This window comes from Ceratotherium simum, chromosome 34 (genome assembly GCF_057802395.1).
Source record: "Ceratotherium simum simum isolate JZ-2026a chromosome 34, ASM5780239v1, whole genome shotgun sequence".
NCBI classification, from domain to species: Eukaryota; Metazoa; Chordata; class Mammalia; order Perissodactyla; family Rhinocerotidae; genus Ceratotherium; species Ceratotherium simum.
In genome coordinates, this window is record NC_141933.1 from 11,023,474 (window position 1) to 11,145,369 (window position 121,896).

At 40.9% G+C, this 121,896-nt stretch overlaps 2 protein-coding genes across 2 annotated transcripts; both read left to right on the forward strand.

Annotated features, from left to right (window-relative positions):
- Window positions 1-45,092: 45,092 nt before the first annotated feature.
- LOC101396394 (secretoglobin family 1D member 2-like) lies at window positions 45,093-48,287 on the forward strand. Its single transcript, XM_014793188.2, has 3 exons — window positions 45,093-45,147; window positions 46,838-47,025; window positions 48,237-48,287. Exons 1-3 carry the CDS (start codon window positions 45,093-45,095, stop codon window positions 48,285-48,287), a joined length of 294 nt encoding a protein of 97 aa, XP_014648674.1.
- A 9,294-nt stretch (window positions 48,288-57,581) lies between these two features.
- On the forward strand, window positions 57,582-116,524 carry LOC101396131 (mammaglobin-A-like). Its single transcript, XM_087423177.1, has 4 exons — window positions 57,582-57,636; window positions 58,016-58,203; window positions 116,286-116,367; window positions 116,502-116,524. Exons 1-4 carry the CDS (start codon window positions 57,582-57,584, stop codon window positions 116,522-116,524), a joined length of 348 nt encoding a protein of 115 aa, XP_087279303.1.
- The last annotated feature ends 5,372 nt before the right edge of the window (window positions 116,525-121,896 follow it).

Consider the following 121,896-nt stretch of genomic DNA (forward strand, 5'->3'; position numbering starts at 1 on the left):
TGGTACAGAGCCTTCTGTTAGAGTCCACATTTATTTAAGTTACATTTATCATGTGAGCAGTCATTCATGCTGTCCCCAAAATGTCTGGAAATATTCCTTATTTCCAAAATTAGCTATAGCCAACATTTGCTCTCTTACTAACTACAATGCATGCTTCCAGATGCTACCCTTTTGGTCATTTGATCACTCAATGGGTAGGTAAGTATTCACCTCTAGAGACAAGAAACATGGAGGAACAGCACAATGGAAGTCAGACAAAAGTAAAAAAGATGAACCCAACTTTTCTATTAGGATTGGTGATCCACAGTATATGGAATTGAAAAAACTTGCTGCAGAGGAAGCAGAAGATCTGTTCTAAGACCTGGTCTCGAGAAAATGCAGAAAGGGCATAGAAGCAATGAATTTTCAAGCAGAAGTAACACAATTTTACTAATAAGGTGTTAGTGTAGCTCTCCCTAAACATTTTAACTCACCACACAGTTTGATTCTGTAAATCCACTCAATGGAAATATGTCACCTTTGCCTTCAAAGTGGCTTTCCTCACCCAATGTTTCTTGGCTTTTCAACATCCTGTCCCATGTCTTCCTGGGAACTTCCAAAAGCTTGAAGGGGAAAATTTGTACAGAAAGTTATGCTCATTTCTCTGTAGATCCTCTTTTTCTAGAATCTTGACCCCTCAAGGTCCTACTGCCTTACTTGCTCACCCACACTTCCAAACATCTGATTTTTATCCAGATTTTCTGCTTGTTCTTGGAGGAAGTGTTGGTCTTATACAAGCTAAACCATCGTAAGCAGAGGTAGAAGTTTGTAGGACATTTTCTTCTGGCTCTTGATTTCTTTTGTAATTTTCGAATTTTCTCATAGATTATCACTTCAAATATTTATTATTCCATTATTTCACTTATTCCCTTTGTAGATTCTAATTATTCATATGTTAGACCTTTTAAATGTCTCATAAAGCAAGAAGTGGCACAATCAGGTCAACCCATGGGATTCACATATAGTAGGAAATGTCCAGTGAGGTTTTCCTAAACTGAGCACAACTAGAACGTTTGACCCTCCAGGTGGCACCATTTCGTGTAGAATCTGGCATCTTCCTGAACACTTGCAATATACCATTGGCCACTAGGGGAGCCTTTACATTCCATTCCTGGATGCAATGGTCAATGATTGAAACAAAATGAAAGTGTCACTGGGATTTGTATGAGTTCAATCAACTGATCAGCCTTAGAGCATGAAATGAGAACTTGAGGGCAACATAGGCTGATGAAGTTATGGGACACAAATGGAGTAGAGCCTCAGGGTTGACTACTGAGAGCAGAAGTAATAGAGGGGGCAGATAAATGATCATGCTGGAGGTGTGTGGAAGGAAAAGGAAGGAATATTTGGAGGATGAAGCTAGAGAGGAAGTGAAGAAGATTCAAAAGTGCCTTATTTGGAGAAGAATAATACTGTCTGGATGTATGGTTCCTTTTAAAGGGATAATCTGAATCAGGCACAGGATTGAATGTTTTACATATTTGCTATTATTTAATTCCTATGATTTTCTTGTAAAGAAAGGGTAGTCTCCATCGACTGAAACTTAGAAAGATTAAATTAATCTCCCAAGCTGACATAGTCCACATAGCACAGAATTGAAAGATGAGATCCACATCTCAAATCCTTGATGTTACTGATCGCTCTCCCAGCCTCTTCCGTGTTGATCTTGGGAAGGCATCAGGACACCCAAGTAGTGGTGTCCTGTGGAGAGACAAATTCAAATCTGGTATACGCAAAACCATACTCATTATTTCCTTTAGACGATACTGGGACTATTTCCCTGCTGTTGCTAGAACTCCCTTCCCACAGAATTACCTTTATCTTAATCACTACCATTAAGCAGAGGAAATTAGGGTTTCTCATTACAGGAAGAAATGTCAAAAGGAGATTTAGAGGGACTTATATTTGCTTTAAAAAGTTACTTCTGTCCACCGCAAGCCCATAATCATCCCAGTTATCTGTCAGCCAAAGCACCTGACCACAAAGGAAATCAAATACATCAACTGAGATAGGATCAAGAACATAGACTGAGCATGAGTTTAATCTTTGCCCATCTTTCTTTGAAATACCCCAAGATAACAAAAATGATATTCAAACAACAACAGAAAAACAAGGCAGTAAACTCAACAATGTGGTGGAAAAAAGAAAGTGGCAACCTTTGATTAGAAGTGTTGAAGATTTTCTGGTAGATAGAGAGCAGATAAAATGAAACCTACTGAGAAATAAAACCAGAAGAAACTGAAGTCCAGGCACGTGCTGGAGAAAACTCCTTTAGAGCAAGGAGCTTTCTGTACAAAAGAGGAATCAAGGTTTTGGGTAGGACTTGAATACTATTTAAGCTGAAAATAGGAAAAGAGAATAGAAACACAGAACTGGAACCGAACAGCAGTCTCACCCCGATTCCCTCTGTAATTGCTCAATGTGTAGTGTTTCACCATAGAAGACAGAAGTGAAAAGCTGTACTACTGCTTTTCTTTAGGGACGTTGAGTGACAAGGTCAGCTGGTGATGCTGAAATGATACAACATCATAATATATTATGTAGTATCAATTACCAAATGAACCATACATTAGCAGAATTTTTGAAGTATTGGTAAGGTGTTGATCACATGATTTTGAAGGTGTGAGAGTGTTTGTTCAGAAAGTGTAAAACAATGGGACCTTACAGTTTGTTGACACTTGAGCTTCTTCTCTCATTGGCAGTCAATGTGACCCAGAGTCCTGTCCATGGGAGGGTTTCTCTCTTCCGTTTGTAATTCTGCATGTTCCACATTTTCATGCACATAATCATTTTAGCTATGAACAGTCTTTTCCAGTGTTTATCACTTAGTGTCCAATCAAAGAAATAGAAAACATTCTAGGTATATCAAACAGGGAGAATTTCTATTTTTTTCTTTTTTCCCATTTACTTATTTCAAGTTTGTTGAGATATTATTGACAGATAACATTGTGTAAGTGTAAGGTGTACAACATAATATTTGATACGTGTATATACGATGAAGTAATTACAACAATAGAGTTAGTTAAAATCTCCATTGCCTGACATAATTACCTTTTTTGTTTGTGTGTGGTGAGTACAATTAAGATTTGCCATCTTAGCAAACTTCGAGTATATATACTATAGTCACCATGTGGTACATCAGATCCCCAGACTTTATTTATTTTATAACCAGAAGTTTGTACACTTTGACCAACATCTCCCCATTTCCCCCACCCCCTAGGCTGTGGCAACTACCATCCTACTGTCAAACAGGGAGAATTTTGTCCAGGAATTGGTAATAAAGGTGTTTGAAGGCCTGGAGAACTAAAAACAAGGAAATACAAAGGATGCCCATTGATTGAAAATTGCAGGAAGACATTACCACCTCTAGAACTGGAAGAGAAAAAGCAAAATGGTGTTGCTCAGATCCCATGACTGCATGTGAAGCTGACGCTGCTGTTTTTGGAACCAAGCAGCCTGAGCAAGAACCCAGGAGCCCATACATGAGACACCACTACAGACATTGCTGTTGATGGGCTGTTGTGGGTATATACACACTGCTGCCACAACCACTGCAAGAGATGATGTCAAAGGCTGAGAATCATGACTTCTGCCCCCTTCTCACATTGAAACTCCCATTGGAAAACCTAACAAGAGACAACTGGCAACAGAGTCTGGGATATATAACTCACAGGTCTTCAGTTCTAGGAAGAAAGAGAGGAGTAGGACAAATCAACTCTGGACTGAAGAAAACGTAGACCCTTACTGGCACAATGATTGCAATCTACAGAGTCTTCTTCTTATTTTAAGCCAGTTGGAGGCCATTTGTCTGATCCTTAGAAGAGTTAATAGCTGGTAGTTTGCTGCCCATGACGTGATAAACTTAAATAAGTTAACAAGGAAATAGTCTTGAAACACCTAGAGTGTGTATTAGCTCCTCAGCTTCCTGGTCCATCTCACAAGTCCTGAGGTTATTTGGCCTCCTCCTCCATGCAGTTCCTCCAGAATCAATAAACGTAAACCTGTTGTTGACGCCACAGGGTAAGTACTTTCCTCCCTAGGCCATCTTTAGATGGAGAAATCTGTTCATTTTCATCATCCTAAGTAGCACCTGGGTGCCACTGACCTAAGTGTTTGCAGAGGACTCAAACTGCCCCTGTGTGGAAGGTACCTTTGATGAGGTTGTGACTTGCTGGCCTCAAGTGTCCTGCTCACATGAGGGGCTGACTTACAATGAGGAGCGTGTACCCCAAGGATGCTGCAGCACACCTGACTGACCACGGGGATGGTCAAGAAGAGTTGTAGGATGTGGCCTTCCTTGCTGCAGCGCAGTTCTCCCTCAGGAGTTGCTTTATTAGAATCAGTTCCCCAGGAAGAACAGATGTATTGACAAGAGCCTCACCTTGTCTAGCAGCCTTGACTCCTGCTGAAAACAAGGTCAGGATGAAAGGAGAGTCTTTGACATTCAAGTGTCTTCTAGTGGTGGAAGAAAATTGTTGGAGTACGACCTGGACATCTCATGGGCCCATGACAATTTCATACGGATAGAACCCCAAAGCCATTCGAATGCAACCTGAGGTTCATTGTAACACTGAGAGGGCTTTAGATCATGCTAGGCCTGTTCACTGTAGTTTTCTTAGTCCTTGTTTTGCCACTAGATTTGTGTGTGACTGTGCAGAGCTCTGGAGTTGGGATAGGATGTATGGATGTAATTTGCTGTTTTCACACCTGTTGGAAATTTGTGCCAGAAATTCAGACCTTTGGCCTGAGTCACTGTTGAGTAGAATTCCCTGAAAGAGACTGTAGACTAAAGTAAATGGAGTAACACATCGACAATAAGAGGGTATGGGTGAAGGGATACAGGTCTTCCTGTAGTGTACACATAATTACAATGTTTCGGTGTGCTTGAGGTGATTTCTAAACACAAAGTTAAAAATTGTATTCCTGAGGCAAAATGTATAGTGATGAACACAGTTTCTGCCTTCTTGGGAGAGGAGGCCTTGGGCCATCTAGAGAGCGTAGATGATATAGCTGGGTCATGGTGGTACCCATTGATGAGAGATGGTGTATTAAGTCATTTTTCAGGTGAGTAAAGGACCCTCAAACTCTGGGTTGTATCTCAACTGGTATCTAGACTGGATTCCCAGCATCATGAGCAGCACAAATAGGGCCGTGCACACAATGAGAAAGTGTTGTGGACAATTCAGGAGCCAACCAAGCATTTCTGATCTTTTATTACCTTCTTCTTCCTAGGTTATGACACAGAAAAGAGAATGAGACATCACAGGTCCATCACTTCATGGCAAGAGTGGTTGAACAAGGTGAAGGAAACAATCTCTGATGCCCAATGGCCTTTTCCATGTTGTGGGCCTCCCTTTTCAGCTCATAGCTTGTAGCAAACAGTCTGAGCACACATTAGGTGTCGAAAGTTGCTGGCAGGTGTTCTTTGGGTTAAGTAAGTAGTCACATCAGCTCACATATTTCATTGAGAAACCTCAGGGCATAAACCTTGTAGAACTCAGCAGTGCACAATGGCAATGAAAAAGCAGTAAATGGCTTTGAGGCGTTTATAACATAAAGTACCTTGGTGTTTTTGTACCTGTAAAGATACCTATGACTTTGGATAAAGACCCAACACATATATGTGTATATATAAATTTTGATATTCTTAAATATATGATGTAAAATGTTACTGATAAATGCATCTCTCAATGAGCAGAAAGAGGTTCTTCTTTGATTTTATATATCCATGGATAATACATTGCTAAAATGAGGCAACTGTATTTATGTGTATATCTTTAAAGATGTAAATTCTGATATTATTTGTTACATGAATGTGCAGATGAGAAAAGAATGAATATGCGATGTCACTCCATTCTTTGAATTCCTTTGAGCTATAGGCTAAATATATCATTGCCATTCATCATTTACAATTATTGTTAATAATTTCTCAGCCCCAGCTAAATTAGGTCCTCCATTGATTTTATCAAAACAAGAAATTAGAAACCAGTTTCTGTACAAAAAAAATTGTTTACCTCAAAATACTTTAAATTTTTTTTGGAGTGTGGAGATTTGTACATGCAGAGTCAATACTCTCTATGAATATTCGGATGGGAAAGGATGTCTTCTATCTTCAGTAAATTGGGGCAAGAGTGATTATGAAAGTGGAGGTGGGAAGGGAGAGTCATTGTGACCGCCTGTATGTATATGGTAAAAGTATGTGTGGATGTTACGATTTAGAAGTGATCCCTTAAAAGTTTTTACCCCCTGGTATGTTTTTCTGAGTTTGAAGTCCCACACCCTACAGAAGTCCTAGGATTACAACCTGAGCCAGAAGAAACTCATGTGACCAGCCCATCCTGCTGAGGACAGGAGTCCAGAGACTCGGTGTGCCTTTGGGATAAATAATACCTGTCTTCACCACCTCCCTCCTCTACCCTGAGTTCCAATATTCAGTATTTTAAAATCACAATATCAGTCACATAGATGTGACCATAAAACCATAAATAAAGTGGTTGAAAACTATTGATCTCTTCTTTACTGAGAAAAATTCCAGTGGAAGCAGAGCGAAATTCTGAAGCACACTTTGTTAGCGTTTAGATTAAATAAACATCCTTTGTTGGCAGAGTTCATCAGATTCTCTAATACGTGACTTTGGGAATGAGGTGATTAACTTTGTTTGACTTAATATTTATATTTGTTCCTTTTTTTTGTTACATAAGTGTAATAGCTGACATTTACTGCCAGACACTGTGCTGAGAATTTTCCTGTATTAATTTATTTATCCTAACACAAATCCTATGAGGTAGGCACTATTATTATCACCCTTATTTTACAGATGAAGAAACTGAGGCTGAGAGGGTCAGCACCTTGCTGAAGAACACAAGTAGAAAATGCCAGAGTTGAGCTTGAACCCAGGTCATCTGGACCAAAAGTCAGGCTCCTCCTCACTACTCACTAAGTAAAAACATCATAATTATGAATCATCCAAACAGTACTTTAGAATTCAAAACAGAGCACAAAATATCCTGTTATGAATCTGATAGGGGTAGTACTGAATTTGTAGAGTTAGTGGAGAATAGCTGACATCTTTAAATTTTTTAATATTTCCTTCAGGAACAAGGTGTTTGCCTCCATTTATTTTGATTCCATTTTACATCTGGGAGTAAAGTATCATGATTTTGTTCTGTAAAAGTTTGCGTATTTCCAATAGGTATATTTCAGTATTATGTAGTATTATGCAGCTGCTATTGTTGCTATGGCCAATGGTATCATCTTTTCCATGATGTCATATGATGGTAATAACTGGTCTATAGGAAAGGAATCGATTTTTATATGCTGATCCTATGTTTAGTTAACTGTATGAATTCTTATCAGTTCTGATAGTTTATTTCAGTAGATTCTCTTAGATTTCACTGATAGTTAACCAACAATGTATAAATACCGACTAATTCATTGAGTCATTTTTATATGGATTTTTTCCTTGTTTGAAGAGAATATTTTTTACAACATGTTGTCCTCTTTGTTTCCTTCATATACTTTTTTTTTTTGGTGAGGAAGATTAGCTCTGAGCTAACATCCCATGCCAATCCTCCTCTTTTTGCTGAGGATGACTGGCCCTGGGCTAACATCTGTGCCCAGCTTCCTCTACTTTATATGGGATGCCACCACAGCATGGCTTGACAAGCAGTGCGTCAGTCCATGCCCGGGATCTGAAACCACGAACCCCAGGCTGCTGAAGCAGAGCATGCGAACTTAACTGCTATGCCACCGGGCTGGCTCCATTTAATGTACTTTTTAAAGAGCATTTTTAGGTTCACAGAAAAATTGAATAGAAAGTACAGAGAGTTCCCATATACTTCTTACTCATACACATGCACAGCCTCCCCCACTATCAACATCCCCCACCAGAGTGGTACATTTGTTACAATTGATGAACCTATGCTGACACATCCTTATCACCCAAAGTCCATAGATTACATTAGGGTTCATTCTTGGTGTTGCACATTCTATATGTTTTGAGAGTGAATAATGATGTGTACCTGCCTTTATAGTCCAGAAGGGTTTCACTGCCCTAAAAATCCCCTCTGCTCCTCCTATTCATCCCTTCAACTCCCCAACCACTGGCAAGGACTGATCTTTCTAGTGTTTCCATAGTTTTGACTTTTCCAGAGTATCTGCCACTGGATCAGGAATCTAGTGGAGACCTAAGTCTCTTAGAGATGCTGGAGCCACTCAATGGAAGAAGCCTGGGTCCCTGAATGATCACATTTGGTTAGGATGTATCATGGACAGGGCACTGGGAGGAATTTGCTCCAAGTCCATTTAACAATTACTTAGAATGTCAATCAGGGATGAGGATGTTATCAATGATATTGTTCGGAAAAACTAGCCCATGGTGATAATTAAAAGCAGTTGATGTTTATTCCATGTTATTATCCTTTGTAAATTCTCCACAGTCAGTGAATTCCTTCATTGCCCACAGCCTGTGGGAATATACCCACTGCTCCATCCTTAGAACTCCAGCGCATCAAGGAGCATCTCCCCTGTCCTGGCCAACTACATTGGACTGAGATGTAATAATAATAAACCATACTTTTTAAACCACTGAAACAATAAAAAATAAGAGGAAATGTGGATGCAGAGTTATATAGAACAAGGATGCATAGCCTTGGTCATTACCATAGGAAAGGAGACATTATCTAGTCCTCTCCCAAGAATGCATCTTGTTCCACAGAGGCCCACCTTGATTACTTGGACTACTCCTGTTCATCCTTCAAGTCTCAATCAACTGACACCTTGTTTAGGAACCCAAGGTTGACCTTCCTGACCTATATTAGACCAGTAACTCACACTTGCCTCCAAGCCCCTCTCCTTGCTGTCTCCTGGCATTTTCCAGGGAATGTGACATAGGCAGAGGAGGAGGCAGACACAATTTTGGTATCAAAACACTCAAGAAATGAAGCAACAGGAGGGCAAATGGTTTGAAAGTTCTGATTGCTTTCACAGTCTTTAATCTAAGGCCTGAGGGTCCATGGGAGACTCTCCAAGGCTTTGCTTGGAGAATATGAACGGACTAAAGAAACCACCCCAAATCATCACCACATTTGAACCTCAGCAAAGCATGGATTGAACATTCTCCCCCATTCACTGTGGGTTTGCCTGGCTGAGAGGGAGACCATTTTATTAAATACCCTATGACCCCTTCCTTCCAAACAAATGTCTCAGTCTTGGTTTAAATCTCATTCATGTTACTAAAATTGATCTAATTTTAAGAAGTTCCTCTCTTTATCTTACTTAAATCATCCCTACTCTGGACATCTTGAAAAGAGGAGCTTGGGTTTTCATTTATTTCTTTGTTGCTCTGAGTCAGCACAGATTTGGTGCTCAATCAATAGTGAACTAATAGAACTAATTTTCAGAACCAGTTATGCTGGGAGAAATTGGACAGTTGCATTCTCTAACTGGGGATGGTTCATCTCTCTCACTTACTACTCATGGTTCCTAGAGGTTCAATAAACACTGGGACTCTCATCCTTGCTCCTCCTTCCCAGAGAAGGGAGACAAAAGAGGAATGGAATAAGAAATCCCCAAAGAAACTTCGAGGTCACTTCCAGAGAGCATTGTTGCATGTGGGTTCAAGAAATCCAGACTTTGGGGTGGAGAGAACTGGTCCAGAGCACCTGCAAATAGCTGCAGCCAACCTGGGTTTCCCCTGGCTGCAGTTCCACCCCATGCCTCAGAAGTCCGTGTTGCTCAGTTCCTTGCATGCAATAAGATCAGAGTTGTTCCTCTGTTTTGACCCTTTGCAAACTCATTGAAGCTTGACTATTACTCCAGCGTAGGTGCTTTCTTTATTTATCATCATGTGATACCCTCCAAGAAGCCTCCCTGAATGACCTCTGGTTAGGTGATCATTTCCATGCTCCCATAATTCATTAAGCACAGCCATTACTGGGCTGCTGTGGGTCCCATAGACACTGCTTCTACAACCACTGCAAGAGGTTACTTTAAAAGCTGAGAAAACATGACCCTCTGCGTTCTTCCCACCTTCCAATCTCCCATGAATGCCTTCCACTGGAGAACCCATAAAGACAGTAGCTGACAAGAGAGTCTGGGATATGTAACTCACAGGCATTCAGTTCTAGCAATTGAAAGACAAGTTGGAGAAAGCAACTCTGGAACTAAGAAAGTATAGGACATATCTAGCACACAGTGATTTAATCTACAGAGTCTTGATTTTAATCTTTCACCCCGATGGAGGACATTTGTCTGACCTATAGAAAAGTCAGTAGCTGGTAAGTTTGTTGCTTACAACGTGACAAACACAATTTAAATAGCACAATAAATAAATCAACTAACATATAACACATAAAATGTACTGGTCAATACCCATGTACTAGTTAATGCTGGGATAAGAAAAATTCCTGTAAGATCTTATGCTTACACCCAAAGAGTGGCAGATATAAAATGAGAGAGATTTGGAGGAAGATTCTAAGGCTATGTGTACATGAATATTAGATGGTAATGGAGATTAATGAAGGCCAATACCCACAAGGAACAGAAAGCTTTTATTGCCCACATCACTACAAATAACTGTTCAAGAAGAAAGGTCTTTCCGGTGAGCAAAGTATAGAATTAAGCAAAGTAAATAGTCTTGGGGATCCTACAGCGAGTATCAGTTCATCAGTTTCCTGGTCCACCTCACAGGTCCTGAGGTTATTTGGCCTCCTTCTCCATGCAGTTCTTCCAGAATCAATAAACAACTTCATTTGAAGTGTAGTGGATGCCACAGTGTAACCCTTTCTTCTCTAGGAGAAAGTGTGCTTAGTTTCATTATCCTAAGTGACACCTGTGTTTGCAGAAGAATCACATCCCCCCCGTATGCATAGTACCATTGGTGTAGTTGTGACTTGCTGTCCTCCAGTGTCCTGTTCACATGTGGATCCAATTTACAATGAGATGCACGTACCTCAAGGATGGTCCAGCACACCTTACGGACTCTGAGAATGGTCAAGAAGAGCTGTTATGACCCAGATTCCACGCTGCAAGGCACGTCTCCCTCTGGAATCCCTTTAAGTAAGATTAGTTCCCCAGGTAGAAGAGATATTTTATAACAGTGCCTCGCCTTGGTCTGGCAGCCTTACTCCTGCTGGAAAGGAGCTTAGGACTGAAGGAGAGTCCTTGACGTTTAAGTGTCTTCTAATGGTGGAAGAAAATCACTGGAGTATGTCCTGGAACTCTCATGGATCCATGACAATTTCATTTTTGCAGTGCTCCACAGTAATTCGAACGCAGCCTGATGTTCATTATGTCATTGAGAGGGCTATAGGCCACTTTAGTCTTGTTCCTTGTATATTTTAAGTCTTTTACTTGCCACTAGATTTGTGTATGACCTTGCCAGAGCTCTACGATGGGGGTGTGATGTGTGGTTGTAATTTGATGTTTAAGAATTTGCATATCTGTTGGAAAATTTGTCTCAGAAGTTGAGACCCTTGGTCTTAGTCTTTTTTTTTTTTTTTTTTTTGTGAGGAGATCAGCCCTGTGCTAACATCCGCCAATCCTCCTCTTTTTTTGCTGAGGAAGACGGCCCTGGGCTAACATCTGTGCCCATCTTCCTCCACTTTACATGGGACGCCGCCACAGCATGGCTTGCCAAGCAGTGCGTCAGTGCGCGCCCGGGATCCGAACCAGCGAACCCCGGGCCACCGCAGCGGATCGCGGGCACCCAACCGCTTGCGCCACCGGGCCGGCCCCTGGTCTTAGTCTTTTTTTGAATAGAATTCCCCCAAAGAGACTATACTGGAGCAAATGGAGTAACAAGTCAATGATAGGTGGATCTGGGTAAATGTGTACATGTGTCCTTCTAGTGTACATATCATTGCAACATTTCTGTAAGTTTGAAGTTATTTTCAAATACAAAGTTAACAATTATATTACTAAGGCAAAATGTATTGTGATGAGCAAACTTCTGCTTCTGGGAAGGAAGAGTTCAGCCATCTACAGAGTGTACACGATACAGGTGGGTCATGGGGAGCTCCATTGATGGGTGATGGTGTATGAAGTCAATGTGCGGTTGGATGAAGGGTCTTCAAACTCCAGGTTGTGTCTAAAATGGCACCTGGACTGGATTCCCAGCATTTTGAAATGCACAAGTAGGGCAGGACACACAGTGAGAAATTGTGATAGAAAATTCAGGAGCAAACAAAGCATTTCTGATATTTTTCCACCTTCTTCTTCCTAGGTCATGACACAGAAAAGAGATTTAGACATCAAAGGACCATCACTTCATGACAAGAGTTGGTGAACAAGGAGAAGGAAACAATCTCTGGGATGCCCAAAGGCCTTTTCCAAGTCACGGGCCTCCCTTTGCAGCTCAGGGCTTGTAGCAAACAGTCTGATCATGCATTAGGTGTTGAGGATTGCTGGCACGTGGTCTTTGGGAGTAGTAAGGAGGGGCTCCATCAGCTCACAGATTTCCCTGAGGATCCTCAGGGCATAAATCAAGTAGGCGCAGCACTGCAGGATGGCAGGGGAAGAAGTAAGGAAATGGCTTCTAGGAACTTGTAAGATGAGTGCATCGGTGATTTGGGTACCTGCAGAGATGCTTACAGCTTTGGATAAAGAACAGATGTAGAGATTTCAATTTTTGATGCTTCTTAAATATGTGAGGAAAAATGATATTGGTAAACGTATCTCTTAATTACCTGAAATGAGACCTTTTCACATTTTATGTATCCATGGACAATATCGTTCATTGCTACAATGAAGCAATTTTATTCATGTTTTTTGTACTTATAGATGTAAACTCTGAAAATACTTGCCACATGAATGTGCAGATGTGAAAACAATGAATTTGTGGCATCATTGTCACTCAATTCTTTGAATTCCTCTGGGGTATGGGCTAAAAACGGCATTGTGCTCTATCACTCAAAATTATTTTTAATGATTTATCAGCCACAGCTAAATTAGGTGCTCCTTGGATTTTATTCAAATCAGGGAATCAGAAACCACTTTCTATAGAAAAAATTTTATGTACCACAAAATATTACTTTACATCTATATTTTTGAGTCTAGAGATTTGTACATGTAAAGTCAATGCTGTGTAAGGTCTGATGGATGATGTAGACGCCTCCTGTCTTTGTAAACTGGAAAAAGAGTGTGTATGAGACAGGAGACGGAATATGAGAACCAGTGTAACCACATGGCACTTATATTGTAAAAGTATATATGGACATTACCATCCAGAAGTGATGTCTTAAGCGTTTCTATCCCCCATGTACGTGTTAATCAAGTAGAGACTTAAGCCCTAGAGAATCCCCGGGATTTCAACCTCTGCCAACAGGACACATGTGACCAGTGCATCCTGTGGAGGACATGAGTCAAGAGACCCTGCATGTCTTGGGGATAAATAATGTCTATCCCCACCCACCACCCTCCTATAGCCTGAGTTCCAATATTAAGTATTTAGTTTAGTTTAGTTCATTTTTTTTTTTTTTTGGTGTAGAAGATTGCCCCTGAGCTCACATCTGTGCCAATTTTCCTGTATTTTGTATGTGGGATGCTGCCACAGCATGGCTCGATGAGCAGTGTGTAGGTCCGTGCCCTGGATCCAAATCCGTGAATCCTGGGCCCCCAAGCAGAGCACGTGAACTCAACCAGTACACCACCGGGCCAGGCCTATTAAGTATTTAGGATTTTAAAATAACAGTCACTTAGAGGTGACCATAAAACAATAAATTAAGTGATTGAATGTAATAATCTCTCTCTCTCTTTTTATTTTTTGTGAGGAAGATTGGCTCTGGGCTAACATCTTTGCCCATCTTCCTCTACTTTATACAGGATGCTGCCACAAAATGGCTTGATAAGCGGTGCGTAAGTCTGCACCCAGGATTCGAACCTGGGCTGCTGACGCAGAGCACATGAACTTAACCGCTACACCACTGGGCCGGCCCCATAATAATCTCTTATTTTTTTTTTTCTGTGTATTTTTTCTTTTCTTTTTTTTTTTTTTTAAATTTTTTGTTTATTGCGGTAACATTGGTTTATAACATTGTAAAAATTTCAGGTGTACATCATTGTACTTCTATTTCTGCATAGATTACATCATGTTCACCACCAAAATACTAATTACAACCCATCACCACACACATGTACCGAATTATCCCTTTCACCCTCCTCCCTCCCCCCTTCCCCTCTGGTAACCACCAATCCAATCTCTGTCCCTATGTGTTTGTTTATTGTTGTTATTATCTACTACTTAATGAAGGAAATCATGCGGTATTTGACCTTCTCCCTCTGACTTATTTCACTTTGCATTATACCCTCAAGGTCCATCCATGATGTCACAAATGGCTGGATTTCATCGTTTCTTATGGCTGAGTAGTATTCCACTGTGTATATATACCACAGCTTCTTTATCCATTCGTCCCTTGATGGGCACTTAGGTTGCTTCCAAGTCTTGGCTATTGTGAATAATGCTGCAATGAACACATGGGTGCATGTACCTTTACACATTAGTGTTTTCAAGTTCTTTGGATAAATACCCAGCAGTGGGATGGCTGGATCATATGGTAGTTCTATCCTTGATTTTTTGAGGAATCTCCATACTGTTTTCCATAGTGGCTGCACCAGTTTGCACTCCCACCAGCAGTGTATGAGAGTTCCCTTCTCTCCACATCCTCTCCAACACATGTTGTTTCGTGTCTTGTTAATTATAGCCATTCTGATGGGCGTGAGGTGATATCTCATTGTAGTTTTGATTTGCATTTCCCTGATAGTTAATGATTTTGAACATCTTTTCATGTCTGTTGGCCATCTGTATATCTTCTTTGGAGAAATGTCTGTTCAGGTCCTTTGCCCATTTTTTAATTGGGTTGGTAGTTTTTTTGTTGGTAAGATGCATGAGTTCTTTATATATTTTGGAGATTAAGCCCTTATCAGAAGTATGGTTTACAAATATCTTCTCCCAATTGTTAGGTTGTCTTTTCGTTTTGTTGATGGTTTCCTTTGCTGTGCAGAAGCTTTTTAGTTTGATGTAGTCCCATTTGTTTATTTTTTCTATTGTTTCTCTTGCCCGGTCAGACATGGTGTTTGAAAAGATGTTGCTAAGACTGATGTCGAAGAGCGTACTGCCTATGTTTTCTTCTAGAAGTTTCACAGTTTCAGGTCTTACATTCAAGTCTTTAATCCATTTGGAGTTAATTTTTGTGTATGGTGTAAGGTAAGGGTCTACTTTCATTTTTTTGCATATGGCTATCCAGTTTTCCCAACACCATTTGTTGAAGAGACTTTCTTTTCCCCATTGTATGTTCTTGGCTCCTTTGTCAAAGATTAGCTGTCCATAGATGTGTGTGTTTATTTCTGGGCTTTCGATTCTATTCCATTGATCTGTGTGTCTGTTTTTGTGCCAATACCATGCTGTTTTGGTTACTACAGCTTTGTAGTATATTTTGAAATCAGGGAGTGTGATACCTCCAGCTTTGTTCTTTTTTCTCAGGATTCCTTTAGCTATTCAGGGTCTTTTGTTGTTCCATATAAATTTTAGGATTCTTTGTTCTATTTCTGTGAAAAATGTTGTTGGAACTTTGATAGGGATTGCATTGAATCTATAGATGGCTTTAGGAAGTATGGACATCTTAACTATGTTAATTCTTCCAATCCAAGAGCACGGAATATCTTTCCATTTCTTTGTGTCTTCTTCAATTTCTTTCAGAAATGTTTTATAGTTTTCGGTGTACAGATCTTTCACCTCTTTGGTTAAGTTTATTCCTAGGTATTTTATTCTTTTTGTTGCAATTGTAAATGGGATGGTATTCTTAATTTCTCTTTCTGCTACTTCGTTGTTAGTGTATAGAAATGCAACTGATTTTTGTATGTTGATTTTGTATCCTGCAACTTTACCAAATTCGTTTATTACTTCTAAAAGTTTTATGGTGGATTCTTTGGGGTTTTCTATATATAAAATCATGTCATCTGCAAATAGTGACAGTTTCACTTCTTCCTTTCCAATTTGGATCCCTTTTATTTCTTTCTCTTGCCTGATTGCTCTGGCTAGGACTTCCAGTACTATGTTAAATAGGAGTGGTGACAGTGGGCATCCTTGTCTGGTTCCTGTTCTTAGAGGGATAGCTTTCAGTTTTTCACCATTGAGGATGATATTAGCTGTGGGTTTGTCATATATGGTCTTTATTATGTTGAGGTACTTTCCTTCTATACCCATTTTATTCAGAGTTTTTATCATAAATGGATGCTGTATCTTGTCAAATGCTTTCTCTGCATCTATTGAGATGATCATGTGATTTTTGTTCTTCATTTTATTAATGTGGTGTATTACGTTGATTGATTTGCGAATGTTAAACCATCCCTGCATCTCTGGAATAAATCCCACTTGATCATGGTGTATAATCTTTTTAACGTATTGTTGTATGCGATTTGCTAGTATTTTATTGAGGATTTTTGCATCGATGTTCATCAGTGATATTGGCCTGTAATTTTCTTTTTTTGTGTTGTCCTTGTCTGGTTTTGGTATCAGGGTAATGTCAGGTTCGGAGAATGAGTTAGGGAGCTTCCCCCCCTCCTCAATTTTTTGGAAGAGTTTGAGAAGGATAGGTATTAATTCTTCTTTGAATGTTTGGTAGAATTCACCAGGGAAGCCGTCTGGTCCTGGACTTTTATTTTTGGGGAGGTTTGTGATTACTGTTTCGATCTCCTTACTGGTGATTGGTCTATTCAAATTCTCTACTTCTTCTTGATCCAGTTTTGGAAGGTTGTATGATTCTAAGAATTTATCCATTTCTTCCAGATTGTCGAATTGGTTAGCATATAGCTTTTCATAGTATTCTCTTATAATCTTTTGTATTTCTGAGGTGTCTGTTGTAACCTCTCCTCTTTCATTTCTGATTTTACTTATTTGTGCCTTCTCTCCTTTTTTCTTGGTGAGTCTAGCTAAAGGTTTGTCAATTTTGTTGATCTTTTCAAAGAACCAGCTCTTGGTTTTATTAATTTTTTCTATTGTTTTTTTGGTCTCTAATTCATTAATTTCTGCTCAGATTTTTATTATTTCCCTTCTTCTACTGATTTTGGGCTTTGTTTGTTCTTCTTTTTCCAGTTCCTTTAGGTGCATTGTTAGATTGTTTATTTGAGATTTTTCTTGTTTGTTGAGATAGGCCTGTATCGCTATAAACTTCCCTCTTAGAACTGCTTTTGCTGTATCCCATAAATTCTGGCATGTCGTATTTTCATTTTCATTTGTCTCCAGGTATTTTTTGATTTCTTCTTTGATTTCTTCATTAACCCAGTCGTTGTTCAGTAGCATTTTGTTTAATCTCCACGTATTTGTGGCTTTTCTGATTTTCTTCCTATAGTTGATTTCTAGTTTCATACCGTTGTGGTCAGAAAAGATGCTTGGTATTATTTCAATCTTCTTAAATTTATGGAGACTTGTTTTGTGGCCTAATATGTGATCAATCCTGGAGAATGTTCCATGTGCCTTTGAAAAGAACGTGTATTCTTCGGTTTTTGGATGGAATGCTCTGTATATATCTACTAGGTCCATCTGTTGTAGTGTGTCGTTTAAGGCCAATGTTTTCTTATTGATCTTCTGTTTGGATGATCTATCCGTTGGTGTAAGTGGAGTGTTAAAGTCCCCTACTATTATTGTGTTACTGTCTATTTCTGTCTTTATGTCTGTTAATAATTGCTTTATATATTTAGGTGCATCTACATTGGGTGCGTAGATATTTACAAGTGTTATATCCTCTTGTTGGATTGTTCCCTTGATCATTATGTAATGCCCTTCTTTGTCTCTTTTTACAGTTTTTGTTTTAAAGTCTATTTTGTCTGATAGGAGTACTGCTACCCCAGCTTTCTTTTCATTGCCATTTGCGTGGAGTATCTTTTTCCATCCCTTCACTTTCAGTTTGTGAGTGTCTTTAGGTCTGAAGTGTGTCTCTTGTATGCAGCATATATATGGTTCTTGTTTTTTTATCCAGTCAGCCTCCCTATGCCTTTTAATTGGAGCATTTAGTCCATTGACATTTAAAGTAGCTATTGATAAGTATGTACTTACTGCCATTTTTTAACTTTTTTTTTTTTCCTCAGTGTTTTAGTAGTCCTTCTCTGTTCCTTTCTTCTTCTATACAGAATTGATGGTCCCTTTAGTTTGACCTCTGTCTGAAAGCTGTACTCTTTAACTCCCCTCCTCCCTCATGTTTTTGATATCATATCTAACCTCTTTGTTGTGCATTTGTATCCATTACGTTCTAATCATGGAAATAGATAATTTTTCCTATTTGTGGTCTTTTCTTTTCCCCTTAAATCAGTCCCTTTAACATTTCTTGTAGCACTGGTTTCTTGGTGACAAACTCCTTTAATTTTTGCTTATCTGGAAAAATTTTGATCTCTCCTTCCATTTTGAATGATAACCTTGCTGGGTAGAGTATTCTTGGCTGTAAGTTTTTTCCTTTTACCACTTTAAATATATTGTGCCATTCTCTTCTAGCCTGTAAGGTTTCTGCAGAGAAGTCAGCTGATAGCCTTATGGGGTTTCCCTTGTACGTAACTTGACATTCTCTTGCGGCTTTTAGGATTCTCTCTTTATCTTTAATTCTGGACATTTTGATTATGATGTGTCTTGGTGTGGGCCTCTTTGGGTTTATCTTGTTTGGGGCTCTCTGTGCTTCCTGTACCTGGATGTCTGTTTCCTTCCTTAGGTTAGGGAAGTTTTCATCTATTATTTCTTGAAATAGATTCTCTGCCCCCTTGTCTCGCTCTTCTCCTTCCGGGACACCTATACCACGGATGTTAGTGCGCTTGATGTTGTCCCAGAGGTCCCTTAGACTGTCCTCAGTCTTTTTAATTCTTTTCTCTTTTACCTGTTCACCTCGGGTAATTTCTTCTAGTCTTTCGTCCAGCTCACAGATCCGTTCTTCTGTATCCTCCACTCTGCTTTTGAGTCCCTCTAATGAATTTTTCATTTCCAGTATTGTGTTCTTCATTTCTGATTGGTTCTTTTTTATATCTTCCATTTCTTTGTTGACATTCTCACTGAGTTCATCTATTCTTCTCCCCAGATCAGTGAGCATCCTTAACACTCTTAGTTTGAACTCTCTGTAGGGTAGGTTGCTCATTTCTGTTTCACTTAGTTCCTTTTCTGGGGTTTTGTCCTGTTCCCTTACTTGGAATGTATTCTTTTGCCTCTTCATTTTGCCTCTTTCCCTGTGTTTGTGTCTACGTATTAGGTAGGTCAGCTACGTCTCCTGCTCTTGGATAGGTGACCTTATGTAAGTGATGGCTTAGGAGGCTTCCAGTGTGCTTCCCTCAGTTCTCAATGTTCCTGGGGTGACCCCTATGTGGGCTACGTGTATCCTTCTGCTGTGGCCTGTTTGCTCTCCCTGTAGGTGCCTAGGGAGGCTGAGTTATGCTCCTGGCCAGCTGTTGTAATGCTCAGCTGCTTGTAGTTGTTGTGGGCCCTTCAGTCTCTTTATCAGGTGTGGGGATCCCCAGCACAGTTGGCTGCAAGTTCTAATACCACATTTGTGTTGCAGTATTTCTTTTAAGTGAGTAGGCCCCCACCGTGTCAGGTTGTTAGGCTCAGGGCCTTACAATTGCTGTAAGCCTCTAGCCTATTAGGTCTCTTGTCAGCTCTCTGAGGATTGCAGCTGGGTGGGGCTGGCCTCAGTCACAGGAGCACCCAATTGTTTCAGGTTTTGGAAGGTGGAGCAAACCTCCTATGTGGGTCTTTGAGAAGTACAAGTCTTCTGCGGCTGAGAAGCCCTGCCGCCCACAGGTCCACACACACAGTCAACACAGTCCTGCCCCGTGTGAGCGCCCCGACCTCCCCAAGCGGACCCAGTCTCTCCACGGCGGGAGCCCCACACACTCCGCCACCGCCCCACACTCTCCACCCACTCCTTGTGCACACCCTGCCCTGCTCAAGTCGGCTCAGTTGCCAGGCTTCAGAGAATCCAGTCACCAATCTATGCAGGCCCACAAGTTGCCTGAGGGTTTGTTGTTGGGTGCGGCCAGTCTCTAGGGTGGGCTGCCTGCCCTGGCTGCGCTGGATTAAATTGGTGCTCTAGCGGGTGGGGCACACTCTGGGCTAGCTGGCCTCAGGGAGAACTCCAATGGCGTCTGTGTCAGCACGCCCACACTGGGCCACAACAATGGCCGCCGCCAATGTCCCAGTCCCTGGAGAGGTCTCACCCCTCACCGAGATGCACTCAGGGCCTATTAGGTGAGTCTCTTGTCACCAAAGCACTGTACACCTTTCTTTCTGGTGATTTTAGGGTGCTTCCTGAAACGGGTGAGTTTGCGCGCGGGCCCTTTAAGAGCCAGTTTTAGTTTCTTTGTGAACCGGGTTTTCTGGGGGTGCTCCCCACTGTTTTAGTAGCAGGCACAGTCAGATATTATGCCGCTGGTCTCGATTGTGCTGGGTCCACAATATGCCCACAGCGGGGGCGCTCCCTGGCTCAGGGCCCCGCGCCTCCAGGGAGGCTGCGTACCTGTGAGCTGCTCCCGGCGGCCGTGAAGCTGGCGGCTTGTGAAGGCGGCGTTTTTCCTCTCCAGAAGGGAGTCTCTGCCTCTTCCACCTCAGTTAGGATTGTCCGTTGTCGCAGGAGTTCCTCTTATCCAGCTTTCAGTTCTGTCTCAGGGGTAATTTTTCCACGAGTAGTTGTAAATTGGCTGTGTCCACGGGAGGAGGTGAGTTCAGAGTCTGCTTACGCCGCCATCTTGACTCCTCCCCCCATAATCTCTTCTTAATGGAGAGAAATTCAGTGGAACCAGAGCCAAACTCTGAAGCACACTCTGTTAGTATTTAGGGTAAATAAACATCCTCACTGGCAGAGTCAGCTAGATTCACTTTGATATTTGACTTTAGGAATGAGTAAATTATCTTGTTTGCCTTGTTACTCATATTTTTTCCTATTTGTTAGATAAGTGACGTAGCTTACATTTACTGCCAGACACTGTGCTAAGCATTTTTCCTGATTTAATCTATTTCTCCTAACACAAATCCTAAGAAGTAGGTGCTGTCTTACAGATGAAGAAACTGAGGCTGAGCAAATCAGCACCTTGCTGACGTCCCTGTAAGTAGAAAGTGCCGGAACTGAGCTTGAACCCGATAGTCTGGCCCTAAAGTTGGGCTCTTCCCCACTGATCAGTAAATGAATACATTCTGATTTTGAAAGGTCCAAACAGCAGTTCATAACTCAAAACAAAGGGTAAGACTGCCCACTTAGATTCTGCTGTGGGCTGGAGTGAATTTGTAGAATCATTTGAGAATAGTTGACTTCTTTAAAGTTTTTAATATTTCCTTCAGCAACAAGGTGTGTGCTGCTGTTTTTTTAGATTCCTTTTTATATCTGTGAGTAAAGTTTCATGATTTTATTCTTAAGGGTTTGCATATTTCCATTTTTTATATTTCAGTATATTATTGTTGCTTCTATTGTTCCTGTTGCCAATGGACCATTTTTTCAGTTATGTGATATATGATAATAGCAGGTTTATAAGAAAGCGACTGATGTTTATACACTGATCTTGTATTCAGCTACATAATGAACTATCATCAGTTCCAGTAGTTTTTTCAGTAGATTACCTTAGATTTCCTTGATAGTTGATCAATTACCTATATACACTGACCCATTCGTTGATTCATTTTATTCATCTGATTTTTTTCCTTGTTTCAAGAGTTCATATTTAACAAGACGTTTCTCTTTGCTTTTTTTTACAGTCTTTACTTTTTAGAGCAGTTTTAGGCTCACAGAAAAACTGAACAGAGAGTTCCAATACACCTCTTACCTCCATACATGCACAGCCTGCCCCAGTGTCAACATCCCACACCTGATGGTACATGTGTTACAACAGGCGAAACTATACTGACTCATTATCACTCAGTCATAAGTTACATTAGAGTTTACTCTTAGGTTGTACATTCTATGGGTTTTGACAGATGTATGATGACATGTATCTAGCATGGTATCATACAGAATAGTGCCACTACCCTGAAAATCCTCTGTGTTATGCCTATTCTTCCCTTTCTCCTCCCTGACCCATGGAAACCTCTGATCTTGTGACTGTCTCCATAAATTAGCCTTTTCCAAGATGTCATAAGGTTGGAATCATAGTATGTAGCTTCTCAGCTTGGCTTCTTTCACTTAGTAATATGCATTTAAGTTTCCTCCGTTTCTTTTCATGGCTTACAGCTCATTTTTGTTGGAGCTGAATTCCATTGGATTTTAGAACTATATGCCATTGTCTGGATGTACCCACAGTTTCTTTATCCATTCACCTACTGAAGAACTTCTTGATTGCTCCCAAGTTGTGACAATGATGAATAAAGCTGCTATAAACATCACGTGCAGGTTTTTGTGTGGACATATGTTTTCTGCTCCTTTGGGTAAATACCAAGGAGTGCAATTGCTGGATTAGGTTGTAAGAGTATGTTTAGTTTTGTAAGAAACTGCCTATCTTCCAAAGTGGTTGTACCATTTTGCATTCCCACCACAATGAATGGCAGTTCTTGTTGCTCCACATCCTCCCCAGTATTTGGTATTATCATAAATGATCTTTTTCTAAAAAGAAAAGAATTGAGTAGAGATGATGAAGGAACTAGGATGAGGAGTCACCAACTAGAAGAATTCAATTGAGTCAGAAACTGAGATACAAGCAGCTGAGATAGAATTTAACTGTCATCCAGAATTTAACTTAGATTTACACATAGACACACCAGACAGACACACAGACACACATGTATGACACAGACCTAGACACACACAGACACAGACACACACACACACACACAGGCTCCCCACATGGAACAGGTACAGGACCTTCCTTCCAGCCCCACACACAGACGGCCCCTTCACCTGCTCCTCTGAGAGGAACCCAAGGGAAGCTCTAAGAGTCTAATTCATTCTGAGTCTACATCCCACTTCAGTGTCCCTTGCACCTGGCGCAGGAACCATGGATCAAGTGTCACCCACCCACTAATGAAGTTGACAGTGGTTCTAGTGCTGGCATCTCTGCTGGCTTCTGGCAGCTCTTTTGTTGGTAAATCCTGCTCCTCATGTCTCTTCTTAAAGGAACTTTTGCTTACCAGGCTACCACAGGGGCCATCTCAGGGCTGGGTCTGTGCTGCAGCAGCACAGAAGGCCCACGGCAGGGCTGTGCTCATGGTGGACCATGAGATTCGATGTGTATGGGGGCTGGTGGGAGAACAGGATACTGGCAGAGAGTGTGCTGTGCCCCAGGCCTTCTATGAGAACACCCATTGTGGGATGAGCTATAGAAAGGGCATAGAAACTGGAACCAGGAGTCGTCCTCCTAGTCCCACTTTTATCTCCACGTGGCCATGTGGCCTTGGCAAGTTGCCTCTCTACTTCTCATCTCCTAACCAAGGGTGTGGAATGAGATGGTCTGTAGTGGTTCTTCCAAATCTAAACTCTACAGAGCCCTGATTCCTCCATCTCACAACTGAATGCATGAAGGCGACTGTGGGGTGGGGTAGGGGGGCTTCTGCCCAATCTACTCTCAGATTTCCCATCAGAAGGGACAAAGTGTGGCCACCTGAGGCCCTTTACCAGCTCATTTGTTCTGGGCTCACCCAACCTGATGTTGAAGTTCTTCAATCCTTTTCTGCCTGATGAGACCATGAGGAGTGCCCTGCTCTGGCTACAGGTGCTGTGGAGGGCTTCTCAGAAGATGAGAAAGAGAGATTTAGGGTCCACTGGCTAACTTCTGTTTTCTTGCCCTTTAAATACAGAATGTTGGGAGGGAGGGGGAATCTGATGGATCTGTTTCCCCTCCTATTTTAGGGGGTCCATCTGGGACGTGGGGTTGAGGGAAAGGGAAACCACGTTCTCAGAGTGATTCCCCTGGTTCAGGGCAGGTCAGGTATATTTTTCTTCCCCAGCAGGAGCAACCAAGCTTGGACTCAGGTAAGGACTCAGGTGAGGACTCAGTCAATGTTATCCAACCTGATTCAACGTGAGTGTGTCTGTCTGAGCCAGTAGGTAGCTGACCTACTCTTATAACTTCCCATTCCCCTTTGTGCCTCAGAAAAACCACAGATTTCTCCTCTGAGATTGTATCAGGCCCTCAACAGAGATTTGTTGACTGACTGATGGGAAAACATACACCATGCTCTACTTATTTTCCATAGCTTGACTTGTATCCATTAATACATTCACTTCTACTATGTGAGCAGAAGGCACTCAACAGGATACCCGAACTTGTTCGGTGGGTCAAAGACTTGCAATTTATTTAAGTCCTCATATTTAAATGGAGTTCGTCATGGGGTGCGGTAGGCTGAATAATGGTCCCCAAAGACGTCCACATCCTAATCCCTGGAATCTGTGAATATGTTACTTAGGTGGTAAAGGGACTTTGCAGTTGTGATTAAGTTAAGGATCTTGGGATGGGAGATTATCCTGGATTATCTGGGTACCTGATGGATCGCAAGTGTCCTTATAAGAGGGAGGCAGGAGCACTGTGCTCAGAGAAAGAAGTAAGGACAGAAGCGGAGATTAGAGAGGAGGCAAGGGGCTTCTCTGTTGGCTTTGAGGATGGAGAAAGGGGTCACAAGCCAAGGATGCAGGCAGCCTCTAGAAGCTGGAAAAGGAAAGGAAACGGATTCTCCCCTAGAGCCTCCAGCAGGAACACTAGCTTACTGACACCCTGTTTAGCTCAGTGAAATTGATTTCAGAATTTTGACCTCCAGAACTGTAAGATAACAATTTCACATTGTTAAGTTACTTAGTTTGTGGCAATCTGTTATAGCACAATAGGAAACTAATACATTTGGTATGCGCTGAGTATTAGTTATGCAAAATTGGAAAAATTCCCTGGGGCTGGTTCACAAAGGGCCTGGGATCCAGAACAGAGCACCATCTTCTCTCCTCATCACCATGGCCCACACCTTTCCTTCTCTCAAACTCAGATTCAGCTGGTACCTCAATGTGAGCTCAGTCTGGGCGACTCTGTTCTGCCCTAAGCCCGAGTATCCTGCCTGAAGCTACTGACCATGCCCAACTGCACTACACGAAAGCTGTGGAGCCTCTCAGTTACCACTGGAAGGGACATGAACATCATCTGGTCCTCTCCTGGGACACCCCCCCCCCCATTCCACAGAAGCTGAGCATCCTTTTCACATCTTCCCTACTCCTCTGTGCCCATATCCCTAAAACTTTGTAAAATGCTTGTTTGTCTGTGCTCCTGTGAGTTTGGTAATTTGTGTGCAAACCAATAAACAGGACTCAGACACATCTGTTTCATTTCTTTGACACTCCCGCCTCCACCAGATCCATCTCTTCTCCACCCATTGCTGGCTGTTAAGTGACACTTCATAGTTACGGTCTCCTTCCATCATCAGAAGCCGCATGGACTCTCGATACCCACTGGAATGCAAGCTCTTCTGGGAGTGATATTGCTTTAACCCTCAGAGTCAGTGGGATTTCTTGAGTCCCCTCATAGCAAAGGCTTTGCTTCCTCATTGAAGGGAATCATTCACCTGTTTTCAGTCCCTAGTGCTTCTGGTTTTCCTCCCACATTTCACAGGAATCCCTAATACCTCAGAGAGTAAAAATAGACGCAATGTAATTCAGATCACATTGGACCTCCATTTTCCTCCCTTTGCTTTGCTGACTGTTCTTTCTTGAACCTGGACTCTAGAATCCATCTTCTCTTAAATTCCATTGCCACTTCATCATCTCTGACCTGGACTTGTCCAGGAACCCATTTCTCTCATCGATCATCCTTTGACAGGGTCCTCCCTCCCAGTGACCAATTCTTACAATCATGGTCTTTCACTCATAAACCTCTTGTTCAACACGTATTTCATGTCAGGCACTATTTTTGGCACTGGGAATACATCAGTGAAGAAAATGACAAAATTCCCTGCCCTCGTGAAGCTTATGTTCTAGTCAAGGGAGAGAAATAGCAAAGCAAATAAAGAGGTAAAATATAAAGTATATCCGAAGGTGATAAACACCATACAGAAAAACAAAGGCAGGAGATAGAGTGGGGTTGCAGTTTTAATTAGGATGTACAGGAAAAGCCTCACTGAAGAGGTAATGTTTAGCCCAAGGCTAAAGGAGATGAGGGAGAGAGCATGAGGCATCTGGGTGATGAACATTCCCAGTAGAGGGATACTCCAGGATCTGGTCACAGAGCTCTCTTTAGATTTTACATAAATACTTGTTGTCTTAAATTATTCTAGGAACCAATATTCCAGGAAACAATAAATTAAGGTTCTGTTGGCCAATATATGAGAGATGCTGTATGGCTGAGGTCTCAAATATAGCATGCGTCGGAATTATCTACAGGTCTTGATGAAGCAGAGATTGTTGGGCCCACCTCTTGAGTTTCTCATCAGTAGATCTGTGGTGAAATCCAAGAATTTGCATTTCAAACAAGTTCCCATGTGATGCTTACGTTGTTGGTGTGGGGAACATATTCATATTTCGAAAAGCACTCCTCTAAGGCAACCTGTGAATCTCCCCAAGCTCTGCCTTGGGAGTCTCAGGGTTTGGCCTCAGGCTGGGACTTGGGCAATTTGAATGGACTAAAGAAACCACTCCTACGTATCAACTTATTTGAACCTTAGAAAGCATTGATTGAACATTTTCTTCCATTGTGAGTATGTTTGCCTAGCTGAGAGGGAAACTATTTTGTTAAAGACCCTGTCACCTCTCCATTATAATTATATGGTTTAGTTTGGCTGAAACATCTTTTATTTTACTAAAATGTATCTCATTTTACCAAGTTCATCTCTTTTCTTTGCTTTAACTCTTCTCCACTCTGCATATCTTGAGAACAAGCTTGATCTTTTTATCCCTTTCCTTGGTGCCCTGTGCAAGCGGTTTATGTTCTCAATCAATGGTCAGTTAATAGAATCAAATTGCAGACTCATTTGTTCTGCTGGGAGAGATGGAGAAGTTCATTTCTAAATGTAATTGTTCCTCTCTCTCACTTATGACTCATTTTCCCAGAAATTCAGTAAAAACTGGGGCTCTGATCTCTGCTCCTCCTGTCTAGGGAAGGGAGACAAAAGAGGAATGGAATAAGTAATCCCTCAAGACAACTTGAGGTCACTTCCATAGAGGATTCCTGCCCATAGTTTCAAGTAACCCAGGCATCTGGGTGGAAGTAACTGGTCCTGAGCACCTGTAAATAGTTTCAGTCAACTTGACATCCTGCCTTCTCAGAGGCAGTGACCACAGATCTTGGCTGACGTCCAGGGAAACCTGACATCCATTCCAGTGGCCTTGGCAGTGGACAGTGTTATATAAACAAGGATGTCATCTTGAACAGATTGGATGAGCCTGCATGAATGTCACCACGTCCTTGGTCCTGACATGGTGGGAGTTTACTGCCATGTGAACATCTCTACTGAGTTTTTTTCTCTATCTCTGTTCTAATAAAACATCAGACAACACTGTTAAAGGGCCAGCAGGCCCTGGTCTTCAGGATGCCAGGGTCTGAGAAATGTTCATCCTACCCCTAACCCCCAAACCCTGGCCAGGTCTAGTGTGAAAGTTGTCCCTTCTCCTCTGCCTCATGGCCAGAAGCTTGACACTGTTGTCAGGAGGCCAGAACATTCACCAGCCAAGCTTGGGGGAATTCACTCTAGGATTGAAATCAGACATGCCTGAGTCAGAATCCTGATAGTGCCATGCTTGCTTTATGATGCTGGACAAGTCATTTGTCCACATTGATACTTATTTGTTGTGGGGGTCAATGGAAAAAATCTATTAGAAAGTTCCCAACACTGTGCATGGTCATGGGAACTGTTATTTTCTTTGTCTTTTCTCTCCTTGCTATTCCTCTCAGGTAGATGTCTCTCAAGGTCCCTAGCACAGAACTAAACACAATTAGATGGCATTTTTTCATATATAAAGCAATCATTGATTTATACACCCCTGGCCCATCAATCATCTCCAGATTGCTGAGGCAAGCCCACTTTCAGACAAAAGTAGATTCACCAAGAACTTTTTTGCAGTGACTTTATTGAGATATGCCTACAAGTTAGTTGAGATTTCTCCATGCAACCTGAAGCACAGCATGATGATTAAGAATAAGACAATAAAAAATCTTCCTGCCTTTTGGGAAAGCAACTATCTTTCATTTTGCAAGGATAGATCCCCAACTGAGTTCCTATGATTATTCCTGTGCTTCAGCCTTTGTTTTTGCTGGTCTCTCTCCTCACTCCAATGCCATGGCCATTCACGGGTCTCAGCTGAGTTGGGTTTATCAGATTCTCTTGTCCTTCGAGGAAATTGAACTCAAACTTTTATCCACTAACACTTCAAGAATGCCAATCTCTTAGGCTTTTAGCCCTTTAGTTGATGATTTTGCTTGGCTTTTTCTTAAAAAAAATATTAATTTTATTTGGAGCACTGAATGAGGTTTCAGTGCACTTCAGAGCTTGATGATAGGAACAAGGGCTTGGAGGTTAGATACAAACGGACATGTGTTTAAGAACATGACAACCGTAACTTGGAAGAAAGAAACTGTCCTCACTTCTACTGCACAAATATGTTGACTATCCCCGGGACGTCTTCAGCAGTGGATAGCATAGAGACTTCTATTTGAATCCAACCTTTTATCAAAGTTACATTTATCATGTCAGCAGGCATTTACATTGTCTGTAAAGTATCTGGAGATATTCATTATTTCTAAAGTTAGCTACAGCCTACATTTGTTATCTTACTTGCTATATTACCATGCACGCTTCCAAATGCTAACCTTTTGATCATCTGACCACTCAACAGGTAGGTAGGTATCTACCTCTAGAGATAGGAAAATGGAGGAACTGGTTAGTTAGTCAAAACAAAACAAAACAAAACAAAACAAAACAAAACAAAACACCAATCCAACTTTTTCATTAGGATTGGTGATTAATAGTATACGGAATTGAAGAAATTGACTACACCTGGCTGCAGAGGAAGCAGAAGTTCTGTTCTAAGACTTGGTCACGGGAAAAGGGAGAAAGTGCATAGAATCAATGAATCTTTAAGCAGAAGCCAACACAATTTTACTAATAAGGTGTCAGTGTAGATCTCCCTAAACTTTTTAACTCACTACACAAGTTTGATTCTGTAAATCCAATTAGTGGAAGTCGCCAATGTCACCTTTGCCTTCAAAGTGGCTTTCCTCACCCGATGTTGCTTGGCTTTTCAACATCCTGTCCCATGTCTTCCTGGGAACTGGCAAAAGTTTGGAGGGAAAAGTGGTGCAGAATGTTATGCTCTTTCTCTGTAGCTCCTCTTTTTCTAGAATCTTGGCTCCTCTAGTTCATACTGCCATAGCTTTCACATATCTAATTTCTGTATTTTTTCTAGATTTTCTACTTGGAAGAAGTTCTTGGAAGAAGTCTTGGTCTCATAAAAGCTATACCATCATAGGCAAAAGTGGGAGTTTGTAAGACTTTTTTCTCTGGCACTTGACGTCATTCAAAATTTTGGAGTTTCTCATAGATTGTCACTTCAAATATTTACTATCTCAGTATTTCACTTATTTTCTTTGTAGTTTCTAATTATTCGTATGTTAGATCTTTTAAATTTATGATAGAGCAAGGAGTGACACAATTAGGTCAACCCATGGGACTGGCATATAATGGGAAATGTCCAGTGAGATTGTCTTAAACTGAATACAGGTCGACGGTTTGAACCTCCAGGTGGCAGCATTTCATGTAGAATCTGGGATCTCCCTGAACACTTGCAATATACCATGGGCCACTGGGAGGAGGCTTTAATTTCCGTTCCTGAACACAATGGTCAATGACTGAAATGAAATGAAACTTCCACTTGGATTTGTACTAGTTCAAAACAACTGAGCGGAGCTCTTCTCTTCTTGGCAAAAGAGGGCTCTGCATGATCAAACAAGGTGTATTCAATGACTGCCTCTTCAGATTTCACGCTCATGGAGCAGAAGATGAGAAATGGAGGGCAACATAGCTGATGAAACTATGAGACACAAACGGAGCAGAGCCCAAGTTCAGGGTTGACTACAGATGGTGGAGGTTATAGAGGGGGCAGATAAATGATCATATTGGTGGTGTGTGGAAGGAAAAGGAAGGAAGATTTGGAGGATGAAGCTAGAGAGGAAGTGAAGATGACTCAAATGTACCTTATTTGGAGAAGATTGAGATTGTCTGGGTTTATGGTTCCTGTTAAAAGGATAATCTGTATCAGGCACAGGGCTGAGTGTTTTACTAATATATACTATTATTTAATTCCTATGATTTTCTTGTAAAGAAAGGGTAGTCTCCGTTTATGAAACTTAGACAGATTAAATGAATCTCCCAAGCTGACATAGACCACATAGCCCAGAGCTGGAAGATAAGATCCACATCTGAAATCCTTGATGTTACTGATTGGTCTCCCTGCCTCTTCCTTGTTAATCTTGGAAAGGCATCAGGACACCCAGTAGTGGTGTCCTACAGATAGAGAAATTCAAAACAGGAGTATTGAAGGCTGGGCTTGTTTTCTCTGTTCAACAATACTGGAACTATTTCCCTGCTGTTGCTACCACTCCCTTCCCATGGAATTATCATCTTTGTCACTAAAATCAAATATAGGAAGTTAGAGTTTCTCAGCACAGAAACAAAAGTGAAAAGGAGATTTAGAGAGACTTATATTTGCTTCAAAATGTTACTTCTGTTTGCTACCACCAGCCTATGATCATCCCAGTTATCTGTCAGTCAAAGCACCTGACCACAATGGAAATCAAATACATCACCTGAGATTGGATCAAGAACACAGACTGAGCATGAGTTTAATATCTGCTCATTCTTCTTTTGAAATCCCCTAAAATAACAAAAATGATGTCCAAACAACAGAAGAACAAAGCAGTGAACTCAACAGAATGGTGGAATAAAGAAAGTGGCACCGTTTGATTAGAAGTGTTGAAGATTTTCTGGTAGATAGAGAGCAGATTGGATGAAATCTACTGAGAAATAAATCCAGAGGAAACTGAAGTCCAAGCACGTGCTGCAGAAAACTCCTTTAGAGCGAGGAGCTTTCTATACAAAAGAGGAATCCAGGTTGAGGGTAGGATTTGAATAATTATTGAAGCTGAAAATAGGAAAAGATGAGAGTAGAAACACATAACCAGAACTGGACTGTTGCTGCACCCCAATTCCCTGTGTCTTTGCTCAATATGTGGTGTTTCACCATAGAAGACAGAAGTGAAAAGTTGTACAACTGATTTTCTTTAGGGACATTAAGAGACAAGATAAGCTGATGAGGCTGAAAGGATACAACATCACAAAATATTATGTAGTATCAACTACCAAATGAGCCATAGATGAGCGAAATTTCTGAGGTATTGTCAACGTGTTGTTCACATGATTTTGAAGGTGTGAGAGTGTTTGTTCAGATAATGTAAAACAATGGGGCCTTACAGTTTGTTAATGCTTGAACTTCTTCTCCAACTGGCAGTCAATGTGACCCATAGTCCTGTCCATGATGGGGCTTCTCTCTTTCCCTTGTAATTCTGCAAGTTACACATTTTCATGCATATAATCATTTTAGCAATAGTCTTTTGGACTGTTTATCAGTTCGTATCCAACAAAGGAAATAGAAAGCATTCTAGGTATATTGATCAGGCAGAATTTCCTTTTTGTCTCTCTTTTTTCCTATTTATTTATTTCAGCTTTATTGAGATATAATTGACAGATAATAATGTGTAAGTTTAAGGTGTACAACATAATATTTGATACATGTATATATTGTGAAATGTTTACAACAATGGAGTCAGTTAAACTCTCCATCACCTCACGTAATTAACTTTGTGTGCGGGTGTGGTGAGAACATTTAAGATTTACCATCTTAGCAACTTTCAACTGTTGCTAAGTCACCATGTTGTTCATTAGATCCCCAGACCTTATTCATTTTATAACCGGAAGTTTGTACCCTTTGACCAACATCTTGCCATTTCCCCCACCACCTAGCCCTGGGCAACCACCATCAAACTCTTGAACAGGGAGAATTTCATCCAAGAATTGGTAATATAGGTGTTTGAAGGGTTGGAGAAGCATAAAAAAGGAAATACAAAGGATGCTTATTGATTGAAAATTATAGGAAGATATTACCACCTCTAGAACTGGAAGAGAAAAAGCAAAATGGTGTTGCTTCACATGACTGCAGGTGAAGGTGACACTGCTGTTGGAACCAAGCAGCCTGAGAAAGAACCCAGGAGCACATGCATGAGACACCACTACAGACAATGGTGTTGATGAGATACTGTGGGTATATACACACTGCAGCCATAACCACTGCAAGAGGTGATGTCAAAGGCTGAGGATCATGACTTCTTCCCTCTTCCCACCTTCAAACTCCCATTGGGGACTAATAAGAGGCAACTGGTAACAGTGTCTGAGATATGTAATTCACAGGCCTTCAGTTCTAGCAGTAAAGGGATGAGTAGGGCAAATCAACTCTGGATTGAAGAAAATATAGACTCTCCCTGGCAGAGTGATTGTAACCTACAGAGTCTTCTTCTTATTTTCAGCCAGTTGGAGGCTATTTGTCTGATTCCTAGAAGAGTTAATAGCTGGTAGTTTGTTGCCCACAGCATGATAAACAAACTTAAATAGTTTAATAAATAAATAGTCTTGAAACCCCTACAGTGAATATGAGCTCCTCAGCTTCCTGGTGCATCTCACAAGTCCTGAGGTTACTTGGCCTCCTTCATGCAGTTCTTCTGGAATCGGTAACATAAACATGTTGTTGGTGCCACAGGGTAACTACTTTCCTCCCTAGCCTTCTTTAGATGGAGAAATCTGCTTGTTTTCATCATGCTAAGTAGCGCCTGAGAGCCACTGACCTAAGTGTTTGCAGAGGACTCAAACTCCCCCCGTGTTGAGGTTGTGACTTGCTGTGCTCAAGTGTCCTGCTCACATGTGGGGCAAACTTACAATGAGGAGTGTGTACCCCGAGGATGTTCCAGAACACCTGACTGACCATGGGGATGGTCAAGAAGAGTCATTAGGATGTGGCCTTACTTCCTCTGAGGCAGTCTCCCTCGGGAATTGCTGTATGTAAAATCAGTTTCCCAGGACGAACAGACGTATTGACAAGAGCTTCACCTTGGCTGGCAGCCTTGACTCCGGCTGAAAACAAGGTGAGGATGAAAGGAGAGTCCTTGACATTCAAGCGTCTTCTAGTGGTGGAAGAAAATTGTTGGAATACGACCTGGATGTCTCATGGGCCCGTGACAATTTCACACAGACAGAGCCCCACAGCCATTCAAAAGCAGCCTGATACTCATTGTGACACTGAGAGGGCTTTAGGTCACACTAGGCCTGTTCACTGTAGTTTTCTTAGTCCTTGTTTTGCTACTAGATTCGTGTGTGACTGTGCAGAGCTCTGGAGTTGAGATAGGATGTATGGTTGTAATTTGCTGTTTGCAAACCTGTTGCAAAATTTATCCCAGAAATTGAGGCCTGTGACCTGAGTCACTGTTGAGTAGAATTTCCCCAAAGAGACAGTAGGTGAAAGTAAATGGAGTAACATGTCAACAATAAGAGGATCTGGGTAAAGGTATACAGGTCTTCTTCTGGTTTACACATCATTGCAATGTTTCAGTACATTTGAGGTTATTTCTAAATACAAGGATAAAAATTGTATTCCTGAGGCAAAATGTATAGTGATGAACACAGCTTCTGCCTTCTTGGGAGAGAAGGCCTTAGGCCATCTAGAGAGTGTCATGATATAGCTGGGTCATGTGATACTCATTGATGCGAGATAGTGTAGGTAGTCAATTTACAGGTGGATGAAGGCTCCTCAAACTCTAGGTTGTGTCTCAACTGGTATCTGGACTGGATTCCCAGCATTATGAACAACACAAATAGGGCAGTGCACACAATGAGAAACAGTAATGGAAAATTCAGGAGCAAGCCAAGAATTTTTTATCTTTTTCTGCCTTCTTCTTCCTAGGTTATGACACAGAAAAGAGAATGAGACATCACAGGACCATCACTTCATGGCAAGAGTTGGTTAACAAGATGAAGGAAACAATCTCTGATGCCCAGTGGCCAAATTTTTCATGTTGTGGGCAGCCCTTTTCAGCTCAGAGTTTGTAGCAAACAGTCTCAGCAGGTGCTAGGTGTTGAGAGTTGCTAGCAAGTGGTATTTGGGAATAGTAAGTAGTGGTACATCAGCTCACATATTTCTTTGATGACTCTCAGGACCCAAATCTTGTAGGCTCAACCGTGCACAATGGCAAGGAAGAAGAAATAAATGCCTTTGCGGAATTTGTAACATAAAGTACATTGGTGTTTTTGTACCAGTAAAGAAGCTTACAACTTTAGATAAAGACTAAACATACATGTATATATAAATTTTTGATATTCTTAAATATATGATGTAAAATGTTACGGATAAATGCATCTCTTAATGAGCAGAAATAGGACCTTCTTTGCTTTTATATGTCCACGGATAATTTGTTGCTAAAATGAGGCAATTTTATTCATGTTTTTATGTTTATAGATGTAAATTCTGAAAATACTTGTGATATGAATGTGCAGATGAGAAAAGAAAGAGTATATGATGTCACTATATTCTTTGAATTCCTTTGAGTTATAGGCTAAATATGTTATTATAATTTGTCATTCAAAATTATTTTTAATAATTTATCAGCCACAGCTCAATTAGGTTCTCCTTTGATTTTACAAAAGCAAGAAATTGGAAACCACTTTCTGTAGAAAAAAATTTGTGTGCCACAAAATACTTTAACTTTTTTTTTTTTTTTTTAAACTCTGGAGATTTGTGCATGCAGAGTCAATGCTCTGTATGAAGATTCAGATGGATGACGGTATGTCTTTGGTAAATTGGAGCAGGAGTGATAATGAACATGCAGGTGGGAAGAGAAAGTCATTTTGACCATATATACACATTGTGACCATGTATTTATATGGTAAAAGAATGTGTAGATGTTACGATCTAGAATTGATCGCTTAAAAGTTTCCACTGCCTGGTATGCATTTACGAGTTTGAGTCCCAAGCCCTTCAGAAGTCCTAGGATTACAACCTGAGCCGGAAGGAACACATGTGACCAGCACATCCTGCTGAGGACAGGAATCCAGAGACTCTGTGTGCCTTTGGGATAAATAATACCTGTCCTCACCCAGCACCCTCCTCTACCCTGAGTTCCAATATTCAGTATTTAGGATTGAAAAATTACAATAACAGTCACTTAGAGGTGACCATAAAACAGAAAATTAAGTGTTTGAAAGTAACGATCTCTTCTTAACTGAGAGAAATTTTAGTGGAACCAGAGCCAAATTCTGAATTTCCATTTGTTAGCACTTAGATTAAATAAACATCCTCTGTTGACAAAGTCCGTCAGATTCTCTGATACTTGACGTTGGGAGTGAGGTGATTAATTTTGTTTGACTTAATATTTATATTTGTTCACTTTTTTTTTTACATAAGTGTAATAGCTGACAAGACAAATCCTATGAGCTAGGCACTATTATGATCACCCATATTTTACAGATGAAGAAACTGAGGCTGAGAGGGTCAGCACCTTGCTGAAGACCACAAGTAGAAAATGCCAGAGCTAAGCTTGAATGCAGGTCTAGGCGCAGTCGGGCTCCTCCCCACTACTCAATAAATAAAAATATCATAATTTTGAATCATCCAAACAGTATTTTAGAATTCAGAACAGAGCACAAACTATCCTATTATGATTCTGATGAGGGTATCACTGAATGTGTAGAATCATTGGAGAATAGTTGACGTCTATAAATTTTTTAATATTTCCGTCAGGAATAAGGTGTGCACATCTGTTTATTTAGATTCCCTTTTGTATCTGTGACTAAAGTTTCATGATTTTGTACTTTAAAGTTTGGATATTTCCAATAGGTATATTTCAATATTATGTAGCTGCTATTGTTCCTATGGCCAATGGTATCAATTTTTTCCATGATGTCAAGTAATGGTAAAAACTGGTTTATAGGAAAGGCATCAATTTTTATACACTGATCAAATATTCAGTTAACTTTATGAATTTTTATCATTTCTAATAATTTCTTTCAGTACATTCTCTTAGATTTCACTGATAGCTGACCAACAATCAGTAAATAGTGAACAATTCATTGAGTCATTTTTATATGGATGTTTTCCTTGTTTGAAGAGAATTTTTTTTACAACATGTTGTCCTCTTTTTTTCTTTAATGGACTTTATTTTTTTAGAGAATTTTTAGGTTCACAGAAAAACTGAACAGAAAGTACAGAAAGTTCCCATATACTTCCTACTCATACACGTGCACAGCCTCCCCTACTATCAACATCCCCCACCAGAGTGGTACATTTGTTACAATTGATGAACCCATATTGACACATCACTATCACTCAAAGTCCATAGATTACATTAAGGTTCGTCCTTGGTGTTGTACATTCTATACAATTTGTGAATGTATAATAACGTGTACCTACCATTATAGTCCAGAAGGATTTCACTACCCTAAAAATCCTCTGTGCTCCTCCTATTCATCCTTTCCTCTCCCCAACCCCTGGAAATGATTGATCTTTTTAATGTTTCCATAGTTTTGACTTTTCCAGAATATATACCACTGGATCAGGAATCTAGTGGAGACCTAAGGCTTTTAGAGATGCTGGAGCCACTCAATGGAAGAAGCCTAGGTCCCTGAATGTTCACATGTGGTCAGGACAGGGCGCTGGGAGCAATCTGCTCCAGATCTATTTAACAATTACTTAGAATGTCCATTAGAGAAGAGGATGTTATCAATTATATTGTTTAGAAAAACTAGCTCATGGTGATAATTAAAAGCAGTTCATGTTTATTTCACGTTATTTTCACTTGTAAATTCTCCACAGTCAGTGAATTCCTTCATTGCCCATACCCTGTGGGAACACACACACTGTCCCACCCCCAGAACTCCAGCGCATCAAGGAGCATCTCCCCTGTCCTGGCCAACTGCATTGGACTGAGATGTAATAATAATAAACCATTACTCTTTAAACCACTGAAATAATAAAAAATAAGAGGAAATGTGGATGCAGAGTTGTATAGAACAGGGATGAGTAGCCTTGGTCATTACCACTGGAAGGGAGACATTATATAGTCCTCACCCAAGAATGCATCCTGTTCCACAAATGCCCACCTTGATGACCTGGACAATTCCTGTTCACCCTTCCAGCCTCACTCAACTGATATCTTGTTTAGGAATCCAAGGTTGACTATCCTGACCTATGTTAGACTGGTCACTCACACTTGCCTCCAAGCCCCTCTCCTTGTTGTCCCATGGCATTTACCAGGGAATGTGACATAGGCAGGGAAGGAGGCAGACAAAATTTTCATATGAAAACACTCAAGATATGAAGCAACAAGAGGTTAAATGGCTTGAAAGTTCTGATTGCTTTCACAGTCTTTAATCTAAGGCCTGAGGATCCATGGGAGATGCTCCAAGACTGTGCTTGGAAATTTGAATGGACTAAAGAAATGCCCCAAATCATCACCAGATTTGAACCTCAGTAAAGCATGGATTGAACATTCTTTCCCATTCCCAGTGGTTTTGCCTGGCTGAGAGGGAGATGATTTTATCAAAGACCCTGTGACCCCTTCCTTCCAAACAAACAGCTCAGTGTCTGTTTAAATCTCATTCATGTTACTAAAATAGGTCTAATTTTAACAAGTTCCTCTCTTTTTGCTTCCTTAAGTCATCCTCACTCTGCACAGCTTGAGAGGAGGAGCTTGATGTTTTCAGTTCTTTCTTTGTTGCCCTGAGTAAGGACAGATTTGATGTTCAATCAATAGTGAATTAATAGGATCAATTATGCTGGAAGAAATTGGGCAGTTGCATTCTCTAACTGGGGATGGTTCATCTCACTCACTCACTACTGATTGTTCTTAAGGATCAGTAAAAACTGGGATCTGATCCCAGGTCCTCCTTTCCAGAGAAGGGAGAGAAAAAGGGATGGAATAAGAAATCCCCCAAGACCATTTGAGGCCACTTGCACAGAGGACTTTTGCATGTGGTTTAAGAAACTCAGGCATCTGGGTTGAAAGAACTGGTTCAGAGCACCTGCAAATATCTGCAGCCAACCTGGGTTTCCCCTGGCTACAGTTTCACCCCATGCCTCAGAAGTCCATGTTGCTCAGTTCCCAGGAGGCAAGGATATTAGTCTTTCTCTGTTTTGACCCTTTGCAAAGTCATTGAAGGTTGACTATTACTCCAGCATAGGTGCTTTCTTTATTTATCTTCATGTGATACCCTCCAGGAAACCTCCCTGAATGCCCCCTGGTTAGGTGCTCATAATCCATATGACCATAATTCATTAAGAATGGCCAGTACTGGGCTGCTGTAGATACTATAGACACTGCTTCTATAACCACTGCAAGAGATGACTTCAAAAGCTGAGAGACATGACCCTTTGCTCTCTTTCCACCTTCCAGTCTCCCATCAGTGCCTTCCACTGGAGAACCCATAAAGACAGCAGCTGACAAGAGAGCCTGGAGTATGTAACACACAGGCCTTCAGTTCTGGCAATTGAGAGATGAGTAGGACAAAACAATTCTGGAACTAAGAAAATATAGGGCCTATCTAGCACACAGTAATTTAATCTACAGAGTCTTGATTTTATCTTTCGCCCTGATGAAGGACACTTGTCTGATCTATATAACAGTCAGTAGCTGGTAAGTTTGTTGCCTAAAACATGATAAACATGATTTAAATAACATAATAAATAAATCAACTAACCAATACATGAGCTTTATTGGTCAATACCCATGTACTAGTTAATGCTGGGATAAGAAAAATTCCTGTAAGGTCTTATGCTTACACCCAAAGAGTGGCAGATTTGGAGGAAGATTCTGAGGCTATGTGTACATGAATATTAGATAGTAATGGGGATTAATGAAGGCCAATACCCACAAGGAACAGAAAGCTTTTATTGCCCACATCACTACAAACAACTGTTCAAGAAGAAAGGTCTTTCAGGTGAGCAACATATAGAATTAAGCAAAGTAAATAGTCTTGGGGATCCTACAGCGAGTATCAGTTCATCAGTTTCCTGGTCCACCTCACAGGTCCTGATGTTATTTGGCCTCCTTCTCCATGCAGTTCTTCCAGAATTCATAAACTACTTCATTCAAAGTGTCATGGATGCCACAGTGTAACCCTTTCTTCTCTAGGAGAAAATGTGCTTATTTTCATTATCCTAAGTGACATCTGTGTTTGCAGAAGAATCACATCCCCCCTGTATGCGTAGTACCATTGATGTAGTTGTGACTTGCTGTCCTCCAGTGTCTTGTTCACATATGGAGCCAATTTACAATGAGATGCGTGTACCTCAAGGATGGCCCGCACACCTTATAGACTGTGAGAATGGTCAAGAACAGTTTTTATGACCTGGCTTCATTGCTGCAAGGCAGATCTCCCTCTGGAATCCCTTCATGTAAGATCACTTCCCCAGATAGGACAGATGTATTAGAACAGTGCCTTGGTCTGGGAGCCTTACTCCTGTTGGAAAGGAGATTAGGATGGAAGGAGAGTCCTTGACATTCAAGTTTCTTCCAATGGTGAAAGAAAATTGCTGGGGTACATCCTAGAACTCTCATGGATCCATGACAATTTCATTTTTGCAGTGCTCCACAGTAACTCGAATGCGGCCTGATGTTCATTACGTCATTCAGAGCGCTTCAGGCCACTTTAGACTTGTTCCTTGTATTTATTAAGTCCTTGATTTGCCACTAGGTTTGTGTTTGACCTTGACAGAGCTCTGGGATTCACGTATGTTATGGTTGTAATATGATGTTTAAGAATTTGCATATCTGTTGGAAAATTTGTCTCATAAGTTGAAACCTTTGGTGTCAGTCTTTTTTTAAAAATAGAATTCCCCTAAAGAGACTATACTGGAGCAAATGCAGTAACATGTCAATAACAGGTAGATCTGGGTGTCCTTCTAATGGATAAAGAAAAACATATAGATTTCAATTTTTGATGCTTCTTAAATATGCAAGGAAAAATGATATTGGTAAATGCATCTCTTAATGACCTGAATGAGGCCTTTTCACATTTTATGTATCCATGGACAATATCATTTATTGCTACAATGAAACAATTTTATTCATGTTTTTTGTATTTATAGATATAAACTCTGAAAATACTTGTCACATGAATATGCAGATGTGAAAACAATGAATTTGTGGCATCAGTGTCACTCGATTCTTTGAATTCCTCTGGGGTATGGGCTAAAAATGACATTGTGCTCTATCACTGAAAATTATTTTTAATGATTTATCAGCCATGGCTAAATTAGGTGCTCCTTGGATTTTATGCAAAGCATGGAATCAGAAACCATTTTCTATAGAAAAAATTTTGTGTACCACATAATATTACTTTACATTTGTTTTTTTGAGTCTAGAGATTTGTGCATGTAAAGTCAATGCTGTGTAAGTTCTGATGGATGACATAGACGCCTTCTGTCTTTGTAAACTCGAACAAGAAGGTGTATGAGAGGGGAAGTGGAAGATGAAAACCAGTGTAACCACATGGTACATATATTGTAAAAGTATATGTGGACCTTACCATCCAGGAGGCATGTCTTAAGTGTTTCTGTCCCCCATGTACGTGTTAACAAATTAGAGACTTAAGCCCTAGAGAATTCCTGGGATTTCAACCTCAGACAAAAGGAGTGTAACCAGTGCATCCTGTGGAGGACACAAGTCCAGAGACCCTGTGTGTCTTGCAGATAAATAATACCTATCCCCATCTACCATCCTCCTCTACCCTGAGTTCCAATATTAAGTATTTAGGACTTAAAATCACAATAACAATCACTTAGAGGTGACCATAAAACAATAAAATATAGAATTAAAATCATGATCTCTTCATAACTCAGAGAAATTCCAGCGGAACCAGAGCCAAATTCTGAAGCACACTCTGTTAACATTTAGGATAAACAAACATTCCTCATTGGCAGAGTCAGTTAGATTCACTTTGATATTTGACTTTGCGAATGAGGCAATTTATTTTGTTTGACTTATTCCTCATATTTTTCCCTATTTGTTACATAAGTGAAGTAGCTTACGTTTACTGCCAGACACTGTGCTAAGCATTTTTCTTGTATTAATCTATTTCTCCTAACACAAATCCTATCAGGTAGTTGCTATTATTATCACACTTATTTTACAGATGAAGAAACTGAGGCTGAGAGAATCAGCACTGTGTTGATGTCCCTGTAAGTAGAAAGTGCCAGAGCTGAGCTTGAACTCGATAGTCTGGCCGTAAGTTTGGGCTCTTCCCCACTGATCAGTAAATGAATACATTCTAATTTTGAAAGGTCCAAACAGCAGTTCAGAACTCAAAACAAAGGGTAAGACTGCCCAGTTAAGATTCTTCTGTGCGCTGGAGTGAACTTGTAGAATCATTTGAGAATAGTTGACTTCTTTAAAGCTTTTAATATTTCCTTCAGCAACAAGGTGTGTGCTGCTGTTTTTTTAGATTCCTTTTTATATCTGTGAGTAAAGTTTCATGATTTTATTCTTAAGGGTTTGCATATTTCCATTTATGTATATTTCAACATGTTATTGTTGCTACTGTTCCTTATATTGCCAATGGATCACTTTTTCCGTTATGTCACATATGGTAATAGCAAGTTTATAGGAAAGTGATAGATGTTTATATGCTGGTGTACATAATGAACTTTTATCAGTTCTAATAGTTTTTTCAGTAGATTATCTTAGATTTCCCTGATAGTTGATCAATTATCTATATATAGTGACCAACTCATTGATTCATTTTATTCATATGATTTTTTTGTTGTTGTTTGAAGAGTTTGTTTTTAACAAGATGTTTCTCTTCATTTTTTATAGTCTTTATTTGTTTTAGAGCAGTTTTAAGTTCACAGAAAAATTGAACAGAGAGTCAAGAGAGTTCCAGTACACCCCTTACCTCTGTACATGCACAGCCTCCCCCACTGTCAACATCCCACACTTGATGGTACATGTGTTACAACTGGTGATCCTATACTGACACAACACCATCACTCAGTCAATAAGTTACATTAGAGTTTACTCTTAGGTTGTACATTCTATGGGTTTTGACAGACGTATGATGACATGTATCCAGTATCGAATCATACAGCATAGTGTCACTACCCTGAAAATCCTCTGTGTTCTGCCTATTCATCCCTCTCTCCTCCCTGACCCATGGAAACCTCTGATCTTGTGACTGTCTGCATAATTTTGCCTTTTCTAGGATGTCATAAGGTTGGAACCATATAGTATGTAGCTTTTCAGGTAGGCTTCTTTCACTTAGTAATATGCGTTTAAGGATATCATGTCTTTTCATGGCTTACAGTTCATCTTTATTGGAGCAGAATTCCATTGAATTTTAGAACTATATTCCATTGTCTGGATGTACCCACAGTTTCTTTATCCATTCACCTACTGAAGAACATCTTGATTGCTCCCAAGTTATGGCAATGATGAATAAAGCTGCTATAAACATCACGTGCAGGTTTTTGTGTGGACATAGGTTTTCTGCTCCTGTGGATAAATACCAAGGAGTGCAATTGCTGGATTAGGTTGTAAGAGTGTGTTTAATTTTGTAGGAAACTGCCTAACTATCTTCCAAAGTGGTTGTACCATTTTGCATTCCCATCAGCAATAAATGAGAGTTCTTGTTGGTACAAATCCTTGCCAGCATTTGATATTGTCGTAAATTATCTTTTTTAAAAAAGGAAAGAAAAAAAAGAGTTGAAGAGAGAGCGATGAAGGAGCTAGGATGAGGAGTAACTCGAAGAATTCAATTGAGTCAGAAACTGAGAGGCAAGCAGCTGAGATAGAATTTAACTGTCATCCACCTCCTTTCCTTCTGACATGTCCCTGCTACCAGGTATCCCAACTGAAAGTGCCACTCCATTGGTTTACCATTCACATACCATCCGTGCCTGAGCTCGACCTATGGTCTTCCAAACTATGCAATTTGAGCAAGTTTCTTACTTTCTGCATGTTAGTTGACTCAACTGATATAATGGGAAATATAATAGCTTACAGATTTGTAGCAATTATTGAATGTGATAAATTGTTTATACACATTGTCTGACCATAACTAGCAATCAAAACGTATTGCTACTCCTTTTATTATCACTATTATTATTACCTACAGAAAGTTTTGCAACCCAAAAGACCTGTATGGAGGATAACAGTGTGTTTCCAGATATTATCAGATCACTGTTATTTTGATGACTTGATTTCTATTGAACATTATATTCTCCCTCCCCCTACTGAGTTTAGGCAACCACCATCTACTCTCTGTTTCTATGAATTTGACTTCTCTAGATCTTCTTACAAGCGGAATCATACAGTATTTGTCTTTTTGCGACCGGCTTATTTCACTTAGTGTACTGTCCTCAAGGTTCATCCATGTGGTAGCACATGACAGGATTTCCTTATTTTAAAGCTGAATATGAATAATATTCCACTGTATGTAGGTACCACATTTTGTTTATTCATTCCTCTGTCTATGGATGCTTGGGTTGCTTCCTCCTCTTGGCTATTGTGGATAATGCTGCTACGAACAGGGATAGGCAAATATGTGTTCAAGAACCTGATTTTAATTCTTTTGCATATATACTCAGAGGTAAACTTGATTGATCGTATTGCAATTCTATTTTTAATTTTTTGAGGGACCCCCAGGCTCTTTTCCTTAGCATCCGTATCATTTTACTTTCCCACCAAAAATGCACACGTGTTCCTATTTCTCCACATCCTTGCCAACACTTGTTATTTTCTTTCTTTCTTTTTTTTTTTTTTTGGATTGTAGTCATCATAATGGGTATGAAAAACCCATGTGATTTAGACTTGAGATCTGAAACACAGCAAGAAAGCACTGGGGCAAAAAATCTAGATGTTTCTCACCTCACCTTTTCATTCTGCCGCCATTGCCCATAGAGTAAAACAGAAAATCTCCTTGATTAGGCCCAGCCTGTCTCTCCAGTCACTAAGCCTTCCCTATTCCACCATGTTCTACTGTATGTTTCAGGGTAAGCTGGGTTCCTGATGTTCCCTCAACTAGCCACGTGGTTGATGCAGTCTCCTCTTCTGTCATGCTATTCTCTCAGCATCCCTCCTCCAAACGTTTCTCCATGTCAAAATTCTATATATTCTTGAGTGCCACTCACATATGCTCCTCTATATAACCAGCTTCACTTCCTAATGCCTCTGCTCAGAACTGTCCACACCTCCCCCTGTATTTCCAGCGAGCATTCTGCTCATGGTTGGGAGAGGTGAGGGCGAGCCTCTATGGGCTTCTCTACTGCGGGGACCGTGAGTATTCAAAAAGTGTGATCATCCTAATTGACAAGCAAAACTAAAGACGAGCTTCTTTTTTTTTTTTTTTTTTATCAATTTAGAGCTTGATTTGATTTCAAATCTCTTGTTATTTTTGAAACATTAGACTAGAGGAGGAAATTAGTAGTTAAAGAGGTCCTCTTCCTCTTCGAACTGTGTGTTCTTGGGATCCTGAAAACCACTGATTTCCTTCATAATTGTCACCATGCTACTAACCTTTCTCCCTCAACTGCCCAAAGAAAAACGTGGCATAGCAGGCATCACTTTACACTAAAGATGCACCTTAACCAAGTTAGTGGTGTGTTAATTCACATTCATTCATTTACTCAAGGAATATATGCTTATCTTCTTCTCTGTGCCAGGCACTGTGCTAAGTAAAAATGAGCAAAACCAGACATTGCTCTGAAATTAAGGAGCTAAATTCCACGGGGGCTCCCATCAGTTAACTCATTATACATTTGTAAAGCCACAACCCGGGTGATTGCTACAAAGGAGAGGAGCATGGTGCCAGCAATGTCTATAAATGAGAATTTTGACCAGGTCGTTAGAGACTGCGACACAGATGATGGCATCAACCCTCAGTGAGAAAGGGAGGGCTGGAAACCAGACCTTGTGATCTACCTCATGCCATGTGGGCAGGACCAGTGAGGATCTCTAAGTACAAATAGCCCTGGGCTCCCCAGGCTGCTGAGTCCAGCTCCTAATTGCTCATCGTATGCTATAGCTGAAAGCTCAAAGAAAAATAAACCATGAGGCTGTCCCTGTCTGTCCTGCTAGTCACTCTGGTCCTTTGCTGCTATGAAGGTGAGTATCATTTCTAATCAGTCCAGCACCAGCCCTGGTAAGTAACCTTCTCTGAACTAGGTGAACTTAATTAGGAGTATGAACTGACCGAAATCCAAACATTTTCCTCTACTTGTGAACTAGCCCCACAAAAGCCCAGGGCTCATTTTGTCAAATCCCAGTGCTCTGGAACTTTTACAAAAAATCATTCCCAGAAAATTTTAGGAGTTTTCCACCTGAAGCCTCATTCCTTCTATGTGATCTGTGTTCAAGACGCAGCATGACAGAAGATTTGGATGTAAATCATGGCTCTGCCACTTACCAGCACTTTGACCTAGAACAAAATGCTTAATGTCCCTAAGTCTCCTCTTGTCATTGGTTTCAGCTACTACCAAGAGTAGCTGTGACAACGGAGTGGATTGACTGTGTCAGGAGTGCAGCTCTGGGTATCGAGCAGACATCTCATAGTTCTCAGATGTCCTCCTTCCACAGTATTTTAGGTGCCCGTTGGGTCCACAGCTTTTTAACTCATAGATTCAGACTCATAAAATGATACAGCTGGAAGGGTTTTTGGAGACTTCTCAGTTCCAGGAGAGCCAATGTTCTCTGAATCTCTGAATAATAAATCTTGAAACGGGCTCTGTGAATAAGCAGCACTCAATGTGTCTACGAGTACTAATTTTCTAGGAGTACTACCAGGAATTTGAGTAGAACTAGTACAATCATTAGAGCTACAATTTCTATTTTTCTAGATTAATTCTAGCCATTAATTCAACAATACCTTTGCATGTCTTCATGCCCTCGATACTGACCCAAGTCTTCTTGAATTTCTCTCTTTCATCTGACTTTCTAAACATCCTCCTCTTTTCCTACGTGGCCTCTGATTTTACTCTCTCCAAATTCTCTGCATAGTTTGGTGTCTGAGCAGGGGTCATATCAGAGCCTAGTAGGGCACACCACAGGCTGCAGGATGTTTGCAAAAACTTGAGGGGATGGAGAATCCAGACGAGAAGTGGTTACATCAAGTCTCAGGACAATTCCAGTGGGGTCAGGAGAGAGCCACCCTTCCCACCCCTCACCCCCTCCCAGGAATTCTGTGCATCACTGCAGAATGAAAGAGCCAATCATAACTTTGTGTATAAGCTTCAAATGTGTTCAAACTGATTAGTTTTATTTTTTTTTAGCTTTTTAGCTATATCTTCATCCAATGACATAATCCTATTCTTTAGTCTCAAAATAGCATCTTTCAACATATAAATAGTTTACTTACTCTTCTGCAGATTTATTCTCCCTTCTCTGATCTCATAAAATCTGACTGTCCCATTCACTTGAAAGGTTGATTACTAAAATCTCCTTTTCCCCAATATCCAAGACAAAAGAAAGGGTCAATCCTTTGACTGCAAAACCAACTTTTTGAAATCTAGGAAAAGTGAATTTCAGCAAAGCAGGGGAGTCTTAGGAAGTACTAGGTGTACTTTACAACAGGTAAAAACTGAACCAGGCATCAGCACACCTGCTGTCCAGTCCTAGCTCTGCCACTTGCAGTATCACCATAAGGAAATCATGACCCTGAGGGTCTCACACTGTCATCAGCACACTGAGGAGATGGGAATATAAAATCCCTGGGTTTCTTATTTTAGTTCTAATATCAGAGCCATAGGAAAAATCAACTTTCCTTGTATCAATTGTATTTCTTTTTCTTCTGCTTCAGCCAATGCAGTTGTCTGTCCAGCTGTTCTTACTGATTTCACAGCCTTCCTCTTCCTTAAGGAACCTGCTTACAAGATAGAACTTAAGAGATTTCCTGCACCGCCAGAAGCTTATGAAGCCAAGTTGGAAGTGAAGAGATGCACGGATAAGATCTCCTTTGGGAACAGAGTGCTAATCTCAAAAGCATTGGTAATTTCTTTCTTCTTTGTGCATAGAGGCTTCCTATCAGGTGAACATCCAGGGAGGAGGTCAGGGTGGTGCTCTTGGGGAACACAGGTGGTGGAAGCAACTACCTCACTGCTCCCGTCTGATAGCATGACCTGTCGCCACAAGGTGGATGATAACATTACACCTGCTGAACAAGACTGCACAGACCATCTGGGCATCTTCCTCCTTCTCAGGGCATCTTCCTGTGTGCCAGGTTCCCCATAGTGCCCTGAGGAGGAGAACACGTGGGGCCCCATGCAGTGATTTTGAAGGGTCAAAGCACTGCTACCCTTCCTGCCAGGGAAGTTTCCTGAGGATGAGTTCCCTCACCCAGTGGACACAGTCCCTGTGGAATCTCATGGGGAGTGTTGGGAATGTTCAAAGGGGAGACATGTAGGAGGGAGGGAACTAGCCCCTGCCCTCTGTCAGGATGGAGAGGAGGCTGACTGGGTTCTCTGCCAGCTTCTGCAGAGCCCAGGCCCACTCCTTGCACCTCCATCCACTTTTTCACTCCTCACCTATCACTCTCTTCCTTATCACAGCCAGTGGGCAGAGACCCTTGTTGTTATGTGTCCTGCAGCCACATGTGAAAGTGAAACATTTAAATTATGTCTTTATCCAGAATCAGGTCGTTAAATGTGTCTCAGCCCATCCACTGTTGGATTTAGGTCATGAGGTTCAGCTGCATATGCACATGGAAGCTGGATTCTCAGTGCTGAGAAGCACATGTGCCATCAGGTTGAATTTTAATAACCTAGGGTGGGAATCTCCTGAAAGCAGTTCTTCCCATGTCCTGTCCCTCCCCTCTCCTGATCTCTCAACCCTGTGTCCCCGTTAGAGTGAAAAAGTAGAGTCCTCTGTCCTGGGACATCAGAAGAAAGAAATCCCGGGTTTCTCTGTCCAACCCTTCACCCCTCTCCTTCCACAGAAACCTGAGTCCTACTCTCGGGTCACCTCAGGGTTCATTTGCTGGACTGTGGAAATGGTGCTTTCCTGATTTGCATGGTTGGTCGTAACTGTACCAGGTCTACTTAGGTTACCTGCACACTGACGTCCTGCCTGGTATCTTCCATTTGCCTTTTGTTGGTTGAAATTTCATCGACGTCTTGGTACAAACATCGGTCTGTGTTAACATGTCATTTCCAGGAGCAGCATGACTGCCCTCTCTTTTCTTTCTTTCTTTTTTATTTCAGGGGAAAATAGTGTTGAAGTGTGCTTATAATGATATAGCAAGTCTTCTGTAGTAGGACCTCTGTCTTTCCATGATCACCTGATCTTCGCTGGAAAATGTAAAGGTTTCAACATCCTGCTTCAATAAATCACTTGCCCTGCACTTCTCTAATTGTCTTGTCATTGTCCAACAGCCTCTGGCCTCAGGTTGGGGTGGATTTCATCATGAAGTGGGCAGGGTGTCATCTAGTTAATTTCAGAGACCCAACATCCAGTTACCCCTGGCGGCCTGAGGTGCAGGGATCACAGGAGGTATTATTTGTCAGGAATCATCCTGCGTTACTTTACCGATTTCCCCTTCACACGGCCATGAGTGAAAATGAAGTTTCAGGGTAAAAAGGAATTAAATCTTCCTGCTACTCATCTTGTATCGAGGGAGACCTGCATCCTGTCTGCCCAGTCACGCGGTTCCCAACCAGCAGCATTGCTAATATTTTGTCCTCATCATAGCCACAACCAACCTGCTTGTTCTCTTCCCGTCCCTGTGGTTTCAATCCTTTAAATTGTCCAGTGTCAGTTGTTTTCCTCTACCTCTCAATTTTTAGTAAATATCCAGGGTTAAATTTCAGTTAACTCTTTTTCACTCTGCACACCACTCGCGTGGCTCATGGATGTCTACATCACTCATCGACACCTCAGGCTAACGCTTCCTCTCTGATTCCCCCAAGATATTCAGAAACAAGCATCCAGCTGCCATCTGGACAACTCCATTCAGGCACTCCACAGTTATTTTGGAAGGAATATATAAACTTGCACACACTCTCTGCCCACAACATATTCCTCTTTCGTGTGCCCCCACCCTCCATCCTGGCTAATGGACCCACCACCCAAAGAGGCACCTGACTCAGAACACTTGCATATATCATAGGCTCCTGGTTAGTTTCCAGTGGCTGCTGTAACACACTACCACACACTTGGTGGCTTAAATCAACTTATTTTCTCAAAGTTTGGAGGACAGATTTCCAAAATTTGTAAGACTCTGCCCAAATCATTGCGTCAGGAGGGTCACACGCTCTCTGAAGGTCTAGGTGGAAATCTATTCACAGCTGCGTCCAGCTTTGATGGCTGATGCCATTCCTTGAGTTATGCCCCCATCACTCCAATCTCTGCCCCATAAGGTCGCACTGCCTTCTCCTTTTCTGAGTGTGTAAAATCTTCCTCTCGTCCTTTGTACAAAATACATGGGATTGCATTTAGAGGACACCAGAAAATTCAGGATAATTTCCCCAACTCAAAATCTGTAACTTTATCACATCTGCAAAGTCCTTTTTTTGCCATAGAAGGATAACATTACAAGTTCCAGGGATCCCTAATCCCTGGAATAGGATGTGGATAGTTTGGGGGATTTAGGGGCTACTACAACTCAACTCCCTGCTGACATCTAAAACTTCTCAAATTTCACCCCCTCCACCGCCAGAACATCACTTCTGAGCATCCCCTCCTTTCCATCCCCACAGCCAGCATCACAGTCCAGTCCTAGTCGTTCCCGGCTTGTGCGAAAGTCTCCTGAATGCTCTCCTGGGCTCTGAGATACCTTCCTGCAATATATCATCCTCATTGATGCCAAAGTGATCCCCTTGAAATAAAATGTAAATCTGATCTCAGTTCTGTAACCCTGAATTACTAGTGGGCATGTGTTTCCAAATGTTTCAAGTAAGAGGACTTATTAATCCTAAACCGACACTCAAATAATAGTAGGTGTATTTATACAAACTCTGATTGAGAAAATAGAAGGTAACAGTTATCTACTATTATCAATTATCAGCAAAACTTTTACAATGAATGTGCATTTTTACTCATATCCGGAAATATGTACATTTAAATTAGTCCTTATTTTGTGAAACACATTACATATTCAGTCTACATACTATGCTGGGTGGACACCAGGATTCATGGAGCTCTTGAAACACCCTGAGAAACCCAGATTGGAAACACTGCTGGAGGATCCAGTCCCACTGTTGGCATTGCACACCAGGACTTCCAAGACACCGTCCCTGGCCCTTCCGACCTCATCTCCCTGCTCACCAAGGATTCTGTGCTCAGCCGTAGTGGTCTACGTGCCATTCGCTTATGCATCACCGTGCACCAGGCCTGTGGTGTCCCCTTTGTCTCTATATCCTTTCCTGCACAGAACAGCTGACATCTTATCTGTAGGACATTTCACGTCTCATCCTCTGTGAAGCCCTCTCTGTGTCCCACATCCCAAAATAGACTTTGTACACAGAGAGATACTTTACACTCAACAGCACACAGAGATACACACTTTTACACACAAACACACCATACACATACACAGATACAAAACAGAGACAGGCACAAAGATGCAGACAAACACACAGTCACAGACACACAGACTGACACCCACATATGCAAAAAGACACACACACAGATCGTCACTATCAGACATGTACACAGATGCAGATGTATACACAGACACACACATGCACAGAGACAAGCACATACCTCCCTCTGTTATCACTTTATCTTTCTTTGATATAATATTCATCTCACAGAGTTGTTTTGAGCATATATTGAATAAATTAATAATATAAAACAACAAATATTATCAACCATTATTATTATCTCTAAAACACTCAGAGTTTACACGCATTGGGCACCCTTATGGTCTGGATATTACCCTGGGAGTTTTACCTGCTCTGTCTTATTTAGTCCTTACTACCCTCTAGGAAAGTAAAAGATGTTCCCACCACTGACCGTGGGGATAAAGAATGTCCTACCCGGTATTCCTCAACCCTGCTTCTGTGTTAGAATAAGCTGGAAGATTTCAAAAGCAAGTGATGCCCAGGCCCCATATATATCAATTCTCTGCACGTAGAACCCATGCAGAACCCATGCAGTCCCCATTTCCTCATCTCCACCTCTTACAGGGGCAGCCACTCAGTAATAGGGAGGAGGATGATACTCTCCACGTGAGTCAGAGAACCCCCAGCGTCACCAAGGAGGTCACCTTGAGACCTTCCCTTGGCCACTTCTATAGTCCTTCATGTCTGACAATTCCAGGTTATTCATGAGTTTCACTGTTGAAAAGTCAATAAACTTGGTGTCTCATAAAAGAGAATTTTCTTCATGAGCTACTATTTAAGAGTGTGAGGTGGGGGCCGGCCTGGTGGCTTAGCGGTTAAGTGCGTGCCCTCCGCTGCTGGCGGCCCGGGTTCGGATCCCGGGCGCACACCGACACACCGTTTCTCCGGCCATGCTGAGGCCGCGTCCCACATACAGCAACTAGAAGGATGTGCAACTATGACATACAACTATCTACTGTGGCTTTGGGGGATAAAAAGGAGGAGGATTGGCAATAGATGTTAGCTCAGAGCCGGCCTCCCTCAGCAAAAAGAGGAGGATTAGCACGGATGTTAGCTCAGGGCTGATCTCCCTCACAAAAAAAAAAAAAAGTGTGTGAGGTGGGATAATGCAAGACTCCAAGGGCTGGGGTCAGGAGGAGAGAGGTTTAGAGGTTTAGTTATGGTGTAATGGGTAGAGACTTTCTGTTTGGGATGATGACACGTTTCTGGAAATTGGCAGTGGTGACGACTTGTGGAAGTACTTAATGCAACTGAATTGTATACTTAAATATGGTTAAAATGGTGAATTTTGTGTTATGTGTATTATAACACATAAAGACAGGCTGAGCTCTCCATTGAGGCAGCAGAAAGATAATATAATGGGAGCAGGGCCTGTATTTCAACACCCCTGGACATGCTCTCCCAGAGCTGTTGGCACCTTAATGTCTAATTATGTCTGGTGTCAACTCTCTTTGATTTGCCTCCTGGATTTTCCCCTGTTGAAGATATCGCTAAGTTTTAAAAAACACCAGTTCACACTCACAGACTGAGTTTAACCAAGTACAAAGGATTGACTCATGCAGAGTCCTGACTTTATCCCTTGAGGCCTCTCGTTCTTCCCGTGGACAAGTCCTGTCATGCTCTGTCTGGGCTCTCCTCCTCAAGTGTCTTCTCCCTGCAGCCATCTCACTCTCTATGACAAGGTCAAAATTCTGAACACAAAGCTCTGATTTTGTCACAAGCTCACTTAAAGCAAACCTACAATGGCTCTCCATTTCCTATGACATGAAGCTCAATGTCTCCATTCAGAAATTAGAATACTCAGACCTGTATAGTAATGAAGATTCCCTCCTTTACTTCTGCGTTTTCTCTCCCAGCTACTAAACATAGTTTCTGACATTGTTAGGGCATAAGAATAGGAGAGACACAGGAAGACAAGAAAGTTCTGGATTCACTCATACTCCTGTAGGATTGGACCAGTGTCTCTGAGCCAGACAGATGCTTTCTTCTGTGGGAAACCTTCAGGGGACTTCAGAAGCCCAGATTACTAAGATCTCTTATCTCTTTATGGCTAAATGTACATTTGTAGCACAACATAGAGTTCTGAAAAATTAAAAATATGGCAACTGGACAAAATAACAAAGGATTTGGAAGACAAAGTAAAATAGTTGAACAAAAATACTGTATATGTAGTGGAAAAGATAAAGAAATAGGAGAGAGAAGAAAAGAATGTTAAAGCATCCACCCAGGATGTCCAACTATTAGGATTCCAGAATGATAGAAATTGTGGTGGGATGTAAACCACCAAAGAAATACTACAGGACAGTTCAGAAGAAAAGAAGAATACAAAATTGAAAGGCCACCCACTCCCCACATCAAAACACATTTTTGTGACTTTTTGGAATAACATCCTAAAGAAAGAAATTTCTTTCAGAAAGAAACACTAAGTCGTGTCCAAGGATGGGGAATAAAAACCAAATCAACACAAGACTGGAAGACACAAGAGAAATACTAAAAATTCAGAGACTACAACCTATAATTGTATACGAATATAACTCTATATGCAGTCAACTATCATTTAAGCATGAAGATAAATAAAGGTATTTCAGAAATGTCAATCTTCAAAAGTTTTATCTCCAATGAGCTTTCTCAGAGGATGTCAGAGGATATGTGTTATCAGAAAGAAGGAGTAGATGAAGAAAGATAAGGCGTGGAATCCAAAACACAGGGTATAACATGGTTTATTATAGATAAATCCAGAGAGAGCCATAAAAAGCAATATTTAGAACATGTCAATATCAGGCGACACGGTGAAAGAAGTTGTAGGTGAGTGTGAGACAACGTGGTGTGGATGGGAATGGACAGGCGTCTGGTGTTTCTTATTTGAACTGTTTTTCAATATTTTTCTTTTTGAACATTGCTCTTATAACACTAATTTAAAATAAACATTTTGAAAAATGTAGGAAGTTGTAAGACAAAAATGAAAAGGAAAGACAGAATTGAAGAAAATGGGCAAGAGAAAATTTGGCAATAACTAGGTTATGATGCCACAAATTATCTCAGGTCAACTTGGAGTCTCCACTGCTCCAAACTTCTGAGAAACTTGATGTATTTTTTGAAGGAATTAATGGACTTCTTTAAGGAATTAATTATCATGCTAAATGACAAGATATAAGACAGAGAACTGAAGAAAGATAGGAGGTACATTATTGAGAATGAGATTCTACCTTAGAAATTAAAGGCCCATGGAAATCCAAGGAAGAACAAAGCCCTTATGAGCTTGTCTTCTCCAGGGCGGAAGACTTTGTGAGGATGTGATGGCTGATTTGGATCTTGAAGGACATAGTGGATGAGGATGACAGAATGGAGAAAGCTTGGGGAGCAGTCTGGCAGAGGCATGGCCATGAAGCTAACCTCCGCACATTAAAAAATACAGAGCCCACACTCCTGCCGGCATCTGTCTACACTGGGGCTCCACTCACTGTCCCACTCCACTCACCACTCACCCAGTGGTGCTCCTATCTCTCACTACTTACCTTTCACCACAAAGGCAAATGCTTTTAGATATTTCTCTGGCAAGTTGTTTAGCAACATCTTTGGTCTCTACCCACATGATGCTAAAAGGACACCACCCACCCAGTCAAGACACCAGAAACATCTCTGGACACTGACAAGGTCCACAGGATGGGTGGAAGGAGGGAGTAAATCAGCCCCAGAAGAGAATGACTGCTCTAGAAGTGAAAATACTCTATTTCAGGTCGCCACACACCCCTTGTAATACCCCTAAGGACCAGAGAGTCACAATTGTCAATTCTGAGAGTTAGCAAGAAAATGTGGGCATGCAACAGGAGGAAAATTACTAACAAAGAGAGAAGATAATGGTATAGGCATCTACTGAACCATACGAGCTATCATATGATTGGGGATTAAATATTTAAGCACACATTTTGTGGAAACATCAAGTTGTGTAAAGTTCATAATTTTGGTGAATGAGCCAAGCAGAATTAGCCAGAGGTGACACCTGATCCTGGCTCACCTTCCAAATCCGGCTCACCGACCCAAGTCATGAGATGGATCCGGGTAACATTGGATCAAGGCAATGGTTACTTCTGGGAAACAGGGAGACTGAGGTGTTCCAGTCTTTTATGGCATGGGCTCCAACTTCCTCCTCTCCTCACCTGTCCCTCCCCTACTGTGACTCCAAAGTCCTCATCCAGGAATAGAAAAAAGGTAATGTCACACTGATGTCTGATTTTAGTGTTGAGTTTGAATCATGCCTTTACTAATGATTCTAATTTAAATGAGCTTCTCTAGCCAAATAGATGGAATAATAAAACATAATATAATCAGTGAATTCTTTGGAAAAATCTGTCCTGAGAAGCAGTTACACAACAATTAATTAAGCAGCTACAGGTTGACTATTGTCACACAAAGAGCAGAGGTGCACAGGCCGTGCCCTCAAGGGGCATGAACAGGGAGGAAAGGGCCATGGGATCAGGTCCTGGGATGTCAGGAGAAAGCTGCACTCAGAGATCCAGGGGGTCTGGGAAACTGAGGTCCCTGGAGTTTCAGGGACCAGTAAAGGGCACAAGGAGTGGGCTATCTTTGTTGCGGCATCAGGAATGAATGAGGAGTTTCAACCCAGAGGGACTGAGTCAAGGACAGTCGGGGAAGGGAGTTCACAGGGAGCAGAGGCCTGGAGCAGAAACTGTGGGGCCTGCACAGAAATCAACCTGGAGTTCACATTGGGCAGTTGTGGGAGTTGAGGTCACAAAGATCCGTGTGAGCCATAAAGTGAAGGTCCACAACTCAAACTCAGGAGATCATTACTGTCGAGAGCTGCGTCTCAAGTCAGAACACCTGGCTCTTCATCTAGGCTCTGTCACCCATGAGCTGTGTGCCCTTGGTTAAGTCACTTGGACTCTCTTGTCTCATTGTCTGCAGCTGGGGAGAAATGATATGCCCACCTTATAAGGAAAGAGACCACACATCTCAGTTTGCTCAGGAGAATCCTATTTTATGTTGCAGCCCTGGCATTCCGTCCATTTAGTGACCTCTTTCACCCTCCTAAGTACCCCAGTTTGGCCAATAAGTTTCATCATCACCCTACTCTTTGGGTGGTTGTTGTGAAGACTAAAAGAGATTTTCACCAGCGGCTTATTTCAAGTAAGTGCCATGTAACGGTTTGCCATTCATGTTTTATTCAATTTGAAAGAAAACAAGTAAAGATGGATTGGTACTGGGTATTGAGAAAATAAACCAATAGTATGTGGAATATGTTAGAGGGAAATACAGTGCTTTATTTTCAAACTTAGGACTTTGACCTCAGATCTAAACATGAGGATCTCTAGATCTTTTAGAGAATGTAAAGTGTAAGCAGAGTCTTTACTTGTCTAATGGTCCTAGTAGTCCTTCAAGGTTGATCATATCATCCTTCTCAATTTTATAAAATTAATCACTGGCAGCTGACGTAGATAGCATCTACCTTGTGCCAGCCCTGTTCTGAGAACTTACATGTTGTAACTCATTCAGGCCTCACGACAATCCTAGGATTGTTCCCATTGTACGAAAAGACAGAGCTGTGAAATCTCCACACCAGGCTGGGCCCAAGGCAAGGGAGGCATCTGGCCTAGGAATGGTCTAGATGACCCGGACAATGGACATCTCACTGACAACCAGGATGTCCCCAAGACAAGATCTTTTCTTAAAGTTTCTGTCCTGGATAACTACCTCTCCACCCTTGGTCTAGACTTTGGCATGATCTTAAGGAAGTAGAGGTTCACCTCCAAAGAACATCCCTGAGGTTATTGTCCCAACAGGCCTGGTGGTGATGGCAGAACCAGTTTTATAGAATGAGTGAAAAAAAAGTAACATGGTATCTCTTGTCACCAAACACTGTGGGCTGGATTCATATCAGTAATTTACAATAAAAAGTTTAAAGATCATGTCAACTTCAAAATAACTCTTTTGTAGGCATTTGTGCCAATGCATGAGTCACTAAAGAAAAATGGCTGTCACTGAATGTTATTACTTTTATCAATTATGCAAGGCCTCAAATGACCAAAATATTAGTGTGAATGTATCTCAGGTCTTGTACGAGCCTGAGGACAGGCCAAATATAATTCCATCTTGCCACAAACTTTACCACAAGACACAGGTATTCAGGGTGAAATCTGTGAATAATTCACCTCTGTACCCTAGTTCGTCAATAAATGTCTTCATGTCATCCTCTCAGTCAGTGGAAGAAAAACCCTAAACAGCTCTCAAAAACTAAAAGGAAATTAATTCATAGATTTATAATAGAATAAATTTATGAAATTGAGTTAAGTAAATGAGATATTCTTGTAAAAATCACCATCAGAGAAGGTGAGACGTTAATATTTCCCAAACTCCAAGCACCCCAGGGAAAGTGTCTGTGGGCGAGGGAAGTCTGCCTCCCAGAGGAGGTAGGTGGTACTGCACTGAACGCAGGGGTGTGGTAAACCAGCAGGAATAGACTCACAGGATATGAAGATTTTTGTACCTTGAAGAAGGAGAAGAGACAGAAGAGGAGGAAGGAGAGGAGGAGGAGAGGAGGAGGAGGAAGAGATAATGAAGACCACAATAATAATAAAAACCACATGGATGACAACACAGGCTCACAGTGGAGTAATTTGCTTTAATATTTAGAAAGTACCTTTGCATTAATTTCATCTAAGTTTTGTATCATTATCGCATTTCCAAAATTGTTTGGGGTCCAAAAGGCTCTGCTTCTTTGGTTTCTACAAACAGAGCTCAGGCTGGCTGGGTTCTGGCTGATTCTTACTGTCTTATCCTGGTCCAATACCAAAAAACATAGTAGAAAGGATCAATGCCAGGTTTATCGTGTGACTCATTCCCCCATTTATGGGAGGGATTAAGGTGGCGACCAGAAGAATAAAAGGAGGAGTTCTGGGTGCTCCTCTCCAGAGTGACTTCCTTCTTCCAGGCCACATCGGAGACCAGCCAACAAAAGCTGCCTCCACCATGAAGCTGGTGACAGTCCTCATGCTGGTGGCCCTCCCCCTCTACTGCTATGCAGGTGAGTACTGACAGGGACAGTAAGCTTTGGGCTAAAGACTATTTTCAGGACCCCTATGGAAGAATCCGCAGTCCTCAAACCCCTGTGTAAGTCATCTCATTTCTCCATTGTCCATTTTTTTCACGGCTACACAGTGTTTGGCTTCTCTGGACTATTGAAGGATGGAAGGTGGAGGAGGGGTATGGGCAGATGTTTTAGGGCCAAAGGAAATCCCAGATCCTGAATTTACTCTTCTAGAGTTGAAAACTCAAGACCATTCACCATAATCTCTCTGAATGTATGTCTTTACTGTGATGTAAAAAGATGACAAACATAGGTACACCCAAAAAAGGGTCCATAGCTCCATAATTGAGCCCACTTTTGCATGCTTTCATCCCAGGTTCTGGCTGCGCAGTTCTCGAGGAAGTGGTTGAAGAGACAATTGATCCCTCACTGTCCACGACTGAGTATTTGGCAGCTATTCGCGAGTATGTGTCGGATGATGCCACTGCAAAGGCCGCAGTGGAACTGAAGCAATGTTTTCTCAACCAGTCAAATGAAACTCTGAACAATATCAGAGTGATGCAGGTAATTTCGGTTTTTTCTTATGTGCTTTCAAACCACTGGTCAGGGAGACGCAGGCTCGAAGTTTGTCACCAATTATGCCAGAGCAATGGTGAAGATACATTATTTTATTTCAGTGAATTTAATTGTTGGTGAGTGTGAATACTTTGACATCAAGAAAGCCATCAAGGCCCCAATACTGATTTACCTCTTCACTTTGTGGAATCTTTAGTGAATGTTAAATGAAAAAGACAAAAGAGGGAAAGAATGCTCAGACAAAGGCTTACCTACTCCTCAGCTTTCCAGTACACACACACCCTCACACACACACACACCCACAGACACACACACACACACGCACATTTTCTATCAGGTTAAAACATCTGATTCTCAAGAATTTCCTCACTTTTAGGAGTCATCAGCAAAAAATGTCCCCTTCTTCATAGAAACAAATCATGAAACACTCTTAAGAATTTTTCCATAGAGTCCAAAAAATTCTATTTAAGGAAGATTCCATACATCTTATTTAAAGAATTTAAGATGCACTTTCAAGCAATCAAAATTTGTTAGCATAAATAATTGAATCCCTTGACCATTAATTAAAGACCCCATGAACAAAAAGGGCAGATCATGGTGTTACCAAGCAATGGGTTTGCTCTGCTTGCCACGATCTGAGCCAATGAATCACAACAAGTTAGGGATCGAGAAACAAAGTTTTCATTCAATTAGCGAGCAGATGGCAGACTAGTGTCTCAAAAAACCATCTTCAAGGATTACAGAATCTTGAGGCAGTTATGAGAATGTTTGTTTTACAAGATTTTACTTAGTAAGAGAGAACTGAAAATCTAAGTGATGTCTCTGTGTTTGTTTTCCAGCAATCGATATACCAGAGTTTTTGGTGTGCTCTGTATTAACTTTCCACAAGATCTTTGGCTCAGAGGACTACAGAGAACGGTCAGAAATCAACTGTCTATTGCTGTAAACCGCAAATTTTCTTTCTTTTTTTGTCTTTTGAATTACAAACTGCAGGACAATTGTTGAAACCTCCTGTACATTTTCATTTCAATAAAGTATCAGCAAAACCTAAAGTTCTTTTTTTGTTATCTGATTACAATGGAGGCCTTAGAGAGCCTCTTATATCGCATATGTGTGCTTGTGCACACACACACAATTATCCATTAAGAACTTGTGGGTGAGGGGGGCCGGCCCTGTGGCGTAGCGGTTAAGTGCGCTCGCTCCGCTGCTGGCACCCGGTCCGGATCCCAGGCGCGTACCAACGCATTGCTTGTCAGGCCATGCTGTGGCAGGCATCCCACATAAAGTGGAGGAAGATCAGCATGGATGTTAGCTCAGGGCCAGTCTTCCTCACCAAAAAAAAAAAAAAAAAAGAACTTGTGGGTGAGGGATTGAAGAATCTGAAAAGCCATTGTTCCTTCACATCTGTAGCCCGACCTCGATCCTCTCTCTTCCTCCTCTCACCACCTTGCCTCCTCTGAGACTGTCTCTGATGTCCTCAGGCACTGAGGTTCTGCTGGTTGGCTCCTGCTCAGGTTCCTGAGCCACTGCAGGCTTCATCTCCACCCTGAGTCCTGAGCACCATGGCGAGGCTCCTCTCCCGGCTCTCACTGCCCTGATTCAGGTGTGCAGGGCCGGGAATAGAGCCAGCAAGGAAGGTGACTCATCTAAAGCAGGGGTCAATCCTGCGTTGATTTTAAAATTTGATATATGGCATTATTTTGGATATTTAAAAACATTTTATTAAAGTGTTATGTACCCTAATTACTGAGATTTTTGGTGCCCCCTAAATAGAGTGATGCTTCCTAGTCCCGTCCCTGCAAGTGGCAATGTGGTCCATTTGCTCATTCCCACAGTGACCCACAAAGAAATGAAGGTTGAGGGAAATGTGTGTGTTCTGTAGGAATAAAGCAAAGCAAGCAAGTTGTCACTGAACCTGAGCTCTCCTTACTTTATCTGTCCCCACAATCCTGTCACCAGTGATAAGTTAGTGCCACCTCTTCTGCTCACACCTCAGCAGGATCCTCTTCCTTCCTGTGCTGTCCTCTCACCCAGGAAGACCCCTGACTCTTTCTCAGGACAATTCAGCTCCCACCAGGGCTGGTTCTTCCACCAGGTATAACGCATACAGAGAATTAGGCACACCACAATTTCAGAGTTCCACAAAATGTTATAATTTCTTTAAAACTATTAACCAAAAGTGACTATGGTTAATAAATATGTATCAGTGAACCAATGTGGGGTATATTTGTCTTTATACCAATGCAGTGGTAAGATACAATATTTAATATGTTTTTATGGAGAAGTGGCCAAAGGAACCTAAGACTCCCAAAAGTCATAATGAGGCCCTCCCCTCCCCTTCTCCAAAACACCTCAGGGCCCATGACAACATTCGACCCAGGCAAATTGACTGTTTCCTTGAACCTACATCTAAGTTCCCGCCTATCACACACACACACATTATTATTAACTAAGAACTCAAGGACTATGCTCAGTTCTTGATGCTTTTGGTGTATCCTCCCTGTGGAGGGAGGAGATACTGGCTCTCTCTGCTCCCAAGAAACTGGAACCTCAGTCCACCCTCTTTGTTTTGGGCCCTGAGAGGAGAGGAAAATGAAGGAGTCAGATGCAGGAAGTGGAGACATACAACTGGATATGCAGAAATATGCATCTGCTCAGAGATAAGTGCTGGCTCATCTGATATGGGGTGTCTACAATCTTCCAGTGAGGAGTGTATGTTTGATGGAGGAGCAGATGACCCTGTGGTGGGGAGTCAGAAGGAGAAACATGATTGCATCACTGAAATTCTCTTTCTCTAGTAGACGGCTCACCAGCTTAGCAGAAAGGAAAGGCCTCATGATGCTGAGCAATGGCAGCTCCAAGGAGATGCCTTCCCAGGAGTGCAGAATTGGGTGTAAATCTCTACATCTGGCAGGCCCAGGAAGGCCCCTACCCCGCCTCAGTCTCAGCACTTTGACCTCTTTGGCCTGTGTCTGCCTCGGAATATGACTGAGTGGCCCCAGGGGAATGAGGGCACCTATACACACGGTCATGTGTTTCCTGGGTGCACCACTCGTCTGATGATACAGGTGGAGAGTGTCAGACTGAGGGGACTTGTGCCTGCATTACTCTTCAGAGTTGAATGGTGGAGGGTTGTTTTGACAGGGCAAGTGCCAGACTGTCAAGGAGATTGGAGTGTTGACATAAATATTGGAGATGGACATAAAGGGATGCAGCAGTTTCAGAATTCCCATGCCAAATAGCAGGAAGCTAAGGGCCCAAGAAGAGGGGGTTGGCTCTGAAGGAAGGCCCATAGCCAAATATGTCAGATCCCTGCAGTTGCAAAGGGACCCTACCATGAGGGAGGCAGTGTAACTGAAAGCTCCTAAAACTGTCTGGGCAATGAACATTCCAGAGAAAGGGTTCAAAGTAGCTTGAGGGTGATGAGAATGTCTGAAAAGAGTCTTTGAGCCATAAGCTTCCCAGCCCAGCCCCCACCTAAAGACCACTGGGAAACTCATCACTGACCACTGGAGTATTGGCTCAGTGGGGGTGAGGGGAAACTACTCCCAGGTGGTGAAAACAGAGACACCAATTGGCTAATAGGGCCTGTCACAGGTGACTTTTGATTTTCCCAGGGAAAAGCCAACTTAGTCAAGACTCAAGTTGGGGAAAAGTGAATATTCACAGCAATGCTCAGTGTCCTGATAGAAGGAGGAGATTACCTCTGCACATTGTTTAGGGGAACATATATCCCATTGTGAATTCCCCAGTGGAATTAAAATTTTCCATCAGGGGCATGGATGGATCTGAGGATCTTAATCAAGACTGGATGAAGTGTTGTGGAGTCGGAGGTCTGGAGCAGTGCCTCAGCTCAAGAGACACTGGTGGTAAATGGATCCTGCACCCAACACTGATTGTGTGAGGAGATCCAGGGAGAGCATGAACACTTACAAGAGTATTACTCCAAGGATTGACCTTAGCTTAAGGTGTTGGTTAGTGGGCTATAGACCACTGAATGAGAGTGTGCACACTCACTACTCTGAGAGGACTCTGGGTAGAAATTTAATTAAGGAAGTAATGGCTGACATCGTCCTGAATCTGGGAAGGGTAAGGGACATCCAGATTTATGAAGCCCAAAGAAGCCCATTAGGATGAATTGAAAGAAATCTACTCTAAGACACATTATAATCAAATTGTCAAAGTAAAAACAAAGAGAATTTTGAAACAGGCAGTTGAAAAGCAACTCATCTCATAGGAGGAAGTCCCATAAGACAATCAGTGGATGTTTCAGCAGAAACCTTGTAGATCAGAAGATAGTGGGATGATATATTCAAAGTGCTGAAAGAAAATACAGCCAACCAAGGATACTATACCCATCAAAACTACCCTGACAAAAGTGAAGGGAAGGATTCAACAATTCTACTTTGAAGAAAATAGCATAAGAAAATTGGTAACGTTAAGCACAGCCAATTTTACTGCCGTGTACATATAAATTCAACAGGCATATGATGAAAGAGTAGACACACCTTAATGATCATATGGCTGAGGATGGGAGACTATACCAGATGAACTGCCAGTTTAAATACAAAAAATTTTAAAACCACTGTGTACTGGAGGACAACAATTTGCTTCTTTAACATTGTTCTTAGAATAAAGTTTAAAATCCTTGCAAAACATGAAAGATAGATAAAGACTTTCCCAGACAAATATAAGCTGAGAGATTTCATCACCACTCAATTTATTTTACAAAAAATGCCAAACAGAATTTTTCATTGAAACAAAAAGATGCTAAACAGCTACATAAAAGTATATGACAGTATAAAAGTCATGGGAAAAGGTAAATATATAGACAAATATAGAATACTGTAATACTGTAATGGTTGTGTGTAAATCACCTATAATTCCAGTATAAAGTTTAAAAGACAAAAGTATTAAAAATAAATATAACTACATAAGTATGTTAAGGGACACACAATATGACAAGAGGTAATGTGGGATGTCCATAAGATAAAGTGTGAGGAGGTAGCAGGAAAAGTGAAGTTTAGCTATGCAAGTGACATTAAGTTGTTATGAGATCAAATAGACTGTTACAACTATAATATAATTTTTGTAAGCCTCATGATAACCACAAAGAAAACACCAATAGCAGATTTAAAAAAGCAAAAGAAATCTAAGCAAATTTCTACAAAAAAATCGATGAATCACAACGAAAAACCACAAGAGAGGTAAATAAAGACAAAACAATGAAAATCAGAGAGAAAACAATAAGGATAATAGCAAGAGTAAGTTCATCAATACTAATAATTATTTTCAACCCTAAATAGATTAAACTCTCCAATCAAAAGACATAGTATAACTGAAGAGATAAAAAAAAAAGCTGTCTACAAGAGACTCGATTTGTATTTTAGGAAACACATAGGCTGAAAGTGAAAGGATGGAAAAAGATATTCCATACCAATTGTAACCAAAAGAGAGCAGGATTGGCAATACTTAACTCAGATAAAATAGACTTTAAGTCAACAACTGTCATAAGAGACAGAGAAGGTCATTATATACTGATAAAAGGGTCAATTCATCAGGAAGTTATAACATCAGGGTGTCTAATTATATCATGCAAACATAGACTAAACTGAAGGGAGAGATGGACAGCCATACAATAATTGTAGGAGACTTTAATAGCCTACTCTCAATTATGGATAGAACACCCAGACAGGTAATCAACAGAAAATCTGTAGACTTGAACAACACCATAGATCAAAGGGACCTAATAGACATTACAGAACATTCCACCCAACAGCAATAGAATACATATTCTTCTCAAGCACACAGGGAACGTTTTCCAGGAGTGATTACATGTTAGGTCAAAAAACACGTCTTAACAATGTAAGACAATAGAAATCATATCAAGTATCTTTTCCCACCACAGTGGAATAAAACTAGAAATCAATAACAGAGGTGAGAAATGTTAGAACCTACGTGTTGGACTCTTGCTGTGGATCCTGGCACAGAGATCATAAGACCCTTATAATTTCCTTAGTGTTAAGAGCACTAGGAGCTTAAATGGCTTGAAAGTTCTGATTGCTTTCAGTCTTTATTCTAAGGCCTGAGGGTACATAGGAGATGCTCCAAGGCCGTGCTTGCAGAATTTGAATGGACTAAAGAAACCACCCCAATCATCACCACATTTGAACCTTAGCAAAGCATGGCTTGAACATTCTTTCCCATTCCCAGTGGGTGTGCTGGCTAAGAGGGAAACCATTTTATTAAAGACCCTGTTACTCCTCCCTTCCAATGAAAGGCTTAGTGTTGGTTGAAGTCTCATTTATGTTATTAAAGTGGACCTAATTTTAACATGTTTTCACTTCTTTAAAATATCTGCACTCTGCACATCTTGAGGGGAGGACCTTGGTATTTTCATCCCTTTCTTTGTTGCCCCAAAGCAGTTGCACCATTTTACGTTCCCGCAGCAATGTATGAGCGTTCCAATTTCTCCATATCCTCACCAACACTGATATTTTCTGTCTTTTTGATTATAGCCATCCTAGTGTTTGTGAGGTGGAATCTCACTGTGGTTTTGATTTGCATTTCCCTGTTAAGTAATGATGCTTAGCATCTTTTCGTTTGTTTTTTTGTCATTTGTATATCGTCTTTGGAGAAATATCCATTCAGATCCTTTGTTGATTTTCTAGTTGGGTTATTTGTCTTTTGTTGCATTGTAACAGTTCCTTATATCATCATAATTGAACACCCTTATATCCTTCCAATTTATCTCTTTTTTGTCTATGTCAGCTAGAGTCGATTTCTCTTGCGTGTAATCAAGTAGGCTGACCGGTATATCAGGAATGAAGAAAGGTCTGTGAATATCACAAAATCCTCTTGAGGGATATTAAGGTTATTTCTGGCAGTCAACAAACACTTATCAAGCTCCAGTGCACAAAGCCATATGATTTGATTCTGCCTCCAGGACATCAAAGATGGGATCCTGGAGTCACCATTCCTTGGTGTAAACATATTGTTTCCCCTGGCATCATAAATTCAGTCTGTTAGACCACAAGACATGTTTTAGAATGGAGCCTTTATTTTTTGTTAATGTCTGAAGCTGGTTGTGGTGGGCTCCCCTGCACTATTGAGGGCACCAGCTGTCCTAGCATCTTGGGCCTGTAGACCTACTGAAGGTAACAATTCCCATCCACTTCCCAGCAAGTCTCATCCTTCTCCCTTTGGCTTTGGGGAAAATGAATCCAAACAGTCTCTCACATCAAGGTCACCAAAGAGAAAGCTAGAGGCCTGATGTAGGTGGGGGCTGCCACAGCCTTATCACAGCTGGAGCACAGACTTGGGAACACATGAAGTTTGGGAAGGGAGGGATGACATCAGGATGTAGCCTCTTCTTTGAAATGCTGCCATCCTGTGAAGGGCACAGAATTAGTGGAACACAAGTGAGCCCCGACCTGAGGATGTGTGTGTTGTGAATCAGCCTGAGGTCCTGAAGGCAAAAAGACTTTCTAAGGATGCTGGGAACATTGACCAACCTTGGCCCAGCATGCACAGAACTCCAGTCTGCCAGGGATGGAGACCAGGAGGAGGTACCACATGCCTGACAGCGTCTGGTTTTAAGGTTGAACTGATGTTGGGGATGGAGGCGGCAGGTGGATTTCCTGCTTTGGGAGAGACCAGCCCAGGGTGTGACATGAACTGAGCTTGCAGTCAGGTAGGGGTTGCTATCAGCTGTTCTGGATGAGGGAGCTGGGGTGACAGAGGCAGGGAAAATGAAGATGGAGGGGGGAGAGAGACAATGTGTCAGGAGATGGATCTTTCTGGAGAGGTCCTTGAGGCTGGCAGATAGTCCCGGTTAGTCACATGGCTCCAAACCATCCTGTACACTGTTGATGTGATGGTCCCAGGACTGGTGTCAGGATTCTCTAGGTTGTGGGCAGCATGCATGGACTTGTGTCACTCTGGGCTTCCATTTCTCCATCTGAAAGACAGGGACCTTAGGGTGAGTTGGAGTTATCTCAGTAATTCTCAAACTTTTGGTCTCAGGGCTCTCTTTATATTCATTAAATTTACAGTGAGCCCCAAAGAGTATTGTGTGGGTCATCAACATTTACCACATTAAAGTTAAACTGTTGACTTATTAATTCATTAAAAAAGCAAGTTAATGGAATACTACTCAGCCATAAGAAACGATGAAATCCAGCCATTTGTGACAACATGGATGGACATTGAGGGTATAATGCAAAGTGAAATAAGTCAGAGGGAGAAGGTCAAATACCGTATGATTTCCTTCATTAAGTAGTAGATAATAACAACAATAAACAAACACATAGGGACAGAGATTGGATTGGTGGTTACCGGAGGGGAAGGGGGGAGGGAGGAGGGTGAAAGGGATAATTCGGTACATGTGTGTGGTGATGGGTTGTAATTAGTATTTTGGTGGTGAACATGATGTAATCTATGCAGAAATAGAAGTACAATGATGTACACCTGAAATTTTTACAATGTTATAAACCAATGTTACTGCAATAAACAAAAAATTTAAAAAAAACAAAAACAAAAAATAAATAAATAAATAAAAAAGCAAGTTAACCATTACATGTTAACATAAAAACATTTTCATGAAAAATATATTTTCCAAAACAATAAATAGTGAGAAGGGTGGCGTTTCTCTGTATTTTTGCAAATATTTTGAATTTCTGACTTGATGACAGCAGCTGGAGGCTTATATCTGCTTCTGCAATCTGTTGCGATATGTTGTTTTGATCACATATGTGGAGAAGATCTGTACTCACACAGATATTGAGCTGGAACAGGGAGGAGTATTTTAATAGACTTTTCCAGGCAATCATAGACAGTCTTCTTTGGTACTTCATTCAAATGTGACTAGTAGTTCCTTAAGGTAAGTTGCAACCTGGAACCGAAAGCACCAGCAGTTATATCCATCATTGCTTTTGCACCACAGTGCAACTGTTAACACAGTGAAAAATGCAAATAACATCTTAGTATTATTTTGGAAATAGTTTTGACCCATAAGCTTGTCCTTCCTTTAAATCTCCAAACCGCAATTCCTGGGCAATTCTGGTTTCAACTCTGAGGCTTGTTTAAGTTGCAAATTCCAAAAGATTATCAACATTGACTTTGAACCGGTTCAAGAGATCTCACGTGAATTGGACTTGTGGGCAAATAGTTAATTATGTCACAGTCCTGGACACAGTGAGTTTTGGGTTCGCTGATATTAATAACAACATGGGTGCTTATTGAGCACACACTTTATGAGCACGTACTCTGTGCCGTGACACACGTATTAATTTTCTGGGGCTCTGGAACAATTTACCACTAACTGGGTGGCTTAAACAACAGAAACTAATTATATCACAGTTCTGGGGGACAGAAGTCTGAAATCAAGGTGTCAGCAGGGTTGGTTCCTACAAGGCTGTGAGGGAGAATCTGTGCCAGGCCTCTCTCTTGGCTTCTGCTGGTTTGCTGAGAATCTTTGTCATTCCTTGGCTTCTGCTGCATCACTCCAATCTCTGCTTTCATCTGCTCATGACATTCTCCCTGTGTGTGTGTTATTGTCCACCATTCTCTGCTTTCTGGGACCTTGGGGCTTCAGTTTCTAATGCGCTGTACCATGGTCCCCCACCAGTGTGGGAGAGCCACCTGGTCCAGGAGGGTCTGATTCAACAGGGTATCTCAGCTCCAGAGGTTAGGGCTGAGGCTGAGAAAAACCTCGAAATCCTGAGGCCATGGTGGGTACCAGCCCACAAGCACACAAGTTGTTGTAGTTATGGTCTCTGACCAATCTCCCCCAGTTTTGACCCTCTGCTGACAGGCATCCCACCACATTGACCTTCTTGAACCACATCCTGCTCACTTGGCACCTGAGAGCACCTCCCTCCTGTGTGAGTACACACACACTCAAATACACACGAAACACAGACACAAACACTCAGGCACACAGACACTCACAGACACACATGTAGACATAGACACAGAGACACATACAGACACACAGACACACGCGCAGACATACACTCAGACTCACACGTAGACACAGACACAGAGACAAATAAGACAGGCAGACATACAAACACAAACACACACATAGCCACAGACATGCACACACACACACACTCAAACACACAGACATACACACAGAGACACCAGACAGACACACATGTAGACACAGACCTAGACACACACATAGACACAGACACACACACACACTCAGTCTCCCCACATGGAACAGGTACAGGACATGGTTCCCAGTCCCACGGAGGGAAGTCCCCTTCACCTGCTCCTCTGGGAGGAACCCCAGGGAAGCTCTAAGAGTTCAGTTCAGTCCGTGTCTACATTTCAGTTCAGTGTCCCTTGCACCTGGCCCAGGAAGCACGGAGAAAGTGCCATCCACCCACTAATGAAGGTGACTGTGGCTTTGGTGTGGGCTCCTCTGCTGGCTTCTGGCAGCTCTGTTGTTGGTAAATCCTGCTCCTCGTGTCTCCTCTGAATGGAGCGCTTGCTCACCCAGGCCACCACAGGGGCCTTCTCAGGAAGAGGGTCCATGGCAGGGCTGTGCTCATTGTGTACCATGAGATCTGGTGTGCACTGGGGGCTGGTGGGAGAAGAGGACACAGGCAGAGAGTGTGTCCCAGCCCAGGGCTTCTGTGACAACACCCACTGTGGGACGTAGCTATAGCAAGGGCATAGAATCAGTAACCAGGAATCCGCCTCCTAGTCCAGCTTTTATCTCCAAGTGGCCGTGTGGCCTTGGCAAGTCACTTCTTTACTTCTCCTCTCCTAACCGAGGGTGTGGAATGAGATGGTCTGTAGAGGCTCTTCCAAATCTAAACTCTACAGAGCCTTGATTGCTCCACCCCTCAACTGAATGCATGAGGGTGACTGTGTGTGTGTGTGTGTGTGTGTGTGTGTGTGTGTGTGTGAGAGAGAAGAGGGCTTCTAGCTAATCTTCTGCCTCATCTACTCTCAGATTTCTCTTCAGAAGGGACAAGGTGTGGCCACCTGCTGCCCTTTGCCAGCTCATTTGCTCTGGACTCATCCAACCTGATGTTGAAGTTCCTCAATCTTTTTCTGCCTGTTGAGACCATGAGGAATGCCCTGTTCTGAGTGAAGGTGCTGTGGAGGGCTTCTCAGAAGATGAGATTTAGAGTCCACCTGGTAAATTCTGGTTTTTCCCTTTAATTAGAGAAGGTTGGGCAGGACGGAGAATCAGATGGATCTGTTTCCGCTCCTATTTTAGGGGGTCATTCTGGGGTTGAGGGAGGGGGAAATTGGGTTCTCAGAGCCATTCCCCTGGTTCATGGCAGGTCGGTTATATTTCTCTTCTGCACTGGGAGCGACCAAGCTTGGACTCAGGTAAGGGCTCAGGTGAGGATTCAGGTAAGAACTCAGTCAATGTTTCCAACCCAATTCAACATGGGTGTTTGTCTCTGAGCCAGTAGGTAGCTGACCTACTCTTATAACTTCCCATTCCCCTTTGTGTCTCAAAAAACCCACGGATTTCTCCTGTGAGATTGTATCAGACCATCAACAGAGGTTTGTGGACTGACTGATGGGAAACCATACACTGTGCTCTATTTATTTTTGACAGCTTGACTCTCATCCATTAAATTCTTTGTTTCTACTGTGTGAGCAAAAGGTGTTCAATAGGATACTTGAACTTGTTTGGTGGGTCAAGGAATTGCAATTTATTTATATCCTTACATTCAAATGGAGTTTGTGATGGGGTGAGGTAGGCTGAATAATGGTCCCCAGAGATGTCCACGTCCTAAACCCTGGAACATGTGAATATGTTACCTTACATGGTAAAGGGACTTTGCAGATGTGATTAAATTAAGGATTTTGGGGGTCCAGCCTGGTGGTGTAAGCAGTTAAGTGTGTGCGCTCAGCTTCAGCGGCCCAGGGTTCCCAGGTTCCGATCCCGGGTGTGCACTGATGCACTGCTTGTCAAGCCATGCTGTGGTGGCATCCCATATAAAGTAGAGGAAGATGGGCACAGATGTTAGCTCAGTGCCGATCTTCCTCACAAAAAAAAACATTAAGGATTTTGGGATAAGAGACTATCCTGGATTATCTGGGTACCCAATGGATCACAGAGGTCCCTATAAGAGAGAGGAAGGAACACCATGGTCAGAGAGAGAAGAAAGGACAGAGCAGAGGTCAGAGACGAGGGAAGGGATTACACTGCTGTCTTTGAAAATGGAGAAAGGGACCATGAGCCCAGGAACGCTGGTGCCTCTAGAAGCTGGAAAAGGCAAGGAAATGGATTCTTCTCTAGAGCCTCCAGCAGGATTGCTGGCTTACTGACACTGAGATTTTAACACAGTGAAACTGATTTCAGAATTCTGACATCCAGAACTGTAAGATACTAGTTTCATGTTGTCAAGCTACTTAATTTGTGGCAATCTGTTACAGCAGAAATGGGAAACTAATACATTTGGTGAGCACTAAGTAAGTAGTAGTTATGAAAAGTTGGAAAAATTCCCCAGGGCTGGATCACATGAGGCCTGGGATCCAGGACAGAGCACCATCATCTCTCCTCGTCACCATGGCTCACACATTTCCCTCTCCCAAATTCATATTCAGCTGATACATCAATGGGAACTCAGTCTGGGAGAGTCTGCTCTGTCTCTAAGCCTGAGCATCCTGCTCAAAGCTGCAGACCCCACCCAACTGCGCTTCATGAAGGATGTGGAGCCTCTCTGTTACTGCTGGAAGGGATATAGACATCATCTGGTCCTCTCCTGGTACCCCCATCTAGTCCACAGAAGCTGAGCATCCTTTTCACATCCTCTCTGCTCCTGCATGCCCATACTCTAAATCTTAGTAAAATGCTTGCTTATCTGTGTTCCGGTGAGTGTGGTCATTTATGTGCAAACCAATGAACAGGATTTAGACACGTCTGTTTCATCCTTTTGACACCCCCCTCCACCAGATCCATCTCTTCCTCACCCCTTGTTGGCTGTTAAGTGACATTTCATAGTTATAGTCTCCTTCCCTCCTCTTAAGTCACATAAACTCTCGATCCCCAGTGGAACACAAGTTCTTCTTGGAGTGATATTGCTTTGAACCTCAGTGTTAGTGGGATTTTTGGGTCCCCTCATAGAAAAGGCTTTGCTCCCCCATTGAAGGGAATAATTCACTTGCTTCCAGTACCCAGTGCTTCTGTTTTTTTCCCCCACATTGCCTGGGAAACTCTTGTACCCTGGAGATTAAAAATACGATGCAATGCAAGTTAGATCTCACTGAAGTTCTCTTTTCTTTGCTGATGGTTCTTTCTTGAACCTGGACTCTGGAACCCATCTTCTCTTCAATTCCATTGCCACTTCATCATCTCTGACCTGGACTTGCCCAGGAATCTATTTACCTCATTGATCGTCATTTGACAAGGTCCTCCCAGTGACCAATTCTTACAATCATGGTCATTCACTCATAAACCTCTTGTTGAAAACACATTTTGTGTCAAGCACTATTCTTGGCACCAAGGATACATCAATGAGGAAAACAGATAAAAATTCCTGCCCTCTTGAAGTTTATCTTTTAGTGAGGGGAGAGAAATAATAAACCAAATAAAGCAGTAAAATATAAAGTATATCAGAAGGTGATAAATACCATAGAGAAAAACAAAGGCAGGAGGTAGGTCGAGGTTGCAGTTTTAATTAGGATGTACAGGAATGACCTCACTGAAGAGGGAATGTTTCAGCCTACATCTGAAGGAGGTGAGGGAGAAAGTGTGAGGCATCTGGGAGATGAACATTCCTGGTGGAAGCACACTCCAGGATCTGGTCACAGAGCTCTCTTTCGATTTTACATAAATACATATTGTCTCAAATTACTCTAGGGATTAATATTCCAGGAAACAAAAAATTAAGGTTCTGTTGGCCAACATATGTGAGATGCTCCATGGCTGAGATTCTGAGATATAGCATCCATCAGAATTACCTAGAGGTCTTGATGGAGCAGAGATTGTTGGGCCCACCTCTTGAGTTGCTCATCAGTAGATCTGAGGTGAAGTCCAAGAAGTTGCATTTCAAACAAGTTCCCAGGTGATGCTGATGTTGCTCGTGTCGGGGATCATATTTTGAGAAGCGCTGCTCTAAGTCAACCTGAGGATCTTCCCAAGATCTGCCCTGGGAGTCTCAGGGTTTGGCCCCATGCACCACGCTGGGACTTGGGTGGTTTGAGTGAACTAGAGAAACCATGCCTACTTAACACATTTGAACCTCAGAAAGCATTGATTGAACGTTCCCTTCCATTCTGAGTATGTTTGCCTGGCTGAGTGGGAAACTATTTTGTTAAAGACCGTGTCACCCCTCCTTTCAAACAAATGGTTTAGTGTTGCCTTCAACCTCATTTATTTTACTATAAGGTATCTAATATTAACAAGTTTACCTCTTTTCAATTGCTTTAACTCTTCTCCACTCTGCACATCTTGAGAACAGCAAGCTTGATATTTTTATCCCTCACCTTTTGCCCTGTGCAGGCACAACTTTTGCGCTCAATCAGTGGTAAATTAATAGAATCAAATTGCAGACTCATTAGTTCTGCTGGGAGAGATGGAGAAGTTGCACTTTCTAACTGTAATTGTTCCTCTCTCTCACTTGCTATTCATTTTTCCCATAGATTCAATAAGAACTGGGACAGGGGCTCTGATCTCCACTTCTCCTTTCCATGGAAAGGAGACAAAAGAGGACTGGAGTAAGGAAGTCCTAAAGACATTTTGAGGCCACTTCCAGAGAGGATTCTTGCACATGGTTTTAAGGAACCCAGGCATCATAGTGAAAGGAACTGGACCTGAGCACCTGCAAATAGCTTCAGTCAACTTGACATCTTGCCTTCTCAGAGGCAGTGATCACTGATCTTGGCTGATGTTCAGAGAATCGTGACACCCCTCCAATCTCTTCGAAGTGGGCATTGTGCTATAAACAAAGATGTTGTCTTGAAGAGGTTAGATGAATCTGCATGAATGTCCCCATGTCCTTGTCCTGACATGGTGGGAGTTTACTGCCATGTGAGCATCTCAATTGAGTTGTTTTCTCTACATCTGTTCTAGCAAAACATCAGACAACACTGGTAAAGGGCCAGCAGGATCTTGTCTTCAGGATGCCAGGGCCTGAGGACATGCTCATCCTACCCATAACCCTCAACTGCCAACCAGGCTGAGTATGAAATATGTCCCTCCTCTGCTTCCTGGCCAGAAGATTGACATTGTTGTCAGGAGGCCAGAAGCTTCGCCAGCCAAGCTTGGGGGAATTCACTCTAGGGCTGAAATCAGACATGTCTGGGGCAGAATCCTGATTGTGCCACTGCCTTGCTGTATGATACTGGATAAGTCATTTGTCCACATTGGTACTTATTTGTTGTGAGGGTCAATGGAAAAAATATATTGGAAAGTTCCCAACACTGTGCATGGGCGTGGCCACTGTTAGTTTCTTTGCTTTTTCTTTCCTTCGTATTCCACCCAGGTAGACAGCTCTCAAGGTCCCCAGAACAGAACTAAACATATTTAAGATAGTTTTTTTCTTACATAACAGCAATCATTGATTTATACACCTCTGACTCATCAATCATCTCCAGATTGCTGAGGCAAGCCCACTTTCAGACAAAAGTAGATTTACCAAGAACTTTTTTGCAATGACTTTACTGAGATAGGCCTACAAGTTAGTTGAGGTTTCTACGTGCTACCTGATGTACAGATGGTGCGTGATAATTGAGAATAAGACAATAAAGAAATCTTCCTGCCCTTTGGGAAAGCACCTATCCTTCTTTACCGCAAGGATGGAGCCCTAGCTGTGCTTTCCCACAATGATTCCTGGGCTTCAGACTTTGTTATTGCTGGTCTCTCTCTTCACTCCAATGCCATGGCCATTCATGGGTCTCAGCTAAGAGCTGGGTTTACCATATTTTCGCCTCCTTTGAGGAAACTGAACTCAACATTTATCCACCAACACTATGAGAATGCCAAGGGTTCCCTTAGGTTTTTAGCCTCTAGTGGCTGATTTTGCTTGGCTTTTTTTTTTAAGTTAATTTTTATCTGGAGCATGGAATGAAGTTTCAGTATAGTTTAGAGCTTGATTATAGGAACAAAGCCTTAGATTTTAGATATGAAACTAGCATGTGATTGAGAGCACGATAACCACAACCTGGGGGAAAAAAGTGATCTATACTTCCACTGCACAGAAATGTTCACTTGTCCTTGGGACATCTTTATCAGTGGAAAGTACAGAGCCTTCTGTTATAATCCAACCATTTATTAAAGTTACATTTATCATGTGAGCAGGCATTCACACTGTCCACAAAATATCTGGAAATATTCATTATTTCTAATATTAGCCACCGCCAACATTTGCTACCTTACTAACCACCCTGCATGTTTCCAGATGCTAACCTTTTGGTCATTGGACCACTCAACATACCTGTTGAGTGGTCCAACCTCTCTCACCAATCTCTCTCACCTTTAGAGATGAGAGGAATGGAGGAAGAGTGCAATGGCAAGTCAGACAAAAAAGAAAAACCAACACAACTTTTCTATTAGGATGGGTGATTAATAATATAGGGAATTGAAAAAACTTGACTATACCCTGCTTCAGAAGAAGCAGAAGGTCTGTTCTAAGACCTGGTCTTGAGCAAATGCAGAAAGGGTAGTTCTGTTAGGTGTAGTTTAAGATTGTTTATTTGATATTTTTCTTGTTTGTTGAGATGGGTCTGTATTGGTATGAATTTTCCTCTTATGACCGTTTTTGCTGCATCCCATATGAGTTGGTATGGTGTATTTTCATTTTCATTTTTCTCAAGATATTCTTTGATTTCTCCTTTAATTTGTTCAATGATCCATTGGTTGTTCAGTAGCACGTTGTTTAGTCTCCACATATTTGTAAATTTCCCAGCTTTTATCTTGTAGTTGATTTCTAGTTTCATAGCATTATGGTCAGAAAAGGTGCTTTATATGATTTCAATCTTCTTAAATTTATTGAAGCTTGCCTTGTTTCCCAACATATGGTCTATCTTTGAGAATGTTCCATGTGCACATGAGAAGAATGTGTATTCTGCTTATTTTGGATGGAGTGTTCTATATATATCTATTAAGTCCATCTGGTGTAGTTTTTCATTTAGTTCCACTATTTACTTGTTGACTTTCTGTCTAGTTGATGTATCCATTAATGACAGTGGGGTGTTAAGGTCCCTTACTATTATTGTCTTGCTATTAAGGTCTCCTTTTAGGTCAGTTAATAGTTGCTTTCTGTACTTTGGTGTACCTGTGTTAGGTGCATGTATACTTATAAGTGTTATGTACTCTTAGTGGAATGTCTCTTTTATCATTATATACTGCCCCTCTTTATCTCTCATTGTCTTTTTTTCTTGAAGTCTACTTTGATGTATGTATGACAACACCTACTTTCTTTTGTTTATCATTAGCTTGGAGTATCGTCTTCCATCCCTTCACTCTAAGCCTGTGTTTATCTTTAGAGCTGTGATGTGTTTCTTGGAGGCAGTAAATTGTTGGGTCTTGTTTATTAATCTATCCAGCCAGTCTGTGTCTTTTGATTGAGGAATTCAATTCATTTACATTTAGAGTGATTATTGATATATGAGGGCTTAATGCTGCCATCTTATTCCTTGTTTTCTAGTTGTTTTGTATTTCACTTGTTTCTCATCCCATTTATTTCACACTGCCAATTCAGTTTGGTGGCTCTCTATGATGGGTTTCTCAGTTTTCTCTTTATTTATCATTTGTGTCTCTGTTCTGATTTTTTGTTTAGTGGTTACCATGAGGTTTGTATAAAAGATCTCATAGATGAGATAGTCCATTCTCTGATAGCCTCTTATTCTCTTAGTCTCAACAGGTTTCATCCCTTTCCTCTTCTCCTTCTAAGTTGTCACAACTTATTCCATTATGTGTTGTGAATTTCTTGTTAAAATGAAGTGATTATATTTATTTTTGATGTTTTCCTTCCCTTTATCTTTAGAGTTATAATTAGGTGTTTGCTAATATTTTCTGATAGAGTTGCAATTTTCTGATTTTGTCTATCAATTTTTCTCCTTGTTCAAGCCCTTGTAAACCCTTTCTGCTTTTTTTTTTTTTCAGGTATGAGGGCCTTCTTGATCAAATCTTGTAGGGGAGTCTTATGGTGTTGAACTCCCTCAGCTTTTGTTTACCTTGGAAAGTTTTTATTTTTCCATTATATCTGAAGGATATTTTCGCTGGATATAGTGTTCTTGGCTGAAAATTTTTGTCTTTCAGAATTTTGAATATATCATTCCATTCTCTCCTAGCCTGTAACCTTTCTGCAGAGAAATCTGCTGAAAGCCTGATAGGGGTTCCTTTGCAGGTTATTTTCTTCTGCCTTGCTGCCCTTAATATTTTTTCTTTGTCATTGACTTTTTCCATCTTTACTAATATATGCTTTGGAGAAAGTATTTTTACATTGATGTAATTAGGAGTTCTATTGGCTTCATTTACATGTAATTCCAGCTCCTTCTCCAAGTTTTGGAAGTTCTCAGCTATTATTTCTTTGAACAAGCTCTCTGCTCCTTTCCCCTCTAGAATACCTATAGTCCTTACTTTGCATTTCCTAATTGAACTGGTATTTCTCAGAGAATTTCTTCATTTCTTTTTGGTCTTAGTTCTCTCTCCTCCTCCATCTGAAGCATTTCTGTATCCCTATCCTCTAGATGATGATGATGATGATGATGATGATGATGATGATGATGATGATGATGGTGATTTTTATTATAATTATCCCAATCCAATTAGATTGCTAATTTTATCCTCCATAATATCAGCTCTGTTATTTAAGGACTCCAAATTTTTGTTTAGCTCATCCATTGTGCTTTCCATCTCCAACATTTTTGATTGGTTTTTCTTTATAGTTTCAATCTCTTTCATGAAGAATTGCCTCTGTTCATTAATTTTGTTCCTGATTTCATTGAACTGTCTTTCTGAGTTCTCTTGTAACTCATTGAGTTTTTTTTATGATGGCTGTTTTGAATTCTCCATCATTTAGGTTGTAGATTTCTGTGCCTTCAGAATTGATTTCTAAGTGTCTTTTTCTTTCTGGTCTGGAGTATTAATACATTTCTTCATACCATTTGAAGGAGTGGATTTTTGCCATCACATGGTGACAGTATCTGGTCACAGATTCCACCTGCCACCACTGGGGAGGACAGGAGCTGCGTAATCTGAGCCCATCACAATCCCTGTCAGCTGTGCCTGTCTTAACGTGGGCTACTCCTTGGGATCACTGTGGCCCTGTGGGTTCTCCCACCCAATGGAAAAACAGTCATGCAGAAGCTCAGGTCTGCTGCCACCTGCTCCCACAGTCCCGCTGAGATGCACTCCCCTCTTTGGGGCTGCAGTGGTACTATGTGTGTTCATGGCAGCCAGGAGTTCCTTCACCTGGGGTCACAGTTTTGCAGTGGTGTGCTCTTAGGTTGCATCAGCCTTTATGTTTGGTAAGTGTGGCCTCCCCACTAAGTCTGAGCCTGATCTGCTCCCTGTGGACCTGTGGACTCTCCCACTGGATGGAGAAGTGATCATGCTCAGGGCTGCCATCACCTATTTCCACAGTCATGCTGAGGCATTCTCCCACCCTCAGGGCCACAGTGGTGCTATGAGCACTCCAGCTGGTAGAGCAGTTGCATGCATATACTGGGCTGCCTGGGGGACGGAGAGTGCTCACTTATCTCCACTGCCTCCAGGGATAGTCCATCCACCTTCAGATGTATAGCTGCCTGGGTCTCTCAGGTGTCCTGATGTGCTGTGTGGGTATGCTCTGCTGATAATGAATGTCCATTTAGTTGTAGTCTGCTGATCAACGAATGTCCATTTAGTTGTAGTTTGAAGGGGGAGAGACAAAGGAACAGCTCACTCTGCCATGCTGCTGATGTCACTCTGTAGACCTTTTTTTCTCTGGCACTTTATGTCTTTCATAATTTTGGAATTTTCTCATGGATTATCATTTCAACCTTTTATTAGCCCATTATTTTACTTTTTCCCTTTGTGGATTCTAATTATTCATATCTTAGACCTATTAAATTTATCATAGAGCAAGGAGTGGCACCACCAGGTCAACCCATGGGGATTGGCATATAATAGGAAATGTCCAGTGAGATTTTCTTAAACTGAACACAACTAGATCGTTTGACACCCCAGGTGGCACCATTTCATGTAGAATCTGGCATTTCCCTGAACACTTGCAATATACCGTTGGCCACTAGGAGGAGCCTTGAAGTTCTATCCCTGGATGCAATCGTCAATGACTGAAATGAAATGCAAGTTTCACTAGGATTTGTTTTAGTTCAAAACAACTGACCAGCTCTAGAGCAGGAGAGGAGAAATTGAGGGCAACATAAGCTAATGAAATTATGAGACACAAATGAAGTAGAGCCTAAGGGTTGACTCCTGAGGGCAGATGTAATAGAAGGGGCAGATAAAGGATCATGCTGGAGGTGTGTGGAAGGAAAAGGAAGGAAGATTTGGATGATGAAGCTAGAGAGAAAGTAAAGAAGATTCAAAAGTGCCTTATTTGGAGAGGAATGACACATTCTGGATGCATGGTTCCTGTTAAAAGGATAATCTGAATCAGACACAGGGCCGAGTGTTTTACATGTGTACTATTATTTAATTCCTATGATTTTCTTGTAAAGAAGCCACATTTACTGAAACTTAGAAAGATTAAATTAATCTGTTAAACTTACATAGTCCACATAGCATAGAGTTGGAAGATGAGATCCACATCTCAAATCCTTCATGTTACTGATCTGTCTCCCTGCCTCTTCCCCATTGATCTTGGTAGGGCATCAGCGCACACAAGTAGTGGTGTCCTACAGAGAGACAATTCAAATCTGGTATATGCAAAGCTGTACTTGTTATCTCCTTTAAAAGATACTGGGACTATTTCCCTGCTGTTGCTAGAACTCCCTTCCCACAGAATTACCTTTATCTTAATCACTACCATCAAATATAGGAAATTAGGGTTTCTCAGTACAGGAACCAATGTCAAAAGGAGAATTAGAGGGACTTATATTTGTTTTAAAAACATTATTTCCGTTCACCACAAGCCCATGATCATCCCAGTTATCTGTCAGTCAAAGCACCTGACCACGATGGAAATCAAATACATCACCTGAGATTGGATCAAGAACACAGACTGAGCATGAGTTGAATCTCTGCCCATCTTCCTTTAAAATCCCCCCAAATAAAAAAAAATGATATTCAAACAACAACAGAAGAGCAAAGCCATAAACTCAACAGTGTGGTGGAAAAAGAAAGTGGCAACTTTTGATTAGAAGTGTTGAAGATTTTCTGGTAGATAGCAGATAGAATGAAATCTACTGAGAAATAAATCCAGAGGAAACTGAAGTCCAAGCATGTGCTGGAGACAACTCCTTTAGAGTGAGGAGGTTTGTGTGCAAAAGAGGAATCAAGGTTTAGCATAGGGCTTGAATAACTATTTAAGCTGAAAATAAGAAAAGATGAGAATAGAAACACATAACTAGAACTGGACAGCTACCTCACTCCAGTTCCCTCTGTCTTTGCTCAACATGTGGTGTTTCACCATAGAAGACAGAAGTAAAAAGTTACACAACTGATTTTCTTTAGGCATGTTAAGAGACAAGGTCATCTGATGAGGATGGAATGATACATCACGATATAGTATGTAGTATCAGTTAACAATGAGCCGTAGATCAGCAGAATTTCTGAAGTATTGGTGAGATGTTGATCACATGCTTTTGAAGATATGAGAGTGTTTGTTTGGAAAATGTAAAACAATGGGGCCTTACAGTTTGTTGACACTTGAACTTCTTCCTTAACTGTCAGTCAATGTGACCCATAGTCCTGTCCATGAGGGGGTTCCTCTCTTCCCTTTGTAATTGTGTAAGTTACATATTTTCATGCATATAATTATTTTAGCTATGAATCGTCTTTTTCAGTGTTTATCAGTTAGTATACAATAAAGGAAAGAGAATACATTCTAGCCATGTTGAACTGGGAGAATTCCTTTTTTTTTCTTTTTTCCTATTTATTTATTTCAGCTTTGTTGAAAAATAATGGACAGATAACATTGTGTAAGTTGAAGGTGTACAACAAAATATTATACATGTATATATTGTGAAATGATTACAACAATAAATTAGTTAAAATCTCCATCGCCTGACATAATTACCTTTTTTATGTGTTGCGAGAACATTTAAGATTTGCCATCTTAGCAACTTTCAAGTATATATACTATAGTTACCATGTTGTACATCATGATAAGTTCCCCAGACCTTACTCGTTTTATAATCAGAAGTTTGTCCTCTTTGAACAACATCTCCCCATGTCCCTCACCATCTAGTCTCTCACAACCACCTTCCTACTCTCAAACAGGGAGGATTTCATCCAGGAATTGGTAATAAAAGTGTTTTAAGGTCTGAAGAAGCAAAAAACATGAAATAGAAAAGATGCCCATTGATTGAAAATTGCAGGAAGACATTACCACCTCTAGAACTGGATGAGTAAAAGCAAAATGGTGTCCCCCAGATCCCATGACTGCAGGTGAAGCTGACGCTGCTGTTGTTGGAACCAAGCTGTCTGAGCAAGAACCCAGGAGCCCATATATGAGACACCACTACAGACACTGCTGCTGGTGGGCTGTTGTGGGTATATACACACAGCCGCCACAACCACTGCAAGAGATGATGTCAAAGGCTGAGGATCATGACTTCTTCCCCTTCCCACCTTCAAACTCCCTTTGGAGAACCTAACATGAGGCAACTGGCAAGAGAGTCTGGGATATAAAACTCACAGGCTTTCAGTTCTAGCCATAAAGAGAAGAGTACGACAAAGCAACACTGGATCGAAGGAAATATAGACCCTTTCTGGCACAGTAATTTACTCTACAGAATCTTCTTCTAATTTCAGCCAGTTGGAGGCCATTTGTCTCATCTTTAGAAGAGTCAATAGCTGGTAGCTTAATTGCCCATGACATGATAAGCAAACTTAAATAAGTTAATAAGGAAATAGTCTTGAAACCCCTACAGTGAATACAAGCTCCTCAGCTTCCTGGTCCATCTCACAAGTCCTAAGGTTATTTGGCCTCCTCCTCTATGCAGTTCTTCCTGAATCCATAAACATAAACCTGTTGTTGATGCCACAGGGTGACTACTTTCCTCCCTAGGACATATGTAGTTGGAGAAATCTGTTTATTTTCATTATCCTAATTAGCACCTGAGTGCCACTAACCTAAGTATATGCAGAGGACTCAAACACCCCCTGTGTGGAAGGTACCTTTGATGAGGTCGTGACTCACTGTCCTCAAGTGTCCTGCTCACACCTGGGGCTGACTTACAATGAGGAGCATGTACCCTGAGGATGCTCGAGCACACTTGACTGACCACGGGGATGGTCAAGAAGAGTTGTTAGGGTGTGGCCTTCCTTGCTGCAAGGCAGTTCTCCCTCAGGAGTTGCTTTATTAAAATCAGTTCCCTAGGAAGAACAGATGTATTGACAAGAGCCTCACCTTGTCTGGCAGCCTTGACATCAGCTGAAAACGAGTTTCGGATGAAGGGAGAGTCCTTGACATTCAAGTTTCTTCTAGTGGTGGAAGAAAATTGTTGCAGTACGACCTGGACGTCTCATGGGCCCACGACAATTTCATATGGACAGAGCCCCACAGTCATTCGAAGGCAGCCTGATGTTCATTGTGACACTGAGAGGGCTTTAGATCATGCTAGGCCTGTTCATTGTAGGTTTCTTAGTCCTTGTTTTCTGCTAGATTTGTGTGTGACTGTGCAGAGCTCTGGAGTTAGGATAGGGTATATAGTTGTAATTTGCTGCTTGCAACTTATTGGAATATTTGTCCCATAAATTGAGACTTTTGGCTTGAGTCACTGTTGAGTAGAATTCCCTGAAAGAGGCTATAGACTAAAGTAAATGGAGTAACACATCAACAATAAGAAGATCTGGGTGAAGGTAGACAGGTCTTCTTGTAGCGTAAACATCATTGCAATGTTTCTGTGTGTTTGAGGTTATTTCTAAACATGAAGTTAAAAATTGTGTTTCTGTGGCAAAATGTATTGTGATGAACACAGCTTCTGCCTTCTTGGGAGAGAAGGTCTTAGGCCATCTAGAGAGTGTCATGATGTAGCTGGGATGTGGGAGTACCCATTGATGGGAGATAATGTATGAACCCAATTTACAGGTGGATGAAAGATCCTCAAACTCTAGGTTGTGGCTCAACTGGTAACTGGACTGGATTCCCAGCATTACGAACAGCACAAATAGAGCGGTGCACACAATGAAAATTCAAGAGCAAACTAAGCATTTCTGATCTTTTTCTACCTTCTTTCTAGGTTATGACACAGAAAAGAGATTTAGACGTCAGAGGACCATCACTTCATGGCAAGAGTGGTTGAACAAGTGAAGGAAACAATCTCTGATGCCCAATGGCCTTTTCCATGTTGTGGGCCTCCCTTTGTACCTCAAAGCTTGTAGCAAACAGTCTCAGCATGCATTAGGTATCAAGGATTGCTGGCAGGTGGTCTTTGGGAATGGTAAGTAGTGTACATGAGATCACATATTTCATTGAGGAATTTCAGGGCATAAATCTCGTAGACCTCAGCAGTGCACAATACAAGGAAGAAGCAGTAAATGGCTTTGAGGAGTTTGTAACATAATGTACATTGGTGTTTTTGTACCAGTAAAGATGCTTACTACTTTGGATAAAGACCCGACATATATATATATGTACACATAAATTTTTGATATTCTTAAATAAATGATGTAAAATGTTATTTATAAATGCATCTCTTAATGAGCAGAAAGAGGTCCTTCTTTGATTTTGTATATCCATGGATAATATATTGCTAAAATGAGGCCACTTTATTCATGTTTATATCTTTAAAGATGTAAATTCTGAAAATAATTGCCACATGAATGTGCAGATGAGAAAAGAATATGTGATATCATTCACTTCTTTGAATTCCTTTGAGCTATAGGCTAAATGTATCATTGTAATTAATCATTTAAAATTATATTTAATAATTTATCAGCCCCAGTTAAATTAGGTCCTCCTACGATTTTATCAAAACAAGAAATTAGAAACCACTTACTATGGAAAAAATTTTGTGTACCACGAAATACTTTACATTTTTTTAAAAGTCTTTTTTTGGAGATTTGTACATGCAGAATCAATGCTCCGTATGAAGATTCAGATGGATGACAGTATGTCTTCTGCCTTTGGTAAATTGGAGCACGAGTGATTATGAAAGTGGATGTGGGAAGGGAGAGTCATTGTGACCACATGTATGTATATGGTAAAATTATGTGTGGATATCATGAATTAGAAGCGATCCCTTAAAAGTTTTTACCCCCCGGGATGTGTTTACAGGAACGAGTGCCAAGGCCTAGAGAAGTCCTAGGATTACAAGCTGAGCCAGAAGGAACACGTGTGACCAGAGCATCCTGCTGAGGACAGGAGTCCAGAGACTCTGTGTGCCTTTGGGATAAATAATACCTATCTTCACCTACCACCCTCATCTACCTTGTGTCCCAATATTGAGTGCTTAGGATTTTAAAATTATAACAACAGTCACTTAAAGGTGACCATAAAACAATAAATTAAGTGGTTGAAAAAAGTAATGATCTCCTCTTAACTGAGAGAACTTTCAATGGAACCAGAGCCAAATTCAGAAGAGCACTTTGTTAGCATTTAGATCAAATCAACATGTTTTGTTGGCAGAGTCAGTCATATTTTCTGATGCTTGACTTTGGAAATGAAGTGATTAATTTTGTTTGACTTATTTATATTTGTTCCTTTTTTTTTTTTTTTTTTACATAAGTGTGATAGCTGACATTTACTACAAGACACTGCTGAGTATTTTTCCTGTATTAATTTATTTCTCCTGACACAAATCCTAGGAGGTAGGCACTATTATTATCACCCTTATTTTACAGATGAAGAAACTGAGAGTGAGAGGATCAGTACCTTGCTGAAGATCACAAGTAGAAAATGCCAGAGTTGAGCTTGAACCTAAGTCATCTGGTCCCAAAGTCAGGTTCATCCCCATTACTCAATAAGTAAAACCATCCTAATTTTCAATCATCCAAACAGAACTTTAGAATTCAAAACAGAGCACAAAAATATCTTATTAGGATTCTGATAGTAATAGCCTTGAATTTGTAGAATTAGTGGAGAATAGTTGACATCTTTAAAATTTTTTATTATTTAATTCAGGAACAAGAGGTACACCTCTGTTTATTTAGATTCACTTTTATATCTGTGAGTAAAGTTTCATGATTTTGTCCTTAAAAGTTTGTGTATTTCCAATAGGTATGTTTCAATATTATGCAGCTGCTCTTGTTCCTATTGCCAATGGTATCGTTTTGTTCCATGATATCATGTAATGATAATAACTGGTTTATAGGAAAGGAATCGATTTTTATGTACTGATCCTATATTAAGTTAACTGTATGAATTCTTATCATTTCTAATAGTTTCTTTCAGTAGATTCTCTTAGATTTCACTGATAGTTGACCAACTATCTATAAATAGTGACTAATTCATTGATTCGTTTTTTTATATGGATTTTTTCCTTGTTTGAAGAGAATATTTTTAACATGTTGTCCTCTTTTTTTCTTTAATAGACTACTTTTTTAGAGCATTTTTAGGTTCACAGCAAAATTCAACAGAAAGTACAGAGAGTTCCTGTATACTTTCTACTCATACACATGCACAACCTCCCCCACCATCAACATCCCCCACCAGAGTGGTACATTTGTTACAATTGATGAAGCTGTATTGACACACCATTGTCACCCAAAGTCCATAGATTATGTTAGAGTTCATTCTTGGTGTTGTACATTCTATACCTTTTGTGAATAATGACGTGTACCCACCGTTATAGCCCAGAAGGGTTTCACTGATCTAAAAATACCCTGTACTCCTCCTATTCATCACTTCCTCTCCCCAACCCCTGGCAATGATTGCATAGTTTTCTCCATAGTTTTGACTTTTCCAGAATACCTGCCACTGGATCAGGAATCTAGTGGAGACCTAAGGCTCTTAGAGGTTCTGGAGGCACACAATGGAAGAAACTTGGGTCCCTGAATGACCACATTTGGTCAGGTTGTGTCATGGACAGGGCACTTGGAGCAATCTGCTCCAGGTCTGTGTAACAATTACTTAGAATGTCAATCTGGGAGGAGGATGATATCAATGATGTTGTTCGGAAAAACTAGCTCATGGTGATAATTAAAAGCACTTGGTGTTTATTACATGTTACTATCATTCGTAAGTTTTCCACAGTCAGTGCATTTCTTCATTGCCCACATCCTGTGGGAACATGCCCACTGCCCCACCTTCAGAACTCTAACACATGATGGAGTATCTCCCCTTTCTTGACCCACTACACTGGACTGAGATGTAATAACAATAAACCATTACTTTTTAAACCACTGAAATAAGAAAAAAATAAGAAGAAAGGTGAATTCAGAGTTATATAGAACAAGGATGCACAGCCTTGGTCATTACTACTGGAAGGGAGACATTACCCAGCCCTCTCCCACGAATGTCACCTGTTCCACAGATGCCCACCTTGATAACCTAGTCAACTCCTGTTCATCCTTCAAGCCTCAACCAATTGACACCTTGTTTAGGAACCCAAGGTTGACCTTCCTGACCTGTATTAGACCAGTCACTCACACTTGCCTCCAAGCCCCTCTCCTTGTTGTCTCTCCTGGCATTTACCAAGGAATGTGACATAGGCAGAGAAGGAGGCAGACACAATTTTGGTATCAAAGCACTCAAGATGTGAAGCAATAGGAGTTTAAATGGCTTGAAATTTCTGATTGCTCTCACAGTCTTTAATCTAAGGCCTGAGGGTCCATGATACATGCTCCAAGGCTTTGCTTGGAGAATTTGAACGGACTAAAGAAACCACCAAACCGTCACCACATTTGAACCTCAGTAAAGCATGGATTGAACATTCTCCTCCATTCCCAGTGGGTTTGCCTGGCTGAGGGGGAGACCATTTTATTAAAGATCTTGTGACCCTTCCCTTCCCAACAAATGGCTCAGTGTTGGTTTAAATCTCATTCATGTTAATAAAATTGATCTAATTTTAACAAGTTCCTCTCTTTTTGCTTGCTTAAATCATCCCCACTCTGCACATCTTGAGAGAAGGAGATTGGTATTTTCTTTTCTTTCTTTGTTGCCCTGAGTAAGGACAGATCTGGTGCTCAATCAGTAGTGAATTAATAGAACCAATGTGCAGAAGCAGTTATGGTGGGAAAAATTGGGCAGTTGCATTCTCTAACTTTGGATGATTCATCTCTCTCTCTTAATACTCATTGTTCCTAGAGATTCAATAAAAACTGGGACTCTGATCCTTGCTCCTCCTTTCCAGGGAAGGCAGACAAATGAGGAATGGAATAAGAAATCCCCAAAGACAATTTGAGATCACTTGCAGAGAGGATTCTTCCATGTGTGTTCAAGAAACTCAGGTATTGTTGTGGAAAGAATGGTCCAGAGCACCTGCAAATATCTGCAGCCAACTGGGGTGTCACCCGGCTGCAGTTTCACCCCATTGCTCAGAAGTCCTAGTTGCTCAGTTCCCAGCATGCAATGAGATTAGGTCTTTCTCTGTTATGACTCTTTGCAAAGTCATTGAAGGTTGACTGTTACTCCAGCATAGATGCTTTCTTTATTTATCTTTATGTCATAATGTCCAAGAAGCTTCTCTGAATGCTCCCTGGTTAGGTGATCATTTTACATGCTCCCATAATTCATTAAGCATAGCCATTATTGGGCTCCTGTGGGTACTATAGACACTGCTTCTACAACCACTGCAAGAGATGACCTGAAAATCTGAGAAAACATGACCCTCTGCCCTCTTCTCACCTTCCAATCTCCCATCAGTGCCTTCCATTGGAGAACTCATAAAGACAGCAGCTGACAAGAGAGTCTGGGATATGTAACCCACAGGCCTTCAGTTCTAGCCATTGAGAAACGAGTAGGACAATGCAACGCTGGAAATGAGAAAATACAGACCCTGTCTAGCACACAGTGATTTAATCTACAGAGTTTTGATTTTATCTTTCACCCCAATGGAGGATATTTGTCTGACTCATAGAAAAGTCAGTAGCTGGTAAGTTTGTTGCCTACAACATGATAAACATGATTTAAATAGCATAATAAATAAATCAACAAACCAATACACAAGCTTTATTGGTCAATCCCCATGTACTAGTTAATGCTGAGATAAGAGAAATTCCTATAAGATCTTATGCTTATACCCAAAGAGTGGCAAATCTACTATGAGAGAGACTTGGAGGAAGATTCTGAGGCTACGTGGACATGAATATTAGATGGTAATGTAGATTAATGAAGGCCAATAACTACAAGGAACAGAAAGCTTTTATTGCCCACATCACTACAAAGAACTGTTCAAGAAGAAAGGTCTTTAAGGTGAGCAGAGTATAGAGTTAAGCAAAGTAAATAGTCTTGGGGATCCTACAGCGAGTATCAGTTCATCAGTTTCCTGGTCCACCTCACAAGTCCTGAGGTTATTTGGCCTCCTTCTCCATGCAGTTCTTCCAGAATTCATAAACTACTTCATTCAAACTGTCGTGGCTGCCACAGCGAAAACCTTTCTTCTCTGGGAGAAAATATGCTTATTTTCATTGTCCTAAGTGACACCTGTGTTTGCAGAAGAATCACATCCCTCCCTGTTTGGGTAGTACCATTGATGTAGTTGTGACTTGCTGTCCTCCAGTGTCTTGTTCACATGTGGAGCTGATTTACAATGAGATGCATGTACCTCAAAGATGGTCCAGCACACCTTAGAGACTATGAGGATGATGAAGAAGAGTTCTGATGACCTAGCTTCATTGCTGCAAGGCAGGTCTCCCTCTGGAATCCCTTTATGTAAGATCAGTTCCCCAGGTAGAACAGATGTTTTAGAACAATGCCTCACCTTGGTCTGGCAGCCTTACTTCTGCTGGAAAGAAGCTTAGGACAGAAGGACAGTCCTTGACATTCAAGTGTCTACTACTGGTGAAAGAAAATCATTGGAGCACACCCAGGAAATCTCACAGATCCATGAAAAAATTTCATTTTTGCAGTGCTCCACAGTAACTCTAGTGCAGCCTGAGTTCATTATACCACTTAGACTTGTTTCTTATATTTATTAAGTCCTTGGTTTGCCACTATATTTCTGTGTGACCTTGCCAGAGATCTGGGATTGGCATGGGATATATGGTTGTAATTTGATGTTTATGCATTTGCATATCTGTTGGAAAACTTGTCTTATAGGTTAAGACCCCTGGTCTTAGTCTTTTTTTGAACAGAATTCCCCCAAAGAGACTATACTGGAGCAAATGGAGTAACAAGTCAATAATAGGTGGATCTGGGTAAATTTGTACATGTGTCCTTCTAGTGTAAATATCATTGCAACATTTCTGTAAGTTTGAAGTTATTTTAAAGTATAATATTAAAAATTGTAGGACTGAGGCAAAATTCATTGTGATGAACAAACTTCTGCTTTCTTGAAAGGAAGAATCAGGCCATCCAGGGAGAGTGCATGATACAGGTGGGTCATGGGAATTGCCATTGATGGACCACGGTGTACGAAGTCAATGTGTGGTTGGATGAAGGGTCTTCAACTCCAGGTTGCATCTGAAATGGCACCTGGACTGCATTCCCAACATTTTGAAATGCACAAGTAAGGCAGGACACACAGTGAGAAACTGTTATAGAAAATTCAGGAGCAAACCAAGGATTTATGATATTTTTCCACCTCCTTCTTCCTAGGTCATGACACAGAAAAGAGATTTAGACATCACAGGACCATCACTTCGTGGGAAGAGTTGCTGAACAAGGTGAAGGAAAAAAATCTCTGATGTCCAAATGCCTTCTCCGCATCATGGGCCTCCCTTTGCAGCTCAGAGCTTGTAGCAAACAGTCTGATCATGCATTAGGTGTTGAGGATTGCTGGCAGCTGGTCTTTGGGAGTAGTAAGGAGTGGCTCCATCAGCTCACACATTTCCCTGAGATCCTCAGGGCATAAATCATGTAGGCACAGCACTGCAGGATGGCAGGGGAAGAAGTAAGGAAATGGCTTCTAGGATACAAAACCCTTAGATAAGGGTTATTTGGGTACCCGCAGAGATGCTTGCAGTTTTGGTTAAAGAACAGACATACAGATTTCAATTTTTGATGCTTCTTAAATATGTGAAGAAAAATTATATTGATAAATCCATCTCTTAATGAATGAGTAAAACCTTTTCAGGTTTTATATATCCATGGATAATATCATTTATTGGTAAATGAGGCAATTTTATTCATGTTTTCAACTTTATAGATGTAAATTCTGAAAATACTTGTCACATGAATATGCACATGTGAAAAGAATGAGTTTGTGGCATCAATGTCAGTAGATTCTTTGAATTCCTCTGGGGTATGGGCTAAAAATGACATAGTGATCTATCACTCAAAATTAATTCTAATCGTTTATAAGCCATGGCTAAATTAGGTCTTCCTTGGATTTTATTCAAAGCAGGGAAGCAGAAACCACTTTCTATAGAAAATGAGTTTTTACATTTTTTTTTTTTGGAGTCTAGAGATTTGCACATGTGGAGTCAATACTGTGTAAGGTCTGATGGGTGATGTATATGCCTCCTGTCTTTGTAAACTGGAACAAGAATGTGTATGCGAGGGGAGGTGGAAGATGAGAACCAGTGTAACCACGTGGTACATATATCGTAAAAGTATATGTGGACATTACCATCCAGAAGTCACGTCTTAAGTGTTTCTGTCCCCCATGTACATGTTAACCAATTAGAGACTTAGGCCCTAGAGAATTCCTGGGGTTTCAACCTCAGCTAAAAGGACACAGGTGACCGGTGCATCCTGTGGAGGACATGAGCCCAGAGACCACGTTGTGTCTTGCGTATAGGTAATACCTATCCCCACCTACCACCCTCCTATAACCTGAGTTCCAATATTAAACTTTTATGATTTTAAAATCGCAATAACAGTCACTTAGGGGTGACCACAAAACAATAAATTAAGTGATTGTAAGTAATGATCTCTTCTTAACCAAGAGAAATTCCAGCGGAATCAGAGGCAAATTCTGATGAACACTCTGTTAGCATTTAGGATACATAAACACTCCGCACAGGCAGAGTCGGTTAGATTCAATTTGGTTATTGACTTTGGGAATGAGGTAATTTATTTTGTTTGACTTATTACTTAAATTTTTTCCTATTTGTTACATAAGTGTAATAGCTGACATTTACTGCCAGACATTCTGCTGAGCATTTTTCCTATACTATTTTATATTTTCTAACACAAATCCTATAAGGTAAGTGCTATTATTATCACACTTATTTTACAGATGAAGAAACTGAGGCTGAGAGAGTCAGCACCTTGCTGATGTCCCTATAAGGAGAAAGTGCCAGAGCTGAGCCTGAACCAGATAGTCTGGCCATAAAGTTGGGCTCTTTCCCACTGATCAGTAAATGAATACATTCTAATTTTGAAAGATCCAAACAGCAGTTCAGAACTCAAAACAAAGGGTAAGACTGTCCATTTAAGATTCTGCCGTGGGCTGGAGTGAACTTGTAGAATCATTTGAGAATAGTTGACTTTTTAAAATTTTCTAATATTTCCTTCATGCACAAGGTGTGTGCTGCGGTTTTTTTAGATTCCTTTTTACATCTGTGAGTAAGGTTTCATGATTTTATCCTTAAGGGTTTGCATATTTCCATTTTTGTGTATTTCAATATATTATTGTTGGTACTGTTGTTCATATTGCCAACAGATCATTTTTTCCATTATGTCACATATGGTAATAGCAGGTTTATAGGAAAATGATTGATGTTTATAGGCTGATCTTGTATTCAGCTACATAATGAACTTTCATCAGGTCTAACAGTTTTTTTGTCTTTTATTCTGAGGAAGATTGGCCTTGAGCTAACATCTGTGCCCATCTTCCTCTATTTTGTATGTGGGATGCTGCCACAACATGGCTTGATGAGCAGTGAGTAGGTTCACGCCCCAGATCCTTGGGCCGCCGAAGCGGGATGCGTGAACTTAACCACTACGCCACCAGGCTGGCCCCTCTAATAGTTTCTTTTTAGTGGATTATCTGAGATTTTCCTGATAGTTGATCAGTTATCTATATATAGTGAACAATTCATTTATTTAATTTATTCATCTAATTGTTTTTCTTGTTTGAAGACAATATTTTTAACAAGATATTTCTCTTCATTTTTTTACCTAGTCTTTATTTTTTTAGAGCAGTTTTAGGTTCACATAAAAATTGAACAGAGAGTGCAGAGAGTTCCCATACACCCCTTACCTCCATACATGCACAGCATCCCCCAGTGTCAACATCCCACACCTGATGGTACATGTGTTACAACTGGTGAACCTATACGGACACAACATCATCACTCAGCCATAATTTACATTAGGGTTTACTCTTAGGTTGTACATTCTATGGGTTTTGACAGGTGTATGATGACATGTATCCAGCATTATGGTGTCATACAGAATAGTGGCACTACGCTGAAAATCATTTGTGTTCTTCCTATTCATCTCTCTCTCTTCCCTGAACCATAGAACCACTGATCTTTGACTGTCTCCATAATTTTGCTTTTTCCAAGATGTCAAAAGGTTGGAATCATATAGTATGTAGATTTTCAGGTCGGCTTCTTTCACTTAGTAGTATGCATTTAAGTTTCCTCCATGTCTTTTCATGGCTTAGGGCTCATTTTTTTTGGAGCTGAATTCCATTGAATTTTAGACCTATATTCCATTGTCTGGATGTAACACAGTCTTTATCCATTTACCTATTGAAGGACGTCTTGATTGCTCCCAAGTTTTCGCAATTATGAACAAAGTTGCTATAACTTCATGTGCAGGTTTTTGTGTGGACATAGATTTTCCACTCCTTTGTGTAAATACCAGGGAGTGCAATTGCTGGATCGTATGCTAAGAGTATGTTTCATTTTGTAAGAAACTGCCAAACTATCTTCCAAAGTGGCTGTACCATTTTGCATTCCCATCAGCAATGATTGACAGTTTCTGTTGCTCCACGTCCTCATCAGCATTTGGTATTGTCATAAATGATCTTTTTTTAAAAAAGAAAAGAAAAAGAATTGAAGAGAAGCAGATGAAGGAACTAGGAAGGGGAGGCATCAACTAGAAGAATTCAATTGAGTCAGAAACTGAGATGCAAACTGCTGAGATAGAATTTAACTATCATCCACCTCCATTCCAACTGACATGCCACCACTACCAGGCATCCCAACTGAAAGTGCCATTTTGTTTACATTTACATACCATCCAAGCCTGAGCTCAACCTACGAGCTTCCAAACTATTTAAGTTTGAGTAAATGTCTTACTTTCTGCACGTTAGTTGATTCAACTTTGAAATGGGAAATATAGTAGCTTGTAAATTTGTAGAAATGATAGAATATGTTAAATTGTTTTCACACACCCTCTGGCCATAATTAGCAATCAAAAAATATTGCTACTGTTTTTGTTATCACTATTATTAGCTACAGAAAGTTTTGCAACTCGAAGGACCTGTATGGAAGATAACAGTGTGTTTCCAGGTATTATCAGCTCACTGTTATTTTGATGACTCAATTTTTATTGAACGTTACATTCTCCCTCCCCCTAGCCCCTGGCAACCACCATCTACTCTCTGTTTCTACGAATTTAACTACTCTAGATCCTCATACAAGTGGAGTCATACAGTATTTGCCTTTTTGTGACTGGCTTATTTCACTCAGTGTGCTGTTCTCAAGGTTCATCCATGTGGTAGCACGAGAGGCGATTTCTTTACTTCACATTAATTCATTTATTCAAGGATTATTTACTTTTCTTCTTCTCTGTGCCAGGCACTGTGGCAGGTAAAGATACGCAAAACTGGACACTGCCCTGAAATTAAGGAGCTAAATTCGAGGGGGATCCCATCAGTTAACTCATTATTCATTTGTGAAGCTACAAATTGTCTGAAATTGCAACAAAAAGAGATGCATGGTGCCAGCAATGTCTATAAATGGGAACTTTGATCAAGACATTGGAGAATGTGACACAGATGGATGGCATCAGGCCTCAGTGAGGATGAGAGGGCTAGAAACCAGACCTTGTGACCTGCCATGTGCCATGTGGGCAGGATCAGTGAAGCTCTCCAGATACAAATAGCCCTGGGCTCCCCAGGCTCCTGAGTTCAGCTCCTAAAAGCTTATCATTTGCTAAAGCTGAAAGCTCAAAGCAAATAAACCACCCTGAGGCTGTCTCTGTCTATCTTGCTAGTCATTCTGGCCCTTTGCTGCTATGAAGGTGAGTATCATTTCTAATCAGTCCAGCACCAGCCCTGGTAAGCAACCTTGTCTGAACTAGGTGAACTTAATTGGAGTATGGACAAATCAAAATGCAAACCTTTTTCTCTACCTGTGAACTAGACCCTCAAAAGCCCATGGTTCATTCTATCAAATCCCAATACTCTGAAACTTCTACAAAAAATCATTGCTGGCATATTTTAAGAGTTTTCCACCTGAAGCCTCACTCCTTATCTGTGATCTGTGTTTCAGAATCTGCATGACATAAGATTTGGATGTGAAGCATGGCTCTGCCACTGACCAGTGCTTTGACCTTGAGCAAAACGATTAATCTCTCCAAGTCTCCTCTTGTCACCGGGTTTTATAGCTACCAACAAGAGTAGCTATGACAGTGGAGTGGGATGGAGAGTGTCAGGAGTCCAGTTCTAGGTATCGAGCAGACATCTCGTAGTTATCAGATGTCCTCTTTCTAGAGATTTTTAGGTGCCTATTGAATCCACAGTTTTTTAAATCATAGATTCAGAATCATAAAATGTTACAGCTGGAATGGTTTTTGGAGAGTTCTCAGTTCAAGAAGAGGCAGTGCTCTCTGAATCTCTGAATAATAAATCTTCAAATGGGCTCTGTGAATAAGCAGCATTCAGTGTGTCTACAAGTGCTACTAGTTTTCCAGGCGTGCTACCAGGAATTGTAGTAGAACTAGTACAATCATTGGGGCTACAATTTCTATTTTTCTAGATTAATTCTAGAGATTTATTCAACAATACTTTTGCACGTTTTCCCTCTCGATACTGACCCAAGTCTTGTTGAGTCTTTCTCTTTCATCTGACTTTCTAAATGTTCTTCACTTTCCCTGTGTGACCTCTGATTTTACCCTCTCCAAATTCTCTGCATAGTTTGATGTTTGACCAGGGGTCAGATCAGAGCCTCGTAGGGCATGCCCCAGGATGCAGGGTGGTTGCAAAGACTCTGGGGAATGGAGAATCCAGACCAGGAAAAGTGGTTACCTCAAGTCTCAGCACAATTCCAGTGGGGTCAGGAATGAGCCATCCTTCCCACCTCTCACTCTCTCCAAGGAACTCTGTACATCGCTGCAGAATAAAAGAGCCAATCATAATTCTGTGTATAAGCTTCTAATGTGTTCAAACTGATTAGCTTTAATTTTTTGTAGCTTTTTATTTATGTCTGCGTCTAATGCCATAATCCTATTATTTAGTCTCAAAATAGCATCTTCCAATGTATAAATAGTTTACTTACTCATCTCCAGATTTCTTCTCCCTTCTCTGATCTCTGGTAAAATCTGCCTCTACCATTCACTTGAAAAAATTGATTAGTAAAGTCTCTTCTCCCCCAATACTCAAGACAAAATAAGGTATCACTGCCTTGACAGGCAAAACTGAATTTTTTTGAAATCTAGGAAGACTGAATTTCAGCAAATCAGGAGAGTCTTGGAAAGTTGTAGGTGTACTTTACAACACGTAAAAATTGAACCAGGCATCAGGACACCTGTTGTCCAGTCCTAGCTCTGCCACTTGCAGTGTCACCATGAGGAAATCATGACCCTGAGGGTCTGACACTGTTGTCAGCACACTGATGAGATGGGAACATAAAATCCCTGGGTTTCCTGTTCTAGTTCTAATATCAGAGCCATAGGAAACATCAACTTTCCTTATGTCAATTGTATTTCTTTTTCTTCTTCTCTAGCCAATGCAGTTGTCTGTACATCCATTCTTTCTGATTTCACATCCCTCTTCTTCTTTAATGAACCTCTCTATAAGTTATGACTTAAGAAATTTCCCACACCTCCAGAAGCTTATGAAGCCAAGTTGGAAGTGAAGAGATTCACAGATGAGATCTCCTTTGGGAGCAGATTGCAAATTTCAAAAGCACAGGTAATTTCTTTCTTCTTTGTGCATAGAGGCTTATGATCAGATGAACAGCCAGGAAGAAGGTCAGGGTGCTGCTCTTGGGGGGCACGGGTGGTGGAGGCACCTGTCTCACTGCTCACCTCTGATAGGGTGACCCATGGCCACAGGGTGGATGATAACATTACACCTGCTGAGCTATACCAAGACTGCAAGTAACGTCTGGGCATGTTCCTCCTTCTCAAGTCACCTCTCTGGGTGCCAGGCTCCCCATAGTGTCCTGAGGAGGAGGACACCTGGGGCCCCATGCAGTGATGTTGAAGGGCCAAAGCTTCCTCCCTGCCAGGGAACTTTCCTGAGGGTGAGTTCCCTCACCCAGTGGACACAGTCCCTGTGGAATCTCATGGGGAGTGTTGGGAATGTTCGATGAGGAGACATGCAGGGGGAGAGAACTAGCCCCTGCCCTCTGTCAGGATAGAGAGGGTGCTGGCTGGTTTCTCTGCCAGCTTCTGCAGAGTCCAGGCCCACTCCTTTCACCTCCATCCACTTTTCCACTCCTCACCTATGACTCTCCTCCTCATCATAGCCAGTGGGCAGAGACTCTCCTTGTTTGGTCTCCTGCAGCCACATGTGACGGTGAAACGCTTAAATTATGTCTTTATCCAGAATCAGATAGTTAAAGGTGTCTCAGCCCATCTACCACCAGGTTTTGGTCATGAGCTTCAGCTGCAAATGCCCATGGAAGCTAGATTCTCAGTGCTGAGAATTACATGTGCCATCAGGTTGAATTTTCACACCCTAGGGTGGGAATCTCCTGAAAGCGGTACTTCCCATGTCCTGTCCCTCCTCTCTCCTGATCTCTCAAGCCTCTGTCCCCTTTAGAGTGAAAAAGTAGAGTCCTCTGTCCTGCGACATCAGAAGAAAAAAATCACGGGCTCCGCTGTCCAACCCTTCACCCCCGGCTCCTTCCATAGAAACCTGAGTCCTACACTTGGGTCACCTGGGGGTTTATTTGCTGGACTATGGAAACGGTGTTTTCATGACATGCATGGTTGGTTGTAACTGTACCAGGTCTACTTAATTTACCTGCACACTGGGGTCCTGCCTGGTGTCTTCCATTTGTCTTTTGTTAGATGAAATTTCATTGATATCTTGGTGGGAACATTGGTGTGTGTTACTGTGTCGTCTCCAGGAGCAGCACGACTGACCTCCTCTTTCTTTCTTTCTTTTTCTATTTCAGGGGAAAGTAGTATTGAAGTGTGCTTACAATGCTGTATCAAATCATCTATAGCAGTACCTCTGTCTTACAATTGTCACCTGAACTTCACTGGAAAATGTGCAAGTTTCAACATCTTGCTTCAATAAATCACTTGCCCTGCACTTCTCTACTTGTCTTGTCATTATCCAACAGTCTCTGGCATCAAGTTGGGTTGGTTTTCATCATGAAGTAGCCATTGAGTGTTGTCAGTAGTAAATTTCAGAGACCCGACGTCCAGTTATCCACGGCAGCCTGAGGTGTAGGGATCACGGGAGGATATATTCAGTCACGATTCATCCTGCATTACTTTACAGATTTCCCATTTTTGTGGCCATGAGTGAAAATGAAGATTCAGGGTAAAAAGCAACTAAAATCTTCCTGCTACTCGTCCTGTATTGAGGGATCTTGTGGCCTAACTGCCTAGTCATGTGGTTTCCAACTAGCAGCGTCACTAATATTTTGTCCTCATCATAACCACAACCAACCTGCTTCCCCACACTGTGGTTTCAATCCTGTGGACTGTCCAGTGTAATTTGTTTTCACCAACCCCTCAATTTATAGTGAAAATCCAGGGTTCTATTTCATTTAACTCATTTTTAATTTGCATACTCACTCACATGGCTTATCGATATCTATGCCACTCATCAAGACCTCAAGCTAATACTTCCTCCCGCAAATTTTCCCGGATATCCAGAAACAAGTATCCAGCTGCCATCTGGACAACTCCATTCAGGCACTCCACAGTTATTTCTGAAGGAATATATAAAATTGAACTCACTGTGTGTCCACAACCTTCTCCTCTTCCACGTGTCCCCCATTCTGGCTAACGGACCCACCACCCAATGCGGCACCTGACTCAGAAAACTTGGATACATCATAGGCTCTGGGTTAGTTTCCAGTGGCTGTTGTAACACGCTACCACACACTTGGTGGCTTAAATCAACTTATTTTCTCAAAGTTTGGAGGACAAATATCCAAAATCTGTAACACTCTGCCAAAAGCATTGTGTCAGGAGGGTCACACTCTCTCTGAAGGTCTAGGTGGAAATCTATTCATGGCTGCATCCAGCTTTGATAGCTGACGGCATTCCTTGAGTTGTGCCCACATCACTCCAATCTCTGCCCCGTGAGTTCACACAGTATTTTCCTTTTCTGAGTGTGTAAAATCTTTCTCTGCCTCCTTCACACAAAATACATGGGATTGCATTTAGAGGACATCAGAAAATTTAGAATAATTTCCCCATCTCAAAATCTGTAACTTTATCACATCTGCAAAGTCCTTTTTCGCCAGGGAAGGATAGCGTTACAAGTTTCAGGGATAAGGATGTGGATATTTTTGGAGCTTGGTGAGCCTATTACAACTCATCTCCCTCCTGACATCTAAGAATCCACAAAGTTCTGCCCTATTCACTGCTACAGCATCACTTCTGAGCATCCCCTCCTTTCCATCCCCACAGCCATCATCAGTCCAGTCCTAGTCCTTCCTTGCTTGTGCACAAGTTTCCTAAATGGTCTGCTGGGCTCTGAGATAACTTCCTGCAGTACATCATCTTCATTGAGGCCAAAGTGACCCTTGTAAAATTAAAATGTAAATCTGATCTCATTTCTGTAACCCTGAACTACTAGTGGACACGTGTTTCTAAATGTTTTAATAAGATGACTTATTTTTAGTCTGAAATCTACACTAAAAATATACTAGGTGTATTTATACAAACTCTGACTGAGAAAATAGAACATAGTTATCTACTATTACCAATTATCAGCAGTGTTTTTACAATAAATGTGTATTTTTATTCACATCAGGAAATATGCACATTTAAGTCAGTCTCTATTTTGTGAAATACATTACATATTCAGTCTACATACTACGCTGGGTGGACACCAGGATTCATGGAGCTCTTGAAACACCCTGAGAAACCCAGATTGGAATCACCGCTGGAAGATCCAGTCCCACTGTTGGCGTTGCACACCAGGACTTCCAAGACACCATCCCTGGCCTTTCTGACCTCATCTCCCTGCTCACCAAGGATTCTGTGCTCAGCCCTAGTGGTCTACATGCCATTTGATTATGCATCACATTGAGTCACACCCATGCACCAGGCCTGTGGTGTCCCCTTTGCATCTGTATGTATCCTTCCCTGCACAGGACAGCTGACATCTTACCTGTAGGATATTTCACATCTCATCCTCTGTGAAGTCCTCTCTGAGTCCCATATCCCCAAATAAACTTTATACACAGAAAGACATTTTACAGTCAACAACACACACAGAGATACACATTTTTACACACATACCCACAGAGACACACAGATGCAGACAAACACACAGTCACAGACACACACACACACATGCACAAACACAGAGACACACTATCAGACTTGCACACAGACACAGACACACACACATACACACATGCACACACAGACACACACCTCCCTCTGTTATCACTTTGTCTTTCTGTGATATAATATTTATATCACAGAGTTGTTTTAAGAGCATATTGGTTAAGTTTATTCCTAGGTATTTTATTCTTTTTGTTGCAATTGTAAATGGGATGGTATTCTTAATTTCTCTTTCTGTTACTTTGTTGTTAGTGTACAGAAATGCAACTGATTTTTGTATGTTGATTTTGTACCCTGCAACTTTACCATATTCGTTTATTACTTCTAAAAGTTTTCTGGTGGATTCTTTAGGGTTTTCTATATATAAAATCATGTCATCTGCAAATAGTGACAGTTTCACTTCTTCCTTTCCAATTTGGATCCCTTTTATTTCTTTCTCTTGCCTGATTGCTCTGGCTAGGACTTCCAGTACTATGTTAAATAGCAGTGGTGACAGTGGGCATCCTTGTCTGGTTCCTGTTCTTAGAGGGATAGCTTTCAGTTTTTCACCATTGAGGATGATATTAGCTGTGGGTTTCTCATATATGGTCTTTATTATGTTGAGGTACTTTCCTTCTATCCCCATTTTATTCAGAGTTTTTATCATAAATGGATGCTGTATCTTGTCAAATGCTTTCTCTGCATCTATTGAGATGATCATGTGATTTTTGTTCTTCATTTTATTAATGTGGTGTATTACGTTGATTGATTTGCGAATGTTAAACCATCCCTGCATCTCTGGAATAAATCCCACTTGATCATGGTGTATAATCTTTTTAACGTATTGTTGTATGCGATTTGCTAGTATTTGTTGAGGATTTTTGCATCGATGTTCATCAGTGATATTGGCCTGTAATTTTCTTTTTTTGTGTTGTCCTTGTCTGGTTTTGGTATCAGGGTAATGTCAGCTTCGTAGAATGAGTTAGGGAGCTTCCCCCCCTCCTCAATTTTTTGGAAGAGTTTGAGAAGGATAGGTATTAATTCTTCTTTGAATGTTTGGTAGAATTCACCAGGGAAGCTGTCTGGTCCTGGACTTTTATTTTTGGGGACGTTTTTGATTACTGTTTCCATCTCCTTACTGGTGATTGGTCTATTCAAATTCTCTACTTCTTCTTGATCCAGTTTTGGAAGGTTGTATGATTCTAAGAATTTATCCATTTCTTCCAGATTGTCGAATTGGTTGGCATATAGCTTTTCATAGTATTCTCTTATAATCTTTTGTATTTCTGAGGTGTCTGTTGTAACCTCTCCTCTTTCATTTCTGATTTTACTTATTTGTGCCTTCTCTCTTTTTTTCTTGGTGAGTCTAGCTAAAAGTTTGTCAATTTTGTTGATCTTTTCAAAGAACCAGCTCTTGGTTTTATTAATTTTTTCTATTTTTTTTGGTCTCTATTTCATTAATTTCTGCTCTGATTTTTATTATTTCCCTTCTTCTACTGATTTTGGGCTTTGTTTGTTCTTCTTTTTCCAGTTCCTTTAGGTGCATTGTTAGATTGTTTATTTGAGATTTTTCTTGTTTGTTGAGATAGGCCTGTATCGCTATAAACTTCCCTCTTAGAACCGCTTTTGCTGTATCCCATAAATTCTGGCATGTCGTATTTTCATTTTCATTTGTCTCCAGGTATTTTTTGATTTCTTCTTTGATTTCTTCGTTAACCTAGTCGTTGTTCAGTAGCATTTTGTTTAATCTCCATGTATTTGTGGCTTTTCTGATTTTCTTCCTATAGTTGATTTCTAGGAAAACAGTACGGAGATTCCTCAAAAAAGCAAGGCTAGAACTACCATATGATCCAGCTATTCCACTGTTGGGTATTTATCCAAAGAACTTGAAAACACCAATTTGCAAAGGTACATGCACCCCTGTGTTCATTGCAGCATTATTCACAATAGCCAAGACTTGGAAGCAACCTAAGTGCCCGTCAAGGGACGAATGGATAAAGAAGATGTGGTATATATACACAATGGAATACTACTCAGCCATAAGAAACGATGAAATCCAGCCATTTGTGACAACATGGATGGACATTGAGGGTATAATGCAAAGTGAAATAAGTCAGAGGGAGAAGGTCAAATACCGTATGATTTCCTTCATTAAGTAGTAGATAATAACAACAATAAACAAACACATAGGGACAGAGATTGGATTGGTGGTTACCAGAGGGGAAGGGGGGAGGGAGGAGGGTGAAAGGGATAATTCAGTACATGTGTGTGGTGATGGGTTGTAATTAGTATTTTGGCGGTGAACATGATGTAATCTACGCAGAAATAGAAGTACAATGATGTACACCTGAAATTTTTACAATGTTATAAACCAATGTTACTGCAATAAACAAAAAATTAAAAAAAAAGAACATATTGAATAAATTAATAATATAAAAAATTCTATCAACAATTATTATAACTTCTAAAACACTAAGAGTTTACATGCATCGAACACCCCTGTTGTCTAGACATTATCCTGGAAGGTTTACCTCTTCTGTCTCATGTAGTCCTTACTATTCTCCAGGAAGGTAAAAGATGTCCCCACCACTGACTGTGGGAATGAAGACTGTCCTACACAGCGTTCCTCAATGCTGGCTCTGTGTTAGAATCAGCTGAGAGATTCCAAAAGCAAGTGATGCCCAGGCCCCAGTCCAGGAGAAACACACTGGTATCTCTGCAAACAGAACCCGTGCAGTCACCATTTTCTTACCTCAATCTCCTACAGGGGCAGCCACCAGATGAACAGGGAGGAGAACCAGATTCTCCACAATAGTTAAGAACCCCCAGCATCACCAAGGTGGTCACCTTTAGACCTTCCCTTGGCCACTTCTATAGTCCTTCACATCTGACAGTTACAGGTAGTTCGTGAGTTTCACTGTTATAAAGCCAATAAACCTAGGGTCTCATACAGGAGAATTTTCTTCATGAGCTGCTGTTTAAGAGTGTGAGGTGGGATAACGCAAGAATCCAAGGGCTGGGGTCAGGAGGAGAGACGCTTAGAGGTTTAGTTACTGTGTAAGGGGAACAGACTTTCTGTTTGGGATGATGGCATGCTTCTGGAAATGGGTAGTGGTGATGACATTGTGAATGTACTTAATACAACTGAATCGTCTACTTAAATATGGTTAAAATGGTAAATTTTGTGTTATTTGTGTTATACCGAACACACAAAGACTCCACAAGCTGAGCTCTCTGCAATGCATCAGAAAGATGATGTAATGGGAGCAGGGCCTATATTTCAACACCCTTGGACATGCTCTCCCAGAGCTGTTGGCACCTCAAAGTCTAATTATGTCTGGTGTCAACTCTGTTTGATTTGCCTCCTGGGTTTTTCTCTGTTGAAGATATGACTAATTTTAAAGAAACTCTGGTTCAAACTGACAAATTGAGTTTAACCAAGTACAAAGGATTGACTCATGCAGAGTCCTGACTTTATCCCTCGAGGCCTCTCGTTCTTCCCCTCGAACAAGTCCTGTCATGCTCTGTCTGGGCTCTCCTCCTCAAGTGTCTTCTCCCTGCAGCCATCTCACTCTCTATGACAAGGTCAACATTCTGAACACAAAGCTCTGATTTTGTCACAAGCTCACTTAAAGCAAATATTCAATGGCTCTCCATTTCCTGCGAAGGGAAGCTCAATTTTCCATTCAGAAATTAGGATACTCAGGCCTGTATAGTAATGAAGACTGCCTCCTTTACTTCTGCGTTTTCTCTCCCAGCTACTAAACATAGTTTCTGACATTGTCAGGGCATAAGAAAAAGGAGAGACACAGGAAGACAAGAAAGTTCTGGATTGACTCATATTTCTTTAGAATTGGTCCAGGTTCTCTGAGCCAGACGGATGCTTTCTCTTATGGGAAACCTTCATGGGACTCCAGAAGCCCAGATTACTAAGATCTCTTATCTCATTAAGGCTTAATAAACATTTATAGTACAAAAAAGAGCTCTTAAAAATTAGAAATATGGCACCTGGACAAAATAATAAAGAAGTTGGAAGATAAAGTAAAATAGCTGAAAAAAATGTAGTGTGTATGTAGTGGAAAAGATAGAAAAATATGATAAGAAGAAAAGAATTTCAAATCCTCCATCCAGGATGTCCAACTAATAGGATTATAGTATGAGAGAAATCATGGTGAGAAGTAAACCCACAAAGAAATACCCAAGAATATTCCATAGAAATGAAGAATATGAAATTGAATAGGCCACTCACTCCCCACATCAAAGCATGTTTTTGTGACTTTTTAGAACATCACCCTAAAGAAAGGATTTTCTTTCAGAAAGAAGCACCAGGTCATGTCCAAGGATGGGAAATAAAAATCAAATCAACACAAGACTGGAAGACACGGGAATAATACTAAAAATTCAGAGGCTCCAACCTATAGTTGCATACAAATATAATTCTATTCAGTCAACTATCATTTAAGAATGAAGACAAATAAAGATACTACAGAAGTGCAAATCTTCAAAAGTTTTATGTCCAATGAGCTTTTTCTCAGATGATGTCAGAGGATATGTATTATCAGAAAGAAAGAGTAGACGAAGAAAGATAAGGCATGGAGTCCAAAACACAGGATATAACATGTTTTGTTATGGATAAATCAGGAGAGAACCATAAAAAGCACTATTTAGAACATATCAATATCAGGCGACACAGTGAAAGAGGTTGTAGGTGAGTGTGAGACAACATGGTGTGGAAGGGAATGGACAGGGGTCTAGTGCTCTCATTGGAGCTGTTTTCCAAGATTTTCCTTTTTGAACAATGCTCTTATATCCCTTATTTTTAAATAAAAATTTTGAAAATATTGGAAGTTATAAGACAGTTGAAAAGGAAGGACAGGATAGAAGAAAAAGGACAGAAAAGTGGGCAGGAGAAAATTTGGCAGAAAATGGGTTATGATGCTGCAAATTATCTGAGGTTAACTTGGAATGTACACTCCATCTAACTTAGGAGAAACCTGATGCATTTTATTGAAAGAGTCAATAGATTTCCTTTAGGAATTAATTATCTTGTTAAATGACGAGACGTGAGACATAAGAATGAAGAAAGATACGGAGTACATCACTGAGAATGAGATTCTACCATAGAAATTAAAGGCCTATAGAAATTCAAGGAAGAACAAAGCGCTTACAGGCTATGCGTTCTCCAGGAAGGAAGACTTTGTGAGGAGGTGATGACTCAGTTGGATCTTGAAGGACAAAGTGGATGAGGACGACAGAACAGCAAAAATGTAGCAAGCATCCAGGCAGAGGCATGGCCATGAAACTGAGCCCCGCACACTAGAGGATACAGATGCCCACATTCCTGCCGGCATCTGTCTGCACTGGAGCTTCACTCACTCTCCACCGGGTGTGAGGCTACCTAGTACTACTGACCTTTCACCACAAGGGCAAATGCTTTTAGATATTTCTCTATGACAGGGTTTCTCAACCATGGCTTTACTGACTTCAGAGGCTGAAGAATTCCTCTTTGAATGGATGTCCTGAGCGTCACAGGTTGTTTAGAAGCCTCCCTGGTCTCTATCCACTTGATGCCAACAGCAAACCACCCACCCTGTGGGGACACCGCAAACATCCTTAGACCCTGACAATGTCCACAGGGGTGGGTAGGAGGAGGGAGTAAATGAGGCCCAGATGAGAATCACTGCTCTGGCAGAGGAAATACTTTATTTCACATCCCCCACATGCCCCCTGTAACTCCCCTAAGCACCAGAGGTTCACAAATCTGGATGCCGATGGTTAGCAAGAAAATGTGGGCATGCAGTAGAGGGAAAATACTAACAAATAGAGAAGATATTGATGTAGTTACCTAATGAACTGATGAAGTGTCACACGTATGGGGGATTAAATATATAAGCACATATTTTGTGGAAATGACAAGTTGTATAAAGCTCAGGATTTTGGTGAATGAGCCAAGGAGAATTACTCAGGGATGACACCTGATCCTTGCTCACCTTCCAAATCCAGCTGATGTCTGGTTTTAGCATTGGGTTTGATCCCTGCCTTTACTAAAGATTCAAATTTATGGGGCCAGCCCGGTGGCGAAAGCAGTTAAGTGCCCGCGCTCGGCTTCCGTGGCCCGGGGTTCGCAGGTTCGGATCCCGGGCGCACACCAACACACTGCTTGGTAACACATGCTGTGGCGGCGTCCTATATAAAGTAGAGGGAGATGGGCACGGATATTAGCTCAGGGCCACTCTTCCTTAAAAAAGGGGGAGGATTGGCATCTGATGTTAGCTCAGGGCTAGTCCTCCTCACACACACACACACAAAATTAAATGAGCTTCTCTTTCTAAATAGATAAAATAATAAAATGTGAAATATAATCAAAAGTCTTTGTAAAAATTTGAAATCTGTCCTCAGAAGCAGTTATACAACAATTAATTAAGCAACTACATGTTGACTATTGTCACACAAAGACCAGAGGTGCACAAGCCATGCCCTCAAGCAGCGTGAACAGGGAGGAAAGGGCCATAGAGTCAGGGTTTTAGAGATGTCAGGAGAGAGCTGTATACAAAGAGAGATCCTCAGAGATTCAGGGGCCATGAAATGCCACAAGAAGTGGGCTTTGATGCGGCATGGAGAATGAATAAGGAGTTTCAATTCAGTGGGGCTGAGTCAAGGACAGCGGGAGAGGGGAGTTCACAGGGAGCAAAGGCCTCAAGCAGAAAACTGTGGGGCCTGCACAGAAATCAACCAGGAGTTCAAATAGCGCAGTTGTGGGAGTCAAGGTCAAAAGGATCCATCTGAGACATAACGTGAAGATCTATAAGGCTCAAACTCAAGAGGTCAATAGTGTTGGAAGCTGTTTCTCAAATCAGAACACCTGGTTCCTTATCCAGGCTCTGCTACCCACTAGCTGTGTGCCCTTTGTCAACTTACTTGACCTCTCTTGTCTCATTGTCTGCAGCTGGGGAGAAATATGCCCACCTCATAGGGAGAGTGACCGCACATCTCATTTTGCGCGGGAGAATCCTGGTTTGTGTTGCTGTCCCAGCATTCCGTCCATTTAGTTTCTTCTTTCACTCTCCAGAATACCCCAGTTTGGCCAATAAGTTTCTCATCACCCTACTCATTGGATTGTTGTTGTGAAGATTAAAAGAAGTTTTCACCAGTGGCCTGCATAGAGTAAGTTCTATGTAATTGTTTGCACCTCACGTTTTATTGAATTTTGAAAACAAGTAATCATGCATTAGTGCTGGCTATTGAGAAGATGACTAGGCCAACAGAATGTAGACTACATTTGAGAAGAAGTGATAGGTAAATTATATCTCAATAAGACTCTTTTAAGAAGGAGTCAGAAAAATATCAAGTAAGCATGAATCAAATACAGTGCTTTATTTTCAAACTTAGGACTTTGACCTCAGATCTGAATATGATAATCTCTAGATCTTTTAAGAATGTAAAGTAGAAGCAGAATCTTCAGTGGCCTATAAAGTCCCAGTAGCCCTTCAAGGTTTATCATAACACCTTTCCAATTTTTATAAAATTAATCCCTGGCAGTTGACATGTAGATAACACCTACTCTGTGCCCAGCCCTGTTCTGAAGACTTTCATTTTGTAACTCATTCTAACCTCACGACAATCGTAGGACTGTTCCCAATGTACAGAGAGACACAGCTGTGAAATCTCCACACCAGGCTGGGAGCAAGGCAAGGGAGGCACCTGGTCTAGGAATGGCCTGGATACCATGAACAATGGACTCTTCACTGCCATCAAGATATCTTAGGGAACAGAGCTTTTCCTACAATTTCTGTCCTAAATAAATACCTCTCCACCCATGGTCTAGACTTTGGCATGATATTAAGGAAGAAGAGGTTCACCTCCAAAGAACATGCTTGAGATTAATGCCCCAACAGCCCTAGAGGTGAGGGGCAGAACCAGTTTTGCAGAATGAGTGAAAAAAAGAAATGTAGCAGCTCTTACCCCAAATACTGTATGGCTGATATCAGTAACTTACATTAAAAACACTTAAAGATTATCTCAGTTTCAAAATAACTCTTTTGTAGGCTTTTGTGCCAGTGTATGAGTCACTGAGAAATAATGGTTCTCACTGAATGTTGTTGTTTTATTAAGGATGACAAGGCCTCAAATGACCAAAATATTAGTGTGAGTTTATCTTAGGGCTGCTATGAGCCTGAGGACAGGCCAAATATAATTCTTTCTTACTGCATACTTCATCTCTCCCCCAAGAAACTAGGTCATTCCAGGTAGAATCTGAATAACTTAAATTTGCTCCATGGTTTGTCATACTAGATGATCAATAAATATCCCACAAACACTGAAACTGAAGGCCATTTCACTCCTTAGTTGCTGAACTTAATTTGGGAACCTGAGTCAATGTTCGTTTTAGGAAGAGAAAAAATCAAGCCAACAACACAAGCATACTAACTTTTTGGTTACTCCTATATCTCCCTGTAAATGCTGGTTTGCAAAAGAGTTTTTTCTGGGCCATGTTATTGTTATTTGAGTCACCTGAGAATGATTATCCTCAGTTGAATGGAGAAAACATGGAGATAAAGAAAACACACCTCTGTATTGATGTGGGTGGGAATTTTTTTTTTCTGCTGCGTAAGGAACCTCTGAAGTGTCCAGTGTCCCACCAGGTGACAAGGCAGGTACTGAACAACTGGGTCCCCAGGCAGAGTCCCCATTAAGTCCTAGTGAAAGAAACCTTATCCTATTCCATTATTAAAGTTCTTCACTTGCCTTAGGAATGAAAATCACCAGCAAATGTCAGCTGTGTGAAAGTACACACGTGAGAACATCACCTTCTATGTTTCTAGCATCTTGCCAAATCAATTTTGTTCTTGGTAAGGTATGCTCTGGTGAAGATGGAAAGATATGAGTTCTAAATAATCTGGACAGCAAATAATGCATCACAGGTAATTAACTATTGACTCATCTCTCTGGCTTTCTGATCCATTTCTTTTTTTTTAACCTAAGCCAACTTTCTATCTCTTGTTCCTCTAACCTTCATATCATCCCTGCTTAAACTGATGTGACTTTTCTATCCTATGAGTCTGTCCTGTCCCTCTCTTGACATGAAGAGGCACTCTTTCCCTCACTTGCCAAGTACCATCTGCTCTAAGGCCACTATACTTGCTGTTCCTCTGCCTAGAACACTCTTCCCTAGCTCTTCCCCAGGACATCATTGTCTACTCGTCCAAGCTTAAAAGTCTCTCCTCCTATAGCTTTGCCTGAACCTCTGCACAGGACACTGCCCCTGGGGGATGTGTTGTTGTTCTTCACACAGTCACTGTCCGATGTCACTCACTCGATTGTAGGCTTGTTTGTTGCCTCCCTGGTAAGAGGTGAGCTCCACAGAGCCAGGTCCTCCTCTAACGTGTTCCTACAACTCAAGATGTGGCACAGAGCACAGAGCCCAGTCATAGGAGAAGCTCATGGTTACTGTTGAACCATGGATGGGTGGGGTGGATGGCTGGATGGATGGATTGATGGATGGATGAAATCTCTCATTTATTCATGACTACTCTGATTTAAGCCCTGTAATAGGCTCTTTACATAGAATGTCATTACAAAACCAGGCACAGAATCATTTATGCCTATTGTAGAAATGAGGAATGACCAGCACTTTAACTCGCCCAAGGACACTTCATGATTAGGTGTTGCATCCAAGATTCAAACCCACACCTGCATAAGCACAGATCTCATCACCATTCTACCATTCAGCACTGCCTCCCCTAAGCAATCAGTTATTATACTTCTTCCTATCATCTTTCAATTAGTAGAAGAAAAACCTTAAAAAACTAACAAAAACTGAAAGAAAATTAATTCATAGATTTATAATAGAATGAATTTATTAAATTGAGTTAACTAAGTGAGAGGATTGATGTCAGCATCATGGCAGAGTGATGCTTAGTCTCTCCTCGCTAAGATACAATGAAAAGGACATTCATAAACCAACAGAGGACATTCACACAACACAATAGACACCTCAGAGATCCACACAGCCATACATCTGAAGGTGTGTGTGCTGGACTCCCCTGGAGGCAGCAGAAGGAGGTAAACAGATCTCCTCTCCTGAGCAGCAGCAATCTAGGTTATAGGATTTCACACAGCAGCTGGCACATGACTCTGAGAGGGGAAGGGGGAAAAGGCAGCCCTCTACTGGAATGCTCATGCTCTCAGAGTTGCCTCCCAGCCTGTGGGAACCAAGGAGGTGAAGCAATCATGGGGGCAGCCACACTGAGCTAAGCAGCCCAGGTGAGAAGAGAGTGAGTGCAGAGTGCGAGTACATGGTATCATGCACAAGAAAGAAAGCGCCCCTTCCCCCACGCCTGCCTGGCTCACCAGCTTGGCCAGTAGGCCTGAGTGGTGGATCCCTGCCGGAGCACCTGTTTATGTGTGTAAACCAGCAGTGGCCAGCAGGCAAAGGCAGATGAGCCCTGCTCACACAGCTTTCAACAGACAAGTACCTCTGCCAGGGGTCACGACAGGCTCAGAAAACACAGCTCCTGCACCACCCCCCGGTGGTGGCAGGTGGAATCTGTGATCAGATACTACCACTATGCAAAGGCAAAAGTCCACCCCATCAAATAGCATGAAGAAGTATATTTACACTCCAGACTAGAAGGAAAATGACAAGTACTCAGAAATCAATCCTGAAGTCACAGAAATTTACAATCTAAATGACAGAGAATTTGAAATAGTTGTCATAAAGAAACTCAATGAGTTACAAGAAAACTCAGAAAGACAGGTCATTGATCTCAGAAATAAAATTAATGAACAGAGGGAATTCTTCACAAAAGAGATGGAAACTATGAAAGAAAATCAGAAATGTTTGAGATGAAAAACACAGTGAATGAGATAAAGAAAAATCTGGAATCCTTAAAAACCAGATCTGATATTATGGAGGACAGAATTAGTAACATAGAGGACAGAAATACAGAAAGGAGGAGAGAGAACTCAGACTAAAAATGACGAAAATGAAGAACTAAAACCAAGACTAAAGTGAAGAACTTCTCTGAGAAATATCCAACTCAACTAGGAAATGCAACATAAGGATTATAGGTATTGCAGAGGGAGAAGAGAGGGAGAAAGGAGCAGAGAGCTTGTTCAAAGAAATAATAGCTAAGAACTTCCCAAGCCTGGCGAAGGAGCTGGAATTACAAGTAAATGATGCTAATAGAACTCCTAATTACATCCATGTAAAAAGACCTTCTCCTAAGCATGTATTAGTAAAACTGGCAATGTCAATGACAAAGAAAAAATATTAAGGGCAATAAGGCAGAAGATAATAACCTACAAAGGAACCCCTATCTGGCTTTCAGTGGATTTCTCAGCAGAAATGTTATAGGCTAGGAGAGAATGGAATGATATATTCAAAATTCTGAAAAACAAAACCTTTCAACCAAGAAAACTCTATCCAATGAAACTATCCTTCAGATACAATGGAGAAGTAAAACCTTTCCCAGATAAACAAAAGCTGAGGGAGTTCATTGCCATGAGAACCCCCCCTACAAGATTTGATCAAGAAAGCCCTCATACATGAAAAAAAAGAGAAAGGGTTCACAAAGCCTTGAGCAGGGAGATAAATAGACAAAATCAGAAAATTGCAGCTCTCTATCTATCAGAACAGGTTAGTAAACACTTAACTATAACATTAAAGATAAAGGGAAGTAAAGCATCAAAAATAACTATAATCACTTCATTTTAATCACAAACTCACAACACAAAACAGAATAAGTTGTGACAACAGTAACTTAGGGAAGAGGAAGGGGATGGAAACTGCTTAAAATAAGGAAATAAGAGGCTATCAGAAAATGGACTATCTCGTTTATGAGTTCTTTTACACAAACCTCATGGTAACCACTAAACAAAAAATCAGAACAGAGACACAAATGATAAGCAATGAGAAAAACCATCGTAGAGAAACACCAAACTGAATTGGCAGTCAGAAATACACAGGACGAGGGCCGGCTCCGTGGCTTAGCGGTTAAGTGCGCGCGCTCTGATGCTGGCAGCCCGGGTTCGGATCCAGGGAGCGCCCCGAGGCACCACTTCTCCGTCCAACGCGAGGCCGAGTCCCACGTACAGCAACTAGAAGGATGTGAACCTATGACGTACAACTATCTACTGGGGCTTTGGGGGGAAAAAAACTGAATAAATAAAATCTTTTAAAAAAAAAAAAAAGAAATACACAGGACGAGAAAGAAGAGAAATACAGAACAACCTGAAAACAAGTGATTAAATGACACTATTAAGCCATCATATATCAATAATCACTCTAAATGTAAACGGATTGAATTCTCCAATCAAAAGACACAGAGTGAGGGGCCAGCCCAGTGGCATAGTGCTTAAGTCTGCACACTCCCCTTCAGTGGCCCAGGGTTCACAGGTTCAGATCCTGGGTGAAGACCTATGCACTACTCATCAAGCCATGATGGGGCAGGCTTCCCACATATAAAGGAGAGGAAGATGGTCATGGATGTTAGCCCAGGGCCAATCTTCCTCAGCAAAAAGAGGAGGATTGGCAACAAATGTTAACCCAGGGATAATCTTCCTCACCAAAAAAAAAAAAAAACAGAGTGGCTGGATGGATTAAAAAAGAAGATCCAACAATATGTTGCCTCCAAGAAACACATCTCAGCTGTAAAGAAAAACACAGGCTCAGAGTGAAGGGATGGAAGATGATAATCCAAGCTAACGACAAACAAAAGAAAGCAGATGTTGCCATGCTTATATAGGACAAAGTAGACTTCAAGATAAATAAGGCAATGAGAGACAGAGGGGCAGTATATAATTATAAAAGAGTCACTCCACCAAGAGGACATAACACTTACACACATGTACCCATCTAACATAGGAGCACCAAAGTACATAAAGCAACTATTAATCTAAAAGGAGAAATTAACAGCAACACAATAATTGTAGAGATCCTCAGCACTCCACTGACATCAATGGAGAGATCATCCAGAAAGAAAGTCAACAGGGAAATAGCGGAATTAAATGAAAAACTAGTCCAGATGGACTGATTAGATAAATATAGAACAGTCCATCCAAAATAACAGAATACACATTCTTCTCAAGTTCACAGGGAACATTCTCAAAGACAGACCATATGTGGGGAAACAAGGCAAGCCTCAATAAATTTAAGAAGTTTGAAATCTTATCAAGCATCTTTTCTGACCATAATGCTATAAAACTGGATATTAACAAGAAAAAAGCTGGAAATATGACAAACACAGGAAGACTAAACAACATGCTACTGAACAACCAATGAATCAACAAAGAAATTAAAGGAGAAATCAAAAAATATCTGGAGACAAATGAAAACGAAAATACACTCTACCAACTCATATGGGATGCAGCAAAAGCAGACCTAAGAGGGAAATTCATAGCCATACAGACCCACCTTAACAAACAAGAAAAATCTCAAATAAGTGATGTTAAACTACACCTAAGAGAACTAGAAAAAGAAGAACAAACAAAGCCCAAAGTCATAAGAAGGAGGGAAATAATAAAAATTAGAGTAGAAATAAATGAAACTGAAACCAAAAAAAAAACAGTAGAAAGGATCAATGAAACTAAGAGCTGGTTCTTTGAGAAGATAAACAAAATTGACAAACCCCATAGCCAGACTCACTAAGGAAAAAAGAGAGAAGGATTAAATTAATAAAATTAGAAATGAAAGAGGAGAAATTACAACAGATATCACAGAAATACAAAGGATTATAAGAGAATAATATGAAAAACTATATGCCAACAAATTGTACAATCTAGAAGACTGATACAACCTCCCAAAACTGAATCAAGAAGAAATCGAGAGTCTGAATAGACCAATCACAAGTAGAAAGATTGAACAGTAATGAAAAACCTCCCAAAAAATGAAAGTTCAGGACAAGATGGCTTCTCTGGAGAATTCTACCAAACATTCAAAGAAGATTTAATACCTATCCTCCTCAAACTATTCCAAAAAAATTGGAGACGATGGAACACTTCCTAACTTATTCTATGAGGCCAACATCACCCTGATCCCAAAGCCAGACAAGGACAACACAAAGAAGGAAAATTACAGGTCAATATCACTGATGAACATAGATGCAAAAATCCTCAACAAAATATTGGCATACCAAATACAGCAATACATTAAAAGGGTCATACACCATGAGCAAGTGGGATTTATACCAGGGAGACAGTGATGGTTCAACATCTGCAAATCAATCAATGTGATATACCACATTAACAAAATGAGGAATAAAAACCACATGATCATCTCAATAGACATAGAGAAAGCATTTGACAAGATCTAGCATCCATTTGTGATAAAAACTCTCAATAAAATGGGTATAAAAGGAAAGTACTTCAACATAATAAAGGCCATATATGACAAACCCACAGCCAACATCATACTTAATGGCAAAAAACTGAAAGCCATCCCTTTGAGAACAGGAACAAGACAAGTGTGCCCACTCTTGCCACTCTTATTCAACATAGTACTGGAGTTTTAGCCGGATCAGTTATGCAATAAAAAGAAATAAAAGGTATCCAAGTTGGCAAGGAAGAAGCAAAACTCTGGCTGTTTGCAGACAACATGATTGTATATGTAGGAAACCCTAAAGAATCCATTGGAAAACTATTAGATATAAACCACTACAGCAAAGTTGCAGGGTACAAAATCAACTTACAAAATCAGTTGCATTTCTATACTTTAATAACAAACTAACAGAGAGAGCACTGAAGAATACAATCCCATTTACAATCACGACAAAAAGAATAAAATAAAATCTAGGAAGAAATTTATTTAAGGAAGTGACAGACCTATACAATGAAAACTATAAGACATTATTGAAAGAAATCAAGGATGACATAAAGAAATGGAATGATATTTCATGCACATGGATTGGAAGAATAAACATAGTTAAAATGTCCATACTTCCTAAAGCAATCTACAGATTCAACCCAACCCCAATCAGAATCCCAATGACATTCTTCGCAGAAATACAACAAAGAATCCTAAAATTCATATGGGGCAATAAAGGATCTCAAATAGATAAAGCAATCCTGAGAAAAAAGAACAAAGCTGGAGGCATCACAATCCTTGACATCAAAATATACTACACAGCTATAGTAATCAAAACAGCACGGTACTGGTACAAAAACAGATCCACAGATCAATGCAGCACAATTGAGAGCCCGGAAATAAAATCACACCTCTATGGACAGCTAATCTTCTAGAAAGGAGCCAAGAACATACAATGGAGAAAGGAAATTCTCTTTAATAAATGGTGTTCGGAAAACTGGACAGCCACATGCAAAAGAATGAAAGTAGACCATTATTTTTCACCATACACAAAAATTAACTCAAATGGATTAAAGACTTGAAGGTAAGACGTGAAACCATAAAAGCCTTAGAAGAAAATATATACAGTACACTCTTTGACATCAGTCTTAGAAGCATCCTTTCAAATACTGTGTCTACTCAGGCCAGGGAAAGAAAAGAAAAAATAAACAAATGGGGCTTTATCAGACTAAAGAGCTTCTGCAAGCCAAAGGAAACCAGGAGCAAAATGAAAAGACAGCCCACCAACTGGGAGAAAATATTTGCAAATCATATATCCGAGAAGAGGTTCATCCAACACAACAAAAAAAAGACAACCTGATCAAAAAATGGGCAGAAGATATGAACAGACATTTTTCCAACGAGGATATACAGATGGCCAACAGGCACAGGAAAAGATGTTTGACATCATTAATCATTAGGAAATGCAAATCAAAACTGCAATGAGATATCACCTTACACCTGTTAGAATGGCTATAATTATCAAGACAAACATTAACAAGTTTTGGAGAGGATGTGGAGAAAGGGGAACATTTATACACTGCTGGTGGGAATGCAAACGGGTACAGCCACTATGGGAAACAGTATGGAGATTTCTCAAAAAATTAAAAATAGAAATACTATACAACCCAGCTATCCCACTACTGCGTATTTATCAAAAGAACTTGAAATCAACAATTCAAAGAGACTTATGCACCCCTATGTTCATTGCAGCATTACTCACAATAGCCAAGATGTGGAAGCAATCCAAATGCTCATCGACTGATGACTAGATAAAGAAGATGTGGTACATATATACAGTGGAATACTACTCAGCCATAATAAAAGACAAAATTGTCCCATTTACAACAGCATGGATAGACCTTGAGGGTATTATGTTAAGTGAAATAAGCCAAATAGAGAAAGACAAACACCAGATGATTTCACTCATATGTGGAAGATAAACAAACACATGCACAAAGAGAACAGATTAGTGGTTACCAGAGGGGAAGGAGGGGTGGTTGGCATAAGGGGTAAAGGGCCATATATATATGGTGACTTATAAATAATAAGGTATAACTCAATTTTCACGGTTATAAACTATTGTGACCTCAATAAAATAACTAAAAAAAAAAGAAAGAAAAAAGGCTAATAGGTGCTGTATCTGAGAATCAAAACTCCGTTTTCTGATTCTGAAAGTTTTGCACTTAATATCATTTAAGGAAGTCTTTTACCACTTCCTCTTTATAAAGCCCCCACATTAAAAAGAAAACACTAAAAGAAAATTAATAAACACTAAAAGAAAATTAATTCATGGATTTATAATAGAATGAATTCATGAAATTGAGTTAAGTCAGATATTCTTTGTAAAAACAACATTCAGAGAAGATGAGACATTAATATTTCCCAAATTTCAACGACCTGAGTGAAAAAGTGTCTATAGGCGATGGAAGTCTGCCACTGGGAGGAGGTATATGATATTGCCCCAAACCCAGGTGTTTGGTAAACCAGCAGGAACAGAGATACAGGATATGAAGCTGTTTGTACCTTAAAGAAGAAGGAGAAGGAGAAGAGAAAGGAGAGGAGGAAGAAGAGGAGAGACATGAGGAGGAGATATTGATGACCACAATAATAATAAAAAGCACAAGATGATAACAGGCTCACAATGGTGTCATTAGCTTTATTATTTAGAAAGCACTTTTAAATTAATTTTACCTAAAGTCTTGTATCATTATTGCAGTTCCAGAATTTTTTGGGATCCAGAAAGCCCTGCTTCCTTGGTTTCTACAAACAGAGCTCAGGCTGGCTGGGTTCTGTCTGATTCTTGCTTCGTTTCCTGGTCCGGTGTCAGGTTTATCCCGTGACTCATTCCCTCATTAATGGGAGGGATTAAGGTGGCACCTAGAAGAATAAAAGGAGGAGTTCTAGGTGCTCCTCTCCAGAGTGAGCCCTTTCATCCCTGCCCCATCAAGGACCAGCCAACAACAGCTGCCTCCACCGTGAAGCTGGTGACGGTCCTCATGCTGGTGGCCCTCCCCCTCTACTGCTATGCAGGTGAGTACTGACAGGGAGGGCAGGCCTTGGGCTAAAAGTTGTTGTCAGGGCCCCTGTGGAAGAATTCCTGGTCCCCAAATCCCTGTATAGGACATCTCATTTCTCCAGTGCCCTCCTTTTTCTTGGTTTCATAGTGTTTGGCTTCTCTGTGCTGTGAAGGCAGGAAGTGGGGGGAGGCAGATGTTTTAGGGCTTAAAGGAAATCCCAGATGCTGAGTTTACTCTCCTAGAATTAAGAATTCAAGACCATTTTCCATAATCTCTCTGAATGTATGTGTCTTCTGGGATGTAAGAAGATGCAAAACGTAGATACACCCAAAAAGGAGTCCATACCTCCATAACTGAGCTCACTTTTGTTTTTGTTTTTGTTTTTTGTTTTTTGTGTGTGGGGAAGATCAGCCCTGCGCTAACATCCATGCTAATCCTCTTCTCTTTTTTTTTGCTGAGGAAGACAGGCTCTGAGCTAGCATCTATTGCCAATCCTCCTCCTTTTTTTTCCCCAAAACCCCCGTAGATAGTTGTATGTCGTAGTTGCACATCCTTCTAGTTGCTGTATCTGGGACGCCGCCTCAGCATGGCTGGAGAAGCGGTGCCTCGGTGCACGCCTGGATCCGAAACCGAGCCGCCAGTAGCGGAGCATGCACACTTAACCGCTAAGCCACGGGGCCGGCCCTGAGCTCACTTTTGCATGCTTTCATCCAAGGTTCTGGCTGCCCAGTTCTCGAGGATGTGGTTGAAAAGACAATTGATCCTGCAGTGTCCACGACTGAGTATCTAGCAGTTGTTGAAGAGTTCTTATTGAATAAATTCACTGCAGACTGTAGTTGAATTGAAGCAGTGTTTTCTCAACCAGTCAAATGAAACTCTGAACAATGTCAGAGTGGTGGTGGTAATGTTTTTTTCCTTAAGTGCTTTGAAACCACTGGACAGGGAGAAGCAGGCTGTAAGTTTGTCACCAATTATGCCAAAGCAACGGTGAACATGCCTTATTTTATTTCGGTGAATTTAACTGTGGGTGAGTGTGAATACTTTGACATGAAGAAAGCCATCAAGGCCCCAGTGCTGATTAGCCTCTTCACTTTGTGGAATCTTTAATGAATGATAAATGAAAAAGACAAAAGTGGGAAACAATGCTCAGGTGAAGGCTTACCTACACCTCAGATTTCCAGTACACACAGATGCCCATGCACACACACATACACAGGAACACAGTGCACACATACACACACACACATACACGCACACACACATATGCACATGTGAAATACAGAACACACATGCACACTCACATACATTTTCTATCAAGGTGAAAAACATCTGATTCTCAAGAAGTCCTTCACTTGCAGGAGTGACCAGCAAAAAATATCCCCTTCTTCACAGAAACAAACAAAAAATGTTCTTAAGAATTCTTTGATAGAGTCTAGAATATTCCATTTGAGGAAGATTGCATTCATCTCATTTAAAGAATTTAAAATGTCCTTTCAAGTAACCAAAATTTGTTAGCATAAGTGATCTTGACCATTAATTAAAGACTCCATGAATGACAAGTGCAGATCATGGGTATGAATCCGCCATGGGTGATGGAATTGTTTAAAAAAAAAAAATCTGTAGTTTAACAATGAGTAATTCTTTTAATTATAATGGATATTGTTTGAGGTTTTTTCCAGCTTTTATTCCCTATCTTGAATACCGTTTAAAACATTCCAGGATAGACAATGTAGAAATGTTGCCAAAAGCATAAAGATAAATGTGTACATCACTAAGGAGATTCTGACACAGTGTACAACTGGATGAACCTTGATGGCATTGTGATAAATGAAACAAGCCAGAAACAAAAAGACAAACATTGCATACTGCACTTATGTCAGATTTCTAGAGCAACCAAACTCATAGAAACATAAGGCAGAATAGTGGTTTCCAGGGGTAAAAGTGGTCAATTTTACGTTATGTCTATTTACCATAAATAAAATTTTAAAAAGTAAACAACCCCTATAATAAAGGAACATGGGATTTTTGTCTTTAAAACCTGGATTAGACTAATCACTCAGAGAACATATCTCCAATATTTTGTAGATCACAAAAGTAGTGGTGGACACATCAGAGTGTTCTCTGTATTTCTGACATGTAAGGCCATATGGGAACTCAAAGTCTTTACATTGTCTTGGATTTCAGCTGAGATTCAACAATTCTACATTGAAAATTGATGACACACACAGAATACTTATTGGATAAGTTATTTCAAAGAAAAAGAAACATGAAGAAAAAGTTATTAAAGTGACCCCTGGTAGAGAAAAGATCTGGAAACACCAGCACCTTTTTAGCATCAATAAATGTCTCAGAATAGATGATGAGAAAATCCTGATTTTACTTCCAGCACTGACTTTCTTAGATGTCAGATGTGTGAGGACAAACCCAGGAAAAGAATGAGAAGTGTTTGTTTTACAAGATTTTACTTAGTAAGAGAGAATTGAAAATCTATGTGATATCTCCATGTTTGTTTTCCAGAAATCAATATATGATAGTTTTGGGTGTGCTCTCTATTAACTTTTCACAACACCGTTGGCTCAGAGGACTACAGAGAATGATCAGAAACCAAGTGTCGGTTGCTATAAACCACCACTTTTCTTACTTTTGTGTCTTTTGATCTACAAACTGTAGGACAGTTGTTGAAACCTCATTTACGTTTTCATTTCAATAAAGTATCTGCAAGACCTAAAGTTCTTATTTTGTTATCTGATTAAAATGGAGGCTTTAGAGAGCCTCATATATCACACATGTGTGTGCTCACATGCAGGCACGCACACATTATTGTTTACTAAGAACTCATAGGCCATGCTTATTTCTTGGTGCTTTTGGTGCATCCAAGCTGGGGAGGGAGGTGGCACTGGGTATCTCTGCTCCCAAGATTTGGATTCAGGAACTGGAGATGGACCACAGGATATGCAGAAGTTCGCATCTACTCAGAGATGAGCCCTGGCTCATGCTATGAGGGGTGTGTACATTTTTCCAGTGAGGAATGGACATTCTGAAGGAGAAGTAGATGGCCCTGTGGTGGAGAGTTAGAAGGAGAAACATGACTGTAGACACTGAAATTCCCAGTCTCTAGTTGACTGGTCACCAACTTGGCAGGGAGGAAAGGCTTCAGGCTTCTGAGAAATGACAGCTCCAAGGAGGTACTTTCCCAGGAGTGCAGAATTGGATGTAAACCTCTGCATCTGGCAGGCCAGAGAAGACTTCCCCGCCTTAGTCTCAACACTTGGACCACTTTGGCCTGTGTCTGCCGCAGGACACCACTGAGCTGCCCCAGGGGAGTGAGGCCACCTGTATAAATGGTCATGTGTTTCCTGCATGCATAACTCATCTAACAATACAGGTCAAGAGTGTCAGTCAGAGGGGGTTTGTGCCTGCATTACTATGCAGAGTTGAAGTGAATGATGGTGGATTGTTCTGACAGAGCAACTGCCAGACTGTCAGGCAGATTGGAGTGCTGAAAGAAATATTGGAGATGGGTGCAAAGGGAAGCAGCAGTTCCAGAATGCCCGTGCCAAGTGGCAGGCATCTGAGGGCCCAGGAACAGGAGGTTGGCTCCAAGGAAGAGCTCATAGTCAAATACGTCAGATCCATGCAGTTGAAAAGAGACCCTACCACCAGGGAGGCAATGTAGCTGAAAACTCCTAAAACTGCTGAAGGAATGAACATTCCAGAGAAAGGGTTCAAAGTAGCTTGAGGGTGACGAGAAAGTATGAAAAAGGTCTTTGAGGCATAAGCTTCCTAGCCCAGTGCCCACCTGAAGACTACTGGGAAATTCATCACTGACCACTGGAGTGTTGACTCAGTGGTGGGGAGGGAGAAACAAGTCCAAAGTGGCTCAGGTGGGGAAGACAGAGAGACATCAATAGGCTTGGAGGGCCCATGATGGATGACTTTTGACTTTCCCAGTGGAAAGCCCAACTTTGTCAAGACTCAAATGGAAAAAAGTGAACATGCACAGCAATGCTCAGTATTTTGGCTGATGGAGACTACCTGTGCACGTTGTTTAGGGGAACATATATCCCACTGGGAATTCCCCAGTTGAATGAAAATTTCTTATCATGGGCATAGATGGATCTGAGGACGTGAATCAAGACTGGATGAAGTTTGTGGAGTCAGAGGTCTGAAGCAGTGTCTCAGCTCAAGGGACACTGGTGGTAAACGAATCTTGAGCCCAGCACTGATTATATGAAGAGATCCATGGAAAGCATGAATGCTGACAAGGTCATCACTCCAGAGACTGACCCCTAGCCTCTGGTGTCAGTTAGTGATCTCATTCAGAGTGCTAAATGAGAGTGTGTAGGCTCAGGACTCAGAGTACTCTAGGTAGACACATTATTAAAGAAACAGTTGTCAATATAATCCCAAATCTGGGGAGAGAAATGGAAATCCAGACTCATGAAGCCCAAAGAACCCTGCTAGGATTGACTGAAAGAAATCTACACTGAGACACATTATAATCAAATTGTCAAAGATGAAGAGAATTTTGAAACTAGCAGTTGAAAAGCAACTCATCACATACAAGGAGGCCCCATAGGACTATCAGTTGATGTTTCAGCAGAAACCTTGCAGACCAGAAGAGACTGGGATGAAAGATTCAAAGTGCTGAAAGAAAATACAGCCAATCAAGGATACTATACCCATCAAAACTATCTTTCAAATTGAAGGGAATGATTCAACAATTCTCCTTTTAAGAAACTATCATAAGAGACTTAGTAACAATATGCACAACCAATTTTGCTGCTGTGTACATATAATTTCAACAGCTGTGTGACAGAAGAGTAGACACACCTTAATGATCATATGGCTGAGGATGGGAAAATATACGAGATGAACTGCCAATTTAAAAACAAAAAGCTTTAAAACCAATATGTATTGGAGGACAGCCCTTTTCAAGGCCCTGCTCCAAGCATTCAGTTCCTTAACACTACTCTTAGAATAAAGTTAAAAACCCTTATGAGACAAGAAGGATAGATAAAGACATTCCCAGACAAACAAAAGCTGAGGCTTTTCATCACCACTCAATCTGCCTTACAAATAATGCTGCAGAATTTTTCATGTAGAAATAAAAAGATGTTAACAGCAACTTAAAAGCATATGAAAGTATAAAAGTCGTGGGTAAAGATAAATATATAAACAAATACTGAATATTGCAGCACTGTCATGGTTGTGTGTAACCCATTTTTAATTCTAGTATAAAATTTAAAAGACAACAGTACTATAAAAATGTATTTATATAAAAATAAGTTAACGTATACACAACCTAAAAAGAGTTAAAGTGTGACGTCTGTAATATAAAGTGTGAGGAGGTAGAAGGAAAAGTATTCTTCTTGAAGAGTTTAGGTATGTTATTGAAATTAAGTTCTTATGAGGTTCAAATAGACTTCTATATCTTTAATATGCTTTTGTAAGCTTCATGGTAACCATAAACAAAATACCTATAGCAGATTCATAAAAGAAAAAGGAAAAGTAATCATAGGAAGTGACCACAAAAAATCAA

Coding starts and splice junctions, on each gene's coding strand:
- LOC101396131 (XM_087423177.1), top strand. CDS start 57,582: ATGAAGCTGGTGACAGTCCTCATGCTGGTGGCCCTCCCCCTCTACTGC. Junction 57,637..58,015: donor CCCCCTCTACTGCTATGCAG/GTGAGTACTGAC, acceptor CTTTCATCCCAG/GTTCTGGCTGCGCAGTTCTC. Junction 116,368..116,501: donor CCCCCTCTACTGCTATGCAG/GTGAGTACTGAC, acceptor TTGGTTTCATAG/TGTTTGGCTTCTCTGTGCTG.
- LOC101396394 (XM_014793188.2), top strand. CDS start 45,093: ATGAGGCTGTCCCTGTCTGTCCTGCTAGTCACTCTGGTCCTTTGCTGC. Junction 45,148..46,837: donor GGTCCTTTGCTGCTATGAAG/GTGAGTATCATT, acceptor CTTCTGCTTCAG/CCAATGCAGTTGTCTGTCCA. Junction 47,026..48,236: donor TGCTAATCTCAAAAGCATTG/GTAATTTCTTTC, acceptor TTTTTATTTCAG/GGGAAAATAGTGTTGAAGTG.